This window comes from Gopherus flavomarginatus, chromosome 16 (assembly GCF_025201925.1).
Source record: "Gopherus flavomarginatus isolate rGopFla2 chromosome 16, rGopFla2.mat.asm, whole genome shotgun sequence".
Taxonomy (NCBI): Eukaryota; Metazoa; Chordata; order Testudines; family Testudinidae; genus Gopherus; species Gopherus flavomarginatus.
Genome location: NC_066632.1, coordinates 18,311 through 139,942, shown reverse-complemented (window position 1 = coordinate 139,942; position 121,632 = coordinate 18,311). Strand labels below are relative to the sequence as shown.

General features: G+C 46.3%; 5 protein-coding genes and 1 long non-coding RNA gene across 20 annotated transcripts; 4 read left to right on the top strand and 2 right to left on the bottom strand.

The window, feature by feature from the left end:
• Positions 1–17,115: 17,115 nt before the first annotated feature.
• On the bottom strand, positions 17,116–25,935 carry NXNL1 (nucleoredoxin like 1). 6 transcript variants are annotated; one of them, XM_050924788.1, is made up of 6 exons: positions 25,836–25,935; positions 24,884–25,224; positions 23,800–24,089; positions 20,645–21,710; positions 18,753–18,875; positions 17,116–17,914 (listed from the first exon to the last, which is right to left on the bottom strand). In XM_050924788.1, the coding sequence occupies exons 4-6, from the start codon at positions 20,968–20,970 to the stop codon at positions 17,590–17,592; spliced, it is 774 nt and encodes a 257-aa protein (XP_050780745.1). In that variant the 5' UTR covers positions 20,971–21,710; positions 23,800–24,089; positions 24,884–25,224; positions 25,836–25,935; the 3' UTR covers positions 17,116–17,589. The 6 variants fall into 6 exon arrangements, with proteins under 6 accessions (XP_050780745.1, XP_050780741.1, XP_050780744.1 ...); XM_050924784.1 differs by having other exon boundaries at positions 23,800–25,224; XM_050924787.1 differs by lacking the exon at positions 23,800–24,089.
• A 3,807-nt stretch (positions 25,936–29,742) lies between these two features.
• SLC27A1 (solute carrier family 27 member 1) lies at positions 29,743–49,513 on the top strand. 3 transcript variants are annotated; one of them, XM_050924774.1, is made up of 12 exons: positions 29,743–29,932; positions 34,046–34,440; positions 35,818–35,979; positions 38,483–38,552; positions 39,400–39,491; positions 39,650–39,759; positions 41,666–41,875; positions 42,225–42,351; positions 42,622–42,759; positions 43,239–43,403; positions 44,637–44,783; positions 48,838–49,513. In XM_050924774.1, the coding sequence occupies exons 1-12, from the start codon at positions 29,766–29,768 to the stop codon at positions 48,876–48,878; spliced, it is 1,824 nt and encodes a 607-aa protein (XP_050780731.1). In that variant the 5' UTR covers positions 29,743–29,765; the 3' UTR covers positions 48,879–49,513. The 3 variants fall into 3 exon arrangements, with proteins under 3 accessions (XP_050780731.1, XP_050780730.1, XP_050780732.1); XM_050924773.1 differs by having other exon boundaries at positions 47,376–49,513; XM_050924775.1 differs by lacking the exons at positions 44,637–44,783; positions 48,838–49,513 and having other exon boundaries at positions 43,052–43,323.
• A 720-nt stretch (positions 49,514–50,233) lies between these two features.
• On the top strand, positions 50,234–56,361 carry PGLS (6-phosphogluconolactonase). Its single transcript, XM_050924791.1, has 5 exons — positions 50,234–50,627; positions 51,387–51,494; positions 54,863–54,964; positions 55,514–55,654; positions 55,878–56,361. Exons 1-5 carry the CDS (start codon positions 50,352–50,354, stop codon positions 56,013–56,015), a joined length of 765 nt encoding a protein of 254 aa, XP_050780748.1. The 5' UTR covers positions 50,234–50,351; the 3' UTR covers positions 56,016–56,361.
• Positions 56,362–58,763: 2,402 nt separating this feature from the next.
• Positions 58,764–85,791, top strand: NIBAN3 (niban apoptosis regulator 3). Of its 3 annotated transcripts, none has more exons than XM_050924765.1 (15): positions 58,764–59,683; positions 60,896–61,014; positions 70,062–70,192; positions 71,597–71,728; positions 72,173–72,287; positions 73,405–73,572; positions 74,505–74,620; positions 74,714–74,818; positions 75,405–75,567; positions 75,982–76,169; positions 76,882–77,040; positions 77,350–77,466; positions 77,698–77,805; positions 78,781–78,892; positions 80,863–85,791. In XM_050924765.1, the coding sequence occupies exons 2-15, from the start codon at positions 60,960–60,962 to the stop codon at positions 82,434–82,436; spliced, it is 3,243 nt and encodes a 1,080-aa protein (XP_050780722.1). In that variant the 5' UTR covers positions 58,764–59,683; positions 60,896–60,959; the 3' UTR covers positions 82,437–85,791. The 3 variants fall into 3 exon arrangements, with proteins under 3 accessions (XP_050780722.1, XP_050780723.1, XP_050780721.1); XM_050924766.1 differs by lacking the exon at positions 58,764–59,683 and adding an exon at positions 62,373–62,558 and having other exon boundaries at positions 59,994–61,014; XM_050924764.1 differs by lacking the exon at positions 58,764–59,683 and having other exon boundaries at positions 59,994–61,014.
• A 2,561-nt stretch (positions 85,792–88,352) lies between these two features.
• On the top strand, positions 88,353–115,145 carry COLGALT1 (collagen beta(1-O)galactosyltransferase 1). Of its 4 annotated transcripts, none has more exons than XM_050925730.1 (12): positions 88,353–88,573; positions 96,728–96,838; positions 98,112–98,229; positions 98,715–98,849; positions 99,006–99,210; positions 100,701–100,820; positions 102,248–102,324; positions 102,589–102,695; positions 103,356–103,488; positions 104,404–104,531; positions 105,627–105,833; positions 113,180–115,145. In XM_050925730.1, the coding sequence occupies exons 1-12, from the start codon at positions 88,368–88,370 to the stop codon at positions 113,445–113,447; spliced, it is 1,815 nt and encodes a 604-aa protein (XP_050781687.1). In that variant the 5' UTR covers positions 88,353–88,367; the 3' UTR covers positions 113,448–115,145. The 4 variants fall into 4 exon arrangements, with proteins under 4 accessions (XP_050781687.1, XP_050781690.1, XP_050781688.1 ...); XM_050925733.1 differs by having other exon boundaries at positions 105,745–105,833; positions 113,180–113,422; XM_050925731.1 differs by having other exon boundaries at positions 88,475–88,573; positions 96,728–96,930.
• Positions 88,912–91,630, bottom strand: LOC127035642 (uncharacterized). Of its 3 annotated transcripts, none has more exons than XR_007769891.1 (4): positions 91,526–91,630; positions 90,483–90,544; positions 90,252–90,302; positions 89,066–89,188 (listed from the first exon to the last, which is right to left on the bottom strand). It is a non-coding gene; the product is annotated as an uncharacterized LOC127035642 (long non-coding RNA). The 3 variants fall into 3 exon arrangements; XR_007769890.1 differs by lacking the exon at positions 90,252–90,302 and adding an exon at positions 90,087–90,137; XR_007769892.1 differs by lacking the exons at positions 90,483–90,544; positions 91,526–91,630 and adding an exon at positions 88,912–88,946 and having other exon boundaries at positions 89,127–89,188; positions 90,252–90,345.
• Positions 115,146–121,632: the final 6,487 nt, after the last annotated feature.

Sequence of the window (121,632 nt, the reverse complement as noted above, 5' to 3'; positions counted from 1 at the left end):
TATTTAGAAACCTTCAGCATCTGGGGTATTTGAACTGGGGCTCAGGTCCACCTCTAATTTAAGTAGCTATTTGCGGGGGTGGTTATTTCATTAAACAAAGGAGTCACACTGAAATCTCCCTCTGCTGAAAAACTTAACCAGAACAGGCTCTCACGGGCATTTTCTATCACTAATGCCAGCACTCCCTTTGGTTCCACCCCATCTCCTTGTATCAGTCAAACATGAAACATCTCCAGATATGTGAAAGACAGGGTGGAAAGCTTTCCCTGTTTCCCTACATGTACCCTCATGCCCAGATGCCTCAATGAGCCTCACACTCATGCAATGCTCCTATGAAAGAAGGGCCTAAACTGCAAAGTTTGTGTTAAGATCAAGGTCTACAAAGCTTGGAGGTGCTCAGAGCTGCAGTGGAGATAAAGACCCATCTCTATCCTCTATACCCACCGTTATGTGCCCCACAGATCTTTGCCCACATACACAAGATGAAGTACCAGCACATGTAGGTCAAAGAGTTCTCTAGTTCAGTGGTTCTCAACCAGGGGTATGTGTATCCATGGGGGTACTCAGAGGTTTCTACATGGTACTCAAATCATCTAGATCAGTGTTTCTCAGCCTAGGAGTTGCAGCTCCCAGGGGAGTCACAGGATGGGTTATGGGAGATTGCAAGTGCAGGGCTGGCATCAGGGGCTAGCAAACAGGGCTTCAATCATAGGCAGCAGGGTTTAGGCTTCAAACCAGGCTCAAATAATCACAGATATATAAGTACAATAAATATATTCTAATAGAATTATTTTATTTTTAAATTTATTTTATTGTGTAATTATATGGTAAGAATGAGAAAGTAAGCAGTTTTTCAGTAATAGCATGCTGTGACACTTTTGTATTTTTAGATCTGATTTTGTAAGCAAGTAATGTTTAAGTTAGGTGAATCTTGGGGTTTGCAAGACAAATCAGACTCCCGACAGGGATACAGTGGTCTGGAAAGGTTGAGAACCACTACTCTAGTTCCTCAGGGGAAACAAAGAAAGCCTTATGCCCTTGGATTCCTATACTGGTGGCTAGCAATTCTCCCTCCTCCTTCTGGTGCCCTCACCAATATTCAGCTCTCAGTCACATCTTCCCCAGGCAGGCTGTGGGGAGTTTGTTCTTCTTTTCCCTTTTCTCCCTAATGTGGAATTACCTTTGTTTCCTGAACATTTTCCCCTTTTGCTACCTGAAAACAAAAGCTCAGCTTCAGGATAGCAGCAGCAGTGCAACTTCTCTGCCTGTTTGTGGTGGCAACAGGTTCTGTGCTTATTCAGAACAAATTCCAGAACTAGAGAGTTTTAGACCCATTGTCCAACTTTTCTGATAAACAACAAAGGAACAGAGAAAATAAACCAGTATCCAGATATTCTGTTTCTTTTCTAAGGTCTAGTTTGCTGTTTGGTGGAAGTCTCTTAACTTCAGATTCATGCCCCTACATCTGTGACTAGAACACAGGATTGAATTACATTTCCAATAAATGTACCACTGACTCACTGGGTAACTATTTAACCTCTCTATGCCTCAGTTTAACTTTGTTAACTGGGGATAATTATGCCTACCCAACTTTGTAAAGCATTTTGATATTTATAGATAAAAAGTGCTATTGAAGTGTTTTATGTTGTGCAAAGACATTTATAGGAAACAGGGCTACAATGTGATGCCAACAGATAAATGCTAACAAATCTTAGGCACTGCAGAGACTTTAATTCTTAGGAAGTTCCTGGCACTATAAAAGTTCTTAATACAACAACCAGGTTGCTTTTGAAACCAATTAAATTCATTCATGGTGTCTCCATCATACAGTATAAAACAGTGCCCAATAGAAGTTTATATCAAATTTTTAATCTGGATTAAGTGTCATATCCTTCTCATGTTTTAAATGTGATCTCCCACACTCAGGTCTCTGAGCTATTCTCTGCAATTATCTGAATATCAGTGCCTCCAATCTCAAATTATTTGGATTAGTAGAACTTTCCATAATCAGGACATATTGTACCCAATTCAGTTTCAGTCCTCATTAAACTCTTAGTGGAAACATCACACCAGAGATCCTAAAATCCCTGATCTCCTCTCCCATCTCAGCCAGTCAGAGGGGAGAGGCATGTACTTTGACTCACTCTGCTGCCAACTCATTTCTGCCTTCCACACCTAGCAGTTTCTGCTCACCTCTCTGTTTCAACACCAAACCCAGGCTCACTAGCAAGACTTTTCTAAATAAATCACTTCGAAATGTACTGCAGAGCCTGAGGAAACTGAACATTTTCAGAAAGGAAAAACTCACTCCACAGATTTATTGGAACCAAGATCATTGCAAGGAGCTGTGGGATACATAAACTATTGAAAGTTTGGGTAAAGTAGTAAATATTTACATTTGCATATTTCTGAATTCACATACCTAGAGCCAGCAGCTGTATCGGAGCCTGCTACTATAGCATTGGAAAAACACAACACATCTGGCTGTTAGACATAGATTCAAACCAGAACCCTGCATCCAAGCTAAGGTGACCAGATAGCAAGTGTAAAAAATTGGGACACGGGGTGGGGAGTAATAGGTGCCTGTATAAGAGAAAGCCCCCAAAATCAGGACTGTCCCTATAAAATCAGGACATCTGATCACTCTAATCCAAACACAATGAACTTTGGGAAAGTTTGAAAATTAAATTTGCAATTCAGGCCTATTCCAAATTTCTTCACAACTCCAAAAGGAGCTGAACTAGGAGCATCAATTCTGAACTAGCAGCTTCTTCAGCTAACTTCCTTTAATTATTAATTACTGCATGACCTTTACCAAACAGAAGTAGTGAGGGACAGATGATTAAACAATGAGAACATTATTTCCCCATTACAATCCCATTGTTTTCAGTTATTTTTCTAGAGGAGGAAAAGCAGTGTTCCAGGGGAGAGGAGGAGGAAGGATAGCACTAGGGAAGGATTGTTTGACTGCTCAGATTTCATTCTTAGCAAATCTGCAACTCCTAACTATGTAGACAGAATACAAGCAACATTCCCGGGAAGAATCTAATCCCCATGTGAGGAACTCTGCAAACAGTGGTTCAAGTACACCAACAATAGGGAAGCGAGGTAGGTGCCCCTTATTTCAACCCAGTGTAGAACCCAGGAGTCGGGACTCCCAGCCTCATGACTTTAACCACTCCGCTTTTCTTACTGTATTGGTTTTGTTAAAGCACAGAAAGCAGAATCCTGAGCTTTCTTTGGGCAGATGCCCACAAAAAGGAAGTACAAGGATTCTTCAGAAATGGATCAGCTTCTACAGTCACAACAACATACAGGAAGTAATAGACACTCATGCCCCATAGACATTTAATCTCATAAATAGTCCCTGTCTCTCCATTTGTAGCTGAAGCAAGATTATAGTTTATCCCTAGAGCAGAAAGCCTTTTCATTTGCACCCAGCATAAGATCTCCTACAAGACAATTGCTGCATCTTCTTATTGCTTTTCTAATTAACAGCTGTACATCCAGTGACTGCATTAGAAAAAGTTAAGTGCTAAATTGCAGAGCAGCCCCTTCTATGTTTCCTATTAACTTTTCCCATAGGGAAAAGCACTGGGCTTTTTATAAGAACTTTTTTCCCAGCATGCCACCCCCAGGGGTAGGGGGCAGATCTTTTAAATGTGGCAGAGCAGCACAGCTGCTGCTCTAAAGTAGTTAGCTGTTGCATCTTCCTTCCAGAGGGGGTGAATATTCTTAGGTTCCAGGGGAGACAGCATGGTATGTTCCTGAATTGCATTTACTGTTTTAAACTAGGAAAATACTGGGTTCTTTATCTTCAAACAGATTTTTTTATCCTAGCACTCTGCTAGCAAAAGTATTTGCCTGAAATACAATGCTGCTCTTAAGTAGGATCTAACTCTTCCCCTGTGGTGTGGAAGGCTGTGGTTTGGGTTCTGTTAACAATTAACTTAGGTTTAAACAGAGACTGGGAATGGTTGGGTCATTACACTAATTGAATCTATTTCCCTATGTTAAGTTCTCCTCACACCTTCTATGGGTCATCTCAATTATCACTTCAAAGTTTTTTTTTCTCCTGCTGAAAACAGCTCATCTCAATTGATTAGACTCTTCCAGTTGGTATGGGTACTTCCACCTTTTCATGTTCTCTGTATGTATAAATATCTCCTGTCTGTGTGTTCCATTCTATGCATCTGAAGAAGTGAGCTGTAGCCCATGAAAACTTATGCTGAAATAAATTTGTTAGTCTCTAAGGTGCCACAAATACTCCTGTTCTTTTTGTTCCTGTGTGGTGTAGAAATTACCAGGTGATGATAATAGCCAAAGCTGCCATCATCCAATCTGAACTGAATCAAGCAGGCCACCAGGATGCAGAATAGTCAGAGCTGGTATGGGCTAGCCTGAGAAGAGGCCCTAATGAGGTCTGCTAGTCACAGCTTGCAGTAGGACCCTGAGAGGCTCCCCAACCCTCTGAAAATAAAGTTTTCTAAACTTCTGCTCTCAAAATTCCCAGTCTCCCCTTCAGTACTCTTGCTGAACTAGCCTCAGAATGAAAGAGCTGTAGTTAGTGGCTCAGGCATGGGACTAAGTACTAACACTAGCATGTGATAATCCTGGTTCTGACAATTACTATGCTGTAATGTGGGGATAGTTAGTTACCTCCTCACAGAGAGGTGGTGAGAATTAGCTGTTTAGGAAGTTCTAAGAACAATGTTTTTTGTGGAATTGACACTGACAGTGAGGGATTTGCAGGCAGCTGCATCTCACACATTTTCTTTTTGCAAGGAAGAAGCAGAAGAAAATGCAGTTTTTAAAAGGAGAAGAATGGCCATAATGACTGAGCAAGTGTTCCTTACCCCTACCACAGGAAGGGTGTGACAGGAGAAAACTTACACTCTGGTGCCTGGGGTCCACTAAGCTTTGCTATTCCCTTCTAAGTGAGAGGGAGATTGTATTTCTCAAATTGAGTAACTCACTGCTTGCTTCAAGTGACCCAAAGGAGAAATTGAAACCTGAGCCCCCTGGAAGGTAACTACTACACACAACAGGAGGATAAAAAAATATTAAGGATTTGTTTCCAATCTCCCAATACTAGCAAATCCATAACGAAGATGGACACTTCCTCCTCCATTTACCTCAGTGCTAAGTTGTTGCAGGACTACATCAGTGCCTGAGGGTACGTCTACACTACAGGATAAATTCGAATTAGCTTAAACCGATTTTATAAAACAGATATTATAAAGTCGATTGTGCACGTCCACACTAGGCACATTAATTTGGTGGTGTGCGTCCATGGTCCGAGGCTAGCGTTGATTTCTGGAGTGGTGCACTGTGGGTAGCTACTGTAAAATAATGAGGCCAATAACGTCGATTTGCGTCCACACTAACCCTAAATCGATATAGTAATACCGATTTTAGCGTTACTCCTTTCGTTTTGTAGGAGTACAGAAATCAATTTAAAGAGCCCTTTAAATCGATATAAAGAGCAGTGTAGTGTGGACGGGTGCAGGGTTAAATCGATTTAACACTGTTAAAATCGGTTTAACAGTGTAATGTGGACCAGGCCTGAGAGTAATAATGCCATCTACCTCTTTTAATTTCCCATGCACTTTATAAAGATTATTTAATAAAACACTGATGGGGGAACAGAAACAGATGTAAAATGACTTGTCTAAAGTTGCATAGCAAGTTAGTGCTGGGAACAGAACGCAGGAGTCCTGACTCCCAGCCAGTCCCTCGAGCAACTAGATGTGAGCCAGAAGTAGAATCTAGGCATCCTGATTACTGTTCCCTGGGTTAACCATTAGACCCTTTAATAGTGAAAATTACAGTGATGTCAGCAACATGTTAGTGTAACAGCAAAGTTAAATAAGGAGCAGATGCCTTGAACAGAGAAACAAATAAGACATCATCTACCACCACAGTACAAAAATAAACAGCAGAAACCAGTGGATGCCCTAGCCGCCTGCAGATATAGGAGGATAAAGGAAGAAGATGCCTCAGCTCTGAACTTTCCTGCCTTTATAAGTTTTAGCAGCAGCTTCTCCCCCAGAATGGAACTTTTAATTGGAATAAATACTGACAATTCCTTACCTTCTGCTTCATGACATCTGTAATAACATGCATTCTACGCATGCACAGATACCTGTCTCCATATGTGCAGCACCAGTACAACGAGACCCTGATCCTGACCAGGGCTTTTGAGCATTACCCCAGTACAAACAATAAATAGCACACTCTTTCAGGTTGGGGATTTACCATTCATGCTGGTGATGATGGCTGATGTGGCAAGCTGGATAACTTCACAATTCAAAGCAGGATACTTCCTCAGGAGAGAAGAGATGGCCTGCAGCAAATCTGCCAATTTAGCTTCAACAGCTTCTGAAACAACAGCTCCTGAAATAAGAATAGTAATAAACAATTATAAGTAATGAAGGCTATTTGTCTAAAAAAAAAGAAAAGAAAATATCCCCATGATTTAATACTGAGGGATAATTAAAAAAAAAGGTGAAAGGGGAAAAATTGATGACCAGTGTTTCACTGCATAATTTCCCCCCTCCCTCTCCACAGTAAGTATCTCTCTGCCCCACAGACATAGCTAAATCCCCTCTGTGGGGGCACTGACACCTTATTGTTCCTACACACAAGTGAAGCATGCAAAAGAGAAAATAATTAACATCCAAGAGAAAAGCATTTCCTCCATATGTGAAAACTTCAATGTAGTAGATGGAATGGAGTCAGGAAGCAGATCCTTGGAACCTGACCCAAATCCAAGGTTTGCCCACACCTTGAATAGTGGGTGTAGTTCTGCTCACTCCATCTTAAAAAGATATATCAGAACTGGGAAAAGTATAGAGAAAAGCAACAAAAATAATAGGGGGTATGGAACAGCTTCCGTACAAGGAGAGATTAAAAGGCTGGGACTGTTCATCTTAGAAAAGAGATGACTAAGGCAGGATATGCTAGAGGTCTATAAAATCATGGCTAGTGAGGAGAAAATGTATTAAAGTGTTATTTACCCATTCACATAGCACATGAATAAGAGGTCACCCAATGAATTTAACAGGCAGCAGGTTTAAAACAAAAAATACTTCACAAAACACAGGTTCACTGTGTGGAACTTGTTGCCCTGGGATGCTGTGAAGGTCAAAAGTATAATGGGTTAAAAAAAGAACTAGTTAAGTTCACGGAGGGTTGGTCTATCAATGGCTATTAGCCAAGATGGTCAGGGATGCAGCCCCATGCTCTGGGTATCCCTAAACCTCTGACAGGTAGAAGGTAGGTCTGAACAACAGAGGATGAATCACTCCATTGTTACCCCATTCATTGCCTCTGAAGCATTGGGCACCAGCCACTGTCTGAAGACAGGATACTGGGCTAGCTGAACCATTGGTCTGAACCAGTGTGTCCATTTTTATGTTATATTCTTACGCTGAACAGCACAGGTCCTAGCACAGATCCTTAGGGAACCGATTTAACCTCTTTCCATTGTGAAAACTGACTGTTTATTCCTACACTTTATTTCTTATCTTTTAACCAGTTACTGATTCATAAGAGGACCTTCCCTCTTAAGAGTCTTTGGTATATGACTTTTTCAAAGGCTCTCTGAAAATTCAAGTTGCTTTATCACCTGGATCATGCTTGTCCACAAGCTTCTTGACACCCTCAAAGAATTCTACTAGACTGGTGAGGCACGATTCTTGCAAAAGCCATTTTGACTCTTTCCCAACATAACGGGTTCCTCTATGGGTCTGATAATTCTGTTCTTCGCTATTGTTTCAACCAATTTGCCTAGTACTGAGGTTAGGCTTACCAGCCTATAACTGCCAGGCTCATCTCTAGAGCCCTTTTAAAAATCTCAGTAACTGTCCTCCAGTCATCTGGAACAGGGGCTGATTTAACATACCACTGTTAATAGTTCTGCATTCAGATCTGAGTTTCTTCATTATTCTTGGGTGATACCGTCTTGTCACGGTGACTTATTACTGTTTAATTTACCAAATATGCTCCAAAACCTCCTCTAATGACACCTCAATCTGGGACACCTCAGATCTGTTACCTAAAAAGAATGGCTCAGATGTGGGAATTTCCCTCACATCCTCTGGAGTGAAGACTGATGCAAAGAATTAATTTAAGCTTCTCCGCAATGTCCTTTTCTTCCTTGAGGGCTGCTTTAGCACTTCTATCATCCTGTGGCCCCACTGATTGTTTGGCAGGCTTCCTGCTTCTGATGTACTTAAAATTTGTTTTGCTGTTAGTTTTTGTGTCTTTTGCTAGTTGTTCTTCAAATTCTTTTTTGGCCTCCCTAATTATACTTGATTTGGCAGTGTTTATGCTCCTTTCCATTTTTCTCCATAGGATTTTACTTCCAATTTTTAAAGGACATCCTTGTCTCCAACCACCTCTTTGCTCTGATTAGTCATGGTCCTCTTACTGTTTTTTTCTTTTTTTAATTTGGAGTATATGTTTAGTTTGAGACTTTATTATGGTGTTTTGAAATAGTTTACATGCAGCTTTCAGGCATTTCACTCTTGTGACTGTTCCTTTTAATTTCCATTTAACTAGGGTCTTTGTTTTTGTGTAGTTTCCCTTTTTTAAATAAAATGTGGCTATACTGGGTTTCCTTGATATTTTCCCCCATACAAAGATGTTAAATTTAATTGCATTATGGTTGCTATAACCAAGAGTTTCAGATATATTTCCCTCTTGGACCAGATCCTGTGCTCCACTGAGGACTAAAGAGTTCCCTCTTCCCTTGTGGGATCCAGCAGTAGCTGCTCCAAGAAGCTGTCATTAATGGAATCTAGAAATTTTATCTCTGCATCTTATCCTGAGGTGATATGTACCCAGTCAATATGGGGACAGGTGAAATTCCTGATTATTTTTGGGTTTTCTCTTTTTGTAGCCTCTCTAGTCTTCCTGAGCATTTCACAGTCATTGTCACCATCCTGAGCAGGTGGTCAGTAGTAAAATCCTACTGCTATACTTTTATTATTCAAGCATGGAATTTCTGTCCACAGAGTTAAAGTTTGATTCATTTAAGATTCTTTTTTACTATATTTGACTCTATGCTTTCTTTCCCATATAGTGCCACTCCTGCACCAAAGTGACATACTCTGTCACTCCTATATATTTTGTACCTGATATTACCATGTCCCATTGATTATCATCGTTCCACCAAGTTTCTGTGATGCTTCTTATATAAATATTCTTGTTCAATACCAGGCACTCAAGTTCACCCATCTTAGTATTTAGACTTCTTGCATTTATATATAAGCATTTATAAAAATTGTCAATATATAGTTCTCTGCCTTCATGTGATGTAATTGAAGGAAACTCCTTTTCATTTGACTGTTTCTCTTCAGTTCCTACCTCTATTTTATTAACTTCCATCCTCTCTTCTTCACTAGGATATAGAGTATCGCCTTTAGTAAATCCTCCTCTAAGGGATGTCTTGTACTACACTGTTTGCTCCTGCACACCTGTCGGCTTTCCCCCATGCTGATGTGATATGCCATTAAACAAAGTCACTTTGCCATTTAGCATAAATGTAGATAGGACCCTCCCTGGATACCATTCATCCCTATGCAGGATATAGTTAGACAATGCTGCTGTTAGCAATGCGAGCTAGATTTTCAGCATCTGCTTCCTTTTAGTGGGTGTTATTCATTGCAGTCACTAACACTACTGTTTAGAACGGCTGTAAATCAGATTTTTCATCCACCAATAATTGCAGGTGCCATCTATAGCACTTCAGTGCCTTTGCTTTTCATTTGATGAAGCAACTGGGTTCTTATTTGCAGAAGTGCTATAAAATGTGCTTGCAGTTATTTATAGATGCAATAAATATGGGTGCAATTAATACAAATAAGAGTACACATTATTAAGTGCCTGCTAAAAAGGGAAGTAGGCATTGAAAGTCTGGTCTGAAAGGTCTGAGGGTCATCTGACTTCATTGTTTTTTATATGTAGTGTACCAAAGAATGCTGGGTGCTTTATAGAACAAAGACCCTGGGTCCTGTCCAGACCTTTTCAAGTCCAGCCCAGACTTGGTATGAGGTTAACTTTTATGTTAGCCTTTCTTGTGAATGAACAAACATACATAAATTTTAGACATTTACCTTCTCTTTGGAAAAGCTCCCGGAGGCTCTGGAATTTGCCATCGATGTTCCTCAGATGTCCAGTTATGCGCAGCAGCTTGTTGGTACACAGGTCCATTTGACCAATGCAGTTACCAGAGGTAGGTTTCTGGACTGAAGCCCAAACAGCGGTCAGGAACCCAGAGTCATGCTCAGAAGTGAAGTGCCCATTGTCTGGTGATTTGCCTCCAATCTGAATGTAACTGGCATTGTCCTGTACTCCTGTCCGACTCATGGTAATGTTAGTAAGCACAGAGCAGAACCTCTTAGTCACAAATCATGTTTTCTGGTACACATTTCTGGAGTCCTACAAACTTCTGCACAGCTTTCTGTCCCTAAAATAAGTAGAAGAAACATTCTCTACAAAGCCTCAAAATTCAATACATAATGCCTGGAATAATTGAGGATTTGAGATTAATTCTCAAGAATCATTTCTGTGATCATTTATTTAAATACCATTTTCTAATTCTGTTGCTGCTGCCTTTTGACAGTCTAGCAAACGAGACTGTAGTCACTTCAAATGTGTTGTAAATACCATTATGAAAACTCCTCCTGCATATTTCAGCAAATGGAGATGCAAGTTCAAGAAAGACCCAGGCTTTCCTCAGAGAGACTGATATCAAAGTGAAACTCAAACATCCACATGCAGCAGCACTGTGTTTTCATGTGGGCTCTTTTAGTTAAAGTCAGATTCTTTAAAAGTAAAAGTATTTGTGTTCAGGTGCACTGCTAGAATGTTGTGAGTCACCTTCATTCTCCTTCTCTTTTTAAGTCAGGGGTGGAGAGGAAACAAAAATGACAACCTGTTTGAAAAACCAGTTTGCCGAATGTCCCACGTGTAAAGGCACCTCGCTCTTGGCTGATAAAAATGGAAAATCAAGTAGTTGTCCTGACTCAGTCCCTTGTGGTCCCTTGTGCAGCAACAGCTCTTGATGTTTGCAGCCTCTGAACTCTCCTGATACGCCTCTCAGGCTGAATCCTTTCAGAGGGCACCAGTCCTGGAAGTCTCACTACTGTGTTCTCTGTGTGGGATGAGTCTCTCAAACTCCAGACGAGTGTCAGGCTATGTGGATTTTCCACATTCCTGCTGGGAGTTATGAAATCACTCATTTCCCAGAGTATCTATACCATTTATAGGAGAAAACTGATCCTGCTACCGCTCTTTTGTTAACCTCTTTACTACCTGAAGATCTGCAAACTGCCTTCATAGTAAAAATTATTAACAAATTGAATTACACAAGAATAACAAGATATTTTATAGGAAGATTAATGTATAGTTCAAAAAGGAAAATGAGTTATGCAGACAAGCCAGCAGGTGGAAAGTTTGGAAAATGAATTTCTCAGAAATGTATTATTACTTGTATTATGGTAGCACCTAGATGCCCCAATAAGTGATTGGGAAGGCCAGTGTGCACTATACACACATAATACAAAGTTTAGTTTATATACATATTCACTCAGATAATATTCAGTATTTTACATAGTGCTTTTAAACTTAAAAAAGGTTTACCGACATTAGGAAATCAATCCTGGCAACACTCGTGATCTGGGTCAGTCAGATACTATTGTTATCCTCATTTCATTGATGGAGAATTGGAGGTGCCGAGAAGTTAAGTGACTTGCCCATGGCCACAGATGTAGCGAATATTAGAGCCAGCATTAGAATGCAGAAGCTCCCTGCTTCTAATCCTGTGCTCTAGCCACTAATAAGCACTGCCTCTAATAGAGTACTTATATGCTATGTGTGCTGACAATACTAAGCTTCTGTAATAATATATTTAAAGTATTCAGTGAGCACTATATAGGGGTACAAAGCTTACTCATGTTTATGCCTCTTTAGTTTTCTCCCTCTCTACTTACTGCTTTTCTCATCATACTTCTAGACTACTGTACTGTCTTTTAAAAAATGTGGATATCGAGACCTATTTGTACACAGTGCTAATCCAGTGTTGAAGGACATACCCAAATGTGGTTTGAGCATTGGCCTGCTAAACCCAGGATTGTGAGTTCAATCCTTGAGGGGGCCATTTAGGGATCTGGGGAAAAAATCTGTCTGGATGTTGGTCCTGCTTTGAGCAGGGGGTTGGACTAGATGACCTCCTGAGGTCCCTTCCAACCCTGATATTCTATGATCTATTGTAAGCAGAGTCAGGATAAGCTCTACCCTGACATCTGGTGGAAAGAATGTCAGAGAGTGTATTTGCATAGGCACGCCTACCCTATCCCATACTGCTGAGCGGTGGGACTGCTTGGTGACAAATGACTCACCCTCAGTTGGGTGGTACTTGCTAGACAAGGGACATGGGTTCCAAAACCCAGTGAACTGAGAGAGGCTAGGGACAGGTATCTGTGCCTGGTGGTGCAGTCGCCTTGTGGAGCCAGAAGCACCAGTTGCACCCCCTCCTCTCTCCACTGTGGAATGTCAGAGTTGAATTTTTTATTCCCTCAAGAATCTAAATACAGGTTACTGAGCTGAACGCACTTTGGGCTAATGGTGCACTAGCACTGGGGCTCCCCCACGAAGACCTGAGATCACTAAGAGTTGAAATCACTAAAGAGCTAAAATTACTGAGTTGAGAGCACTGAGTACTGTGCTAACTAGTGGGGGAGCCTGAGCTGGCGGAGTGGAGCAGTTGCGGGGACAGCTGGAGTGGCTCACGGGACAGCTGGTGGCAGCAGAGCGGCTGGCAGAGCGGAGTAGCTGTGGGACGGGTGGAGCGGCCCACAGAGTGAGCGGAGCCGAGCAGTTTGCAGAAAGAACTGGAGCAGCTCATGGAGCAGAGCAGCTGGTGGAGCGGAGCAGTTTCTGAGGATGGCTGGAGGAGCAGAGTGGAGCAGCTGGTGGAGCGGAGCAGTTTCGTGGAGAAGGCGGAAGCAGAACCCACGGAGAGGCAGGGCAGTTGGCCCCGAACCACGTAAGGTGCCCCTTTCTACCCAGGCTGGGGGGAGGGACCTCTACAGATAAACTCTCGAACTCTGGGGTGACATTGACCAGAGACTTTTGGGTTGTTGGACTTTGGGGTGATTGGACTTAAAACCCTAAGGGGAAAAAGGACAGTGCCAAATGTACTTGGAGGTGGGTTTTTGTTTATGGTTTGTGTTATAACCCTGTTTGTGGTGTTTCTCCAATGGGATGCCGCATTGATTCCTTCCTTTATTAAAAAAGATTTTGCTACACTCAGACTCCGTGCTTGCGAGAGGGGAAGTATTGCCTCCTAGAGGCGCCCAGGGGGGTGTGGTATTTGAGTGTCCCAGGTCACTGGGTGGGGGCTCGAGCCGGTTATGCATTGTGTTACTGAAACGGAACCCCTGGATACTGAACCCGGCCCTTGTTGCTGCCAACTCAGAGGGGCAGAAGGGTTACACTATGATAACACTCCATCTTAGTTATACAATTATTTCATACAGCATTCTTCATCATTTATATTACCAATAATATAAAAAAGCCTGTCAAATGGGTGCACTTTAATTTTGAGTATGTGCCCAGATCCTTGTTGCACCCTCAGTAATTGGTGCTGTTGGGACTTAAGCTTCTTTTTGGCCCACTGTGGAAACACAGAACTAGGCAGCTCTGGATCTGACATCTGTATACAGCTGGTGACTTCCTTCACAGAGTTTTTGTACCCTTGTTGTCTTTCTGGATCCTGGATAGCTTGACTGAGGTGTTGAGTAGTTGGATCTTGGCATCACTTGCAGTCACACTCTTTCCCTGGAAAGCCCCCATTAGCCAAACTTAGCATGAAAGTGTCTTTCCCAGTAACTTGTGTGAGCTGAACTCTAATTATCCTGAGATGACCTAGCACAACATGACACATGCTCATGCCCATGTGGCTCAACTACCGTAATCCCGTTTTAGCAGGATTTGCAGCCAGGATTCTCTGCTGTTTCGAAGTGGGTACTGGGTGCAATAGCATGTTTGCTCAGTAGGTGGAGTATCCACAGACAATTCTGTACCTTGGCTGCTGTCTAGAAAGTGGCAGGTTAATTTAAAGTTGTCCCTGTGCCTCGGGTTTCCAACAGTCCCTTATTACAAGGGATATCCCTTATTTTTCATCTCTGTACGACAAGATCGGGAGTAGCCGAAGGCTGCAAAAAGCAGCAGGAAATACTCCTAGTGAACGTAGGTGAGTTCTTCTTCTTCTTCATAATAACAATATCAGGAGGAGGGGTGGGGTGCTGAGAAACAGTGCCTTATTTCTGAAACATGGTGTTGGCAGTGCTCCAGGCTGTGCCAGAAAAACTCATTAGCTAAAGTGGCACTGTTCACTTACATCACACTTCTCTCTGAAAACTGTGCCCCTGCTATTGTCACAAGTAACTCCTCAGAGCCTGTAACAGAAAAAGGTTAGAGCAAACAAATGACTTGTCTCTATTTTTCAGCATGCCAGCACTTTGTCTTTTGGCAGGTTCACTTTTCTTTTGTATAGTTGTTCCATTTCCCCTGTTGTACTCGTGGGTCTTTCAAAAAGTAAGGTAAGAAAGATTTTTTACAAATAGGAAAATATGATTGTGAAAGCACAAAAATTAGCAGACGGAGTCATGAGTGGGTACAGCATTTGAAAATGGTTATTACTATGTTTTTAAGCTGACATGAATTCAACTGGAGAGTGTCCTTTCAATAGCATCACAACGTTTGGTGTATGGGAAGCACTATCAATGCTAATTAGTAGCCATAATACGAATACTAGCAGTCCTTATATAGGTAGGTGTGTGTATAAAACCATTATCCTTTTCCTCCTCCCATACGGTAATATTTTTGTTGATTTTTAATTTAGAGGCTTTTAAAATTATATTGGTATAATCATCTGTTGTATTGTTGTACAGTGCCCTAAGTAACTTGGTACATTGCTTTATTTGAGACTTGGAGTGGATTGGGAAGTCCAGTATCTCTCATCCAAAAGCTACTTTATCCCAAATTATTGTCTTCTGTTTTTATTTTTATCTATTTATTAAGCATCAAAGTTCTGTACAGAACACAGAAAATGTCCCAAAGAGAGTGAACTGGCTGCTGAACATATTGTTCTCTCAAGTAACCTTTAACCTTTGAAATGGTGAAATGCTCTGGCCCTACTGATGACCAGACAGTTGAAAAATAATAAGATGCAACAGGTCATTTACACAGATTATCAAAACCCACATGATATTCTGTTTCATTATTTTTCTCTTTGTATCCTAGAGTATTAGAAATATAGCAAGTCTACAGATACACTCCTTTTAAAGACCAGGCAGGACTGCCATAGTGTTAGAGATGAGGGTGGCACTGGGTCCCTTGCAGCCATTCAGTTTACATTTTTCCTCCTCTTTTCCTCTTCTACCTGCCAGTCTTGCTATGTAAATAGAGGGAGGATTAAAAGAGAAAACTAGTTGAACAGGCTGGTCCTGCCTTATGCCTCTTTCTGGCTTCACTAGAAACACACCTTCTTTCAGTTCTTCCATTTATTCATTCAAGCTATTTAAATTGGCCCGCTGGGCAATTTAAGAATATAAAATCAGGCTGAAATGCAAGATTACTGGGTTTTATTCCTTGCTCTTCCATGAGTTTATTGTGGTTAGGTCACTTAGGCCAAAATTTTCAAACCCTCGTGCCTAAATTTAGGCACCTAAGTTTTTATTTACACAGCTACCTAAGTGGCTGGATTTCCAGAGGTGCCGAGCAGTTGGAGTTATGGTTGCAACAGGACAGCAGGATTGGAGTTGTGCCCATTCTCTCTGCTGATTCAGCTGCTGAAGTCTTGAGTTATCCAATGTATTAAATAATAGGGACGGGGTTATTTATCAGCCTAGCTGTCTAAAGCAATTGCCTTGATACAAAACTATTTTAATGCAACCTGGATAGTTAATGAGTGAGGCCCCAGGCAGTAATTTGGAAGGGGGCAGTCAAAGACCCCTCATTGCGGGCTTCCTTGAGACTGTCCCTTGTTAAATCATGGGCTAAAGAAGATAGGATTCAGTCCTAGTTGCTTCTGAGGCAAACAAGGAAAAGCAGTTTCTAATCCCTTATTTGACTGCTTCAGTTGTGAATGAGGTTGTAGTTAGCACAAAAGAGTAAAAGGAGTTATCTAAAAGATGCTAAAATGACTGTAAATTGTCAATCATGCCCTCATTTGTGACTGACAAGTGTTCAGCAATTGCTACTTACTACCAGCACATGGCAACACAGATTAGAGACTAAAACTGAAGTTTATTTATTATTTAACATAGCCCCACTGGGGTGCATCAGCATCACTGAACATAAAAATCAAACAGTGATGGTGGGAAAAAATCCATTCAGATCTTTAAACTGTGTAACAGTTACTAGTGATATGTAAGGTGAATCAGAAACTGTCACTCACACCAGTATCACCGGGTCCAAAACAAGTCAAGTGTGTTGGCCGGTTCACCTATTCCACAGGATTTGGTTCATAGTCCTTTTAGTGGTCTGTACATAAAACATGAATAGCAATCCATATATACACTATTGTTTTTAAAAATGAAAATGTCTTCCTCACTTTTTTTGGTGAATTACCAATTGCTTTATTGTGCAGAGCAGTATTTCTGAAAGCCACTGGCTGTTCTGTAGTAGTTCATTTTCTGGTTAATTTCTAAGTAAATGAATGGCTGAGATCTCAATGTGAGACTTTCACTAAGGCAGGTTTAGATTCTTGAGCTCAAGAAATCAAAATGTGAGAACTGATACAGTCAGACTGTCATTAACGTGCTGCTAACATAGGGGTGGGCTAACTTTTTGGGCCGAGGGCCACATCTGGGTGGGGAAATTGTATGCAGGGCCAGGGGTTGGGGTGTGTGAGGGAGTGCGGGGTGTGGGAGGGGGTGTGGTGTGCAGGAAGGGGCTCACTGAAGGGAATTGGGGTGCAGGAGGGATGCAGGATGTACGAGGGGGCTCACGGCAGGGAGTTGGGGTGCAGGAGGGGTGCAGGATGCAAGAGGGGGCTCAGGGCAGGGAGTTGGGGTGCAGGAGGGGTGCTGGGTGCAGGCAGGGACCGCAGGGAAGTGGTGCCAGCCACTTCTGCGGAGTGGCGTGGGCCTGTGGCACCACAGTGGGCAATCTTGCGGCCGGATACAAAACCCTGAGAGGCAGGTAGTTTGCCCACCCCTGTGCTAACAGAAACTCTCTAGGCAATAAAGGGGAAAAAGACAGTGTGAGAACAGGAAGAAATGTTCTCTGGGACATTTCTGTCCAATAATGTCCCCATTATAATATAAACAGACCTATTATATGAATAGATGTCAGTGAGGAAAAGGAAATGCCTCTCCTCAGGCTGCATCTTTAATCGTGGCATGGCTGTCTCATCTCCCCAGCCACATGTTGTTCCCTGTTTAGAATCCTCCAGTTGCCACTGAGATCCTGAGACTGTGTGAAGATACAAATGTCTGTTCTAACTTGTGCTGCAGTAAAGCTACCCTCTTGTGTCTGGAAACAGTTGAGTCCTGTTTCAGGACAACCACAAGCCTACCAAATGTATGTACCGCTGGAACTTCCCAATTCCATATCAGGACAGAGCACTTCCTTTCTCTCCTTCTTCCTTGTCTTCTTCTCCAGCTTGTACTTGAGGCGGCGGATTGGGTCGGTGATGCTCCTCTTGGCCAAGTCATCAAAGTACTCTGCCAAGAGAAAGCTCCTGTCAACCAGCTCAGCGGCCTCTTGCCAGTTCCTGAAACAAGCAGTGCCCAAGCACCTGATCTCCTCCACAGCGTTCCCAGCAATCACCTCCCCGCTTGGCTTCAGCACCACCACTACAGGTGTGTCGGACACAGCAAACCTCAACTCCAGCTCCCTAGAAATCAACAAGGGAAGAAACCTTAAATCACAAAGCCCAGCGGTCCATGGGCAAGGCACTGAAGACACACCCCCTCTGCTGGGAAGAGTGATGGGGTTACCCTTGCTGCTGCCACCCCTCCTGCTGCTGCATTGTGGGATGAATTTCCAAACCCCCTTTTTAGGTGATTAATTGCATAATGTGTACAGTATCTTCTCTGGGAAGGAAAACACTCCTGACCCCTAAGGGCAGCATGGGAGTGGCCTATGAACTGGAAGTGAGCTAGAAATCCTGCTTTCTTGTCAGGGCACCTGTCATAAACAGATAGCAAAGGGTTAATGTCTCTTACACCTGGAAAGGAGTAACCTGAAACACCTGACCAGAGGACCAATCAGGAAACAAGACTTTTTCAAATCTGGGTGGAGGGAAGTTTGTGTTTGAGTTCTTTGTTCTAGTGTTCTGCCTGTACACTCTCTCGGCTATGAGAGGATTTCTGTCTCCTGCTTTTCTATTCTTCTGTTTCCAAGTTGTAAGTACAAAGATAGGTTTGTTTTTTTGTATTTACATGTGTGTAGTTGCTGGAGTGCTTTGAATTGTATTCTTTTTGAATAAGGCTGTTTATTCAATATTTCTTTTAAGCAATTGACCCTGTATTTGTCACCTTAATACAGAGAGACCATTTTTATGTATTTTTCTTTCTTTTTACATAAAGCTTTCTTTTTAAGACCTGTTGGAGTTTTTCTTTAGTGGGGAACTCCAGGGAATTGAGTCTGTAGCTCACCAGGGAATTGGTGGGAGGAAGGAGTCAGGGGGGGAAATCTCTGTGTGTTAGATTTACTAGCCTGACTTTGCATACCCTCTGGGTGAAGAGGGAAGTACTTGTGTTTCCAGGACTGGAAATAGGGAGGGTGGCGTCCCTCTGTTTAGATTCACGGAGCTTGCTTCTGTGTATCTCTCCAGGAACCCAGGGAGGGAACACCTGGAAGGGAGAAGGGGGGGGAAATGGTTTATTCCCCTTTGTTATAAGACTCAAGGAATTTGGGTCTTGGGGTCCCCAGGGAAGGTTGTTGGGGGGACCAGAGTGCCCCAAAACACTAATTTTTTGGGTGGTGGCAGCTTTACCAGGTCCAAGCTGGTAGCTGAGCTTGGAGGTTTTCATACTAACACCCATATTTTGGACGCTAAGGTCCAAATCTGGGAATAGGTTATGACAGCACCAGCGCTCCAAGCATGGGCCTGGGGCGGCAAGCCACGGGGAATGGCCTGCCGGTTACCATGAGGGTGGCAGTCAGGCTGCCTTCGGCAGCATGCCTGCAGGAGGTCTGCTGGTCCCACGGTTTCGGCGGCAATTTGACAATGGGTACGCTGAAGGCACGGGACCATGGGACCTCCCACAGGCACTCTGCCAAAAACTGCCTGACTGCCGTGCTTGGGGCAGCAAACTACATAGAGCTGCCCCTGTTTCTTGTCCTACTTCTCATAATGACTCTGTGTAAAGATTTGGGCAGGTCACTTCCCCTCTCTATGTCAGCAAATGGAGCTAATATCATTGACCCACCTCACAGAGGGATGTAAGAACTAACTAGTTACAATTTGTAAGAAGCGTTGAAGCGGTAACATGCTCAGGTTTATTGTCAGGTGGGCAGGGAGCATTCGAAGTCACGACTATTTACATTGCTGTTTATTCTACCACTAATGTGGGTACAGTATTTTGGTGCATGTTTCCCTTTCGCTTTATGTGTTTTCTAGTGTCTCACAAGCAGCCTGGTGGGACAATCTCTCTGTTGGATCCTTTAGGAGCAAGAAATAAACAGACACTATAAAAGAACACAAAACACTCAGTATCCAGATTGCCAGAAAACACCAACTGTAACAAAGCTTTGAGGGTCTGGAAATCAACAGCACTAGAAGAGCCTTTATGGCTTGGACTCCTTAGGAATATATCAAAAAACTGCTTAAAAACAACAATAAAAAACACTTTGTACTTATCAAGCGCCCTGTACATACCTAGCTCAGTTCACTCAGGTAACAATGAGCATTGCAAAATGATAAAGCATTATCTCCATTTTGCAACGCAACAAACTGGCAGGAGGAGAGAAAAACTTGCCGAAGACCACATAACGAGTCTGGGGCAGAGATCAAGAATAGAGTCAAGGTACTCTGCTGCCAAGTCCTCTGGACAACACTGCCTCTCACAGAGAAGAGTTTGTTGTAGACAAACTGCACTGATGCTGATCCAGCTTTATTTATTCCTGCTGTCTATATTTCTCCAAAGCCTCCCTCCTCATTACACCCACTTTGTATTATTTTCCCTCCCATACAACTGGAATCTCTCCTCACTCTTCTGCATCAGATGGTCTTCTTCCTTTGTTCAAACTATCCTTAAAACTCACTCCCTTTCACAAAGGCTGCCAATAATAACCCACCAAACACTTTTAAAATACATGTGCTACCATGAGTCTGAAACCTCAACCTATGGACAGCTGGGTCTAGTAGAGTGATCTTAGGACTGGGAGTCAGAGCTCTTGATTTCTAATTCTGGCTATGTCCCTCTGATTCACTGTGTGGCCTTGGACAACTCACTTCCCCTTGCTGAGCTTCAGTTTCTCCATTTATAATAATGGGGACCCAACTCCTTCTGCAGATAAAGAGTGCTAGATAAGTGCAAAGTGCTGTTATCACCTGTGAACTGTTATCTATGTCTGATTAGATTAAATTATCTGTCTTGTTGGTTTATTAAGATCTTACCTTTTGAACTCATCCTGGAAGGGTAAGAACAGCCACCTTTCTGGCATGGTCTTCAGGAACTTTTCTTGCCTCTCCTCTGTCTCATCCTGAGACACGTACACTAGGACCAGCTGGGAAGCCCTTTCCACATAAAATTCATCAGTGAGTCTCACAAAGAAATCTTTGAGGACAGGTGAAAACTGCTGGCATCGAGTGCATTCACCAGATCCAAAATACAGCAGCATCACTTTGTTATCCAGTCTCTGGCTAAGTTCACGCTCAGTGTCCACTTCATCACAGTCCTTGTTGTTTGTAATCAAGGTCTTCCCAGTAAAAAGGGAAACCATGGCTAGCTAAGCCTAGGAGATCAGGCTGATAAAAGGTTAGTTAACAAGTAATTACAACTGATCAATTTGAGGCTCTTTTGCAATGAAGGCAGGATTCCATCCCTGTGTCTGGAAGTTCAGTGTGAGGAAAGATTGCACAGCCTCTTCAGGGAACCGCCACCCTCTTGTGTCTCCTCATGAAGTTTGTTTGCCTCCAGGAGTTTGTCAGTAAGATCATTCCTTCTACATACTGTTCCCTTCCCAATGCTGTCAGAAAATGCACCAGTCCTGCTGCTGCTCAGGCTCTGCTCGGGTTTACTGTACATCCAATAGTCTTCCTGTTGTGCTTCATCTCCCTATTAATAGTATCTGACACATCAAACTCTGCAAAGACTCCTTTAATCTTCTTAAACAGTTGACCTGGCTCCTGTGGGGCCATTCAGAGCAGATGTTAAACGATCACAGAAATGCACCAGGATCTGTCATTGGTACAAGCTGTAACAATTCCCTGCTAGGAAAGCAGGGTAGGGGGATGGTTGTTGCTAAATGAAGCAGGAGAGAAGAGGAGGATCTTTACAATCTCTGGTATGCCACTGAGGATATTCTTAAATAGAGATATTCAATGACAACCCTGTGCATTGCTTTAACACAAAACATATTTTCATGGTGTGAGATGCATCTTATAAGGATGATGATGTGAATCTGATTTCCATCAATTGTATTTTCATATGAACTCTCCTTAAGAGGACAGAAAAATTGCTCTTTAAAAAGAGAAAAAAAAAGTTTCGGTCCATTATGCTCATGATCTTTGAAGAGGAATAAGTGTTGACATGAAAAACCATTGTAAGATCTCAAATCAATAACATACTAGCCTGATAAGTTTATACAGTGTTGTATACAATAGGTAAGCTCCAGCTGTGTTCAGTGCTATATGATAAGCTTATGTCAAAGATATATGGAGTTTAATACCTCGTAAAATAAAATATTAGAAAATCTGTGTTTTGTATTCACTTGCAAAATCTTGAGCTCAGAGTTGTTTCTCTTGCTACTGAGATCACAAACACCTAAAGTAGAGGTGCCAATGCAGAGAAATGTTTGTTTTAGGTGTTTATGATATCAGTTGCTCTGGCAGGAAAACAAAGAACCCTAGACTTAGGACTTGACAATAAAAATAACTGATTTTCAAATACTGTTTAATACATATAGTTAGGGCTGTCAAGCGATTAAAAAAAAATTGCAATTAATCGTGCTGTTAAACAATAATAGAATATCATGTATTTAAATTTTTTGATGTTTTCCACATTTTTAAATATACTTCAATTTCAACACAGAATACAAAGTGTACAGTGCTCACTTTATTATATTTGCACTGTAAAAATAAGAAATAGTATTTTTTCAATTCACTTAATACAAGTACTGTAGTTCAGTCTCTATCATGAAAAGTTGAACTCACAAATGTAGAATTATGCACAAAAAATAACTGCATTCAAAATAAAACAATGTCAAACTTTAGAGCCTACAAGTCCACTCAGTCCTACTTCTTGTTCAGCTAATTGCTCAGACAATTAAGTGTGTTTACATGTGCAGAAGACAATTATGCCCGCTTCTTGTTTACAGTGTCACCTGAAAGTGAGAACAGGCGTTCACATGGCACTGTTGCAGCTGGCATTGCAAGATATTTACATACCAGATGTGCTAAAAATTCATATGTCCCTTCATGCTTCAACCACCATTCCAGAGGACATACGTCCATGCTGATGATGGATTCTGCTCAATAACAATCCAAATATGTGCAGAACAATGCATGTTCATTTTCATCATCTGAATCAGATGCCAGCAGCAGAAGGCTGATTTTCTTTTTTGGTGGTTCGAGTTCTGTAGTTTCTGCATTGGAGTGTTGCTCTTTTAAGACGTCTGAAAGCATGCTCCACATCTGGTCCCTCTCAGATTTTGGAAGGCACTCCAGATTCTTAAATCTTGGGTCGAGTGCTGTAGCTATCTCTAGAAATCTCACATTGGTACCGTCTTTGCATTTTGTCAAATCTGCAAAGTGACTTAAAACAAACAACATGCTGGGACATCATCAAAGATTGCTATAATATGAAATATATGGCAAATGCAGGTAAAACACAGAACAAGAGACATACAATTCTCCCCCAAGTTGTTCAGTCACAAATTTAATTAACACATTATTTTTTTAACAAGCGTCATCAGCATGGAAGCATGCCCTTCAGAATGACGGCCAAAGCATGAAGGGCATACAAATGTTTAGCATATCTGGCATGTACATACCTTGCAAAGCTGGCTACAAAAGGGCCATGCAAACACCTTTTTTCACTTTTGGGTGACATTGTAAATAAGAAGCTGGCAGCAGTATCTCCCATAAATGTAAACAAACTTGTCTTAGCGATTGGCTGAACAAGAAGTAGGACTGAGTGGACTTCTACGCGCTAAAGTTTCACATTGTTTGTGAGTGCATTTATGTAACAACAACAAAAAATCTACATTTGTAAATTGCACTTTCATGATAAAGAGATTGAACTACAGTACTTGTTTGAGTGAATTGAAAAACACTTATTTTCACAGTGCAAATATTTGTAATAAAAATATAAAGTGAGCACTGTACACTGTATTCTGTGTTGGAATTGAAATCAATATATTTGAAAATATAGAAAAACATCCAAAATATTTAATAAAATTTCAATTGGTATTCTATTTTTTAAGTGCAATTAAAACTGTGATTAATTGCAATTAATTTTTTATTGTGATTAGTTTTTTTGGGTTAACTGCAATTAATAGTCAATTAATCAATATAATTCATATTTACTAGATATTAAAAGCACTACATACCACATACTGACAACAGCGCCAGGATCAGGGACAGCTCTCCAATATCATAGCTTTTATGATGTCGCATAGGATGTAATGACAGTGAGTTACATCTTAATGATATCACACTGCTTCTCGTGGTAACTTGTTTTCTGTGTTTTAGACACTAGTGCCTCAGTGGCTTCATCCTACAACCATGGTGGATTTGTCCCTCAGCCTGTTTCAATTTCCAGTCTGTTGCATATAACGCTGTTAATATATTTGGGTTATAATATATGTGTGTGTATATCTATATGAATTTCTTTTGAGTTCTGTAATAAAACAATTCACCAGAGTAAGCTATATTATATCAATGTTCATACAATCACCATAAATAAAATACCAACTCCATCTGGGCCCAAGAAACTGCAAGCAAATTGTTTAACCTAACATTTAAACATACCTCACACAGTAACTATGGGTGCAAAAATACGCTCAGATGCAACTGATAAATAATCTACAATTACTCCCAGAGTCCTGTTACTTTAATATGTGATACTCACTGCCCCTGCAACATTGTATGAACATTAAACCCCATTTTTAAACAAACAAAAAGGAAATCTCCCACAGACCAGATTCTGAATGCAATTATATCTGTGTAACTAAGAAGTAAAGTCACTAATTTAAATGGAATTACTCTTGATTTATGCCATTTTGATAACAGAATCTGGTCCTATGAGCTCTGCATAGTCATATATTTTGTGTCTGAGAATGAGAGGGAATCAGGGTAGCTCTGGGGGAATCTGACAAGGGGAACACCTAAACTCACCACAAAGACACAGCCCACAAAGTGTTTTAAGCTTTTTTGTTTCCCTAGCTGTAACTCTGTTCTGGATTATTTCAGTTACTTTTGGAAAGGGTCCCATTGTTTGCCATGTGTGTCACCATTGCAGGGCGCCCACTAGAACTGCATGATGCACCTCTGCTTCGCACTAGCTTGGGGCCCTGCCAGGCTCATACATCAGCCTGTAGAGCTGGGCCGAGGGGAAGGGTCACTGCTGTCTGTGCCTTGTGCAAGCGCTGTGTCCAGCAGAGAGGCCTGACCCAAGAAAACCAAAAATGCTACCGCAGCTCGGTCCTCCCGCCAGCCCCGCCCCCAGGTTCTCTGTGCTCCTCCTTCCGGCCCCTCTCTCCCCTCCCCTGGTTCTCTATGCTCCTCCCTATATCCCCTCCCCTGGTTCTCTATGCTCCTCCTTCCAGTCCCTCAATCCCAAAAACGGCCACCGCAGGCCCACGGGGTCTCCTTCTGCATGCTGCTCCTGCCTGCAAGCACCATACCCACAGCTCCCAATGCCCCTCCAGCTCCCCTAGCTCTCTATGCTCCTCCGCCCAGCCCCTCTATCCCCTTCCCAGCTCTCTATGCTCCTCCGCCCAGCCCCTCTATCCCCTTCCCAGCTCTCTATGCTCCTCCGCCCAGCCCCTCTATCTTCCCCAGCTCTCTATGCTCCTCCCTCCACCCCTTCTATCCCCTATGCCTCTCCTTCCAGCCCCTCTATCTCCCCCAGCTCTCTATGCTCCTCCCCCCAGCCCTTCTATCCCCTATGCCCCGCCTTCCAGCCCCTCTATCCCCTTCCCAGCTCTCTATGCTCCTCCGCCCAGCCCCTCTATCTTCCCCAGCTCTCTATACCCCTCCTTCCAGCCCTTCTATCTCCCCCAGCGCTCTATGCTCCTCCTCCCAGCCCTTCTATCCCCTTCCTAGCTCTCTATGCTCCTCCTTCCAGCCCCTCTATCTCCCCCAGCCCTTCTATCCCCTTCCCAGCTCTCTATGCTCCTCCGTCCAGCCCTTCTATCCCCTATGCCCCTCCTTCCAGCCCCTCTATCTCCCCCAGCGCTCTATGCTCTTCCCCCCAGCCCTTCTATTCCCTATGCCCCTCCTTCCAACCCATCTCCCCCGGGCTCTATGCTCCTCCCCCCAGCCCTTCTATCCTCTTCCCAGCTCTCTATGCCCCTTCTTCCAGCCCCTCTATCTCCCCCAGCTCTCTATGCTCCTCCCTCCAGCCCCTCTATCCCCTATGCACCTCCTTCCAGCCCCTCTATCTCCCCCAGCGCTCTATGCTCCTCCCCCAGCCCTTCTATCCCCTTCCCAGCTCTCTATGCCCCTCCTTCCAGCCCCTCTATCTCCCCCAGCCCTTCTATCCCCTATGCCCCGCCTTCCAGCCCCTCTATCTCCCCCAGCCCTTCTATCCCCTATGCCCCGCCTTCCAGCCCCTCTATCTCCCCCAGCGCTCTATGCTCCTCCCCCCAGCCCTTCTATCCCCTTCCCAGCTCTCTATGCTCCTCCGTCCGGCCCCTCTATCTCCTTCCCCCAGGCGCTTGGTGCTCGTTCTCTCCGGTCGCGGAGCTCCCTGCGTATTCCTCTCTATGATCGTCTAGAGCCTGTGCGCCGCTCGGACCGTTTCCGGGGAGGGGCCCAGGCTGACGCGGGGGTAGAAGCCGCTGGAGCATGACAAGGTACCGGGGAGAGGGAGTCGGAGCTCAGGAAAGGTTCGGGTGAGCGCGGTGTCCCCCGGGTTGGGGGCAGCGGGTAGATGTTGGGGGGGGGCAGGCACAGGGCTGGGGATAGAGGTTGTAGGGCCGATCCCAGGAGCACCGGGTAGATGTTGGGGGGGCAGGCACAGGGCTGGGGATAGAGGTTGTAGGGCTGACCGAGGGGCAGCGGGTAGATGTTAGGGGGGCAGGCACAGGGCTGGGGATAGAGGTTGTAGGGCCGATCCCAGGAGCACCGGGTAGATGTTGGGGGGGCAGGCACAGGGCTGGGGATAGAGGTTGTAGGGCCGACCCCAGGGCAGTGGGTAGATGTCAGGGGGCAGGCACAGGGCTGGGGATAGAGGTTGTAGGGCTGACCGAGGGGCAGCGGGTAGATGTTAGGGGGGCAGGCACAGGGCTGGGGATAGCGCTTGTAGGGCTGACCCCAGGGCAGTGGGTAGATGTCAGGGGGCAGGCACAGGGCTGGGGATAGATTTTGTAGGGCTGACCCCAGGGCAGCGCATAGATGTCAGGGGGCAGGCACAGATCTGGGGATAGAGGTTGTAGGGCTGACTGGGGGGCAGTGGGTAGATGTCAGGGGGCAGGCACAGGGCTGGGGATAGATTTTGTAGGGCTGACCAGGGGGCAGCGGGTAGATGTTGGGGGGCAGGCACAGGGCTGGGGATAGAGGTGGTAGGGCTGACCAGGGGGCAGCGGGTAGATGTTGGGGGGCAGGCACAGGGCTGGGGATAGAGGTGGTAGGGCTGACCAGGGGGCAGCGGGTAGATGTTAGGGGGTAGGCACAGGTCTGAGGGTAGAGGTTGTAGGGCCGACCCCAGGGCACCGGGTAGATGTCAGGGGGCAGGCACAGGTCTGAGGGTAGAGGTTGTAGGGCCGACCCCAGGGCAGCGGGTAGATGTTGGGGGGCAGGTACAGGGCTGGGGATAGAGGTCGTAGGGCTGACCGAGGGGCAGTGGGTAGATGTTAGGGGGGCAGGCACAGGGCTGGGGATAGCGGTTGTAGGGCTGACCCCAGGGCAGTGCGTAGATGTCAGGGGGCAGGCACAGGGCTGGGGATAGATTTTGTAGGGCTGACCCCAGGGCAGCGCGTAGATGTCAGGGGGCAGGCACAGGTCTGGGGATAGAGGTTGTAGGGCTGACCCCAGGGCAGCGCGTAGATGTCAGGGGGCAGGCACAGGGCCGGGGATAGAGGTTGTAGGGCTGACCGGGGGGCAGCAGGTAGATGTCAGGGGGCAGGCACAGGTCTGGGGATAGAGGTTGTAGGGCCGACCCCAGGGCAGCGCGTAGATGTCAGGGGGCAGGCACAGGGCTGGGGGTAGAGGTTGTAGGGCTGACTGAGGGGCAGTGGGTAGATGTTGGGGGGCAGGCACAGGGCTGGGGGTAGAGGTTGTAGGGCCGACCCTAGGGCAGCGCGTAGATGTCAGGGGGCAGGCACAGGGCTGGGGATAGAGGTTGTAGGGCCGACCCCAGGGCAGCGTGTAGATGTCAGGGGGCAGGCACAGGGCTGGGGATAGAGGTTGTAGGGCCGATCCCAGGAGCACCGGGTAGATATCAGGGGGCAGGCACAGGGCTGGTGATAGAGATTGTAGGGCCGATCCCAGGAGCACCGGGTAGATGTCAGGGGGCAGGCACAGGGCTGGGGATAGAGGTTGTAGGGCCGATCCCAGGAGCAGCGGGTAGATGTTGGGGGGGCAGGCACAGGGCTGGGGATAGAGGTTGTAGGGCCGATCCCAGCAGCAGCGGGTAGATGTCAGGGGGCAGGATACAGGCCTGGGAATAGAAGTTGTAGAGCAGACCCCAGGGCAGTGGGTAGATGTTGGGGGGGGGGGGCAGGCACAGGGCTGGGGGTAGAGGTTGTAGGGCTGACCGGGGGGCAGCGTGTAGATGTTGGGGGGCAGGCACAGGGCTGGGGGTAGAGGTTGTAGGGCCGACCCCAGGGCAGCGCGTAGATTTCAGGGGGCAGGCACAGGTCTGAGGGTAGAGGTTGTAGGGCTGACCCCAGGGCAGCGCGTAGATGGGGGGGCAGGCACAGGGCTGGGGATAGAGGTTGTAGGGCTGACCCCAGGGCAGCGCGTAGATGTTGGGGAGGCAGGCACAGGTCTGGGGATAGAGGTTGTAGGGCTGACCCCAGGTGCAGCGGGTAGATGTCAGGGGGCAGGATACAGGCCTGGGAATAGAAGTTGTAGAGCAGACCCCAGGGCAGTGGGTAGATGTTGGGGGGGGGGGCAGGCACAGGGCTGGGGATAGCGGTTGTAGGGCTGACCGGGGGACAGCAGGTAGATGTCAGGGGGCAGGCACAGGGCTGGGGATAGAGGTTGTAGGGCTGACCGGGGGGCAGTGGATAGATGTTGGGGGGCAGACACAGGGCTGGGGATAGAAGTTGTAGGGCTGACTGGGGGGCAGTGGGTAGATGTTGGGGGGAGGCACCTGCTCATGGTATAGGCTGTAGGGCTGATGCAGAGCAGCAGGTACAGGTCTGGGGGTAGAGGTTGTAGGGCTGACCTAGGGACAGTGGGTAAACGTCAGTGGGCTGGGTACTGTAGTTGATACAGTACTGTGGGTAGAGGTCAGGGAGTAGGTAGAGGTCAAGGAGTAGGGGCAGTTCCTGTAGGGCTGGCTCTGTGGGGCTGCACATGGTGCCCCTGGGTGGCCTCTGTGGGGCTGAAGGGGTTTGAGTTTGAGGGTTGGGGTTTGGCATGGTCCCTAGGGAATGGAGTGTGGGGGTAGGTTCAGTAATCCAACTGTCATGCTCCTAGGGAGGGGAGGAGAGGTGTGGGAGGGTCCTGACATAGTGTAGAGGGAGGTGCATGGTTGGGGCTTGAGATTGTGAAGCAGTAGGGCTGGCATGATGTCTAGAGGTGTGTGAAGTCTGAGGGGTGCTGACACACCCCCTGGGGAGGGGGGTATAACCTGAAGGGGGTGACACAGTGGTGAAGGTAGGGAGAGTTGAGAGGCATAGTTTCTGGATGTGAAGTCTGAGAGATCCCATGTGGTGTCTAGGGGAGGGTGGTAAGATGCCTGAACGGTCTTTGTTTTGTTTGGTGAATGATTTTTGTCTTTTGGTAATTGAAGTAAATATAATTAAATCCAGATTCTGTATCAAAATGTTCTCATTTAGTTTGTAAAACTGCTATTCAAAGCTGTTTTGGGTTGTAATAATTTTGGCCTGTGGCTAAATGTCAGTTGGGTTTTGGCATGTCAGCGATCCGGAAAGAACTTGTGAATCTAAACACTTGCATAGTCCAGAAATTTGTGAGAAATAATGGAAGACTCATGTTCCCAGTTATCTTGCCACTTTCACTGTCAGTCACTAAGCTCATTTATAAATGAGTCCCGTGAACAATGTGATGGCTGTGTGCATCTGGTTTCTAGGATGTATCCCTGGATTTTTGTTCGTGGTCAGTTAGGAGGTCTGAGTCGAGTCTGGCAATGATCGTATTTAAATTTCTCTCTCTTTCTAGAATGCACATGATTGGGGTTTGCACTGCTTCCCTGGGCTCACTTGGGCTTATGCGTTTTTTTGATGTGCCCTGGTCATGGAGTCTGGCAGCCACACTGGGCATTTACATTGGCAGTGGAGGATGGAGGTTTCTCCGTATCATCTTAAAGACGGCTCTGAGGGATCTCTTGTAAGTGTTGCTTTGTGGGCCTTCATCTTATTCTGTAATGTGTTGGTTTTGTGTTTCCATAAAATAACCTTTCACTACTAACAATAAATCTGTATATATTTCAACTCTAACAACTTGCATTAGCAGCATAGCAGGGGAATTATGACCTAGAATGTTGGAAATATACCTATGGAGACTATAATGTTCCTGGACCCTAGCTGAAACCTTTCCACCTTATAATTCCTGAAATGCTTGGAAAGGTGCTTGGAGTAAGAACTTATAATAAATTGGTGTTGTGTCTTTAAGCTTGAACATTTCAAGGTTTAATTTGCCGTTAGAGTTTTTTCTGTTTGTTTGTTCTTTATGTGAAGGGAAGTGAATTATGGCTTGAAAAGCTTAGTTTATTTAGGAACACAGATAAGTTGAATGGCTCAGAATGAGGACTTGCATTAAGGAAATGTTCTGACTGTGAAATGTAACAAGAGGTTTGTAAAACATTTACATTGTTAAAGTGTGTGGAAAGTGTTCCAGAAGCAAAGTATCTTGTTCCTGCTAAAGTTTAAGGGACAGTCAGTCAAGATTAAGTGTATAGATTTTAAAAAATAATTTGTGATTCAGACATCAGTCTCTAGTCTCTCCCCTACGTCCTGGGGCAGCCAGAGACTCTGTAATTAGTGTCTCACTTAGTTCTGTTCCTCTTGGGCTTCTGTGAGGGAGCTCCTTTGTTCGAAAGGATTTAGGGCTCTTGTGATCACCAGAGACTGCCTAGCTTTACTGTGGCTGTCACTGGACTTTGAAGGACTGTTTCCTCCTGATTGCATGGCAAGTGAGGAATAATGGCAAAAAATAAATAGAGAGAATAAAGCCCCTTCAGAATGTGAAAAGGGTAGCTAACAAGTGAAAAGGCTCGTCTGTTCTGTCTCTGGCACAGCTCAGTATAGGGTCACCATGAAAGGCCAGCTCAGTCTCACAAAATGTCTGCAACTTGTTTTTAAAACAACCCCCTCCCCCATCCTTTGGCTTTGCTGACCAGGGTTCCTGCTGTTGACAGTTATGGGGATGTAAGGCTTTTACAGTGCTGATAATTAATAACCTTTCAACTTTTTGGGGCTTCTTGCGAACTCCTGCTGCACAACTATTTCCTATTCGATGATAGAGAAAATACAGCCACCACCTTCCTCCCCTTTAGGAAAGTAGGGTCCAGATGGGTATTCTTATTTGGGTGTAGATGCTATGGTAGTATGTTTTAGCATATTTATTTCTCTGCGTGTTGAGAAATTACAAATTGAGACAGACCGTGAGTGTCTTCAACAGAAACAGAACAATATAAGTGTGAAGAATCTAGAGTTAAATTTTAGGAAATGAATTTCTGCCCCATAACCGATGTAATAGAAACTAGAGAAATCAGAAAAGACCACTCCTTTCCTTGTGAGACTATTCCAGGGTCTAGTAGATTTCACAGTCTGTGGATTTTCAGTTACTCAGCCTCAATTTTCCCTCTGTTCATTTTATCCATTAACTTCTAGTTATGCTGCCTCATAAATCCTAAACAATCTCTTCCCTTCCCCCCTTTAGTGTTTGCTTCCTCCAGTTATTTGTAGACTATTGTTTTATCCTCTCCCTCTCCCAGGGCCTGCTCTACTGTTTTTGTCGCCCCAAGCAGCGCCTAATTGCCGCTGCAAAAGGCCGGGGCAGTCCATGTGCCCTTAGGGCGGCTCGCGTGTTTCCGCGACAGCTGAAGACAGAAGCTGCCGCCGAATTGCCGCCGCCGCCGCGGAAATGTGCATGCCCCCTAACAGCACATGGACTGCCCCCGCCGTCAGCGGCAGCAATTCGGCGCTCTGCTTGGGGGCAAAAACACAGGGACTGCCTCCTCTTGCAGTTTGCCGCCCCAAGCACCTGCTTGAGATGCTCGTGCCTGGAGCCTGCGCTGCCCTCCCCCACAGTCTTCATTTGGCAGCATCAAGAGACCATCTCTCATCACCATTCCTGGAACAGTTTAGGGGTTTGAATGGTAAGAAGATGCATATGAAGAGCAATACACTGGAGGTTTTTCTTTGACTAGAAACAACGTCCCCAATCACAGTTGTATGGCTTTTCTACATGGGAAGTCTGCCTCTGTTCTGTTAAAGCTCAGAGTTAGTGATACATGGCCAAGCTGTGGTTTTATTTTTAAACTTTCTTTATGGAATTATGGAAATAGTTTTGTGTGTTCCAACAAGATCTGCAAATTACTGAGCTTATAACATAATACTAAGACATTGCAAAGCATGGTCTGGCAGGCAAGCGTTGTTCTAAACAAAATGTATTTGCAATTATTTCCTTGTTGAGAAAGCAAGCAAGCTCCCCGTTTTCCAGTCCCCCTAAATGAAATCCTTAAAATAAGGATCTGTAATATAGTCTCATCCATGTCTTCTGTCAACATGTCTTTTTTTTTTTTTTAATTTGGTTAAGGTATTCAAATTAAATTTTCTGTAGATTATGTGTGTGTGGGGTCTGTGTGTATCTAAGTGTCTAAGGAGGCTGACTGTGATGCTCCCTGTCTCTCCAACATAACAGAAATATAGCCAGCAATCATTGTTCTGTGTGGGACAGCAGTGGTCCAGACTTCCAATTAGAAAACACTGCTTTAGCTGGCTCAGGCCAATAGCCTATGAGTCACACTCCTCTGTGGAATGTGTGTTTTTCTTTCTTTATGGAAGACTGGCCTTAGGATCTGGAGGCATCTCTGAGAGTAACTTTAGAGTCCCATTATGAACTCAGGCTTTGTCTACACTAGCACTTTTGTCAGCAAAACTTTTGTTGGTGAGGGGTGTGAAAAAACACACCCCTGACTGACATAAGTTACGCTGACTAAAGTGCTTGTGTGGACAGTGCTATGTCGGAGCAGGCCGCTCATTGGGGTTGGTTTAATTATACTGGCAGGAGAGCTCTCCCCCCGCTGTCAAAAAGTGTGTGGGAGACCTTACAGTGGTGCAGCTGTAGTGGTGCGGCTGTAAGGTCTGTAGTGTAGACACAGCCTCAGTGTTTATCCTGACAAAATTCTTCCACTTTATTGGCGTTCAGCATAACAAAGAGAAATAGACAAATCAGACCTAAGAAGTCTTGAGGCTTGAGGCCAAATAAAACTGGTGCATAAGTATATAATATGTTCCCATCAGCTGTAACCAATAGAGATTTTTATTTCGTGTTGTTACGCATCCTCCTAATTTTGTAGGGATATTTCATGGCTCACTAGATTTTTGCCGTCGCTAGATGAGGACTGAGAGGTCAGATACAGAGTGATCGCTTTGTGAAAAGTGTTCACCTATAGATGATATGGTGTTTGTCTTTTATAATTTTTCATTCCAGAGTGTAATGATTGTCTCATTTCATCCTCAAAGGAAACCTGCACAACACCTGCAGAAGAGGAGCCTGGGAACTGAAATTTTTACTCTGCTAGACACCAAAAATCCTGGGCTCAATAGACACACAGGATTTATGATTTATTACAACAATCTATAATCCACTAACTCCCTCCCACACACACACTTCCCCCCACCCCTTCCCCTCTGTTACTGGAAAGGTGTTAGCTGGCCACTTCACCTTTAAAGGTCCCTTGAAGTGTGTTAACTTCGTATGCTAAACAAACTGTTCCACCTTGTGTTTAGCTGTGACACTCTGAGTATGTTTCCCAGACCTGAGGAAGAGCTGTGTAAGCTTGAAAGCTTGTCTCTCTCACCAAAGAAGTTGGTCCAAGAAAAGATATTACTTCTCCCACCTTGTCTCTCTGTCTATTCACTTTCACTTTGAAGTTGCAGGGGGCAGCAGAGGCCCAGAAACTGTAGGAACATGGCAGTGCACTGGGTCACATTTGTAAGTGCTGAACTATTAGGACTAGAAAAAAACTTGCTTTATTTAACAATAAACCTTAGATTCTGCAGAAATTAATAGATTGGGGCTCCCAACTCTTCAGGGACAGATTCCCTCTCTACCGTCCCCCTCCTCCCCCCCCCCCCCCGGTGAGCGAGTGAAATTTTCAAGCTGCATACAACAGTGTAGAAGCATGAGTCAAAATATATCAGACTGTATGTTAAACCGTGTGGGGGTGTTGTACTTTCTGTTGGAATTATGACTTTCCTCTCCTTGCTGCAGTGGCCTCTCAGTGCTGCTACGAGTCAAGTATGAGTTGCGAAAGCATCAGCGAACCAAAAACACTATTCCAAAGATCTTCCAGGATGTCGTCCGCAGGCACCCTGACAAAGTGGCTCTGATCTATGAGGCCAATGATGAGAAATGGACATTCCGGCAGCTGGATGAGTATTCCAATGCCGTAGCTAACTTCTTCTACCAGCAGGGGTTCCGTCTGGGTGATGTCATTGCCATCTTCATGGAGAGCCGTCCCGAGTTCGTGGGCCTCTGGCTTGGGATGGCAAAAGTTGGTATTGAGGCAGCTCTCATTAACTTCAATTTGCGTCTGGATTCTTTGGTTTACTGTGTGACAACCTCAGGAGCAAAGGCTGTGATCTTTGGAGGAGAGCTGGCTGCAGGTGAGACACCTGAGAGTTGGCACACATTAAGGACTAACTCCTGAAGTTCTTTCTTAGCCCTGATTGAGGCAAGCTCTCGCTGAAGTTGGTAGTTGTTCTGAATAAGGACTTAGGGCATGTTTCCTAGAAAGGTTCCTCTCCTCCCTCATTTGGGTTTCACTGGGAACAGAATGGGAGAACTGAGTCACTGCTGACCAGTTACTAAAGGGGAAGAAGTCTGTAACATGATGGATAAGAGTAGTATTGTGGATAGGGTGACCAGATGTCCCATATTTAAAGGGACTGTCTGGGTTTTTTTGGACTTTTTCTTATATAGGCGCCTGTTATCCCCCACCTTCTGTCTCGTTTTTTCACAATTGCTATCTGGTCACCCTAATTGTGGGTAGCTACAAATATTACTTCTGCTCTTATGTCAGTGTCTTCCTGGTATTGAATTGCCCAGAACTGAGTTCATTAGTTAGGTGCGGTCCCCTTGGAGTTGTAAAGAGGATTAGAAACTCTGCACTCCAGGAGTTCTGCATCTGTGCACAGAGAGAAAAGAAAGGCTATCTATAATGTTAGGTGTATTCATTTCCTATTTTGATGTGTTTTATAATCTCTGATTAACTTCACATTGTGTGTCCTACGCCAGTGATTCTCAAATGCAGCACCAAGGACTTCCTATGCGGCCTCCATGACTTTTGGGGGGCATGCAGCAAGAAACTTTTTAAAAAAATACTTTGACATACTTCATAATAACTGTGTAACTTTTGTGGTATTAATAGTACGTAGTCTTTACATTAAAAAGATTTATTATTTTATTTATGTGACACTTCCAAATAACCACATGATTAGAGTATCACTAGTATAATTTTAACTGTCAAAAACTGCAGCCATTGTGAATTTGCAGTGGCTGCACATGCAGTCACAGCAAAAATTCATTTGAGAACCAGTGCTCTACGCAATGAGTTTAAGTGTATGGACTGGACACTGTTCTTTATATTGGACATGGTGCATTATATTTTGCTGTTGAACTAAACTTTCTTCCACAGTTTATTAACGTAACTAATTTGGGAATTCTGAATGTGTCTTTGAACCACTGGCTTTGAAATCCTTCTAGATTGCTGAGCTGCAGCTCATGCGACAAAAATGGACAAAAAAATAAATTTGCCTAAATTTGCTGTAAGGTCTAATGTTGGATCTAGGATACCAAGATCATGATAATTTGAGCGTTACTGAAATATTGAGATACCTATCCAAGTAAATCTCTGGCTTTTCTGGTCTTGGCATTGCAGATGTCTTATTAGATGCAAAGAAAGAATAGGTCAGTATTGGCAATGTTGTTGTTGTGGCCCAGAGTATTGTGCTTGTTGTAACCAAGGTAGTTGTGTTTTGCAGCAATATCTGAAGTGAATGGGATGCTGGGCAAGAACATGGTGAAGTTCTGCTCTGGAGATTTTAACCCAGACTCTATCCCTGTGGAGACTAAATACCTTGATCCTCTTCTGAGTACTGCATCAAAATCTCCTCCAGATCAGATTACAGCCAAAGGTTTAGATGGTAAGTTTCTCAGTGAGCTTATTTTCCTGTGATAAATGTATAAGTGTAAGACGTGGAACTTGAGGAGTCCTTCTTTTGGGACATGGTAATGACTGAATGGGCAACTAAGCAAGCAGTGAAGGAGAGAGTAATCCTAACCCAACTTTGAACCACCTTGTATAAAAGAGAAAAGTGAGGCTAAAAGTTGGCAAAAGGTAGCATTCTAACTGCTATATATTCTGGGTGAATATCTGTCACTGGAGTTCATTGGTTTCCTAGGTTTAGAGCAGGGGTCAGCAACCTTTCAGAAGTGCTGTGCCGAGTCTTCATTTATTTGCTCTAATTTAAGGTTTCGCGTGCCGGTCATACATTTTAATGTTTTTAGAAGGTCTCTTTCTATAAGTCTATAATATATAACCAAACTATTGTTGTATGTAAAATTAAAGATTTTAAAATATTTAAGAAGCTTCATTTAAAATTAAATTAAAATGCAGAGCACCCCCGGCCCGGTGGCCAGGACCTGGGCAGTGTGAGTGCCACTGAAAATCAGCTCGCGTGCCACAGGTTGCTTATCCCTGGTTTAGAGAATGGGTATGTCTTACTAACTGAGGGAAGGAGAGTGCCGTTGCCCATGATCCTCAGCTCCAATCACTATTACTGGTCCTAGATCCAGATGAAAGAGGAAGGACTGTGTGTGTGCGTGTGTGTGTGTGGGTCTGAAAACCCAGGAGAAACCAGATGAGTAGCCTGCTCGTATTTAGGAAAGGTGAAGAAGGGTTTTCCTGTTTTATAGCGATTCCCTCAATTTTCTCCTAATATGTAGGCTGTGTGGTTTGGTTTCATTACTAATGACCTCATTCTTCTCTATTTTTTTTATTTTACTTGTGGAGAAGAGGAGAAAAGAAAGGAAGGGAACTGGCTAGATAGTAGAGTTTCATGTTTAATAGAATCAGAAATAGGCTATATATTACACCTGTGAGATGCGTAACACTGTTGGTGAGTGTATCCTCCCATTTTAGTAACTGTTACTGTAGGACAGTGGTTCCCAAACTGGGGTTCGTGAAATGTTACAGGAGTTTCTCTGGAAAAAATTCCCTAATGGCGGACAGAGCTGTCCCTGGGCAGCATGGGGCCAGCAGCCTGGACTTCCAAGAGCTAAGCAGATCAAAGCAAGCATATCTCTTGCACTGAGGAGATTTAAACTTCAAGACTCCTTATAAGAAATGGAAAGGGAGGTGGGTATTTTTTGCTGTTTTTAGAATGAAATACTCAGCTAGTATTGTTTTTTAAATTGTTATGAAGAACAAGTTTAAGCTTTGTTGTAACATGCGTTGTTTGCTTGGGCTGCTCAAGGCCTGAATACTTGTGAAGGAGGAACTCTTTGAGTTGGCTTCTTAAATACCTTCATGCTGTTTCACATCTGATACTCCTTGATGAAACAGAGGAGCCTTGTCTTATAACAGGCTTATTCAAAGTGATACAAGCTATGAAAGTGAGATCTTGGAAGGCTATTGCCATTTTAATAATGTTATAAAAATACTGTAATGATTAATAAGTGATAATAAATAAGTATGTAATAAGCATGTCATAAAAACAAATTTTATATTTCCAAGATCACTGCTTTTATAATTTATACTCAGGTAAAGGAGAGAATCCCTGGAAATATTCATTTTTAGGAATGGGTTCGTGAAACTTAACATTTTAGTGAAAGAGGTTCACAGGTTGTTAAAGTTTGGGAACCACTGCTTTAGGATCAATAACTCCTGCTGCATGGAGAAACTTGATGCTTTGTAATGCAAGCTTGCTGGATTCTTTACAAAATCTCAAAAATCTTGCTCTGTGCTCTTCTCTTCCTCTTCACAGTGTAGCTTGTCTTAGACACCCTCACACCTGTTTGAAGTGACCTTTCCTCTAGATTCATCTCCCCAGTAAAAAGAACAGGAGTACTTGTGGCACCTTAGAGACTAACAAATTTATTTGAGCATAAGCTTTTGTGGGCTAAAACCCACTGCATCGGATACATACAGAAACTGCATGCATCCGATGAAGTGAGTTTTAGCCCATAAAAGCTTATGCTCAAATAAATTTGTTAGTCTCTAAGGTGCCACAAGTACTCCTGTTATTTTTGCAGATACAGACTAACACGGCTGCTACTCTGAAATCTCCCCAGTAGCATCTGAGTCAGGCAGCTGGCCTAATTCCAAGGCTATTTGGAGAAGGGAGGAGAAAAGTGCATGCCCTTAGGGCCCTGCATTCTTGATTAAAAGATTAGAATTGGGGCTGCCTTTCACCCTCTGTTTTTATGGGTGAAGTTTACTGGTTTCTCTTTGCGAGGGCTGTAATGTGGCTTCTATGCTAACCATATCAGTTTACCCTCTCCTGTGCCAGCACTAGATCAAAGCAGTCACTTGTGATCAGCAGATCACTGACAGGAGCAAAGCTAAAACCTCATCCTGCACAGAAAAGGGGATTAAACAGCTGAAGAGAATCTGTCATATGCCTGGCTTGTGTTTTTGTTCTCCAGATCGGCTCTTCTATATCTACACATCTGGCACAACAGGAATGCCAAAGGCTGCCATTGTGGTGCACAGCAGGTGAGGAGCTGAAGAGAAGCTGCTCTTCATTCAATGATACTCAGGCTATGGCTACACTTGCAGATGTAGCACTGGGAGTTAAACCAGCCCTGGGAGAAAGCAGCAGGGAAAGCACTGCCGTGTGTTCACACTGTCAGCTGCAAGCACAGTGGCGTGTCCACATTAACAGCTCTTGCAGCGGCACAGAGAGCAGTGCATTGTGGTAGCTATCCCAGTGTGCAAGTGGCTGCAGCATGCTTTTCAAATGGGGGGGATGGGGTGCAGTGTGTATTGCGGGGGAGAGAGTGTGTGTTTTGAGGGGCACAGAGTGTGTCAGCATGCTGTCTTGTAAGTTCAAACAGCGGCAGGGGGAAATCCCGACATCAGCCGCCATCCTCTGTCTCTCACACACACACACACACCCACCCCTACCTCTGCAGTAGGAGCATTCCACAATAATGGTTTGCTTTGTGTCTCGGAGCAGATAAGCATGCTGGCTGTCAGAAACAGAGCTTTGAAAGGGGATATACGCATGCCTGCAGCTGAGTTCAAAACAATGACCAGAGTGGCCATTTGACTTCAAGGTATTATGGGACGTTTCTGGAGGCCAGTCACAGTGCAGTAATGCAATACGTCGTCCACACTGACACTCTGGCATTTCAGCCAGGGCGCAGCAAGCTCTATGCCTCTTGTGGAGGTGCATTACCAGGGGTGTTCCAGCCACGGAGTCCAGGCGCTCTACGTGCCTCGCCAGTGTGGACACTTCAGGAGTTAGGGCGCCCACGGCTGATTTAATGCGCCCTAACTTGCAAATGTAGCCAAGTGCTGTGTTCATTTCCATTCCTTAACATCCGTTATGTTCTTGCAGGTACTACCGCATAGCTGCCTTTGGGTACTATGCCTACAGAATGTGCCCTGAGGATATCCTCTACAACTGCCTGCCACTCTATCACTCGGCAGGTATACTTCCTCCTCAGGAAGCAAAGGTTCACAGTATTGCTGCCTATCCCAGTGCTTCTGGTGCTGTTGAGGACCTTCAAGTACTGTTGTAAATGAATTTATCCAAAGTGATTGAAGCCAGAGCCAGCACTGATATCCTGCCCTGCTTTGTCTTCCAGGTAACATCATGGGAGTCGGCCAGTGTCTAATCCATGGCCTCACTGTGGTGATCAGGAAGAAGTTCTCAGCCAGTCGCTTTTGGGATGATTGTACAAAATACAAATGCACAGTAAGCAGTGTCCTGAATTCTGCCATGTCTCTGCAGCCTGCAGTCTATGGGAGCAAATTAATTTGGCAGTGGGATTATTTCTAGCTTCAGCAGGGAATCTTCAGATATCAGCTCTGACTTTTCCCTGCCATCCACCTCAAGCATTCAACTGCAAGCCCTCTTACTTCTTCAGCTAGCATCACACCTCAGCTCCATCTCCCCCCAGCCCGAGACTTTAGACTGTAAGCCCTTCATTGCCAAATCTGTGTTGCTTCCAGGTCCTGATGACTACAGGTGACAGACAAGAAGTGGAATCTGGGTTTCCCACCTGATGATATAGAGCATGCTTACTAACCCGCTGGACTAACATCAATCAGTCTAACATCTTTAGCCAGTCCATTCCTAAATGAGCAAAAGAGGAATATCAGGAAATATAGTGCATAGAGATGAAGTGGTAAATTCTGCCCCTGAACTTCACGATTCCAATTATCTTAACTTGCCACTGGAGTTTTATCTATAATCCTGTTAAAATACAACATAGAAAAATGAATTGTCAGATTCATAACCTCCATATAGCTATAAAACATGAGCACGCCAGTAGTCCCTTCCCAGCCCTAACACCTCTGACTTTTGCAATAATGCAATTAATAATGCACATGTGTAGTAACTTCAAACATTATTTGGAGCTAGACAGAGAATGGGTTGCTGGCACATGAAGAAGAGGAGTCATCTGAATTCTCTCAGCTCTTGGAGGGTTTCTTACTTGACAGAAAGCCTGTTCCAAATGTCTATTTTGGGTTCTGTGTGGAAGCTTAAGAGAGAAGATAAATCCTGGCTTTAAACACGACTGTCTCTTTTCTAATAGCAGGAAGATCTGCTACAGGAGGATCTTCTGCTTGATACATAGCATGACAGGCACAATACGGGGAGGACTGGACTGATCACAAGTCTTCTTTCTCCTTCCCCCATTGGCATTGCTGTTATGTATCTCAGAGGCTGGTATTGAAAGTTCTGTGTATATTGCCCATGGATCCAGATGCTTGTTCTGAACCACTTTTAACTGCATTCTGACCCCAAAAAGCAGCATTCCCATGAGCCCCTGCTCTTAAAAAGACCTTATGATTAGGAGCAGCCCATTTTTGGATAGGCATGAGCTTTGCTGGGGTTCAGGGTAACAACTGTAGGAGAGAAGCAGAACAAGTTCCTCCAGGGGTGAGGAGAAAGGGGCTTATCTGAGATCCTCTGATGCAAACTATGGTTAGAGGAAGCAGAACAGGACTTTCTGTGGTGAGGCCAGCCAGGACTGCTCAGCAGCAGCTGCAAGAAGGGGAGGTATGTGCAGGGTCTTTGGACACCAGTATTGTCAGCACACTGCACTTTATTTGAACTCTGGGTATTATTTCCACTCTGCTGATTGGTGGTTGGTCCAACCTCCATTCCCCACCCTTCTTGGCAGTCCCTTTACTGCCAGCCTTGCCACTTCCCCACCCTCTGTGCTCTTCTCCATCCTTACCTCCCTACCACACATTATCCCCCTTCCTTCCATTTCTGTATGGCCTTAGTCATATTAACTCCTTTCCTTGCTCCACACCATGACCCATAATAAATATTCAGGAAATGGCACTAGCACTGTGCCCCCATCACCTTAGTCACTTTGCTTGCATGCAGTACCCCTTTTCTCACTCCTTGGCTTCTTCTGTCTTTAGAGTGGAAGCACTTTGGGGCACGGACTGTTATTTTATATTTGTGTAGTACCCAGCAGAAGGATACCCAATTATGATTAAGGCTTCTGGGCATTACCATAATACATTTAATAATGGAGGTGCTGAGATAGTGGCATTATTTATGGGATTACCTATGTTTCAACTGTTCCCAGGGCATCATAAAGGTCTCCTGGAGACTGATCTATATTTGTTTGCTTCCTCAGATTATTCAGTATATTGGGGAGATCTGTAGGTATCTTCTGAACCAGCCAGTACGGGAGGCAGAAGCACAACATCACGTGCGACTTGCAGTGGGAAATGGGTTGAGACCCACAATATGGGAAGACTTTACAAGGCGCTTCCGAATTAAACAGATTGGGGAGTTCTATGGAGCCACAGAATGTAATTGCAGCATTGCTAACTTGGATGGAAAGGTACGCAGTGGCTACAGTGCAAGGGGAGAAATGTATAGTAAGAGGGATGCAGTACAGAGGGAGATGTACCTTCAGCCTGTTTTCTTGGCTGCTCTGCGCAGTGTCTTTTGGGACCCTATCACTGGGCTGCAGGGAGCTACATCTGCGCCACTTTTACAGGACAAATTCTCTTTTGGTGGTGGTGGGGGATGATTTCCTTTTTTAATAGAGAATGATAAGAAAATTCCCACCCACACCTCTTTTAGGAGAAGGTAGACAGCCAGATATAACAAGGAACAGGCAACTCAGAGGCTAAATGATTCTTTTTAGCCCTTCACTTCCTCATGTGTCTTGGGCCATCTCTTGAAAGGTTGGAGCCTGTGGTTTTAACAGCCGGATTTTGCCCAATGTTTATCCCATTCGCTTGGTGAAGGTAAATGAAGACACCATGGAGCTGATCCGCGACTCCAGCGGGCTCTGCATCCCCTGCTGCCCAGGTAAGTGTTACTGTGTACACCATGTTCTCAAAGCTTTAACTGTTCTACAAGAATACCAAATAGGCATTAGCTGGTTCAAGGAAGGAGTGATGCGATATGGAGCCTTTCACTTCCAGGTCTCTGCTTCAAAAGTAGCCCAGCTCAACAAAATATATCGTACAGCAATATAGTAACCTGCATTAAGTAAGTCTGTGTTGCAAAAACTGCCTGCACAATGGCCAATCTTGTTAGCAGTTGTGATCTCATCGGGTCTTGTCCTGTTTTTTCTAGGGGAGCCAGGCCTTCTTGTGGGTAGAATAAACCAGCAGGACCCCTTGCGCAGGTTTGATGGCTATGTCAATGAGAGTGCCACCAATAAGAAGATTGCATGCAATGTGTTCCAAAAAGGAGACCAGGCATACCTTTCAGGTACTGTCAGAACAAGTGCTGGCTTCATCAGCGTTCAACACAGATATGTTTCAGTCACTGGACAGGGGAAATGACTCTTAGAGCTTCTGGGGTTTAATCAGCTGTTTGTAGAGGCTGACAAGAAATCTTATCTTATCTTAGGGTTTTGTTCTGCTGCCATCTGCGTAGTATTCTAGATTCAATATAGAATGTATGAACTACAAACAGAAAACCCATAGAGATGGATTCTCTCTACTCCACCCCTTATTGCTTTAGGTTTTCTCTCTCGTTTCTTTCCCTCATCCTGTTACAGCTGCAGATCCTGTAGGCACTGGGGAAATGGCCACGGATTTAGCTCCACACCCTTGGGAGGTAGGTAGGAATAGTCTTCTCTTTAACTGCATGTGCTGGACCTAGATGGCATATTCAAGGGCTGAAAAGTAGGGCCTAGCGCCGCTTAATCAAGTACTGATATTGATTGTGGCTTCTCTCCTCTGCAGGAGACGTGTTAGTGATGGATGAACTTGGTTACATGTACTTCAAAGACCGTAGTGGGGACACATTTCGGTGGCGAGGGGAAAATGTCGCCACCACAGAAGTAGAGGGAATCCTGAGTCACATCCTCAGTCAAACGGATGTTGCAGTGTATGGAGTAGAGGTACCAGGTAACTAGAGACCTAGAACTCCCAAGATTCAGTGGGGAGGCAAGTCAAGCAGATATACAAATTTGTATCTTATTCCCTGGGACAATTTGAAATTGACTATCTTTGCTGGAATAGGGTGCCCCAAAATGGGGGAAGGTAGGCGGGGCAACAGAGTGGTCTGATTTGACCAGTACTCATCGTGAGCAGTGAAATGAAGGCCCCAGGGATAATTCACTAATCAGTACTTGTAACTTATGCTGCTGTTGGTGAGATCCGTACACATGGGGAAAGGTGTGATCATTAGTGGTTGAATCCAACTAAGAAGCAATCTGTCTGGGTGCCCGGAGAGCTCTGATCTCCAGATAATCCAGCTCAGTGTTGGAGTATTTAGTGCATGCTTTCCACCTTGGTTTATAATGACTTATTCTTAAAAAGAAAGGTCTTGTTTAAGGATGAGAAATAGGAAGGAGGAGACTCATGTGTTTCATGTCTCCGCCTATTTATAGTTTGTGCTCAGCAGAAATTCTTGGTGAAAGTAATCTTCAGGATTCCATGGAGACTCCTGTTTGATTCCATACAGGAACAGGCATCTTGGTATGATCTCCAGGGGAGTGGGGATGGGGTTGGAGGGATGCTTGTCACTGGGCTCACTTTGGGAGCTGCCACTCCAATGCTGAGAGACTTGTCCGCTATATCTCCAAATAGCTGTCAGTCATGAAGCCTGGGTCTCTCCTGTGAGGAACTGATACAGAACAGAATGATCCTTTATGAAACATAAATAAATGCCTCTTAAATTCTCTGGGCACAAATAAAGGGTCTGGAGAAAGCTACACTGAGCAAGAGGAAAAGTCCCTTTATGAAAAGGGAAACTATTTCAAGCAAGTGTCTGGTTGGAAAGTTCCCATTAAATGGCTGTTCAGTCTCCTTGGTTTTATCGCAAACTCAGTCTGGGTGGAAGAGGAAGCTTAACAAGATGGAGTTGGATTAGCTTTCTGAGATATGGACATTGTGACCCTTTGACTGAGGAGGGCTGGAAGTGGTTTCCTTCCAAGTCCATCAGAATTGCAAGGAATTCCCTACCATAATGGTTAAAGCATGGTACCTCTTCCATGCTGCCCTCACTTGCAACTGAGGGAGAGAAGGGTAAGGTTCAGGTGGGTATCTGTATTTACACCTGTACCAAGTGTCTAAAGTCCAATCCAGCACCATTCTCTCTGTCCTGTACACTCTGTGAGTTCTGCTGTTTTATTTCAGGGATTGAAGGGAAAGCTGGAATGGCAGCAATAGCAGATCCAAAAGTGAAATTCAGTCCTAATGCTTTGTATCAGGAGCTACAGAAGGTGCTGCCTCCCTATGCACGGCCAGTCTTTCTTCGGCTCCTGCCTCAAGTTGACACCACAGGTACTGATGGGTCACTTCCAAGTTCTTTTCTTGTTAGCAATGCATGTGTCAGTAACCTTCAGACCCCAGAGCTCAGCTCAAACTTGGAAAGTGTCAAAGTTGCTGCTTGCTTAATTGTGCTATGTAGCAATAAGAAACCTGCACTTAGTCAGATGGTTTTATTTTGAGTTAATTGGCAGCTGGTATATGTCTGCCTGTCTTTTTCTTTCATAGATTACTTGTGATTCTGCTGGATTTTGCACGAGTGAAATAATGTCTGTAGTTGAATTTTATAGAGCAGAATAGCTGGACCAAGGCCATTAACTGAAGAGACCATTGCAGAGGAAAAGATTTTTGTGCTTTCTAACACTTGTTCTGAGTTCAGTGCTGTGGTATAGGCCAGTTCTATATATGGGTCAGTGGGAGCCTTTGCCAGCAGTAGAGTGCTTGGGAATATAAATGTAGCTATCTATCAAACAATCTAAAGGGTCCTTGTTATCTGCTGAAGGAATTTCAACACACACTGGGGCTCTCGCAACCCCCTCGCTCAGTGATACTCAGACTGCAGCTCGTGAGCTGCAAGTGGCTTTTTAAGCTCTTTGCAGCACATTAAAACACACTGTGATTTTACTTATTAGCCAGTCAGGATGCTTTTACTATGTTATTAACCAACTAAGTTATCAACTTAAGTTATTAACTTATTTTCTGTGAGAATAACATATATACACACATATATACCCGGGGTGGCCAAACTTACTGACACTCCGAGCCGCATGCGATAATCTTCAGAAGTTTGAGAACTGGGCTTCAGCCCCATAGGGTGCACCTGCCAAGGTTTGGGGCTTCAGCCCTGCACCTGCGGAAACCCTAAGCCCTGGCAGGTGCCTCCTGTGGGGAAGAAGCCCTGAGACTCCCTCCCCCTCCCCCAACCTAGTCTGGTAAGTGGAGAATGGAGTGAGGGTGTGGAGAGCTCTGTGAGCCACACTTTAACTGTAAAAGAATTGCATGAGGCTCCCAAGCCATGGTTTGGCCACCTCGCTATATACACTAAATATTTCCACTGTCATACTGTTTAAATATGACTAGTACTATAGTAAATGGAAAAAATGAATTCACATGACTGTGGCTCTTTTGGGTAATATTGATCGCTAATTTGGCTCCTGAACCACTGAGGTCTAGTTTCCCTAGCCACTCCATCTTGCACAGTATATTTAATACCTAATCATTTGCCCTCATTTATGCTGGAGATTTTGCAAACATTCACGCTCTCTCATATTTTGAATAACTGCCTGGTCAGCTGATTAAACAGCTTTAGAGGTGGCTGTTGTCTCTTTTCCAGGAGGATTCTTTTTTAGTCTTCTGAAGAAGTGGAAACAAGAAATTACATAGCTCACACATAGTAAATATCAACTAACTGTAGATGGCAGAAATGACAGACCAATATGACACAAGATCTATAACTGAGATCGTGAAATAGTTACAAACCTGAATAAGAGCCTTTATTAATTATTAGACAGAAGCTACATGAACTTTCAAACTGAAAATTAAATGGCAGAAATTTAATCACTGTGCAGCAACTACCAGATGCATCAAAAGGCTGATCTTCCTGATGCATCTCAGCCTTATTCTAAGGGATGTGCTGTCAGTCGTTGCAGCCAGGAAGATGTCGGTTAGATTTTCAACATGACGGCTAAAGACTGACCTTGTAATTAAAGCATCAGGATTCCCACCTCCACTCTTTCCACATACCATAATCTCTAAAGCAGCAAATAGGTTTAACTGAGCCACTGAACTCCTCAAAACTTTGCCAATTGGATTCAGTGCTATAGACAGCACTTACAGGAATCCAAATATTACATTTTTACAACACCTGCAATATATTGCACGTTGCATCATGAAATCTTTTTTACAAACATGAACAATGCCTCACAGGGTCCCTGTAATGAAGATTTGGGCTATAGCAGTGGTCCCCAAACTTTTTTGTCTGTGTGCCCCTCCCCTTACCAAGTCGTGTCCCCTCTTCCCCCCCCAGGTTGGGAGCTAGGCCTCAGCCAGGAGTAGGGCCAGTGCTGCTGCCAGGGGCCCACAGCTGGGAGCCAGGGCCAGATCTGCCGCTGGGGCCAGAGTGGAGCTGGGGGCAGAGCGGAGTTGGGTGGCGCTCCCTTCCCACCCACTGTGGGGGCTGGCCCAGGCTCCACCATGCCACCCCCCCCAAACATTCCTCAGTGTCCCCCTCAGGGGTGCATGCCCCACAGTTTGGTGACCACTGGCTTAAGTAAAGAACACATTGCACAGTTGAAATTGCACAGATCCTGTACTGTGAGAGGTTGGTGGAGAAAGGAGAAACAAAACCTATGGTGTTTGTAGCACATACACCATGAATGGATTGTGATTTCTTTTGTACTGATCCCAAGGGATCTAGGGCCTAATTCATCCTGTCTCATACCAGCCAGTGGAGTTATTTTTGATGTATGGTGGTGAGAAGTATCTGGCTTCTAGGTGTAACACCAATAACAAGTAGTGTGTTGGTTCACATTTATCTTCCTAACCCTGTTTCCACAGGTTTCCAGCTCTGAAAATTTTCACTTTAGTGTTTTCTTTCTCTTTTCCAAGGCACATTCAAAATCCAGAAAACCCGTTTACAGAGAGAAGGATTTGACCCTCATCAAACATCAGACCGGTTATATTTTCTCGATCTAAAGTTGGGAAAATATGTTCCATTGGATGAATGCCTCTTTGAGAGGATCCGTGCCAGAAAGGTTGCTCTGTGATCTGGTCTGGGGATGTGTGTCTTGCAGGAAACGCTGCTGACTAGCTTAAGAAGGGACCCTGCCTGTGAGAGTGAGGGATTCCTGCTAGATAAATAGTGCAAGGTCCTCGTGCAATGCATCGACAACCGTGACAAATTCACTGGGGTGTAGGACGTTGTCCTCACGTGTGTTAAGCACATTAATTTGTTCCCTATTCCTGTCCTGGGCATAGACATGCCATTTCTCTACTGTTCTGTGTCTAGAGATTTTTTTTTCTCTTTGTAACCACTACAAACTGAGGGACTCTGTGCAACATGGGAGGTGTTTATGGTCTGAATTATTTATTGTAATTGAACAGAAATGCTATGCCCTGAGCAGGTTTCCTTCTGCTTTCTCTTTCAACTTTGTTGCTATCTATAGACCTTAGTTAGTAGCATGTTTGCTTCAGGTAGAGCATTTGATTTTCCCACCTCACATTTCTTTTTCTTAACTTCACATCTAAGATTCGCTGTAGTGGGAAGTCTTGCTCTGAAGTGTCTATCATTCATTTACCTAAGGTATTCTGTTTGTGCAGTGGGGCCTAGCACAGTGGGGGCCTGGTCCATGACTGGGGCTCTAGGCATTATAATAATAAATAATAATAGGACTGGGAATTAATCAGATTGTTGACCAGTGGAGTGCAGTCTCTGTGAATCTTCACAAACTGTGGTCTGCAGAATAAACAGGTTGTTAATTCACTGAAGGAAGTCAATTGGGTGTAAATGGCTAAAAAGCATAATTAGGGGCACAGAGCCACTGCCTAGGGACATTGTTCACTGACATAATGTATTTAAACTTGTTACTGGCCTACGTGACAATGAGACAAATAGCTGCACTTGACAGAGGAGTCACATGGGAATGTTATACCTTTTCATGCTAATGTGAGGTTTTAGGAAATGTTAATTTTAATGCTGCTGTGTATTTTCTTTAATTTTATTTTTATATTTACTGGTGGTTTTCATCTTTAAATTGTGCTGCCGTCTGCTGGAAATTAGTGGCAATTGTTGAACACCAAGGAAGGCCACCTATGACAAGACAAATCGGAACATAATAATTTTAATGTCTACTCCAACCTCCATTAGAATTTTATCTTCTGTTTTAATGTGGGCAAATCCATTAACAGACACTTCCGGATGTACTTGTTTTCCTGGTGCTTTTGCCGCAATTAGAACTAAATGTAACTCTTAAAATTGGAGAATTAAAGGGTTTGACCTTCACAGATGTGTGTGCATGCTGTGCTTCCACCTGTCCTAACAATGGATTATTTTCTCATTTTAATTGTGTAGTCTTGAGCAGCTGGTCATTCCCTTGTTTTGGAGGCATTTGAATTTACCATATCTGGTAATGGCAGCTACTGCTGGTGTATCCAGCCATGTGATTGATGCCTTAAGGAACTTTCAGTGGACTAGTACTTTTTATGCAGTTTATACTGGAAGGACCATATTCTGTTGCATCCTGTGCAGCAGTTCCAATTACAGCACTTCGATGACACTACATGGAGCATAAGAAAAAAATTCATTCTGCTCTTTCTCTGGTGGAGTTAATGCTTCGTCTAAAATATTTTTATAAAGTTTTGCGGATGCTTTTGAAACACGTTTTAATATTTAATGCACTGAAGAAACTGGACCTTATCAATGGTTTAAATACTGATTTTTTTTTTCAATCTGGAATGTGCCTTTTATTAGGACAGACATTGAAGAAAGTCATTCATGGTAAGAATGAACCTAGTTAACTGGAACTGTAATATACTCAAAAACAAAATGAGGGAGTCTGCAGCTTGGGAACTGAACTCACCAGCCACTGGCTATCACTTTAAATATACTAAAGTTTCTTGTAGTTTAAAGGATGTCATGTATTGACTAATTAAACTTTTAAAACAAAATTGGTTTCAAACTGATCACTATATTGTCTATTATTTGTTTTTACCAAACTCAGAAATAAAAACAAACACACTGATTCTAAGTTTGTTTTAATGTAACTTTCATTTATTTCCATTTGGTATGATGGGCTCTTCTGTACTAGAAAATCCAATCCATTACATTAACTACTTTATTACTGTTTATAATTGAAGAGGTGAGAGTGAAGTTGAGAGGGGTTCAAAGTGATAGCCCTGAAAGATGATTTTTGATTATAGTATTTTGGATGGATTGGGGGGGTTGAGAAGAGAGGGCGAGAGCAGAGAGCAGTGGGGTAGGGGACTTTACTGTGTCTGCACGTGGAAGCTGCAGTCCTTCTCGAGGAACGTTCACTGCCTCAGATGGACCCTGTGAGTGGCACTGGCCCTTTCTGAGGCCCAAACGCCACCTTGGGACAGGGAGTCTGCTGATATCTGGTGTTTTAGGTAAAGCCCCAGCTCCTGGCAGCCTAAGACATGAGAGTTCTCTCCAGCCTGTGTGAGGGCAGAGCAAAGCCTGCAAGCTGAGCGCTCAGAGACTCCCACATCTACGGCTGCCGCGCCTGCCCGGGGGGACGGAGAACCACCCCCCGGGTACGGGCCAAGCTGCCCCCGGGCCCTGGAGACTCGCACAGGGTAAGGGCGGGGCTCCTGTTCCTGCCCGAGGAGCCCCTCTCCTAGGGTCGAGGTTGCCAGGCAACTTGGCAGCGTTTTCACACATCACTTCCGGTGTTGTGCGGTCCTGCTTCCGGGTGTGTCTCATGGATGTTCGTCCCTCTCCGCACTGTGCTCTTGGTTGCTTTTCGCCAGCTTCCGGCTGTCTCTCGGTAACTGCCCAAACTTCCGCTCCGCCCAGCACCCTCCGCACCGCTGTCGCCTCGCCCCGTGCCCTGCTCCAGCCCCGCCATGCCTGGCTTCGTGCCCCGCCACATCTCGGTGTTCCCCTCCCCGCAGGAGCTGGGCTCCTCCCTGGCGCAGCTGGTGGCCCAGCGGGCGGCCGAGTCCGGCGGTCGCTTCTCGTTGGGGCTGTCGGGCGGGAGCCTGGTGCGGATCCTGTCCCAGGAGCTGCCCGAGGCCGCCGCTCTCTCTGGCCCCGCAGCCCCCGCCCGCTGGGTCCTGGCCTTCTGCGACGAGCGGCTAGTGCCCGTGGAGGACCCGGAGAGCACGTACGGCGCCTACAAGGTCAGGGGACTGCGGGGACCCCCCCCGCAGGGGATGAGGGGACCCGCTCCTCGGGGGGGAGGGAGCTGCAGTGACCCGGTCCGCACGCGGGAGAACCCCCTGGGGGGGCCATCTGGGCGGGAATATAGAGAAGACATTTGTTGCAACAATTCTAGATTTTCCTGCGAAGACCAAGGTAACACATTTTTCCATGGACAAAGCTGTTTCTACACTGAGTTTTAAGTCGGTATAGCTATAGTACTCAGGTGTGTCCTTTTTTTTCACACCCTGACCAACCTGGCTATGTCAGCCTAACATTTAAGTGTATATGAGGCCTTAGGACATGGGTAGGCAACCTATGGCACGCGTGGCACTCACACTGCCCGGGTCCTGGCCACCGGTCCGAGGGGCTCTGCATTTTAATTTAATTTTAAATGAAGTTGCTTAAACTTTTTAAAAACCTTATTTACTTTACATAGAACAGTAATTTAGTTATATATTATAGACTTACAGAAAGAGACCTTCTAAAAATGTTAAAATTTATTACCAGCATGTGAAACCTTAAATTACACTGAATAAATGAAGACTCGGCACAGCACTTCCGAAAGGTTGCCGACCCCTGCCATTCCCATTCACCAGCAGATGCTGTTATCTTCAAAAGTTATGAAAGTAAATGTATTCCGATTTTGTTAATTGGTAGTAGGGAAAAATCCCATTATGTAAAACAATATAGCTCAACTTCTTGGTTAGAATTTTGAGGGTCTTAATTATTTCGTTCAGACTCACCTCCTCTCCAAGATCTCCATCCCAGAAAAGCAAGTGGTTATCATTAATCCCTCACTACCCGTGGAAGAGGCTGCTTCAGATTATGCTGAGAAGTTAAAAGAGGTACAGTGGAAAGTTTTGTATATCAAACTTCTTCAAGTAAGCGTGAAAGTCACTAATTTACTAAATAGGTTCCACTGGCTGTGTTACCAACAACTGTTCTGGTAATCAAACAGAGAATTTTAAACACTTAATTTACTTTTTATTGCTAATGTTACTTGCTTTCTTACTACACTTCAGTTAGCTAGGGGAATTAATTCAGACTAGTTTCCGTGTATTAACATGAAGTTTTTGTTTCTGAATTGACAGTGCTGTAGGGGAATATTAATGTTCCCCACACACCTGGGAATGTGCTACTTAAAATGCAAAAAAAGTCATTAAAATGTTTGTTAATCATAGATTCTGTAAAACTTTTATGTTTTGCAAGTTCTGGCAGGAGGGGGTTCTCTGTGGTATCCCAGCTCATTAAGTGATAGTCTCAAGGAAAAACAAATGGAAATTGATGTACAATTTGCCCGGGAAAAGGCTGCCCGGAAAAAGAAAAGGCTGCGTACCAGCCTGGACTTAAGAGACAAAGCAATTAAGACCCAGAAGCATAAACAGGCTGTAATGAAGTGGAAGAAGTGCACAGAGACATGTATCCTGAAGCTGGAAGTTGGGGTCCTGGTAACTACTGCAGTGGGAACAAACCCCAAGAAATCTAGCTGGAAGCAAACCCAACCTAACTAAAAGTGGGGAGCGGGATTTTGCTGGTCAGTGTCTTAGCTGATACTGTGAGCCTACAGCTAGATCAGAGTCTCTTTCCCTTTTGGGGGACACATGAGTGTCTGCCCCATAGGGGAGCCCAAAACCGAATTTTAGGAATACTGCCTCCGCCATGGTCAGTGTCCAAGTCTCTGGCAGTAAGCTCAGGGGAAGAGTGTGACGTTGCACGCTATATGATTTTATAAAAATTTGATGAGTAAATATGTAACTGGAATATGCTTCATGCAAAAGATCTCTTGTAAAGTATCATTACAAAGCTTATTGTCTACTGAGGCCTTGTCTACACTACAAAGTTGCAGCGCTGGTGAAGGGGTTACAGCGCTGCAACTTAGGATGTGTACACACCTGCAGGGCATTACCAGCGCTGCAACTCCCTGTTTACAGCGCTGGCCGTACACCCGGTCGTGCCTCGGGTGTAGAGGATCCAGCGCTGGATCACCAGCGCTGGTCATCAGGTGTAGACACTCACCAGCGTTTTTGTTGACCTCCGTGGAATAAGCAGGTATCCCAGAATACCTGAGGAAGCCTCTCTGGTAATCAAGCAAACTCCACTGCCCTCCAAGCAGGTCTCCTTCCCCGCGGTGTGCTCTGGCGTTCCCCGACCCCCCCTCCAAGCAGGTATCCAGCCCCGCGGTGTGCTCTGGCATTCCCCGACCCCCCCTCCAAGCAGGTCTCCTTCCCCGCGGTGTGCTCTGGCGTTCCCCGACCCCCACTCCAAGCAGGTCTCCTTCCCCGCGGTGTGCTCTGGCGTTCCCCGACCCCCACTCCAAGCAGGTCTCCTTCCCCGCGGTGTGCTCTGGCGTTCCCCGACCCCCCCTCCAAGCAGGTCTCCTTCCCCGCGGTGTGCTCTGGCGTTCCCCGACCCCCCCTCCAAGCAGGTCTCCTTCCCCGCGGTGTGCAACAGCACTGCAGCGTGACCACATCTAACACCACTTGCAGCGCTGGTTGCTGTAAGTGTGGCCACTCTGCAGCGCTGGCCCTATGCAGCTGTACTAATACAGCTGTAACAACCAGCGCTGCAAAATTGTAGATGTAGACATACCCTCAGTGTGGTCATCCTATTTGTATAAAGGTATCACTCCTGTATCTGAAACTAGAAATATAACTCTGAGGGCCTATTGTAATTATGCAAAGTGTGGGCCATTAATGGTGGTTTGGAATCTTAATGGCTCCCATCAACCAGGACAATTGACTGGATGGCTCTGTTTGCAGGCAAGTCTTCCTGTAAGTCAGGCTGGGAGGAATGAAGGCTTGGGGTCTTACAGTGACATGTGATCATGTCACATGAACTAAAATCCATCTTTAACCTGGTGCTTTTCCAGTGAGGGAGAGTGAAAACCCAGAGGGACAAAGGATTCCCGCCTTATGCAAAATATATATAAATGGGTGGAACAGAACAGAGTAAGGAGCCATCATGAAGAATCCCCTAGCTACCACTTGAGCTGGAACAAAAGCTGTACCAGGGGAAAGAATTGTGGCCAGGCCTGGAAGGTGGCCAGTCTAAGGAAAAAACTTACTGAAGCACTTCTGAAGGTGAAATTATCTGTAATCAGTTTGATTAGACATAGATTTGTGCATTTTATTTTATTTTGCTTGGTGACTTACTTTGTTCTGTCTGTTACTACTTGGAACCACTTAAATCCTACTTTCTGTATTTAATAAAATTACTCTTTACTTATTAATTAACTCAGAGTATGTATTAATGCCTAGGGGAGCAAACAACTGTACCTATCTCTCTATCGGTGTTATAGAGAGTTTACCCTGTATAAGCTTTATATAGGGTAAAACGGATTTATTTGGGTTTAGACCCCATTGGGAGTTGGGCATCTAAGTGTTAAAGACAGGAACACTTCTGTTAGCTGCTTTCAGGTAAATCTGCAGCTTTGGGGCAAATAATTCAGACCCTGGGTCTGTGTTGAAGCAGACGGGAGTGTCTGGCTCAGCAAGATAGGGTGCTGAAGTCCTAAGCTGGCAGGAAAAGCAGGGGTAGAAGTAGTCTTGGCACATCAGGTGGCAGCTCCCAACAGGGTTTCTGTAATCCAACCTGTCACAGTGCTTTTGGAACAAACTAATTTAACAAGACCACTCTTGAGTTGACCAAGACATTGAATTCCCAAAATAAACTGGGGAGGCCGTCTTGGGAACCCAGGAATTGGTGTCCACTTGCATAGACTGGAATGCTGATAAGATTACAGAAATTTAAGTTCACTTTCATGTCCTATATGATTTTTTTAAAATATCTCTGTGGATGAGATGTGTTTACTGTGGTGTATATGTGATGCGCGTACTCAGGGAGGGAACTCTTTAGCTGGTGAAGGTGGTGTGTGTTAGTGGGGAGTCTTTCTGTTGGAATGTGTATGCTGTTTTTAAACTAATGATGTATAATGTGTTTGGTTTCTAAACCAAAGGTATACAGCCTACTGCTGAACTTCTGCCATTGTAGCCCAGCTGCATTCTGTGACAGTGTGTTCAATTGTGAGATGCCAGAAAGCTGTATATGTGAACAGAAATTCATTGCAGTGTGTGAGTGCCCTGTGTTCAGCAGTTGTATAGCCTTATTCCTGATGTGATTTATACTTTTGCATTGATACCTCCTTTTTCTGTTCAGTGTGCTCATTTGTGCTTTCCTCTGTCTAATCTCTCTGGGTTTTTGTTCCTTCTTGCAGGCCTTTCAAGGTGAGAACATGCCTGTCTTTGATCTGCTGATTTTGGGAATAGGGCCAGATGGTCACACCTGCTCCCTATTTCCAGATCATCCACTTCTCCAGGTGATTTTACAGACCCAGGGAGGGGATACTGTAAACTGGGATAAGAATGTGCATTTGTTCACAACTGTGACTGGCCTTTTTTTCATTTTGTCTCTAGTTGGTAAGTTCGAGTGCATGCGCGTGTGGTTGTTTTAGGAGTTTGATGAACAGCTCTGAGTTACGGCATTAGAACTTGGCAGTTGCCAGTATTTGGAATGTGATTTTTAAAAAAGGAAAGTGGGAACAAGAGGAAAAGCAGATGGAATTTGGCTCTTTCCTCTTCGCTTAGCCCTGATCCTGCAATCCGATTCATATGGGTGTAACCCTGTGCCCATATGGAGCCCTGTTGACTTCAGTGGAGCTGTACATGGATGCATGAGTCTGCCTAGAAAACGTTAAAGTTGATTAATGTTGACCAGGATCTGAGGCCTGATAATGATCTTTGGTCTCCTTTCACTGGCTGCTTAGTCATAGTTAAATAGCACAAGCTTGAGTTTGGTGAGGCTGTCCTTCGCTTTGACTCCTATCTCTGCACTGTTCTGATCAATTTTGGCTTTGTTTTCATGGCAGGAAAAAGAGAAGATAGTTGCCTCTATTAGTGATTCTCCAAAGCCACCACCTGAGCGGATAACTCTAACATTGCCTGTTCTGAATGCAGCACGGACTGTTGTGTTTGTTGCTACAGGGGAAAGTAAAGCTGCCATCTTAAAGGTAAGGTTTAAAAATGAAGAAAATTGATGAAAATTTAACAAAAACAATCCATCCATCTTGTTAAAGCCATTTCCCATTGAAAAAAACATTTTGATGGAAATTTTTTTGGACAATTCTGGAGAGTTTGTTTGGCATAGTGAACACTTCCATGACTGTCTCATTGCACTATGATCCCCCTAGATTAGTGAGACAGGCAGTGTTAATGCTCTGTTTCTTTGGACAGCGTATTTTAGAAGGCGATGAGGAGAATCCCCTCCCTGCTGCTCTTGTCCAGCCTCATACTGGGAAGCTGCACTGGTTTCTGGATGAGTCTGCAGCCAAGGAGCTGACTGTTCCCTTCGAGAAGCACTCTATCTTGTAGAACCAAACACTTGGCTGGGTTTCAGGGTGGCGATTCAGGAGCACTGGCTGCAGTTCCTGCATAGAGCCAGCTCTACAACATTCCAGATTGAGGACTCTGGTGTAGTACTTGAATGTGGCACTAAATTAACACTGTCTTTTGTTTCTCTTTTTTTAAGCAAGTGGTACTTTGTGGAGCACTGTAATAATCTGTAGTCGGGGAGGGGAGCTATAAGACTCTCAAAGCTGGTTTCTAGCTGCAAATGGAAATATTGGAGATTGCAGAGGAGGACAGTATGATGCAGTCTGTCTTGTGAACGGTTAATGTGGTGTAAAGTGAATGCACATTATTAAAGATGTACATTTCAGTTTTTTGGCTCTTGTTTTATCTTCAGGTAGTACTTCTTGCTTAAATATCAACTAAAGGCATGATCTTTCAGCCCTTTTTCTTGTGAGGCGAGGCTGCAGGAACAGCCTTGGGATTTGGGAAACCCTTGACTCTATGGTATTTATACTCCTTTAAGGGGAAGCGATGCAGATGCCATGGTGAGGAGGTGAAGTCTGAGGTCTGCTCACAAATGATTTCTTGGAAATGCTCCAAACAACTTTGGAGTCAGGATAACTTTTTGTTTCACTTGACAGTTTTGTGGATCCTTTTCAGGCTCTTGTTCTCTCTCTACTGTTATCTTTTCATTGTCCAGCAGACCTGGTCCATCACAGAACACGGACGTCAGTAGTACTTGCATGTTTTTGGACCCTGGTTACACTGTGAATGGACTCTCTCTCTGGAGAGGTTCTCTCCTCAGGTTTGCACTGACTGCTGGTCAGAGTTACTCTGTTTGATTGGTTCCATTATGTTGTGCATAAATCTGGTTGCTACAGGATCGTATACATCAAAGATCCTCATAGGTACACTTTGGGTTAGTGAGATATGAGAGAACCATACTTTTAAGCATCTTGTCATCTTGCATTTCAGACAGTCATGGCCTTATGTCCTTCTTTTCATCTGTGACTGTTTCTGCTGATGTCAGCATTAAGTTCTCAGGAACATACTCCTAGGACTGCAGTCAGTCTAGGAGGAATAATAATCTGTCAAAGAGCTGATTAATATTATATTGGCCTCAGAACTACCAGTCCTGCTTTTGGTTCTCTGGAACCAAGGCTGGAAGCTGGTAGTAATATTACTACTACTATACACATATATAGCCTCGAAGTGTCTCCAAGTGATTTATAAAGAGGAATAAATAAATATTTAGTCCCAATTTACAGTTGGAGAAACTGAGGCAATGAAGGTAAGTGACTTGCCCTAGGTCTGCAGCAAAACTGGCAGAACTGGGAATAGAATATAGGAGTTTAGGACTTCTAAACCATAGAGCATACATATTATGTAAATATGATATACAGAAGCTGGACAGAACTTTGATGGGCATTTGTCTGCAAGCAGAGCTATTGAAGCCAGTACTATGATCCAGAACATCAGTCTCTTCTTCCATGGATGTTTTCCTTTCCTTTCCTCCAGATAGATCTGAGAGAGTGAGCCCTGCCAGGGCATTAGGATGAGAAGTGTTTATACCTCCATTAATAGATCAAACCCACAGTTCGATGTCCCTTCTCATCAACCAGTACTGTATAAATATGCCACCTTCCTCCCCAAAAAACCTCCATGCGTCTCCTGCATGGTTCTACAGCTTCTTGATTTGTGGTGCACAATCTTCTCTTTTAGGGCATGAATTCCAGTAGGCTGGGCAGAGTGTAGGGCTTGTTAGTGAGCTGTATGCTCTACCCTTCCCTTAGGTTGTTAAAGTTAGTTTACAGAGATCCAGATAGCTTCTAACAATATTCACAATAAATAAAAAATATTCACATTTGGAGTTCTTACCACTTCTTGGCTCAGACTCTTCTCTCTAAAGGCAGCTGCAGTGCACACACTGGAACAGGAAACAGATTTACTAACAATACTGTGAGGAGGAAATGCACCTGTACTTTTCTGCCTCATCTGACTGAGTGAAAGCTGGGTTGGGGGACTTGGAAGCTTTTTTGTTTTGTATTTTTCCCCCCAGCTGTTAATATCAATCTTCTTGCTTTATTGCTGCTTTCATCTTTCTCCCACTCAGGGTGTAGGTTCACCTCATGCTTCTCCCTGTGTCTGGAGCAGTCCCCCTCTGTATCTACCAAATTTTATGTTCTCTTAGTCTGTGATGTGCTGAATTCCTATTGACTTTTGTTGGACTGGAAGGCACAGAGCACCTTCCAATATTAGGCACGTAGGATAGAAGCTCTTAGGGGCAGAGGATGAGACTTGCTGTGTTTGTAAAGCACCTGGTACTTTTATGCAGTTGTGTAAGTCATTTTACAGAGTTCCTTAATACTATTTTAAATAACAGCCCCCACCCCTTTTAATAGGATTCTCATTGTACATCCTTCGCAGAAAAGATGCAGCTACCTATTTCGCCGTGGATTTATTTAAACAGCATGAGAAAGTGGGATCTCCTTGGAACTTGGGATTGGTTCCGTGAATAAAAAAGAACTGAAGTCATATTTTATTCATATTAAACTTGGAAACTAACATAGAACACGTGCAGAATGGGACTTTCAAACACCAAGAATCCTGGTTATTGCTAACGCACATCTCTTCAGACATATGAAACGCACTTGTCCTCACTCAGGACTCTTACAAGCTGGAAGTTTTAATAAGCAGTTTTTGAGCTACCTGAGTTCTAAGAAAGTGTTTGGAAATGCTTCTTCATTCCATTAGAGGAATTAAGTTTGTTTCGTCTTACCCTCCAATGTTGTGTGAGATGTTTTTATAGACATTGTAAGCATGTCTCTTCTGCACTTGCTGTGTGGTCCTGGATCACCTTTCGGGTGATTCTTAGGCCCCTTTTATATTTGTTTATTTAATCGTCCCTACTGCTCTGTCATGCATAAAGGGTTATCTTGCTTTTTATCTAGCACAGGAGCTAATGTCAGTGCTGAATGCTTCAGCTTAAAGAGAGAGTGGAAGATTTCCTGTTTCTACATATCCTGGAGGGCGTCACTGAAACTGGCTGTCATATAATGTTAAAAGTGGAAGGTTACTGAATTAATCTTAATCAGGAGAAACTAAGTACAGAAGGGAACTGAGAGTTGAGAGCAGGTGCTGAGCACTGACCTGTGACATTTCCATGCGAAATCAGTCTTTAAATAAATGCTGCTTTCGGGTTCAGAAATACTTCAGAAAAGTCCCACAGTGGCACTGCTAGATTCAGTCATTGGTGCCTGGTTTGCAGGTGAACTATCTCTGGCTTTTGGTGCAGTTGGAGGAAGCCCCTGAATCACTGTGAAATGCTCTGTATGGATGGTGTACAGAAGGATATAGAGCGGGAGGATGCCCTAAGTGAGCATAGGACAGAAGTGGGCAAACTACAGCCCGCAGGCCACATCTGGCCCCTGGGACTGTCCTGCCTGGCCCCTGAGCTCCTGGCCCAGGAAGCTAGCCCTGGCCCCTCCCCTGCTGTCTCCCCACTCCTCTGCAGCCTCAGCTCGCCGGCGCAATGCTCTGAGTGGCAGGGCTGTGAGCTCCTGGGGCAGCGCAACTGCAGAGCCAGGCCTGACCCAGTGTCTGCGCTGCGCGGTGGCGGTGGCGTGGGCCGGCTTCAGCCGGGCGGTGCAGCTGTAGCACTGCCAGCCACTAGTGCTCCAGGCAGCATGGTAAGGGGGCAGGGAGCAGGGGGGGTTGGATAGAGGGCAGGGGAGTTCGGGGTGCTGGTCAGGGTGGATAGGGGTCGGGGGAATAGGGGATTGAATGAGGGCAGGGGTCCTGGAAGGGCAGTCAGGAAGGGGGGTGGGGGTTGGATGGGGCAGTCGGCAGGGGTTCTGGGGGCAGTCAGGGGACAGGAAGTGGGGGTGTGTGGATGGGGCAGGGGTCCTGAGGGGGCCGTCGGAATGGGGGGGTTGGATGGGGCAGGAGTCCCGGGGGGGGAGGCAGATAGGAGGTGGGGGCCGGCCCACAATCCTCTCCCTTAAGCAGCCCGCCATACAATTTACGAAACCCAATGCAGCTAGGGTGACCAGACAGCAAATGTGAAAAATCAGGACGGGGGTGAGGGGATAATAGGAGCCTATGTAAGAAAAAAGACCCAAAAATCAGGATTGTCCCTATAAAGTTGGGACATCTGGTCACCCTAGATGCAGCCCTCTGTTCAAAAAGTTTGCCCACCCCTGGCATAGGACATCCGTGGATAAATTAGTTCATTACAGCCTGTTAGTTTATAGCTCTCGACTCTTCAGCACCTGAAATCCAAATTCTGGTGCAATTGGGCTTTGACAGAGAAATCCTTTTTTGTTTCAGTAAGTGGAGACAAGATGGGTAAGGTTGTTTTTTTTTTTATTGGACCAATGTCTGATGGTGAAAGAGACAAGCTTTCAAGCTTATGCAGAGCTCTTGTTCAGGTCTGTAAGCAGAGGATTTGCTAGGACAGAAATTGCAGTTTGCACTTTGCTGTTTGTTGAATCAATCTGGGATTTTCATTCTTCAGTATAATCAAAGTTCCATCATTTCCATGTTTTGTGAGCTCGTTCCACTCTGTTACAAGAGGGAGGAAGTCTGTATGAGCTTGGGTTATATCAAGCACAGACACAAGACACCACACGGTTTACAAAAATAGAACCTCCAAATAGCTGGAACTCTTTTAACGTTAAAGGTTTAGGGATATTTTGAGGCCTGTTTCTGTGTCGGGGTGTGTTTCATAGGCCGCAGTGCTGCTGCCCCTTTAAGGCCTGTTTGTGTGTAGGGGTGTGGGTGCAGGGACTGCTCTGAGACGGAAACATTATTTGAATATTTATGAGCTGATGCTCTGAAGGCAAGTGTGACAGAAAAAGTCAATCCCTGCTGCTCTTGGAGCCTAAAAATCACTTTACCAGGCAGCTTCTCTCTGCCAAGGACTGACTGGAAGCATTGGAAACAGGCAAGATACTGAAGTGGAAGATGGGAGGAAGGTATTCAAGTCCACTGGATGGAAGACAGCGCAGGTACCTGAGAGGTAAGGAAAAGCTTTGATGATTACCTTTTCCAGAGTGATGTTCCTTTTAAAAATAAAACTGTACAGTTAGTTCAACGTGTAAACATGTAATCTGAGGTGGCTGTGTCTGCTGGTTATTGGGATAGGGTAGATTACCATAAATCCATCTCTGGGGCAGGAATGCTAAACAAAGAGGGCGGGAGAAGGGGGTTCAAGATGCATCTAGTGGACAACAGCAAGTTGAAACATAAATGTCCCAAACAAGTTATGTTGCAGATCGTTCAGATATAGTGGTTACTACTTACGGTGACTTCTGTGCAGGGAAGCTGATGGCAAAGAGATTTGTTACAATAAGGAAAGAAGACTTTTTCCACCTGTTTTCAGAAGTGCAACCACATTTAAAAAAAAACAAAAACCAGGAATGAAAATGCACAAGTCCTACAACCACGTTGGGAGGGATAGTTAAAAGATCCTCCCACCATGTTTGAACTGTTGCTTATTTGATAACGACATTAAGGCTGGAAAGAAATATGGATCAACAATGTTCTACACAGTGGTTAAATCTAACTTGACATGACATGACAGTCAGGTGAACCTCTGTAATGTAACTTGTGAGTCTTAGTGTCGTATGGGAATTCAAAAGTTGGAGCCTGGCCATCAGTTAGATATCAGTACTCACATTTTTGCCAAGCTATAATATATGGTGCTGAGAATCCATGCTTGTCAGCAGAGTTGAGGAGCCTTTTATGAGCACAGAGGCACCAATAAAGTTATCACATCTGTCTACATTGCTTCAGCTGTACATCACAACCTGGCACCATATGTGAGTATCTGATACTGAATCACTAGGGTTCCCATCCTGGTATCAGTCCAGTTTGCCTCTGCTCACAAGGGCAGCTGGAGAATTTGTCTGAAAATAGCTGAATTGTAATCAGAGCAACAACTCATCTTTGTTTTTAGGGCCTGTCTATGCTACAAAACTACTATGTCAGAGAATCTGGTTACAATACAACTAAGACAGAAAAGTCTTTCATCTTGTAGCGTAGACAGGAACTGGAACCACATTTTTAATCATGCAAGAATTGTGCTGCAGCCCTATTCTGCCCATGGCCATTTCTCTGCTGTAGTGTTGGAGACTCTTTCAGGTGTGTTCCAAGCTCCAAAGTGTTTTACAAACTATATATAGAAGAATCCCTTCACCACTGGGCCAGGACAAGCACCTGTGGGTGAAACAAAGCGAGAGTGTAATGATACTTGCCTTTAAAAGTACAGTGCTTTTTAAATATTCATTCAGTTCCCTGCAAGGTAGGGTTGTATAACTCCCTTAAAAGGTTGGTATTATTAGTACTAAGTTAGTAATTACTTTTATTATTTTACAGATGGGGAAACTGAGAATCAGAGTTTAATGGCACACAGCACAACTAGACACAATAACTTAGGACAGAAAGAGAAGACCTGGCAGGGACCTTTGGGTTATTTGGTTCCCTGTGGAGCATTGAAAAGGAACATCTATTAGGACCAGATGGGAGTATCCCATATAATTGCCTGTGATTGTAGGGGTGCAGGTATTGGAGGATCTGTTCTTCTCATTTTATATTTCTGTGTTCCTGCCTGAGCGAGTTTGAGCAGACAGGGTGTAATGGTCTGAGCTGCAGTTTGGCCAGGACACTATTGTTAATACCTGGGCTCATACAAACAGCACACAGGACCTTTAGTGACCATGGCTGGACAGAACTTTGGTTTTATGTGTCTAATCCAAACTACTGTTAGTTCTCAGGTTAATTTTAAAAACCTCCGTTGGCTTGTGGAGGGTGAGTGAAGGATACAGCAAGAGAGAGAAAGAAGTCATCTGAAGTGACTAGGATGGTATTCACCATAATGATTATTTACCTCATGTAAAAACACAGATGTCAGGATGTTCCTCAAACATCAAGGGGTGAAATATACCCCTAATGCAATTTGATTAACTCCTTCCTAGATACACCAGGGACAGCTATGGCCAAGTTGTGTGTCTTGTGGGGTGTTCTTCCTTCTCTGACATGACTGTAGCCTCCTCTTTCTAAAAGGATTCTGTCATTCAAACATCATTCCTCCATCACCTCTCTTATGAAGATCACTGTCATAGAATCATAGACTTAAAGGTCAGAAGGGACCATTATGATCATCTTGTCTGACCTCCTGCACAACGCAGGCCACAGAATCTCACCCACCCACTCCTGTGACAAATCTGTATCTGAGCCATTGAAGTCCTCAAATCATGGTTTAAAAACTTCAAGGTGCAGAGAATCTTCCAGCAAGTGACCCGTGCCCCACGCTGCAGTGGAAGCGAACCCCCCCCAGGGCTTCTGCCAATCTACCCTGGAGGAAAATTCCTTCCCGACCCCAAATATGGCAATCAGCTAAACCCTGAGCATGTGGGCAAGACTCACCAGCCAGACACCCAGGAAGGAATTCTCTGTAGTAACTCGGATCCCACCTCATCTAACATCCCATCACAAGCCATTGGGCCTATTTACCACTAGTAGTCAAAGACAAATTATTGCCAAAATTAGGCTATCCCTTTATACCATCCCCTCCATAAACTTATCAAGCTTAATCTTGAAGCCAGATACGTCTTTTGCCCCCACTACTCCCCTTGGAAGGCTGTTCCAGAACTTCATTCCTCTGATGGGTAGAAACCGTTGTCTAATTTCAAGTCTAAACTTCCTGATAGCCAGTTTATATCCATTTGTTCTTGTGTCCACATTGGTATTAAGTTTAAATAATTCCTCTCCCTCCCTGGTATTTATTCCTCTGATATATTTGTAGAGAGCAGTCATATCTCCCCTCAGCCTTCTTTTGGTTAGGCCTTGGCTACACTCATACTTTACAGCGCTGCAACTGGGGTGTGAAAAAACACCCCCCTGGGCGCTGCAAGATACAGCGCTGTAAAGCGTCAGTGTAATCAGGGCAGCAGCGCTGGCAGCGCGGCTCCCAGCGCTGCACGCTACACCCGTAAGGGATGTGGTTTACATGCAGCGCTGGGAGAGCTCTCTCCCAGCGCTGCTGCTCTGACTACACTCACACTTCAAAGCGCTGCCGCAGCAGCGCTCCCGCAGCGCTGCCGGGGCAGCGCTTTGAAATTCCAGATGTAGCCATACCCGTAGACTAAACAAGCCAAGCTCTTTGAGGCTCCTTTCATATGACAGGTTTTCCATTCCTCGGATCATCCTAGTAGCCCTTCTCTGAACCTGTTCCAGTTTGAATTCATCCTTCTTAAACATGGGAGACCAGAGCTGCACACAGTATTCCAGATGAGGTCTCACCAGTGCCTTGTATAATGGTACTAACACCTCCTTATGTCTACTGGAAATACCTCGCCTGATGCACCCCAAGACTGCATTAGCTTTTTTCACGGCCATATCACATTGGCAGCTAATAGTCATTCTGTGATCAACCAATACTCTGAGGTCCTCCTCCTCCTCCTCCTCAGTGGATCCCTTTCCCATCTAGGCAATAGCCACCTCTAAGTGTGACAGCAGAGTTGCAATGTGGATTAACCAGCTGAAGTTGCTGGCTTAAATTCACTTGTCATGGAGCCCTGTTCTCTTTCTGTTGGGCCAGCAACCCTGGCTAGCATAGACTGTAGGCTGGATACCTTGCTTGCCCTCTCACTGTCTGACTTTCAGTTGCACTGCAGAAGCTACAGTCTCTGTTTAAAATCCCTTGGATGTACTCAGTGGCTTTTGTTTTGCTGGGCATTTTGCTGGGAGGTGCTGAGCAACTGCCACTCCCAGTAACTTCAGTGCAGGTTCAGTGCTCAGCATCCCCCAGTACCCTTTTAGTTTCTTCTGAAATTAGCCAGTTGTGGTTTACTTCAAAATATTATCCATAGCCACCATCATCCTGGTAATAACTGTATGGAACCACAGGGCAAACAAAAGGTAGGTTACTGCATGGCGTTCAGCCATTATTCAGGGACCTTACAAGGTTAAACAAGTAAAATGGGAAAAACACCCAGCACAGGCAGGGAATAGGAACAGGAGATGCCTTTTGCTCCACAATAGGTTGAATATCCTCCTGGGTCCCAACTTTAATTAACTTGTGTATTTGTTACATAGGGTGTGTTTGCACATCAGCAGGCATTGCTGAACTCTGGGCCAGGGAGACGAGACTAGTTCATAATCTCTATCTAGATTGCTAGGCACTGCTGCCAATGCATGTAGAGGATATCTAGGTCAGGTGAGAGAGGCTTATAAGAGAGACATGACTATCCTTAGGTAGTTATTATGGTTTCACTAAACACTAGCACATTCATAGATGTATAGATTCTAAGGCCATTGTGATAATCATCTGTCCCCCTATAAAACAGGCCATAGAACTTCCCCAAAATAATTCTTAGAGCAGATCTTGATTTACAAATTGTCAGTGTGGAGAATCTACCACAACCCTTGGTAAAGTGTTCCAGTGGTTAATTCCTCTCGCTGTTAAAGTTTTATGCTTTATTACCAGCTGGAATTTGTCTAGCTTCAACTTACAGCCATTGGATCATGTTAGACTTTTCTCTGGTAGACTGAAGAGCTCATTATTAAATATTTGTTCCCCGTATTGATACTTATAGACTGTAATCAAGTCACCCCTTAATCTCGTCATTAAGCTAAATAGATTTGTTTTCTTTGAGTACGTCAAAGGGGATGGTCTAGACAGTATTTGGTCCTGCCATGAGGGCAGGGGACTGGACTCGATGACCTCTCGAGGTCCCTTCCAGTCCTAGAGTCTATGAGTCTATGAGTCACTATAAATGCATGTTTTTCTAATCCTTTAATCATTATTGTGATGGGTTAGATCACAGAAACCCCCTTGGGAACTGCCAGCTGATGCGCCAAGACTACTTCTGCCCTTGCTTTCCCTGCCAGCCTGGGACCCCAGCACCCTGTCTTGCTGAGCCAGATGCGCCAGTCTGTCCCAACACATACCCAGGGTCTGAACCACGTGCCCCAAAGCTGCAGACTTAACTGAAAGTAACTTGAGAAGTGTTTCTGTCTTTAACACTCAGATGCCCAACTCCAGTGGGGTCCAAACCCCAAATAAATCCGTTTTATCCTGTATAAAACGTATACAGGGTAAACTCATCAATTGTTCACCCTCTATAACACCGATAGAGATATGCACAGCTGTTTGCCTCCCCCTTCCCCCCCCCCGCTGGTATTAATGCATACTCTGGGTTAATTAATAAGTAAAAAGTAATTTTATTAAGTACCAAAAGTAGGAGTTAAGTGGTTCCAAGTAGTAGCAGACAGAACAAAGTGAATTACCAAGCAAAATAAAATAAAATATGCGAGCCTCTGCCTAATACAGTAATAAAACTGAATACAGATAAAATCTCACCCACAGAGAAGTTCCAGCAAGCTTCCTTTTACAGAGTAGTCTCCTTCTAGTCTGGGTCCAGCTATCACTCACACTCCCTGTGGTTACTGTCCTTTGTTCCAGTTTCTTTCAGGTAGCCTCTCCACCCCAAGGATCTCTCAAGCCAACTGAAGACCAAAATGAAGGGATCTCCCAGGGATTTAAATAGACTTTCTCTTTCTCTCCTCTGTCCTATGCAAAGTCCAGCTCTAAGATGGAGATTTGGAGTCACATGGTCAAGTCATATGTCCATGCATGACTCATTTTTTTCAGGCAGCAGCCATTGTTTACATGCTAGCCTGAACGTCCTCAAGTAGACTTCTGATGTGGATTGGAGCCTTCCAAGATTCATTGTCCTTTAAGTGTTTCTGGACTGGGCACTTAATTTGCACATTCCTTTCTCAAGAAGCTGACCAAATGCTTTACTAAGGCTACTTAGAAATCAAGCAGGTACACAGCCAATATTTATAACTTCGAATACAACGACACATGCATACAAATAAGATGAATATATTCAGTAGATCATAACCTTTACATAGATGTGTTACATGGCATATGTAGCATAAAACATATTCCAGTTGTATCATATATACATTCATAAGCATATTCCCATGAAGCCTTATGGGGCATATGTCACAATTATCTTGGCTCTTCTCTGAACCGTCTCCAATTTATCAATGAGTCCCTTTGTTAGTGAGCTCTCACAGATAAATGCTTCTAACCTCTGGTGAGATTTCTGCTGTTGCATCATCATCTCCCTGGGTGGGATGAATGGGCCCACAGGAAATTTTAAAAAATGAGGAGCTCTCCCATAAAGCGTTGGAGTGAGTGAGGACTCAATCTCAGCTTCTATTTTTCTGTGCAATTTGCTGTAATGATTTGGTCTGATAAGAAATAAGACAGTCCCCCAAGGTTTTGACTAATCAGTCTCCTACGTCCTTAGAAAGGGTTGCACTATTTGCACTATTCAGAGCACCTTCCTGAGGCCCATTTTGCTGGCCTCAGTATAGTGGTCTTAAGCTCTTTCCCTCTGATTTCAGGTGCTCACTTTTCATATTTTTGCATTTGAGGTTGAGGGTGGAGGTCTGTTTAACTGACCTGAATCTGTTGGACCTGATTGTCCCCTGCCTGGTACCTTGTGTTGTCATTTACACCTGTGCAAAGTAGTTGTAAAATGTTGCTATTCTGATTTGGTAGCAGTCTGCATTCATTTTGCAGAGGTGCAGATGACAACGCATATGGTGCATGGTGATGGAAAAGGAGGTTCATTCATCAGCTGTGCTAGGTCACAGATGTGGTTACTCCAGCTAAAGCTGTTTGTGTTGCTTTGGTGGAGTAGCTGTGGAGATTTCAAGTTCCTTTTTGCCATTGCAATCATTGGCTTTACTGCAAATTCCACCCTCAGGTCCATTTAAGCAGCTTTAGTGATACCATCAAATTCAATCCAGGACTCCATAAAGAGGATAGTGCAGTAGCATACATTGTCTTCCTCCCAGAAGCTGGCAGACTTTTCCAGCGGTCAGTATGACCACATCCCACAACTTGTTCTGAATTTTTGGAAAACTACTAATGCTGGCTGAGTGCTCACTGAGGTCACATTTGGGCTGTGAAACACCAAATCTAATTTAGGGTTTGATTACTTTTCTTTTCCATAGTAAATCAGACAACAGTTCAAAGGCATTAAAATATGCAGGCAAACACACACAATTAGTTTGACAGTGAGAATGGCTGGTGGTGTGTGTGTGTGTGTGTGTGTGTGTGTGTGTGTGTGTGTGTGTGTGTGTGTGTGTGTGTGTGTGTGTGTGTGTGTGTGTGTGTGTGTGTGTGTGTGTGTGTGTGTGAGAGTGAGTTGGGAAATGTCTTGTTTTTATACTTTTTGTTATTCCTTTTTTCCCCACTCACTGTTTGAGCCACATTTTTCTCTCTGCCTCTTTTTGAGTTTCCAGGCTAAAGGGGGTGGGCTGGGGAATGTATCACAGGAAATCTTCAGAAATTCATACTGTGGCAGCATCGTCAGCTTTTCCTGAGGTCACAATAGAATGCAGGCATGACCTTTCAACAGCTTCTCAGTTATTAGTGAATTTGCTCTCGTTTTATTCTCCTCTTCTAGACTATGGAGAGAATCTGTTTGGAGAAGCAGTGGCACAAAGGAATCTTTTATCTTTTAATTGCATCAGACCCTCTGACATTCAGAGCCATCTTCCTAATGCTTCACTGTTTGCCATTTTCACAGGCTGCTTTGGTTGGCTTCTGCTTCCCGCAGTGTAGAAGTACAGCAGTTCAGGAGTGTGATCTAGTGGTTAGAATAGGGAACTGGCAGTGGGGGTACCTGGGTTCTCCAGGCTGTGGTTGACCAGGGAAGGTTTCTTCATATTTCTCTGCTTCATTTTCCCCACTGCAAAATCACACTAAGCTACCTCGTAGGGCAGCGTGAAGCTAAAATGTCTGGCAATTGTATTACAATCCATGCATCTGACGAAGTGGATATTCACCCACGAAAGCTCTTGCTCCAATACGTCTGTTAGTCTATAAGGTGCCACAGGACTCTTTGCTGATATTACAGTCCGTGACTGTAGGTGGAAAGAACCTTTGGGTTCTTCCCATGCTAGATACTGGTGGGGCAGTGGCAAAACTCTTCCAAAAGAAATTTACTGTCAGGCCAGGGCAGGGAGCATCTCCTTTCTACATTTGTACAACAGCTACCACCATGGGGTCCCAATCTTGACTGGAGTTCTTGGGTGCTACCATAATATACATGAAAGCAGCAAAGAATCTTGTGGCACCTTATAGACTAACAGACATTTTGGAGCATGAGCTTTTGTGGGTGAATACCCACTTCGTCAGATGCATGTCGACATGCATCTAACGAAGTGGGTATTCACCCACAAAAGCTCATGCTCCAAAACATCTGTTAGTCTATAAGGTGCCACAAGATTCTTTGCTGCTTTTACAGATCCAGACTAACACGGATACCCCTCTGATACATAATATACGTGTAATAACACCAGAGATGCTATAGTAAATCTTATATCTCAAGTCTGGCTCCTCTGTTGTGGTGCTTCCCCCATTCCTCAATGAAAGTAGAAGATTCCTGCCCCGCATCTGCACACCCTGCATCATGTCAATGTTCCTTGGTCAAAGAAGGTTAGGTTCCGACAAGAGATTCCATCTATCAGTGTTGCTGCTCCTTACTCAGCTGCAGAGGTCACTGCGGGGTGACAAATTTCCTTCCCCCATGCCAGCTGAACATGCTCCTCCTTATGTTTGGTAGGCACACTGTACTCATCAGCAAAGAGAGGGACATAAAGGCCCATGGCGTGCACCTCCTAGGCACTTTTAGAGTCAAAGGGTTCCCCAGCATTGTCTGTCTGCATGTTGTTTATTCTGATTCTTCCTCTGATGAGCATTAGTTGCTGTTAGAATCTGGTGGTAGCCTTACAGTGATCCTGAGAATCTGGAATATGTGTAGAGAGCCCAGATTAGAACTTCCACATGGGGGTGCTCATGAACTTTGGAAAGGTTTGGATCTGGATCTGAACTTGTTGGCCTCATCCTTGGGGGCCCACACTGGCAATTCACAAGCTATTGGGTGAGTGAACAGTGCTAGTTAGACACAGAAGCCTGCATCACCTCCCTCGGGAGAGCACTGAAACACCATAGTCATCTCTCTTCTCACTTCCCAGGTCGCACTGATGCCACAGTGAAGAATTTCATGCCCTATTATAAGAGGCAACTTGCAACCACCTTTCTGAGACGGGTCTCAAAGGAGCTGGACTCGCAAGGCAAACCTGCTCTACAGCTGCTGCAGAGCAAAGTAAGTATCACACCTCCTGTACATGACACACTGCCGTTACTACAGACTCCTGATCCCAAGGGCACTGGTGTCCTTTTCATGGCTCCGTTCCCCCAGAAACAACATTCTCTTAGCAGTTCTGTAATGTGGAAACTACAGCTGCTTCTTCCTAGACTCTAGCAGTCTCATGTAATTATTTGCTAGAGTGTGGATCGCTGACCTAACAATAGGGGCTTCTTTGGCTTCTCATGCCCTGGAAATAGGTCTTTAGGGATATATTTTAAAATGCAGATAGCAATAGTGTGTGTGTGTTTTTAGGAGCAGTTTTTGCATGTCAGAGGCCAGTGGTGGCATGGCTCAGTTCACTTTTGAGGGACTGACTAAAGTTTCAGATAATTCAAAAGGTCTTCTCTTCCTGTACACCACCCCCTCTTTCTCCCTCCCTCACTGATCCCTACTGACTCCTGTAGGAGCTGTGAGCTTGGAGAGAGGGCAATGTATGGCTGTTGTTAGTGTTCTCAGAGATTTCTTTTTCCCACACACCCCTGAGCTGTTGCCTTCTCCCTGATCTGAAGACAACTTTGCCTTCCTCCCTCATTCTCTCTAGCATCTTGAGGTTCTTTAGGGCTCCAGTGCTATTAATCTCTGACACATAATTGTGTGTGTTGCTGAATGAATCAAGCGTGAGGATACATACCCTGGTGGCCCAAGCCCGGGAATAGGAGGTGGCAACTCCCAAGTTCTAATTGTCACTGCTGCCCTGCTGCCACTAGAAAGGTTTAAAAATTGCCACTCACTGTTACTTGCTCATGCTATCTTTCATTCCGTGCTAAAGAAACAAGGTGGGTTAGCGAATGAATATATTTTACTAGACCTACTTCTTCTGGTGAAACAGAAGCTTTCAAGCTTATAGAGAGCTCTTCTTCAGGTCTGGGAAAGGTACTCCGAGCATCACAGATTGTTAAGCATAAGGAGTTAACACATGTTGCAAGAGAACATTCATGGTGAAGTGGGCTGTTAACACCTCTGCATGTGTCTCTAATAATCCCGGGATGAACACAGCTAAAACACTGCAATTCCATACTACATATAGTTGCATAATTTTATATACGTAGATGTAGCTGATTAACCAGAGGAGAGGTCACAGTTTGACTGAAAGACCTTGTAAGACCTCTTCAGAGCTACTGTGACTGTAATTACGGTGTGTGGTGTTGTAGATGTTTTATTTACTTTTGGTGTCCGCTAGATGTCCTCATTCAGTTGTCTCGTTATTTATATTGTGGTAGCAGCCAAAGGCCCAGTCAGGGTCCGCTTGTGCTAAGCACTGCATAGACACAGATGACACGGTCTCTGTCCCAAAGAGTTTACAATTGCATCTGCACTTTCACTGGGACTTCTTTCCTGTCCTCTCTTATCCATTCCCAGCTCCAGAAGCCACCTGACGCTCTTCTGCATGAGGGATTCCTGACGCAGTATAATGGGGACACCTGCAAGTGGAAAAAAAGTTATTTCATTTTGCTGGGAAACGGTACCCTGGAGTGGTTTGATAGTAAAGAGGTAAATGTGCTGCTTCAGCTGCTTTTGTCCCCACTTTATGGGCTGTAAAATGTATATGGATCTTACATACTGTTACCCCATTCAGATATGTTTCTTGCAGACACATGTACACCCAGACATCTGAACATGGGTTCTCCTTCTCAAGGGACAGTTTGTCCCACTGTTCTGGAAAGTTTATGTTCTGACCCCCCCTAAAATTCCTCCTTCTGGCTTATAGGGTTACATTCTCCTCCTTCATTTCCTCTCCAAAATGAATGTGTGGTGTTTATTAAACAGCTACTGAATTCCACCTCCAGAGGTGGCTGTATGCTGTCAATAGGTGAAGTTTAGAGAGAGAGATTTGCTGTCAGTCACTCAGACCCTAAATACTAATAGCAAGGTGTGTGAGAGGAGTTTTGCCCTTGAGCCCTCATTAAGATAATTCTGTTTGGATTTCTTTTCCAGGCCCAGGGAAAAGCATATAAGCCCAGAGGATCCACCTCTCTGTCTGGATACTTGCTGGTGACCTCACTGAGCGAATACAACAGGCTGATTGATAGTCTCTGCCAGGGATTAGTAGGTAAGTCTGTGATGTGCCCTGTTTGAGAACTGTGCCACGACCCAGAAGGGAACAGAGTCTTACTGGTCCCTCACAGCATTATACAGAACAGCAACTTCAAGAACTCTTCAGCAACACCAGCTCTAAATAAAAAGGGCTCCATTTCTGAATTCTGGATTTTTTGTTGTTGTTGCAAGGATGGTAGAGTCCAACATATAGAAAGAAGAATATTGATTATACATATGCAGAAGCCCCATTGCTCATGGGGCTGCTGTACTGTTCAAAGCTAGAGACCACAAAATAAACTGAACGTACTGATGTGTCTCAAACACAAGGTTTTCAGGACCTTGTGCTGTTTAAACCTGCTTTCCTTTTGCCATGCTGTTCTGTCCCTCCTTTTTCTCTCTTTGAAGGAGTACATTTGGTACTGTTGGTGGGTTGCAGGGCTTTATTCAGCCAGATGACGAACCCAGGTTCCATAGTGAAGTGACATGAAATTAGAAGCAGATGCGGAGAGATGTTGCCAATCCCTGGACTCGTCTGAGACAGCTGCTCTGTTCCATTTCTCAGTGCTACTTGCCAGTTCTGAAAAGAAAATGGCAACATACCCTGAAAGTTCCATCTGTTTGTAACAATATGTAGAATGCTGATCTTTTTATTTCACACAATACACATTAAAAATGTCTAATGAAGCAGGAATCTTTCCTGTCTGCTCAAGAAAGGAAGTGTGACTTCAATAATCCCTTTCAGAACAGAACAGATTTTGTTAATGGCAGAACAGAAAAAATCCTTAGTGTATCATTTTGGCACAATATTTTCTAGTAAATACTAACTAGAAAAACGAACATGCCTTAAAGTGACTGTGCAAGTCTCATGCCTGAGTCAGTGCATTCAGATTTCTCAAATTATGGGCTGAATCTTAGCAGGTACTGATCACATGTAGTTCCCTCTGATGTCTTAGAAGTTGTTGGTGCTCAGGTATCTGTCAGCAGACAGGATTTCCTTCTCGCAGTAAACTGGCAGCTGTGAGGGAGAGCCATTAGGATCTTTAAGAGCTGTGGAGACATTACACAGTATTTCTAGAAACAATCAATTCTAACTCATTGTTGGAAGCATGTTCTGTATTTTTCTTTTCAAGTTGACTACACCCACCAAGACCAAGACCCCTTAAATGGGCCTCCAGAAGAGTTTCTGCTGTTCCTTTATCATCTGTTCCGAAAGTCCTTCTGTTTCTGCACAAACTCTGCAAAATCCCAGCACGCCTGGAAATCTGTCCTTCGAGATGGGATCCGATATTGCAGCACAGGTAACACCTGGAAGTGCCTGCATTACTAGATCTGAGGCAACATCTGCAAATGGGGCTGACAGCAGGAGTTCACTACTGACATGAGGATCCTTTCCTAAAATTGTGTGGAGTCCATTTAGTGAGACATCACCTGTGAATTGAGGGCCCAGTGAAATCCTGAGGACCACTGTAGATTCTTGGGTTTCTGAATCAGATACGCATGTGATACTGATGAAAGTCCAAAGAGTGTGAAAATTTCCTACATTTTTCATTCTTTGTTGGATTGAATTTATTATTTTAAATTTGAGCAAGTTCAGGTAGTTAGGCTTTCATTTCTTTAAAGGGAGAGGTTGGTGCACTCAGATCCACAGAAATTTCCAGAGGTTCTTCCCCCTTCTTTGTTGTTAGTGTAATGTTAGTCTCTATCATAGGTTTTATATAGTACTTATTGCCATAGCATTTAAGCACTGCTTGTAACCAGCAATCTTAGTTACATGTAGCCAGATTTGAGTTTGGAAAAAAGAAGACTGAGAGGGGACATGATAGCAGTTTTCAGGTATCTAAAAGGGTGTCATAAGGAGGTGGGAGAAAACTTGTTCATCTTAGCCTCTAAGGATAGAATAAGAAGCAATGGGCTTAAACTGCAGTAAGGGAGGTTTAGGTTGGCCATTAGGAAAAAGTTCCTAACTGTCAGGGTGGTTAAACACTGGAATAAATTGCCTAGGGAGGCTGTGGAATCTTCATCCCTGGAGATATTTAAGAGTAGGTTAGATAAATGTCTATCAGAGATGGTCTAGATGGTATTTGGTCCTGCCATGAGGGCAGGGGACTGGACTCGATGACCTCGAGGTCCCTTCCAGTCCTAGAGTCTATGAGTGTGCTAAGAGTGGATTGGACTTTTCTGATTAACCTCAGCTAAATGTTGCTGGGACTGACTGGTATTTCGGATTCAGTTTTACAGAGACAGGACTCCTTTGAAGTAGAGGCTTTCCTGGAAGCTGTGCGATTTTACAGGCAAGAGAAAGGTTGTTATGGAGCAGGGGATCTCCTCCTGGGAACAGAGCCTGAGGTTTGTAAAGTGCTGAGCATTCCAAAGCTGGAGTATTTAATGCATGCTCTCTGCTGGTAACTTGGTGAAGATGGTCTTTTTCTTTGGATTTAGATTCTCAGTAATGTGCTGATGGAGGATTTGCTTCCAGTGCTGCAGTCTCAGGTCCCCCCAAATCTCAAAGGATCAGAAAGCAGGAAGAAACAGACCTGGTGCCAGGTAAGTCCACAGAGCAATGCTTACATTTGAAACCCAAACAGTGATGTTTCAGGAACTAACAAGTGACACACAACTAACTTTTTAGACTCTGGTTGCGGAGACCACATTAGGAGTTTGTACTTTGTGTTTATTTGTCTGCCGCAGAGCAAAGAGCAACTCCATTTGCTACTGCTCTCAAATCCAACCCACAGCCTCTGCCTTTCATGTCTCCTGTGAAACTGCTGCCTTTGTTGTAGTGTGTTGTGCAAAATTTAAACGGAGTATTTGTGGGGAGTGAATAGCATCCTGCTATCTATAGCTACATGTAGCTACCAAGTAAATGATGCCCCAGGAGTGATTGGACTGGCCTTTGAGTTGGGTCAGATGGCTCTGCATGAGTCAATTAGAGCCCCATGCTTACAGATGTAATATAAGTAGAAGACAGTGCGCTAATCAGCTGCAGGCAGAGTTACCTGACAAGGACTGTGCACCCAACAGCACCACCAGAAACTTCTCCTGATCTCTGCACGTGGTTTGTATGATGCCTCTTACTTTTCCCGTTTTCTCCTCTCCTTTTGCTGATCTGGTCCCTGCTGTGGGTGGTCAGTTCCTAGAGGAGGTTTATACATTGGTCCTCAGCCAGGTCTCCAGCGAATTTCTGAATTTTCAGAGGGAGAATGAGAAACTCCACATTCAGTTGGAAAAGAAGATTCGCCCTGATCTGGATCAGATGCTGATTTTAAAGGATCAGATATCTATAAAACTCCAAGGTGAGAGGAAAGGGGGTGAAGGGATGGGGTGTTTGATTCTCTTCTGTTAATCCACCGGATTTACTTTGTTTTAGAATTCTAACTCTCTCAATTGTATTTGAAATTCTTAGTAGAGTGTGCAGCATTATCTGCCACTAGAAAGGTTGGATTGGGAATGAATTCATTATGTCTTACTGTTTTAGACAATGCTATGTGAATCTTGATTACTGTATTTATGATTAGATGCTATTGTGGTGGATACCTAGATTCATAGAAACTGCAGGGATGGGCACATCAGAAATAAAGGATAGGTGGATGAATAAGTATTTCACATTCCAATACCTTGCAGTCTTCTTCTTGAACCTAATTAATCCAGGGCAACCTGAGTTCCGCTGTGATTCTGTCAGGCTAATTGAGAGGTTTCCATCTTGGCAGCAGTGATCCAGAACCCAGTGGAATCCTGCTGTCACCTTGGAGTAGAGCCTGACCTGGACTGTGTGATGGAGGAGCTCATACGCCCCATCAGCTTAGGATTTGATGTGGTGCGTTCACTCTTCACAGACAGAATTGATGAGATGATCAGACACGTGCAGAGTTTGCCTACCACAGTCTTCCAGGAAGAGGTAAGATATAGATGATATGAGAGAGGGACCATTTTGTCTTATTCCTCTGGAGGCCACGTTACACGTCCACTTTCAACATTGTGGATGGCAACTTAATTCCATCTATCCCATAGACCCCAGAACACCAGTGATCCACCTGCTCCAGTATCCTGCCTCCAACAGTAACCGATGTAGAATACTTGTAATCTCCTCATCACAATGATGTATCTAAATTGTGCAGAACTGTACAATGGGAGGAAAAGTTTCCCTGACCACCAGCTAGAGAGGAAATTATACCCTGAACTGTGCAGATCCTGAGCTCTTGTAACTTTCACCTAACTGCTGTTGTAACTGCGCAGTGTAGCTCATTCAAGTCAGTGCCACATGCTGTTTTGAATCTGACTACACCACAGAGGCAGCTTGATAAAGGGAGGCAACGTGGTTAGACAAGAATATGGCACCTGAACTTGTCTGAGTCTGCTCGGGTATTCCACTGCCTGTTCATGGATTACCCATAAACAGGTTTTGTGGGACAAACATGGCTCCAGAGACAAGTAGTCAACGTCTTTCTGCAAAGAGATGCCTTTTTTTCAGTTTTACATTGCTTGGGCATGGATAATGGCTTTAACTCAGATCCTTTTCCATATAATATTAATTCTTAGCATTTAGGTAGGCTTTCACTGCCTCTAGGCACTGTACAGACCTTAACTAGCTGACTACTGGTCTGATGCAGGTTCTCACACTTGGGGAAATGCCCTGGAAACCTGGATTCATGGAGCCATGTTACGAGGAGGCTAATCTCTACAAAGACAGTCTGCAAGGACTGAAGGAGAAATTTGGCTTTCACGGTGTGACAAGTTTAGTTCTCAGAGCCCAAAACCTCATGCAGCAGGTAAGTGGTGATACCGTGAGAGAACAAACTGGAGTGAGTCAGCCTCTTAGTGGAGGTGAAGGGAAGGGGCAGTGCATTCATTCCCTGCGTGTTCAGCTCTGAGCTGATCTATTTTTACCTTTATTTTGTGTGGGGTCTACTTTTTCCCTTGGGCATCAGCAGGATATGAAGGGATTATTTAACCAATCTTAGAGAGAAAGCAGGTTGCATTATCCAGAGGGTGGCTGCTGAAGATGAGGAACTGAGTCCTGACTATGGTCTCTGAATGTGCTGGCTCTCCTACTCATCTGATGATTTTTTCTTTTGTAGCTAATGCAGAATTCGGTCCATACGTTCCACCAGCTTTCAGAGCAACATCTGAGCTTGGCAATTAACCACAGCCAAATCACCCAGACTCTGGAAAAGATCAAAACTCGTGTGCTGAAGGTAAGGTGTGTGATGTTCTTACCTTCTGTTTGTATAAAGTCCTATTTCGTTGGATCATATTCTCTCTGCACTTGTTGGCCTTTCTGCTCTGTATGCTGCCTTGGACACTGTGTTCCTCACATGTCCCAGTCCCTGAGCTGCTCTGGGTGAATAGATGCAGAAGTTGTTGTGGGGAAGTTTCCTGACTATTGCGCTGATTCTTTTTTCAATTTGGTTGTGGTTGGTTTTCAGAAATTTGACCATGACAGCAGTTCCACCAGGAAGCAGTTTGCACAAGAGTGGCTAGTTCAGATCTTTCTTCCCTTTCTGCTGAAGAATCTGGAGCCCAGATGTAAACTGGTGAGGCCTGATTTTGAATGAAGGTGAAGGAACCCAAACCCCATATATGAACTGATGGCGCTCATACAAGCTGAGTTTATCTTATCAAACTATTCCATTTTATTCTTCAGAAAAGCTTTGCTAGCCCAGTGAACTTCAGTGGGCTGATAGGAGAATTCCCTTCCCCTCAGTGTCTTTCATAGAATTTAAGACCAGAAGGAATCATTAGATCATTTAGTCTGACCTTTCATTATAGCTGTCCAGAGTGGCAGGGCTGGACTGTGACTCCAAAGAGAGGAGAGGACTTAAGCAGTATTATAGGTTCTTCAGTGTCACCAAATTGCAGGCCACTCTCACCAGGCAGCCAATAAACTCCCTCCAGAGGGCCATGAACCTATTTCTATTTCACATCATGACTCTTACTGCCATGTAAATGTACCCCCAAATTTTCCCTTCCGTTTTATCATTTTTCTGCACTGCTACCACCCTAACTCAGTACCTCGTACCAGGACAATGGTTAAGTTTGACTCCCTTTGAAGGTAGTCCTGGTGCATGTCAGTGGGCTATTGGTGGTAGAGGGCACTGTGTCCTGAAGAGATTTAAACTTTGTCTCTAGTTATCAGGAGTCTGGGAAGCTTGATCCTAAACTTGGTTAACTTTCCCCCAGACTTCTGGAGAGTTTGAACTAATTCCAGTGAACACTTTCCATTCTGGCTGTTTAACCGTGAGGCTCCACTTTCCTTCTGAACCTGTAAGTACACACAAAACATTGTGCAGGACCAGCATTAAAGGTTGGGCAGGCAGTTCAGATGCCAGAAACTACAGGGTGCCATTGGAATTTCAGGTGACTATGTATTCCAAGGTGAGGGCAGAACACCGTATTTTGGCTCACTTCAGGTGCTGTGTAATCCAAGGCTGGCCCTGCCTATGTGTGTGTGTGAGGTGCATCTGTAACTGACGTTGGCTGATTTTCCTCTCTTCTACCTCTTTTGGTAGGAGCTGCCCAAGTATGAAAATTACGTGTTTGCTGACTTCAGTGGCATCATCAATGTTGAAAATATTTATGAAGAAATGGTTCTGGCTGTTTTGCAGCAGGCAGTCACCAAAGGTGAGTAGAATGGGTTCCATCCTAAAACAGGCCAAAGTCAGCACTGTTAGGTCCTTATCCTCTGCTGAAGACCGGACAGATTATCCTGACCAAAAATGTTTACAGTTGCCAGGCCTGTAACTTCCCCTCTGTTGACTACTGTTGGGGTTTTTTTTTTAAAGCATTTTGTGATGTTTTGGGGTTCAGTCTAGACCAATAATGGGTTGTCATCGCCTGCCTTGGAACTTTGGGTGTCTTAAATGCTGGGTTGCTGTGAGTCACTGCCCTGACACTAACAGCCAGTCTTACAAGCATGTAGGCCACACCCTGCTTGCACCAGTCAGTTAGTGTTTGCAGAGTGACCCCAACACCCTGCCCCCCATTCTGAATTTCCCCTAAACTGTGTTCCTGCCATGTCCAGCCCTCTCATGGAACACTCAAGACTCTTTTAAAGAGACAGAAACAACAGGTGGTTATCTTGACTTAACAATCACTTCAGTTCAGCCAAAGCACTGGGTTGGGTTTGATAAAGAGTAAAATAAGTTTATTCAATCAAAAAGAGAGAGGTTTTAAGAGTGTTCAGGTATCAGGAATAAAGAGAGAAAAGAGTTGCAAACAAACACAAGTAAAACTACACTTTCTAATGGCTAAGACCTATCTTAACAAGCTATGGTCTTTGTTCAAGGTAGTTTCCTCACCAGTCTTCCTTTTCCTGCAACAGCTGACTAGCTCTTAGTCACGATCCCCACAGAGTCCAAGGTGCTGATTTTCCTTGTCTTCTCAGGTGAAGAATAACTTTGGGGCTCTTTTCACCTCTCTGTATCGTCCAGTAAACCTTAGAAAAGTCTCTCTCAAAGTTCATTGACCGTGCTTCATGAGGCAGAAAGTCCCTCTCCTCCCCCCCTTTCTGATGGTTTTGTTTGCCTGGCATGCAAATGTGATTTTCATTGATCACACTGCTCAGTTTACATGGGAGATACATTCAAACAAGTGGAACCGCATTCCTCTGTCTGGGGGGGGGAAAAGTGTTTTTCATCTCCCCCTGACATGCCTGATTTAAACACATTTTAGTTGTAATTCCAGCACAGCTGAATAATCTTTTTGGGTTGACCTTACAAACACCATGTAAGAATATTAGTGATCAGTGTGTTATTGGGTTTTCCAATGATGTATAACATAACACCTTTTAGATACAGATCATAACAACAGAGAGTTGGAGTAAACCTGAGCTGGTGAGGCCAGCTGAAACTCACTGCTGGATACCAGGGAGCCAGTTGCCTTCTGGTATAGGAATGCTCATATGGTCTCACACATCTATAGGCATCTTTATGCTTTCCTGTTGAAACGACTTTCCATATGTTGTTTGTGGTAAATTCCAGTATTCCTATGTTGAAATATCTTTCTTCTGCCAGACTCCGCCTTATCTTTCTCTTTCCACTCTGATTGTAGCCAAAACATTTCCCACTGGCTAGTGTGGTAGAAAAAAAATCTCATTTTACAGACACAATGTCATTGCAGGGCTGCATGTTAGTAGTTGCTTTTCAAGTGTTAAAAACAAAAGAGCTTTTATGCTCAGGATAAATGGTTAATGTGGTCATTTTAAAGCCAGGCATCCTGCTCATCTGCTTGCATTGACTCCTCTGATCAAACCAGGCCCAGAGGCTATTTTTAACAGTTTGATATGTTTTTGGTTGGGGATAAGCCAGATGGAGCATGTGACAGATCTTTCAAAGCCTCCAGGGCAGTCACAGACCTTTGCTCCTGGCTACCATATTAGAGCTGGGGATAACCTGGCTTCCCCTGTGGAAAGAAAAATGTCAAGAAGGGCTCATAAGAACTATGACACAGGACAGATGGAATATTAATGTTTGGGTGTGTGCTGCACGGGGAGCATGACTATATAGACACATGCAGTAGGGAGGGAGTAGGGATAGAGAGAAAAGCAAGATTTGGTATTTCTTTCTCTCACTTTCTGTTGTTTTTTGTTTCAGCCTTGAAAGAGGCTTCAAGTCAAAACAGACATAATCTTTACAGTGACAGCTTCTCCTGTGTTCTGGATAGCGTGGACAACTTGCTGCAGCAGGACAGAGCCCAGGAACACTGTGAAATAAGGACAGGAGCCTTGGGTGGTAATGCCACATCAGACACCATGAACCTCATGTCCTGTCAAGTCAGTGAGACCACTTCAGATAAGAAAGCATGGAAATATGAAGGAAGCTCAGCTGGGGCTGCAAATCCTCCCAAAGATAAAGGGCAGTTCTGCCCAGTAACTTCCCATTGCCATAAAGAAGCAGAAAAATCATTGAAGGTGTTGTCTGATGGTAGGAATTGGAGACACAAGAAGGCCTTGGAACCAGACATGGGAAGCAGCTGCATTACTGAACCTGCAGGACATGTTGCAGAGAAGACTGCAGTTGTGTCTGAGGCTGAAAACAATATGTGCACAGGGGACCCAAATAAAAACAAATGTAATTACAAGTCATGGAACCCTTTTGCAAGGAGCAAAGATCTACAAGAGCCACAGAACATCATAAATGAACATTCTGTAGACAAAGCTGCTGTAGAGAAGATACAAGAGGAATGGGGGAGGGCGGTGTTTGAGCAAGGAGGTCAAGGGCAAGACGGAGAATTAGAGTTAAATCCAGCTTGGATTAAAGGAGCAGGACAGAGTGGTAAGAATAACCAAAAATACAGAGAGTTATTGCAGGATCAAGAAGGTCCCTGTGAGGAATCTTGTAACTATACTTCTTTTGCAAGTACAAGTATGTCCAAGAACCAGAGTCCAAGTCCAGGCAGTACAAATTCTGACAACTCTCAAGCTAAGTGTTGGCGTAATACCAATTCATTGCAGGTTATGGGTTTGGACAGAGATACATATAGGGACAATGGAGGTTTAACGGGGGGGAAATTACAGATATCAGCAACAAATCATGTGGCATCAATTGAGTGGGATGGAGACAAGTTAGGAGAAAATCAGAGCAGTTGGGAAATGCAAACAATATCAGTGGGTGAAGGCAAATGCAGGGTCAGGGAAGCTTGCAATGGGCAAATGATCTCTCCCGGTCAATTTTCTGTGAAAGAAACGAGGGATGCCGCTTGGACACACCGACTTCAGGAACGTGGTGATGAAATGATCACAGAATTACATGTCCAAAAGTTGGTTCCTGTGGAGGGTCTGGAAAGAAAGATCTGTCAGCTGGAGCTAGGACACAACGTTCAGGAGGAATTCAAGGGGCATAGGCATGCAGGTAGACTGGATGAAGGTAAGTCTGCTCCCTTTTTACTCACTGGAAGCCTGAGATACGAAGATGAGCATGAGGGTCCTGTCCCTGGGCACCAAGAAGAATCTAGTAAAGTAACCTGCCAGACCTTGCAGTCCCAACAGGAAATGAACAAGGAGGAGATGACAGAGGCAGACTTCAATGAGCTAGACAAGACTGCTTTTCTAGAGTGTCTATCCATAGCTATCGAAATGGAAATCTTCCAAACAGATCTGCTGGAAATGGATCTCGAAGGCACCAGAGATCAGGGAAGTGGTTGTCGACAAACTGAACCTCTGAAATAGAAGTACAAGGAGCAAGACCCAACTGACATTGACCATCATGGAGCAGAGACACGACAAAGCTTAATACACACATTCAACTTTCCTGATACAATGATGGATGCTTCATATCCCTATATTAGCAAATAATGGAGAGTGCCAAGGCAACTGAGGCTATGAATGGGTTGCCATTTGCAGGTTATCACAGGTGGTTCAGTAGCACTGACCAAGACTTAGTGGGAGATGCAGAGATTTTCAGTCTCAAGGCCTTACAAATGTGAACTGAAAGAACTGGAATTGGTCTGGCTTATCAGAGCAGAAAACTAAGCAAAAGTTGAGGGATTGGAAAGGAACGAACTGCTCCTTTGTGAACATTTATGTAAGACATAATATTTATGCATCTCATATAGTGTATCTTAATACTCTCATGCTCTTAATTCTCACCTTTCTGCCCTTTGTCCCGGTGTGGCTTTTCATTCTATTAGTAAGTGATAATACTGAAGGTGTTCGTAAGGGGCCTTCAAGTCAGGGTGTGTACACAATACAGTATTCTGTGGTTATCTCACGGTTTTAATGTCCTGGAACAGTGTTTCAGAGAGACACAACAGAAATTCTGCAGCTACAAAAACATCAATAAAGCTTCCCCAGTTTCTTTAAACAACAGCATACACTGATACAGTTTCTGTCCTGTTCCCAGGGCCAGCTGTAGGCACCAGCGTTCCAAGCATGTCTTGGGGCGGCACTTCTCAAGGGGCGGCACTCCGTTTTTGTTTGTTTTTGTTTTTGTTTTTTGCTTGGGACAGCAAAAAACCTAGAGCCGGCCCTGCCTGTTCCACTCCCTTTGTGACTCAAGAGAGTGAAGCCTAGCCCCATTCTGCTAACTTGGGGCTTCCTGCGAGTAAAGAGCTGACACAGTCAGATCCTCTCACCCTCCTTGGAGCTCCCAGTGCAGTAGGGGGGATGGAGGTTACTAGGAATGGAAGAGGAAGTAGCTGGAGTGTGCTTCGCTACAGCCATGCTCAGGTGAAAAATTGGGGCTCCACGTTATAAACTGCCAAGCATAAATTCAAAACAAAAAATCTGCTCCACTGTATCTAGCTGCTTCGTATTTGTTTCTTCCAAGGCAGTTATAGCAGGGGAAGACAGTGAAGTGGGGTCATCACTGATACTTTGGGCCCAACCCTGCTGCTGTTGAAATTAACAACTCATGGAGTTCAATGAGCAGGATTGGGCCCATTGTGTAATAAGGCTCAAGGAGACTGTCTTACAGTGACCACAAGGATATCTATTTAATCCGTTTATTACATGTTTGCTAAGCTGGACTGACCCACAGAACCTGAAGTTCATTGGAATGGTTGCCATAACAGAGGTAATATCTGTTTTATATGTAAAACTTCACCCCAAAATAGAAGCTACTAATTTAAAACTTCAGATATGTAAAAACCCCTTAGTGAATTTTTAATAATGTTCATGCCTCATGCTGACCTGTAATTTGCTAAGAGAAGGGAACTCTGACTAGTATAATCTTTTTCTAATCCCCACCATGCTGTTAAACTTTTAAGTTTTTAAACTTTTATTACAATATATGGCTTATTATTTAATCCATAAAAGCCTATGTATCTTATACCAACAGGTATTTACAGTTAAGTACTAATATCGTTAGTGGTGTAAAAATATGTAATCTGGTGTAGTTATTTGAATAAACCTATTAACATTCAAAGTGTGGTGTTTACAAAACTCTCACTTTATAATTTTGTGCTTTTCAAAAAGGGAACAAATGCATTCATGTTTCTGTATTTCATAAACACAATTTCTTGTGCATCCACCCCACTGAGATGACTCTTAACTGATAATCAAATGATACTAACCATTTTCCGTGTACTGAAGTTGCACTGATTGATAAGAATCAAATCACCGGCTTTTAGGTTGCAATTACTTTACTAACTGCATTCAGTTCACATCTTGCACTTTGAAATTTGGTCTTATTGAAACCATGGTCTTTTAAGACCCCAGTGCTAACCTAGTTATTCATTCTCTTCAGTACAGGTTTTGTACAATTCCACATGGTCCATTTGTAGGAAACTGAAATTTATGCCTTACTTCTTGTTCAAAACACCTGTTTTCCAGTTCAAATTGGTTGCACTAGTGAGTTGGTGGTGGTTGGTTTTGGATGATATTGCATTTTAGCTGTATATTTTTAAAGAGAAAATGTAACATTAGCCACTGTTGTCTGCTGATACTGACCTTGACCACATGAGTTTACTTCTTGCAACCCTCCCTCCTGCCACAAGATGGGGGCTAGGAAATAAAGACCACTCTTTAACCAGTAGGCCTGTTTCTGTCACATTTCCTGTCTGGCATTAAATATGAGGCAAGATAGTATAGAGTTATTCATTGTATTGATTAAGCTTCATAGTATGAGCACATTTGGTAGTGGATTAAGTGATGTGATTAACATCTGTCACATAGTGGTTCTCTCTTCCTCTCTCCCTGGGGGAAAAGTGTGCAGTGGAATTTTGTTCTGGAATTTTTTTTATAATATATATACACTGTTGAAATAATTGAGCATAAAAATTTAGCCAAAGTGTAAACTCAACTGTCAAAAGTATATAAAAGTTCATAACGTTACAATAAACTATAAGAAGTGGTGATGAGAAAAGTACATAAGGCAGACAGACTCCAAATTAGTGCAAACATACTAGGCCAACTCAATATGATTCAAGGACTGTGTTGAAGTGAACACTTGTTAAAAACAGGAAATGTAGAGCTGGAAGTTAAGGAGCCAATTGGTATATTGGATATTAGGCCTGTTGGAGGGTATAGACCATCCCTTCGTTATTTTGTTCACCATCACTCTCTTTTTGGGTCCTTAAAAGAAAGAAATTGTGTGGCGAAAGTGTTAAAGGACAGACAGAGGCTTCTGGAATGAGCTTCACCATTGTGGCTGCTATCCCCACTGTTTCCTGGGACCCTGGGCCTTTGTCACTCTGATCCTGAGACGGGGGGACCCAGATCATCACCCCTACAAGCTCCACATGAATCCCAAAACCACCTCGGATAACAGTTATCATCATCTTTGGTACCAGCAATGAGACTGTCAAACGAGGGCTTTTCCTTCTAAGATTGGACTTTAACAGCAGCAGCAAAGACATCTCCAGCCAATCTCAACTACTTCTCTTTTCCTCAGAAAGACAGTTACCACCATCTTTGGTAACATCCAAGATACTGTCAAGCAACAGGGGCTTTTTCCTTCTGAACACTAGATACAGCTAAAGAAAAAAGGAATATTGTTAAACTAAAGCCTCCCTTAACGCTACATTTCAAATGCTTTTAACTGTTTTTTCTTCTTTTCTCTAGCTTTAATAAAAGGTTAACATGATTTCTAATGGTGGTTTTGCCATAGTATAAGTAGGTGATGTCTGTATTCCAAGCTTTGGACCTATTTAAGCATGTTTAATGTTGTACACTTTCTGGGTTATGTTAACACCTCTGATGCATTTATTCCATCTAAATTAAACAAAGCACCAGCTGGGTGGTTGTATTATCTCAGAGAAGGCAAGGTCAAAGAAATGGTCCTTGCCATTGGAGAAGGTTGGGAGGTTTGTGATAGACCTTGTTTGTGGGGAAGTTACTTCCACACTCTTGGCTGGGACCTCCAGAAAACTGTCTTCTACACAGATAAGCTTTATTCTCACTGTATACCCTGGGGGAATTCTGTAACAAAAAAATTAAATTCTGCATGCTATTTTAAAATTCCATTTTTTATAACAATATAATCATGCCAGTTTCAATTCTTTAGGTAATTTCAGAATACCTGTCCACAAGTATGTCTGTAACAATATTAGAACAAAAAGGGATTCAGGAAATGTTTTTTGGCATATAGATTCCTTATTAGGCATAAGAACAGCCATACTGCGTCAGACCAAAAGTCCATCTAGTTCAGTAGCTTGTCTTCTGACAGCCACTGTCAAATGCTTCAGAGGGAAGGAACAAAACATGTAATCATCCAGTGAGCCATTCCCAGTTTCTGGTAAACAGAGGTAGGGACACCATCCCTGCCATCCAGGCTAATGGCCATTGATGGACCTATCCTCTGTGAATTTATCTAGTTCCTTTTTGAACCCTGTTATAGTCTTGGCCTTTACAACATCCTCTGGCAAAGAGTTCCACAGGTCGTGCGTTGTTTGAAGAAATACTTCCTTTTGTGTGTTTTAAACCTGCCTATTAATTTCATTTTTGACCCCTTAGCTCTTTGTTATGAGGAGTAAGTAACACTTACTTATTGACTCTCCACACCAATCATGAGTTTATAGACCTATCATATCCCCCCTTACCTTTCCAATCTGAACAGTCCTTATTAACTACTCCTCCTATGGAAGCTGTTCCATACCCCTAATCATTTTTGTTGCCTGTTTCTGAACCTTTTCCAATTCCAATATATCCTTTTTGATGGGCGTGACCACATCTGCACGCAATATTCAAGATGTAGGTGTACTGTGTATTTAAACAGGCAATATATTTTGTCTTAGCTATTCCTTTCTTAATGATTCCTAACATTGTTAGCTTTTTTGACTGCATATTTATATGTAACTTAGTTAATTTAAACTACAATACAGACACTATTTCCCACACCCCTCAGAAGCCGTGCAAAGGCTTGGGAGAGTCAGGGTTAAAGGAAGAGCTGAGGGAAAGAGAAGTAATTGCTGGGAAGGAGCCTGGGAGTGAACTTGGACAGCTGTTGTGCATGGGTGGGAGAAGTATGGAATAGATTTTTTTGGGGGGAGGGGGAGAAATTGTTACAGCATCCCACCTGTGGACCCTGGCTGACCCATTCAGTCAGGCATATAAGCCCATGTCCCTACACCCCCACCCAGCCACCCCTTCTCCCCTCATCCCCATGTCCCTATACCCCACTCAGCTACCCCCGTATCCCCATGTAGCCTTGCACCCCCCCCCCGCTCCAGCTGAATACTGTCATCTCAGTAGCTCTTATGCCCCAGTCTGTCTTCCCCACATTAACCCTTCTGACCCCTAGTCTGTGGAACACCACTCCCCCCCACACACCCTGTAGTCCCCACGCTGTCCATCCTTCCTCACATGGTCCCAGGAGCAGGGCACTGTGGGGAACTAGCCTCTCCCCAGCAGGCTGCTCCACCTCCCTTGTTCTGGCAACAAAGCAGCCTCTGGTGGGCGAAGGTGTAACTGCAGCACCTCCCCAGCAGAACGTGTTTTCTGTAAGCGGGGGACAGGGGCTTCTGCGGGTGCACAGTGACCCACAGCCCCCCCCCCCCCGGAAATGAGAGTTCAGCGGTAACCAAACTTCATTAAAACAACACGGAGTCCGGTGGCACCTTGAAGACGAACAGATTTATTTGGGCATAAGCTTTGGTGGGTAAAAACCCACTTCAGCCTGGTGCTACCAGACTCCGCCTCGTTTCTGCGGACACAGATTAAGCCGGCTACCCCGAGACGCAAACTTCACTGCATTGCAACCCTCCTGTGGGGGCAGAGCCCGGGCCCCAGCACGGCCCATGCTGGCTCTCGTGACCCCGCTACGGGTCCTGACCCGCTGCTCGGTAACGGGGCCCGGGCGGGAGCGTTACAGCCCCCAAGCGGCCCCAGGCCCTGCTCGTCCAGAGACTCGTCCGGGCCCCGGGCCCCATCGCGGGCCGAGGACAGGTTCGTGCTCCGCCCCCTGCGCGGCAGGGAACGTGGCTCACGCCGGGCGTGGGGGGCAGGCTGGCCCCATCCCTTTAAGCCGTTACGTGTAGGCTCTAGCCAGCCCCGCGAGAGGCGAGGGGTGTCTCCGGACTTTTTCTGTCGGCGTGTAAGAATGCCTGTTAAAGGGGAGGTGCCCCCCTGAGGAAGACTGCGGCCAATACCGGGCTTGTCTTCCCTTTGCCTTTAAGTTCCATTTCTTGCCGGAGGGCAGCTGCGCGGATCGCCCGACGCACCATGGCCCCGGCCGCCGGGCTCTGGCTCCTGCTGCTGCTGGCCCCGGGCGGCGCCTACTTCCCCGAGGAGCGGTGGAGCCCGGAGTCGCCGCTGCAGGCGCCTCGGGTGCTGATCGCGCTGCTTGCTCGGAACGCGGCGCACTCGCTGCCGGCGGTGCTGGGGGCCCTGGAGCGGCTGCGGCACCCGAAGGAGCGAACGGCGCTGTGGTGAGAGCCGCCCCCGGGCACCCCCGCGGCATCCGGGACCCGCCCAGCCCGCGGCCCCCGGGCATCATCCCTGCCCAGTCCCCCGGGCACCCCTCCCCCCCGGCATCCATCCCCGGGGACCGGCCCAGCCCCCGACATCCCCCCCCACGTAATCCGCCCCTGGACATCATCCCTGCCGAGTCCCCCTTGTACCCCGCATCCTGCATCCTTCCCCGGGGACCCGCCCAGCCCCCGGCATCCCCCCCCCCACGTAATCCGCCCCCGGGCATCATCCCTGCCTAGTCCCCCGGGCACCCCCCATCCCACATCCATCCCTGGGGACCCGCCCAGCCCCCGGCATCCGGCCCCCGGGCATCATCCCTGCCTAGTCCCCCTTGTACCCCGCATCCTGCATCCATCTCTGGGGACCCGCCCAGCCCCCCAGCATCCGGCCCCCGGGCATCATCCCTGCCCAGTCCCCCGGGCACCCCCCATCCCGCATCCATCCCCGGGGACCGGCCCAGCACCCGGCATCCGGCCCCCGGGCATCATCCCTGCCCAGTCCCCCTTGTACCCCGCATCCCGCATCCATCCCTGGGGAGCCGCCCATGCCCCCCCCGCATCCTTCCCTGGGACCTGCCCAGCCCCCGGCATCCCCCCCCCCCACGTAATCCGCCCCCGGGCATCATCCCTGCCTAGTCCCCCTTGTACCCCGCATCCTGCATCCATCCCTGGGGACCCGCCAATGCCCCCCACCCGCATCCATCCCCGGGTACCCGCCCAGCCCGCGGCATCCGGCCCCCGGGCATCATCCCTGCCTAGTCCCCCGGGCACCCCCCATCCTGCATCCATCCCCGGCATCCCCCCCCCACGTAATCCGCCCCTGGGCATCATCCCTACCTAGTCCCCCGGGCACCCCCCATCCTGCATCCATCCCCGGCATCCCCCCCCCCACGTAATCCGCCCCCAGGCATCATCCCTGCCTAGTCCCCCGGGCACCCCCCATCCTGCATCCTTCCCCGGGGACCCGCCCAGCCCGTGGCATCCGGCCCCCGGGCATCATCCCTGCCTAGTCCCCCGGGCACCCCCCATCCTGCATCCATCCCCCGGGACCTGCCCAGCCCCCGGCATCCCCCCCCCCACGTAATCCGCCCCTGGACATCATCCCTGCCTAGTCCCCCTTGTACCCTGCATCCATCCCCGGGGACCCGCCCAGCCCGCGGCATCCGGCCCCCGGGCATCATCCCTGCCTAGTCACCCGGGCACCCCCCATCCCGCATCCATCCCCCGGGGACCGGCCCATGCCCCCCCCCCCCGCATCCATCTCCCGGGGACCTGCCCAGCGCCCGGCATCCCCCCCCCCCCACGTAATCCGCCCCTGGACATCATCCCTGCCGAGTCCCCGGGGTACCCCCCATCCCGCATCCATCCCCGGGGACCTGCCCAGCCCCCGGCATCCCCCTCCCCACGTAGTCCGCCCCTGGACATCATCCCTGCCGAGTCCCCTTTGTACCCCGCATCCCTCCCTGGGGACCCGCCCAGCCCCCGGCATCCGGCCCCCGGGCATCATCCCTGCCTAGTCCCCCTTGTATCCCGCATCCATCCCTGGGGACCCGCCCAGCCCCCGGCATCCGGCCCCCGGGCATCATCCCTGCCTAGTCCCCCGGGCACCCCCCATCCCACATCCATCCCTGGGGACCCGCCCAGCCCCCGGCATCCGGCCCCCGGGCATCATCCCTGCCTAGTCCCCCTTGTACCCCGCATCCTGCATCCATCTCTGGGGACCCGCCCAGCCCCCCATCATCCGGCCCCCGGGCATCATCCCTGCCCAGTCCCCCGGGCACCCCCCATCCCGCATCCATCCCCGGGGACCGGCCCAGCACCCGGCATCCGGCCCCCGGGCATCATCCCTGCCCAGTCCCCCTTGTACCCCGCATCCCGCATCCATCCCTGGGGAGCCGCCCATGCCCCCCCCGCATCCTTCCCTGGGACCTGCCCAGCCCCCGGCATCCCCCCCCCCCACGTAATCCGCCCCCGGGCATCATCCCTGCCTAGTCCCCCTTGTACCCCGCATCCTGCATCCATCCCTGGGGACCCGCCAATGCCCCCCACCCGCATCCATCCCCGGGTACCCGCCCAGCCCGCGGCATCCGGCCCCCGGGCATCATCCCTGCCTAGTCCCCCGGGCACCCCCCATCCTGCATCCATCCCCGGCATCCCCCCCCCACGTAATCCGCCCCTGGGCATCATCCCTACCTAGTCCCCCGGGCACCCCCCATCCTGCATCCATCCCCGGCATCCCCCCCCCACGTAATCCGCCCCCAGGCATCATCCCTGCCTAGTCCCCCGGGCACCCCCCATCCTGCATCCTTCCCCGGGGACCCGCCCAGCCCGTGGCATCCGGCCCCCGGGCATCATCCCTGCCTAGTCCCCCGGGCACCCCCCATCCTGCATCCATCCCCCGGGACCTGCCCAGCCCCCGGCATCCCCCCCCCCACGTAATCCGCCCCTGGACATCATCCCTGCCTAGTCCCCCTTGTACCCTGCATCCATCCCCGGGGACCCGCCCAGCCCGCGGCATCCGGCCCCCGGGCATCATCCCTGCCTAGTCACCCGGGCACCCCCCATCCCGCATCCATCCCCCGGGGACCGGCCCATGCCCCCCCCCCCGCATCCATCTCCCGGGGACCTGCCCAGCGCCCGGCATCCCCCCCCCCCACGTAATCCGCCCCTGGACATCATCCCTGCCGAGTCCCCGGGGTACCCCCCATCCCGCATCCATCCCCGGGGACCTGCCCAGCCCCCGGCATCCCCCTCCCCACGTAATCCGCCCCTGGACATCATCCCTGCCGAGTCCCCTTTGTACCCCGCATCCCTCCCTGGGGACCCGCCCAGCCCCCGGCATCTGGCCCCCGGGCATCATCCCTGCCTAGTCCCCCTTGTATCCCGCATCCCGCATCCATCCCTGGGGACCCGCCCAGCCCCCGGCATCCGGCCCCCGGGCATCATCCCTGCCTAGTCCCCCGGGCACCCCCCATCCTGCATCCATCCCTGGGGACCCGCCCAGCCCCCGGCATCCGGCCCCCGGGCATCATCCCTGCCTAATCCCCCTTGTACCCCGCATCCTGCATCCATCCTTGGGGAGCCGCCCAGCCCCCGGCATCCGGCCCCCCACGTAATCCGCCCCTGGACATCATCCCTGCCGAGTCCCCCTTGTACCCCGCATCCTGCATCCATCCCTGGGGACCCGCCCAGCCCCCGGCATCCGGCCCCCGGGCATCATCCCTGCCCAGTCCCCCTTGTACCCCGCATCCTGCATCCATCTCTGGGGACCCGCCCAGCCCCCGGCATCCGGCCCCCGGGCATCATCCCTGCCCAGTCCCCCTTGTACCCCGCATCCTGCATCCATCCCTGGGGAGCCGCCCATGACCCGCCCAGCATCCTTCCCTGGGACATGCCCAACCCCCCGGCATCCCCCCCCCACACGTAATCCTCCCCCGGGCATCATCCCTGCCTAGTCCCCCTTGTACCCTGCATCCTGCATCCATCCCTGGGGACCGGCCCATACCCCCCCCCCCGCATCCATCCCTGGGACCTACCCAGCCCCCCGGCATCCCCCCCCCACATAATCTGCCCCCGGGCATCATCCCTGCCTAGTCCCCCTTGTACCTCGCATCCTGCATCCATCCTTGGGGACTCGCCAATGCCCCCCCCCGCATCCATCCCTGGGACCTGCCCAGCCCCCAGCATCCCCCCCCACGTAATCCGCCCCCGGGCATCATCCCTGCCTAGTCCCCCTTGTACCCCACATCCTGCATCCATCCTTGGGGACCCGCCCATGCCCCCCCCCCCGCATCCATCCCCGGGGACCTGCCCAGCCCCCCGGCATCCCCCCATGTAATCCGCCCCTGGACATCATCCCTGCCGAGTCCCCCTTGCAGTCCCCGCGGCATCCGGCCCCCGGGCATCATCCCTGCCTAGTCTCCCTTGTACCCCGTATCCTGCATCCATCCTTGAGGACCCGCCCATGCCCCCCCGCATCCATTTCTGGGACCTGCCCAGCCCCCGGCCCCCCCCCCCCCCCAATCCGCCCCTGGACATCATTCCTGCCAAGTCCCCCGGGCACCCCCCATCCTGCATCCATCCCCGGGGACCGGCCCATGCCCTCCACCCCGCATCCACCCCCGGGGACCTGGCCAGCCCCCCGGCATCCCTCCCACGTAATCCGCCCCTGGACATAATCCCTGCCGAGTCCCCCTTGTACCCCCCGCGGCATCCGGCCCCCGGGCATCATCCCTGCCCAGTCCTCCAGGCACACACCCCTCCCGGCATCCATCCCCGGGGACCTGCCCAGCCCCCCAGCATCCGCCCCACGTATTCCGCCCCTGGGCATCACCCCCGGCCTAGACCCACGGGTACCCCCCGCTCCTGCATCCATCCCTGGGGATCCGCCTATACCCCCCCCCCCCCCGCATCCATCCCTGGGACCTGACCAGCCCCCCGGCATCCCTCCCACCCCACGTAATCCACCCCTGGACATCATCCCTGCCCAGTCCCCTGGGTACCCCCCCTCCTGCATCCATCCCTGAGACCTGCCCAACCCCCCGGCATCCCCCCCCCACGTAATCCGCCTCTGGACATCATCCCTGCCCAGTTCCCCGGGTACCCCCCCTTCCTACATCCATCCCTGGGACCTGCCCAGCCCCCTGGCATCCCCCCCGCCCCACGTAATCCGCCCCTGGACATCATCCCTGCCTAGTCCCCCTTGTACCTCCCATCCTGCATCCATCCCTGGGGACCCTCCCAGCCCCCCGGCATCCCTGCCGCCCCATGTAATCCGCCCCTGGACATCATCCCTTCTTAGTCCCCCGGGTATCCTGCATCCATCCCTGGGGACCCGCCCATGCCCCCCCCCCCGCATCCGTCCCCCGGTACCTGCCCAGCCCCCTGACATTGCGCCCCCCAACATAATCCGCCCCTGGACATCATCCCTGCTTAGTCCCCTGGGTACCCTCCATCCTGCATCCATCCCCGGGGACCCGCCCATGCCTCCCCCCCACATCCATCCCTGGGACTTGCCCAGCCCCCGGCATCCCCCTGCCACGTAATCCGCCCCTGGACATCATCCCTGCCTAGTCCTCCGGGTACCCCCCCCCACATCCATCCCCGGGGACCTGCCCAGCCCCCGGCATCCTCCCCCCACTTAATCCGCCCCTGGACATCATCCCTGCCTAGTCCCCTGGGCACCCCCCCCCCGGCATCCATCCCCGGGGACCTGCCCATGCCCCCCCTCCATCCAACCCCCGGGACCTTCCCAGCCCCCTGGCATCCCCCCCGCCCCACGTAATCTGCTCCTGGACATCATCCCTGCCCAGTCCCCCGGGTACCCCCCCCCCTCCTGCATCCATGCCTAGGGACCCGCCCAGCCCCCGGGCATCTCCTCCCCCACGTAATCCGCCCTGGACATCATCCCTGCTTAGTCCCCCGGGTACCCCCCATCCTGCATCCATCCCCGAGGACCTGCCCATGCCTCCCCCCCGCATCCATCCCTGGGACCTGCCCAGCCCCCGGCATCCCCTCCCCCCGCACGTAATCCACCCCTGGACATCATCCCTGCCTAGTCCCCCGGGTACCCTCCCCGTATCCATCCCTGGGACCTGCCCAGCCCCCGGCATCCCCCCACCACCATAATCCGCCCCTGGACATCATCCCTGCCTAGTCCCCTAGGCCCTCCCCCCCTCCGGCATCCATCCCTGGGACCTGCCCATGCTCGCTGGCATTCCCCCCCCACCTCATGGCATCCCCCCCCCCCCCCGGGCGTCATCCCTGCCTAGTCCCCCCGGCGTCCCTGCCCACTCTGGGTATGCATTCCCAAGACGTGCCCAGCTCAGCCCCCCCCCCCCCCCCCGCATCCATCCCTGGGGCCTGCCCATGCTTCCGGCATCCCCCCCACCCCACGTAATCCACCCCTGGGCATCATCCCTGCCTAGTCCCCTGGGCACCCCCCCTCCGGCATCCATCCCTAGGACCTGCCCATGCTCCCTGGCATTCCCCCTCCACCTCATGGCATCCACCCCCCCACCCCGGGCGTCATCCCTGCCTAGTCCCCCAGGCATCCCGCCCCCGCAGCATCCATCCCTGGGACCCGTCCGTGCCCCTGGCATCCCGGCACAAACCCCCAACCCCCCTCGGTCTCCGGGCATCGTCCCTACCTAGTCCCCCCCAGGCATCCTCCCCCCCTGGGCATCCATCCCCCAGAACCCGCCCGTGCCCCCCACCCCGGCATCCATCGCCCGGGACCTGCCCAGCCCTCCCCCCCCCCCTTCAGGATTCCCCTCCCACGTAATCCACCCCTGGACGTCATCCCTGCTTATCTGCCCCCCTTCCCCCCCCCCCCCGGGCATCACCGCCCAGCCCCCCAGACCTCCATCTCTGGGAATATCACGCACACGCTAGCAAGACACACCCAGCGGCCGCAGGACTTTCTCCCTCACCCTGGCCACCCAGGTCCCTAGGATCTCCTTGGCTTCTCTCCACACGTACTTGTTTCTTTCCCTGGCCCTAGCAGGAGCTGATGGTGCTTGGGACCCGCCTGGGATTTCCTCCCCCTGCCTTTCTGGGGGCTGGTGAGATTCAGGCAACTCCCTTTCCCTGCTCCCCGCAGCCCCACGCTGGGAGCCTGAAGCCTTTCTTGAGCACAGACAGGAGTCTAGTGAGACCCTGGGCCAATGTGGGTATCGTTGGATGGGAGGGTCCTGTTACCTTTTCTAGGTTGCAGATTAGCATTTTAAAACCACCTTGGCCCCAGTGAAACGCTTGCCAACCTGTCCCAAGTGTCTGGACATTAACAGCTTCATGTGCATGTAGCCAGCACTCGGTGCACGTGACTGTTACATGGACAAGCTGGGCAGGTAGTGTTTTCAACAGGGAAGGTATCTTCCCCAAGGGATTTAGTACCTGCTCTGAAATTCCCACTGGAGCTTGTGTTACAGCAGGAGGAAAGAAAGGCACTACTGCAAACTCTCTACCACTTTGAGGTAAGTATAGACTGAAGAAGAGAACTTTTCCTGCCGCTTCATGGTGGCTGAAGGAGCGATCCCAGGGCTCCGTGAGCCCTTTTTCCGTGGTGGATGAATTGTACGCTTGGAAAGAGGAGAGTGAAGGTACACCCACCTCCCACCCCCATTAGCTAACAGGGTTAAAGACAGCTGTGCATCTTGTGTTAGGAATCCATTCTCAACAAGACTGGGTTGGAGTAGGGTCTGGGATGCTGATTGCCTGGTTTTATTACATTAGGGCAATACCTTGCACTAGAGAGGGTGAGAGGCAAGAGGCTCCTGGTTCAATGGATATGAGGAGGAGCAGGGTTAGAATGGAGAGCCCAGAATTCTGGGAACATGGGTGTCTCCTGTGGGCTGAGTGGAACCTAGAGGGGAAATGGGCAGCTTTGCAGATGAGAAAGTATTTGAGATGGTGGGATTTACCTCAAACTCTCCTGCAGGGTGTGAGGGGAGGCAGCATGGACTAAGAGTAGGGCTCCATGTCTGTCATGGAGGTCGCGGAAGTCACAGATTCAGTGACTTCTGTAGTGACCAGTGTGGCTGATCTCAGGGCCGCCCTGGCTCAGCCACACTGGCTGCTGCTAGAGTGGTTCTGCAGCCAGGCGCTTGGGCGGTCTTGCAGCCAGTGGCACTGGCCGCTGCTCTGGTGGCCCTGGGCAGCTGGCCCCATGGACCACCTGAGCAACTGCCAGTGCGGCTGGTCCTGGGGCTCCCTCATCCCTGGCAGTGACTGGAGCCGCAGTGGGCCTCCCAGGACTCCCCACTCTGCCCCTGCCCCCCATCCCCCCAGGCAGCAGTCAGAGCGATGCCCCACGAGGCTTCCCCCCTCTGGCAGTGCCAGGTCCCCAGCTTTGCCCCCGCAGTGCCCCCTGCCCCAAGATTCAATCATGAGTATCTTTAGTAAAAGTTATGGACAGGTCCTGGGGCTGTGAATTTTTTTGTTGTTGTTGTTTTTTGCCCTTGACCTGTCCGTTACTTTTACTAAAGATACTCACGATTAAATCGTAACCTTAACCAAGAGCATTGCTCCAGCTTCCCCTGCAGGGCGTGGGGGAAAGTGCCAGGAGGGTTCATGTTCCTACTTAGCAGTGTGTCACTGTTGAGTGTTTTTCAGGGTGGCAACAGACCACAACACTGACAACACAACGGCTGTGCTACGAGAATGGCTGATAAATGTGCAGACTTTGTATCACTCTGTGGAGTGGAGGCCGATGGAGGAGCCCAGGTGAGATCCTGCCTCAGAGACTGTTACCAGCACCTGCCTAAACTTGGGAAGAGAGACAGCTGCACAGGTTTATTGATTTCCTCAGTAAAAGGGTAAATTAAAGGTTGAATACTTGGTTAAAGATGGAGTTAGCCTCTGTGGGATGGGTAGGCGTTGGAAAGAACCCAGCTGAGCCCTGTGAAAGACTGCCCCAGGGCCAGGGAGCAGATAGGGTTTGTTGATAAGCCTTGTTTCTCTGGGGCATGTGATTTTGTTAAGTTTCATCTTAGCCCCACTGAACTCTCAAAGTGAGGATGGGTGAATGTCTGAACCCCCTTTCCCCCCAGCAAGTGCCCTGGCTCCCTTCGAACCATTGGCTTCCTTCCCACAAATGACCTCCCTTGACCTCACAGACATGCACTCAGATAGTGAGATGGGGTGCTAGGGATGGGAGGATGGTTGATGCAGTCTTTGCTCCAGATAGGAAAGTCAAGCTGCCCCGCCTTGCAACTGTCAGAAGCCCACCCTGGTCATACAGCCTTGCAGACCTACCTGCAAATTACTGAACAGAGCCGGTCTCCAAGTGCTATTGAGAATCCCATGTAAATACTTCAATAATCTCATTTTTTTGAATATAGAAGTAAAAAATCTGTTTTTCCTTTTCAAAATCTGCAGACACCAAGGAGACAGCATTAAATTCTGCCGTATCTGGTCTTGCTTGTTTTAGAGGATTCAGGATGCTTGTCACGTGGGAGTAGTGTGCTGGAGAGCAGGTCAGGGCCCTGATAGAAGTCACTGTTTGTGGCAGGATTGGATTGGCTGCAGTTCTAGACAAGATTGTTCAGAGACGCTCATAAACTGGTGGGTCAGAGCAATTGACTCTGCTGCATCAATGATCTCCACTGCATATAGAGGATATTCTGTTAGCCCAAGGATTTAATTGGATCCATGGAGACCAACAAGACATGTCTGTCTGTCAAATGCCTTCCCTTTTCTGTAGAGTCTCAGGGGCCCCCGTGACATTACTGAGCCGAAATCTTGCTGTTGTCTATGGAGAAGACTCCAAAACCAAGCAGGAGGTCTGTTAGTTCCTTGGCAGAGAAGGCCACTTGGATTGTGTGGCTAAAGGGGGGCGGGGCGTCTTTTACAACTAGCTTGCCTTTCACCTCTCAGATTTGGCACTTGTGCTGAGTTCATTCCAGCTATATATTCACATCATGTAACTTTTGGGAAGGGAAAGCAGTGAGGAGAGATGAACCCAGCTGGGTCTCTAACTGAGGCTAATCCCTGGCAGGTCCTATCCGGATGAGGAAGGCCCGAAGCACTGGTCAAATTCTCGCTATGAGCATGTGATGAAGCTCAGACAAGCAGCCTTGAAATCTGCTAGGGACATGTGGGCTGACTACATCTTGGTAAGAAAATCTCCCTGCCTTTGGTACTGTGGTGACAGATGCTATGTTTATGTCCAGTCATTTTCAGTTTGCAAACCAAATCCAAGTCCAGTTGTGCAGGTTTCTGTTTGCCTCTCACCTGGGCTAATGCTGCTGATTAAACTAGCCTGGCCCTGCACAGCAGAGCTGCGTGAGCACAGGAATAGCCAGACAGCATCCAGGCAGGCCATGGCCCATTATCCATGTACTTTGGTGTCCTGCTTTTGGCAGCAACCTGATGGATCCTGCCTTTCAGGTCTGAGAATGCCTGAAAAAAACAGAAATGCCTGTTTTTATCAAAATGAAAGCAGTAATATCTAGTTATTGAGGAGCACCTAGGGTCAATGGACATCCTGAGAATATCTTTAGGAGTAGTTGGAAAGCATTCACAAGGTTTACACAGTAAAGGGACCAGACTGGCTGCATTAGAATTGACTGTGCTTGTTGTCTCTCTTTGCTGTTTGCAGTTTGTGGATGCAGATAATCTCCTGACAAACCCAGACACCCTGGGCCTGCTGATGGCAGAGAACAAGACCGTAGTGGCGCCCATGTTGGACTCTCGTGCTGCCTATTCTAACTTCTGGTGTGGAATGACTTCGCAGGTAGGAGGAGGCCTGGGTTCTGACATATGTTCCTCTTCCAGTCCCTGTGTACACCAGCACTTTGCACACAGGATCCGTTGCGTGCATGAGTAGCTCCCAGCTACCCCTCTCCCCCCATAAGAGCTCCTGCAAGACTCTCCTTTTCCCCTTTTTTAGGGTTATTACAAACGCACTCCTGCCTACATTCCCATTCGAAAACGAGATCGCCGTGGCTGCTTTGCTGTCCCCATGGTACACTCCACTTTCCTGATTGACCTGCGGAAAGAGGCCTCCCGGGACCTTGCCTTCTACCCACCACACCCAGATTACACCTGGTCTTTTGATGACATCATTGTCTTTGCATTTGCCTGCAAGCAGGCAGGTGAGTTAATGGATATTGCTGCTCATGCACTTCTTGCTAGCATAGGCTGGGTGTGTAGCTTTGCTCTGGACTGAGAGATGAGGAGCCTGCAGCCATCCTTTTCTGAAGGCAGAGTAGGTTGTCTGCTGTGTTGGTAATGGGTTGTCTTGGGCCCAACAAGGGATAAGATATTAACAAAACCCTTATTTACTGTTGCAGCGCTCAGTAGTTCAGTTAGGAGACCCCCAAACCAAGCCTATCAAGTAATTGCTATGGCCCCTATTTTTGTAACACTCACCGTTATAAAATCTTTTAAAGTCACAGAAAAAGAAGGAAAAAACAATGAAAGGATTTGAAATGTATTGCATGAACTCAGACTTTCATTTTAATAGCTTTCCCTATTCCTTTTAGTTGTTGTATAGAGTATTTTATGGGGGGAACACTTGCTTTACAGTCTTTTAGATGGTATTAGCTGTCCTCTTGTGGGAAGATGAGGGAGAAGAGAGAAAGTTAGTTTAGATGGTCTGGAGCTGCTGCTGCTATTGAAAGTCCTGTTTCCTTTCATACCAAACAAGATAAATGGAAACAGAGAAGAATAGAAAAGATAGAAAATGCAACATCTGTCTCTGCTAGGTTTTGTGAGGGTTTGGATTTTGGCTTGCAACTTTGCTGCTGGGAAACAGGACCAGTGTACGATCTTATCAGCTACTCTGAGACATGGCAAACGTTTACCAGTGTTGGTCTGTTTAAAGAATTGCTTTTTGTTGCTTCTCCTGTCATACCAGTGTGCAAATGTGAAGCTGTCTTGGCCAGTTAAAGCCTGACTCTTGTTAGGCCAAAGGCAAAAAGAGACATTAGAAACAGGAGAAATAAGACAAGGAAGGAAAATGACATGAGGGAGGAACAATAGCTAGAACCTAACTCTCAGGTATTCAAGGTTTAGACAAAGCTGATGGAGGGGATGTCATTTAGTTCCCTTTCTCTGGCCTGGCCAGGTCACAACATCTTTCAGGATCAAGGTGACAAAGGCCCAATGGTGTCATGGCGCATCCCAGGGTTCCAGGAAAATGTGGTGGAGCCGCAGCCATAATGGTGAAGCTTGCTCCTCCCTGTCCCTCTGACCCTTTTAGTGCCATAGTGAATAAGCAATGTTCAAAAACGAATGGAGACATTATTCCATGAAACAAGAAACAGGAAAACCCATTTAAGTGATTTCAACTACAAACATTTCCTTTCCCAACTCAAGCCATCCAGGGAGTGTCAGTCTGTCTTATACTTGTATAAACAATTGTATATAATGGCCTGCTTTGTTGTACATTGGCATTTTTGTACAGGTCACTGCACAATACACCCCTCTAATGCAGTTGTCTCATACAGGCCACGTGAGGTCTTATTGGGCTGACTTATGAACCCAAGGACATGGGTGCCTTATGCAGTCCCATGATGTGGGCTGAGTTTGCCACTGAGTGGGTTTTGAGCAGCATCTAGCTCACTCTGTGTGTTCACTTCAGAGGTCCAGATGTTTGTATGCAACAAAGAGGTTTATGGCTTCCTGCCGGTGCCACTGAGAGCCCACAGCACCATGCGGGATGAGGTGGAAAGCTTCATGCACGTGCAGCTGGAGATAATGGGTAAGTGCTGGATGCCACTAGAAACAGAACGTTCATAGGCTTGGACTGGGAATTGCGTAGACGGTTTTCCTTCTTCCCTCTTACTTCTGACATTCTGAATTTGGGACCTGTCTGTCCTGGAGATTCAGCAGTAGCTGCCTCAAAGCTGCTGGTTGGATGGAAGGAGGAAAATATATTGAGGAATTGTAAAAGCAGGATGGCTAGAATGGTAGTTTCTATGGAAGCTCTACCTCAAATGATTCCACAGTTCCCTTGGCTATGTTGGAGCTGCTTGTAGTGAGGGCGTGGCATGGTGTCTTGCCTGTTGACATCTGGGTAAATTGTTCAGCTCCTGTGGTTGCTGTTTGTACCACTTAAAAACAGAGAGCGTTTCTTCCTGACTTGACTGTGTTGCTTTTTCCGCTAACCTTTAGGGCCCCTCATCTCCTGTGACTGCAGTTTGCCACACAGTCCTCTTTCAGTTTTTCCCCCTCTCTTGGCCTCTGGTGTCTGCAGGGCCTGTGTGGCAGTGCCCATCCACCCTGTTATGTGTGGAGTAATCTGAATTCTGGTGTGTACAGTATAGGGAGTGTGTTGGACTCCATGTTTTCTTCCCCTGGGTACATTCCTAGGTACGGTTCACAGTATCTCTTTTATATTTGGTCCTGGCTGCACAGAGATTGTTTTACTGAAGTTGAGTATCTGACCTCTCCCTATCAACACTTAAAGGGACGGGGACTGATTCCTAGCCATTTAAATACACGTCTCTGTAAATCTGAGTAATGCAAGAGGGAGAGCCCAGGTCACAGGATAACTATTTTAAAATAATTATATGTGTCTCTGAGAATTTGATGCCAGAGGTTTATTCCTCTGATTTTTCCCCTCCCCTCCCCCCCGCCCAACCCTTGGCTGCACACAGAGCATGGCTTCAGCTGCACAAGCTTGCATTCTCCTTGTCTTCAGAGACAGAATATTTCTGTAAATGCAGCTCTAGACAGTGGTTTCCTGTTCAAATCTGCCTGCAAATGTTCTCTAATTGGCTGAATACTCTTTGCTCACTCCTTGAGACTGGAGCATCTCCTTCCAACAAGAGGGAAAACCTGAAGTAAATAATAAATGAGAGAGCAGTATGTCAGTCAACAGGACTAATAAGCATAAATATCCCTGTCAGGCACTCGGGGGGCACTGGCCAAAGGCTAGCAACGAGAAGGGGTGTAGGAGATGGGTCGTGAAATAGAAAATTAGAGGTTCCTTTTCCTTCTCAGGCCCCAGTGGGTTGTTCGTGCCTGGTTCCTCTGTGGTGGTTTGTTTGGACGGCTATTCCTAGTACGGTGGTAGCTGTGCCCCATTTGGAGTTGTGGCGGCTAAGAGAGGTCCCTTGGCCTTATGTCTGGAAGATAATGTCTTACAGAAACCCATTCACAATCCATTTCTTGGTTGTCCCTTAGTGAAGAACCCTCCAGTGGAACCTTCAGAATACCTGTCCGTCCTGCCCAAGGTCCCTGACAAGATGGGCTTTGATGAGGTGAGTCAGGACTGCTCCATACAGGCACATTACTGAGATGAAGAACAGTGTTTAGTTTGCACAAGCTGAGCCTATGGGCTTCCTCCTGTAGTCACCTCAGGCTCTCTAATGCCTGAGCTGCATTTCTAGGTCTTAATAAAGCACAGGGTATCTCTTCCTTTGTGTTCAGTGCAGGATGCATCAAGGTTGCAGTTGAGTTCTTGCCTCCCTGGGTGTAGTAGGGACCTCCCTGCACATTCATGGCCATGGATTTTATTTCCTCAGGTTTTCATGATTAACTTAAAGCACAGGGCAGATCGACGAGAGCGAATGCTGCGGACGCTGTATGAGCAGCAGATCGACTGCAAAATCATTGAGGCTGTGGATGGAAAGTGAGTGCATCCAAAGAACAAGCATTTGCCCAGTCCAACACCTGATAATAAGGAACCGGGATATTGCAATGAGGATTCCTGAAGGGTGTATTTATGGGGAAGAGCTGATGCTGTTTCTTGGAGATGCAGGGAAGCAGAGCAACTCCCTTGCTTGGTGGAGGGGAGAAGGAGGAGCCAAACGCTCTGGGTGTCAGTGCTTTCCAGTCACTTCATAAAGTTCTCTGCTGTAGGAAGGCCCCTTATGAATTGTAAGGCATTGTCTCCTTTCATCCCACCCTGTCAATGGACAAAGAGGCTGCTGAGTGAATAGCCTGTATAGTTCCTCTAATAATGTCTTCCCTGCATGTGCACACAAGGCCCTTCAGGGTGAGGTAACAAGATAATGGCTATGTAGTGCCTTGAGGTGTGAGCTGTTGCCAGAACAGCTGTTGTAATGACCTAAATTGCCTGCATTCTTTATAAACTGGCTGTGAGAATGAGTAATCCTAGGATCTTCTGTTCTGTTTTCCATCATCTCTTCTGCAAAGAGAGAGGCTTAAAATAAAGTGGCCTTGAGATTTCTTGGGGAGAGAAGCTGCATTCATGAGCATTAGCAGAGACTCCAAAGGCAGCTGCTGCTCTGTGCTGATGGAGACATTAACCACTTTGTGCTTGTTGCAGAGCCATGAACAGTAGTGAGGTGGAAGCTATGGGGATTCAGATGCTGCCAGGATATAAGGATCCATACCACGGCCGTCCACTCACCAAAGGGGAGCTGGGTTGCTTCCTCAGTCACTATAAGATCTGGAAGGAGGTAAGTGAGTCTGCATACTCAGGAGAGCTCCAGGGATCTTGGTGCTTCTGACCCCTTCAGGACACTTGTTCTGTTTGGGTGTGATAGCCAAGCCAGGACCTTTTCAATTTGTGCTCCTGTCATGGTTCTACTCTTCCAGCATTCCCACTGCCCTTGGCAGGGTTTGCAGTCGCACAAAGAATAAGCAGGGACATATGGTCTGGTGGGGGTGGGGGGTTTTGCTCAGGAACATCCAGAGACTTGAATCATCCCTGCACTGAGCAGAAATTCACATGCTCATACTGTTGTTTTAGCTGGGTGAGAGGAGTGTGTAGGTAGCAGGGTGGTGCCCTCCTCTGTTTTTTTTTGGGTTACTATGTGAGCCACAATGGGTATATTTATACACAGCAGGTTGGGAGCAGTCTTGCATATCTCATGATTAAGGATAAGATTGTCATGGAGGCCGCAGGTTCCGTGGCTTTCAGAGATCTCCATGACATTTTCCTCTACAACCACTGTGAGTGGCAGGGGGCCCCGCAGTGGGGTCCAGACTCTCATTACTTCTTCCCCCACCCCTGTGCTCAGGCTTCAGTCATCCTCTTGTCTGGCCTCCCCTCATTATTTTTAGTAAAAGTCACACACAGGCCACGGGCTTCCATGAATTTTTGTTTGTTGTCCGTGACTTTTTCTAAAAATAACTGTGACGAAAATCTGAACCTTACTCATGATGCCTAGATGTTCCCTAGAAGTGGTAAAAGGGAATATACATGGAAGAGGTTGGGAGGCAAGAGAGAGCTAATTCCTCAGCACTAAAAGTCAATAGATACCAGTGCTGTGAAAGAAGGGGATATAAATTACATGTCATGGGGGGTGGGGCGAAGGAGGTGCAGGCATTTCAGGTTCTCTGACTTAGCTTCTGTTCTGCTAAATTGCTAGATTGTGGAGAGAGGGCTGGAGAAATCAGTCGTGTTCGAGGATGACCTGCGGTTTGAAATATTCTTTAAACGACGTCTGATGAATCTGATGTATGACCTGGAAGAAGAGGGTCTGGATTGGGACTTGATGTAAGTGCAGAAGATCAGAACGTTATGTGGATGTTCTACTCAGCTTCCCTGGGCACTTGTCTTTAATTATCTGTTTACCTCTGGCAGTACACTCAGTGTTGTAAAATACATAAATCCTGCCCCAAAGAGCTTGCAGTCTAAAAGAGAGAAGAGTAAGGGAACAATCGGTGATAACCTACCCTTTGATTATTATAAACTTGCTTTTTGTAGGCATTAGTAGGAAGTGGCATTCTGAAAGGGATTTGAATAAGGGGAGGGTGATACTTTGATGGCTTGGCACACTGGAAACAAAGAGGTCATTGATTTCCCTGTTACCAACAGCTCCAATGGAGCAACTCTGATAGAGCCTGGGTGTTGGTGAGAATGCTGAGCTGCACTCTGTTCAGAGCATAGGCTCACCCACTGATGATGGCAAAAGATTTCTGTACGGCAAACACATCATCAGAGAGGACCACGTACCCTGTTAACCAGAAAGCAGATTTATTTTTATGCCAGAAGTTGTTGGCCTATGCTACAAGGGTACCTGCCACCTCTGTTCTCCACCTATGCTGACTGATTCCAGGCATGGGGACTTCATAATTTTTTTTTTTTTTTTTTTTTTTTTTTTTTGAGGCCAGCAGGGACTATTACGATCATCTAATGTGACCTCCTGCATAAAGCTGGCCAGAGAATTCCACCCAGTCTTTCCTTCATGAGGCCCTAGCTGCTGCTTGCAGCAGTTCTCAAACTGTGGGTTGGGACCCCATTTTAATGGGGTCACCAGGGCTGTCTTGGACTTGCTGGGGACAGGGCCCAAGCCCAAGGGCTTCAGCCCTGGGTGATGGGGCTAAGGTTACAGGCCTCCTGCCTGGGGCTGAAGCCCTTGGACTTTGGCCTCAGCCTGGGGCTGTGGGGCTTTGGCTTTGTCCCCTTGCCGTCCCCATCTCTCAAGTGGTGCGGCTTGAACAAGCTCAGGCTTTAAGACCCCAGGAGGGGGACTGTAGTAATTTTTTTTGTCAGAAGGGGCTCGTAGTGCAATGAAGTTTGAGAACCCCAGAGCTAGAATGTAAGTCTCTTTCTAAAAGATAATCTTGTGCTGCTGTCTGTCTCCCCCAGTTACATTGGGAGGAAGCGAATGCAGGTGGATCACCCAGAGAAGTCTGTGCCTCACGTGCGGAACCTGGTGGAGGCAGATTATTCCTACTGGACTCTAGCCTATGTGATTTCACTGCAGGGTGCCCAGAAGCTGCTGGCAGCTGAGCCGCTCTCCAAGATGTTACCTGTGGATGAATTTCTTCCTGTCATGTTTGACAAACACCCTGTGTGAGTCTGGACTGCATCCTCTGGGGCCTAGTGCTGGGGAAAGAAGGGTGTATCAGCCTATAGGAATGGTGGGTGCATGGGTGAAGGGAGCATTGTGTTCTGAAGTGAGAAGCCTGTTGCAGGCAGAGCTTTGAACAAACACTCTTTGCTGCTGCTTCAGCAGTAGTCAGAGATGGAGTCTGTAGTCAGCTGCCGTAGCTGAACAGGGATTAACCCCTGTGTTCTGAACTTGGCAGTGAAGCCTTACATATCCCAGTAGTAGCATATGGAGTTGGTGTGAGGATTACTGAAGAGTTTTCCTGCTTGTTCCTGAAAACAGAGGTTCTAACTAGAGCTAGTTGGGAAATGTTTATTGTTCCTGTGATGGGTTGGACTCTTTGGGAAGCCACCTGATGTGCCTGGATACCACCGAGTCTACCTGTTCTGCCAGCATGGGCCCCCTTTAGCCTGTCTTGCTGAGCCACGGTCTTAAAACCTCCTCTAACACACACAGGCAGGGACACGCCCAGCTGCAGATCAGCTCTGGGAAGAATCAGCTTAAGGGACTTGCTCCAGCACTCAAATGTCCACCTCCCTTGGAGCACAGACCCAAAGATATACTATGAAATTCGCCCCCTCCCTCAGTATGGAGAGAGATGTGCACATTTCTCCCCCTCTCCCTCCCCCCCCATTAGAAATTACAGAAACTGGGTTTAATAATCAACAAATTTTATTAACTGTAAAAGGCAGATTTTAAGTGGTAAAAGGGGTAACAAACAGAACAAAGCAGATTAAGCAAATGAAATCAAACACGCAAACTAAGCTAGTTTCACTAAAGAAACTGGTTACAAATAGTATTTCTCACCCTAGATATTGTTGCGGGCAGTTTGCAAAGCTTCTGTGGTTCAGAGTTCCAGTTATAGTCCTTTTCAGACTAGACCCCTGTCTGTCTGGCAGGGCCAGCCCACAACATTTTGGCACCTGAGGCAAGGAGCTCAAATGATGCTTCCATGTCCCCTTGCTTGGGCCAAAACTTTGAAAGGTCTCAATTCTGCCTTCTTCCTGTTCTTCTCCTCTCATGGTACTGCTCTGCTGCCTACCCCAATAAAGGAGAACTAACAACTTAAAACGCCTTGTTCAAAAATTTTAAGTAACACTTACATTTGCTGTTCAGACTTTTTTTTTGTCTGCATAGTAAACACTGGCATTTTAATCTGTTTTGAATAATCAAAGTGGTGCTTTTGGTGCCGCCTTGGTTCCAAAGATTTGAACTGCTTCCTGAAGGTCCACAGTCTGGGCCAGCTCATGCTCTATTGAGATGGTTGCAAGGCCGACCAGCCTCTCCTGTGTCACTGTGGAGCGTAGATGTGTTTTTATTATCTACAGCTTGGAGAAGCTGTGTTCTCCACTGGCAACTGTTACAGAACGTCTTAGAAGTATGTGCAGAGCAACAAAAGCATTTGGAAAGAGAGTGGTCATCTTATTTGTGCACGTATATTCCAGAACAGCCTTTGGAGTTGATCCTGCTGAGATGCATCTTGAAAGGGCTTTCAGTTAATCACATAAATCACTCGCATCAATATCACACGTCATCATGTGTCAACACCATCTCTAGTGCCCTGCATTGCTGATGTAGGTCTTCTTCAGGTATAGTGAGGGGTTCTGGAATATCATATACAACATCCCATATACACTGCTGTGTTCCTTGAGCTGCATGAAACATTCAACTGACTGTATTGCACAGTCTAGCATCTGGCTAAAGAATTCAACTTTGAATGGTTGTTTGGGGTCTCTTATGCGATTATCCCGTGCCTCGTAATCAAGATGTCGTCTTCTTCGGTGACTCTGTTATTCTTGAAAGGGTGGGAAAATAGCTTCAGTGTGAAGTTCCTCTGCCAACTTCTGTGCACTCTTCAGAATGTTTTGAAATCCCTCATCTGACCGGTAAGACTGTAGGTATGACTTTGCTTTGTCCAGTTGTTCCATTGCTCCAGATATATCAAGTTCACCTTGGAGTCTCTTGGAGTCTCTTGCTTACAGCATTGGAGTCTCTTGCTTACAACATTTATTTCAAACAGTATGTCATGCCACAACACTAAGCCACACAGAAAATTGAAGTTATGTATGTTTCTGGTGATTCTATTTCCCTCTGCCACTGTTCTCCCACGAACAGTTCCTGTCATAGCATTATCCTCCATACTGGCAACTATAGCATCATCTATCTTCCCAATTTAGTGTTTGATAGGCTTTATCGCCTCCACTGGAGTTTCCCATCATGCGGCACTCAATGGTTTCAGTGTTAGAGAGGATGTTCCCAGATGTTGCTTCAAAATTTTCCATTGATGAGTTGATGCAGAGAAAAATACATAAATGCTTTGAATTACATTAATATAATTCGTGACTGGGCAACAAAATGGCAAATGAAATTTAATGTGGATAAATGTAAAGTAATGCACATTGGAAAAAATAACCCCAACTATACATACAATATGATGGGGGCTAATTTAGCTACAACGAGTCAGGAAAAAGATCTTGGCGTCATCGTGGATAGTTCTCTGAAGATGTCCACGCAGTGTGCAGAGGCGGTCAAAAAAGCAAACGATGTTAGAATCATTAAAAAGGGGATAGAGAATAAGACTGAGAATATATTATTGCCCTTACATAAATCCATGGTACGCCCACATCTCGAATACTGTGTACAGATGTGGTCTCTTCACCTCAAAAAAGATATTGTAGCACTAGAAAAGGTTCAGAAAAGGGCAACTAAAATGATTAGAGGTTTGGAGAGGGTCCCATAAGAGGAAAGATTAAAGAGGCTAGGCCTCTTCAGCTTGGAAAAGAGGAGATATGATAGAGGTATATAAAATCATGAGTGATGTTGAGAAAGTGGATAAGGAAAAGTTATTTACTTATTCTCATAATACAAGAACTAGAGGTCACCAAATTAAATTAATAGGTAGCAGGTTTAAAACAAATAAAAGGAAGTTCTTCTTCACACAGCGCACAGTCAACTTGTGGAACTCCTTACCTGAGGAGGTTGTGAAGGCTGGTGCTATAACAATGTTTAAAAGGGAACTGGATAGATTCATGATGGCTAAGTCCATAAATGGCTATTAGCCAGGAATGGTAAAAAATGGTGTCCCTAGCCTCTGTTCATCAGAGGGTGGAGATGGATGGCAGGAGAGAGATCACTTGATCATTGCCTGTTATCTTCACTCCCTCTGGGGCACCTGGCATTGGCCACTGTCGGTAGACAGATACTGGACTAGATGGACCTTTGGTCTGACCCGGTACGGCCGTTCTTATATTCTTATATTCAGCAGCCTCACTAGAAGCTGATGTTGTATCACTGACCACCAAGTTCAATGAATGAGAACTGCATGGGACAAAAAAAGCTCAAGGGTTTAACTCTTGGATCTGTGTCTGCACTCCTCTGTTCTTTTTTTACTCTCGTGTTGGCACCATATTGTAGCCCTGACCTCTCATGTCAGCTATTGCAATTCCCAAATATTAAAATAATAATAATTGAAGCTATACCTATCTCCTAGAACTGGAAGGGACCTTGAAAGGTCATTGAGTCCAGCCCCCTGCCTTCACTAGCAGGACCAGGTACTGTATTTTGCCCCCGATCCCTAAGTGGCCTCCTCAAGGATTGAATTCACAACCCTGGGTTTAGTAGGCCAATGCTCAAACCACTGAGCTATCTCCCCCCCCCCCCCCAATCTTCCAGCTTTTTAAGAAGCACTTTTGTCATACCAGCTCCTGTAATATGATCAGTGTCAATAAATTATAGAAAATGCTCTCTGACAATCACCATTGCAGAGACATTTTCACTAGGTTCTGTTGTCGTTACAAAACGCACCATTCAAGTAATTTGTTCTGTATGGCTGATGTCAGGTGTGCAGTCCCGAATAACAGAGTAATATCTTGCTGACTTCAGATCTGCCACAATCTTCTCTTTGACTTTTGCCAGTAACTGTATGATCTCCTTTTGAATTGTTTTTCCAAGGTAGTGGTGTGTGTATATTTCTTGGGTCGTGACTCTTCTTTGATGCTGTACTCCAGGAGCATCTAACTCAGCCATCAGATCCACAGTTTTAAGGAAGTTTCTATTGTTTGGCACGTACAGCTGATCTGAATTGCCACACAGTGCTAGGTTTTGGGTAGCAAGCATTCTCACAACAGCAATGAGCCTTTTCAGAACATTTTTCCAGTAAAGAGACTCTGATGCAATCTTCTCTTGACGCTAATCTATGGTGACCTTTAATCTTAGTCTCATCTCAAGCTCTTTCCACCTATGGAATGCTCTCTGGTGATTTACTGCCTTCTCATGGCATGCCAGATTTCTAGCCAGATTTTTCCAGTCCTTGGAACCCAGTGTGGCTAGAACATTAGAACTGGAAGAGTTTGCAACCAAAACAGTATGCAGCATTCTGGATTTTTGAGTACATAAGCCATGGCCTCTCCACTTTGTCACCATTGGGGATTTCATACCGATTATGTGTTGGATAGAAACTTCTGTTTTCATTGTTTTTGGGGAACATGAAGTTTTTCACTTGCTGTGGCCCATGGAGTACAAAGAAGTCCCTCAGGCTACTGCTCAAGTGAGTCCACAGTCCTGGATCATCTAGTCTTAAGGAACTAGACTCAGCAGCAGCTGTTTCTTGCGCCCCCACCACACTCTTCTCTGACATACACTTTTCTTCAGGAATGTGCATGGTGACATCCATTTGAGATGGAGATATGGATGCTGCAGTAGCTGCCGGGTCACCTACACTCTGCCTGATCTTCCAGTCATCTCCTCACCACTTACATTCTCACTGGGGCTGGAAGGCTCACCGTGAACATTTGTGTCTATGTATCTCAGGAGAGCTCCTTCCTGCTTAGATAGAAAAGCTTCCTTTGCTTGCTTTCTTTTTCTGAATGCTGCTCCAGAGGGGCATTTTCTTCTTTCACTCATGACTGCTGTTCTGTGCCAGCTACAGTGGCTCTCACTCAATTGAAGGGGACAAATAAGCAGGCTGATAGCAGGCCTGAGTGAGGGAAGATATCAGCGTCTTAAGGGCCTAACTGGCTCCTACTACTTCAGTTCTCCTGAAGTGGGTTCAGGGAAGCAGCAGGAAACAGGAAGCTCCCTGAGAAGCTGGTGTGAATCAGGCCAGGCTCCTGGGGGTGCTAGAGAGGTGCATAAGAGAGCAGCTGCTCCTCTGTCTCCCTGCAGCTCCTGCCGCTTTCTGTTATTCCCTCTCACCTCTTCTCCTGCCTTCCTGTTATGTCTCTTGTGCCCTCCTTCCTCCAGCACAGCACTCCACCATCTCAGTGCCTCTAGAGCAGAGAGAATACATATGCACCAGCAGCAGACACAATTTTCTACACTCTGGGTCCTAGTGGTGCCCGCCCCACTCCCCCTCCCACCCATTTTGGCACCTGAGGCAGCCATCTCAGTTCGCCTTATGGTAAGGCCAGCCATGCAGTCTGGACTCCCACCTTGCCCTCTCTTTTTCAGTCTTTCTTCTTGGGCAGACAGGCCATGAAGGGGGAGGAGTCTTGTTTGCCTTCCTCCCCACCCTTAAATAGGATTCACATAAGCTGGGAATCCTTTGTTTCCCAAGCTTGATCCCCCTTCCCTTACAGTGGAAAATTACAAGTCCCAGGTAATGTTTAGTATCAGGTGACAAGACCACCTGATTCTGTAGGATCACAACGTCCATGAGTCAGTGGCAGTATGGGGCGTCCACAGGAAAGCCAAGCTTTTCACAGATCATTGTCCTCGCTGATGAGACATCCACCCTATCTGGCTTTTCCATTGTTGTATCTGAAGTGTTAGCAGTGGGCGTTACCCAAAGTAGCATAGTTGAAATACAAATACATAGTCAATGTTTCTAACTTCCCATACAGAAATGATACAGGCATACAAATAGGATAATCACATTCAGTAAATCTTACCTTTCCAATGATATCTCACATGAGCCCTCTGGCATAAAGTATATCTCAGTTATGTCATTCATATGATAAGCATAATTTCATAAAAAATATGGAATGACATCACAGTTCGTATGTAAAATTTGAATGAAAACTAACATTTTTCCAGGGCTGTTGCACAATTAAAAAAATTAATAAATTTCAATTGGTAATCTATTGTTATAAGTGCGATTAATCATGATTGATTTTTTTTTTTTAGTTAATTGCATGAGTTAACGCTGATTAAATGACAGCCCTACATTTTTCTTAATTTTTCTTAAAGCTTTTTGATTTTTTTTTTATTGAACAACCAGAAATGTTTTTGTCTTCAGCACCCATGGAGTTTTTTGATGAATACCTGAGCAACTTGGGTAAAATCAGACACTTCCTGCAGAATTTTCTGTTTTGACAAAAATGCCATTTGGAGTTCCTGTGCAGCAAAGGCGTGAGATTGCTCTAGCCCCATCACTGTTCACTGGCTTGATCACCGTACTTGCAGTCCAGGCTGCTCCTTGTTATAGCTTCTAAAACCTGCCACTTTACTGAGAATCAAGTGGGCCACCCAGCCCTGTTAGTGAGAGCTGACATCACACCTTCAGACCATCTTGCTCAACACTGCCTGGTTCGAGCAGGTTTCAGAGTAGCAGCCATGTTAGTCTGTATCCGCAAAAAGAACAGGAGTACTTGTGGCACCTTAGAGACTAACACATTTATTTTAGCATAAGCTTTCGTGAGCTACAGCTCACTTCTTCGGATGCACAGAATGGAACACGCAGACAGGAGATATTTATACATACAGAGAAGATGAAAAGGTGGAAGTATGCATACCAACTGAAAGAGTCTAATCAATTGAGATGAGCTGTCATCAGCAGGATAAAAATAACTTTTGAAGTGATAATTGAGATGACCCATAGAAGGTGTGAGAACTTAACATAGGGAAATAGATTCAATTAGTGTAATGACCCAACCATTCCCAGGCAGTGTTTTTCCTGACTGTCCTAAACTCATTCCCACATTGCAGTAGTAACAAGCTGGCTTCTGGCTTTACTCGTCTATTTGTGCCCCATGCCCCAGGAGGCTGAGATTTAGTTGGAGCTACTTGGGTGGGGGTTGGAGAGGGCTCTAAAACACTCATTTCTTAGGAGTTGTTGGAGCTGCGATGTTTTTCCACAGCTGCTGTTCTTTTAGGGAAAGGGAGCGGACTGGAAGGGTTGTGAATTAGAAGATTAAGTAACTTGATGTGTGGTTTGAATGCCACAGTGGGAGGATGAAGGGTGTCTGGAGTGAAGTAGGGTAAATGGAGGGATTAATGCGCTGGTGCGGGAAGCTGAAGATGGACTGTAGGGTAAATGCAGAAGATGTAACACACACCCCTTTTCTTTTCTTTTTCCCCTTTTTCTGAACAGCTCTGAATACATGGAACATTTTGAAAACCGGAATTTGCTGGCCTTTTCCGTGGAACCACTGCTGGTTTACCCAACACATTACACCGGTGATGATGGTTACATCAGCGACACTGAGACCTCTGTGGTTTGGAATAATGAGAGAGTAAAAACTGACTGGGACCGTGCCAAATCTCAGAAAATGAAAGAACAGCAGGAGCTCAGCAAGGAGGCCAAGAACTCAGATGTGCTCCAATCACCTCTTGACAGTACAGCCCGGGATGAGCTATGACCAGAGCAGGCCCCTTCTAGGAAATGGATGAAGGGACTGACCGTGATAAGGAAGGGTGTGTGTTGGAGCCGGGATAGAAAGCAGGGAAACAGTTATAGCAGCATCCATCCATGGGGATTATTGGAGCTTCGGTGTGTCCAAGAATATAATGATAAAGTCACTTAGATGACAAAGCCAATGAGGGTCATGGCTGAAGCCCTTCTGACCTCTGCTATTGCAGGACTCTCAGAGAGAATGCTGGAGAAAGTCAGGTTTGCTTTGTCCATCAATTCAGCCACTGCGCTGTGGTTCAGCACAGATCTTTACGCAGTTGCTCGTTGTAGTGGAGAAGTTTTATTCTTTGGTTTAGGATATTGGTGCTTGATAGGACATTGGTCTTCCTGCCTCTGTTGCCATATGTATATCTCATGACCAGGGATCCTAGTTTTCTCTGATTTTTTTAAAAAACAAAACAAAATTCTCCAATTAAAGAACCATAATTGTGGGGGGGGGAAAACATGGATTTTTAAAATGAAACACTGAACGTTAGTTTCCTCAGCCACAATATATATAGATATCAGTTGAACACAATGGTTGATTGATATATTTACAGTTGTAAAATGCTGGAATGATCCAGTCACAGTGCACCATTTCTTTACTGATGTCGAGGGCCCTGCTCTTTCAGCCTCTTTCATTTCTTTTCAGTCAGTTTAGCTCTTTCCATGTGTTCTGCGATTGTCTGCCTTCAAATGTCATCTACAGCCTTGCTGCATACAGTACAGAACAGCAGTTTACCATCAACATTAAATTTGTCCTTACCAAACTCAGTGACACAGTCTTTGAGGTGACTTTTAAAGTTTTCAGCATCTTTTTATAACTTTAATTACTCATGTGTGGAGGCTGAAGTGAAATTTGAGATGCATTAAAACGCGAGCCGCTATATGGCATTGAGTAACTGCTGTATGCCGCAAGCAGTTTATTGGCATATGTTTAGCTATGGCCTGGTCTACACTACGCTGTTAAACCGATTTTAACAGCGTTAAATCGATTTAACGCTGCACCCGTCCACACTACACTGCTCTTTATATCGATTTCTGTACTCCTACAAAACGAGAGGAGTAACGCTAAAATCGATATTACTATATCGGATTAGGGTTAATGTGGACGCAAATCGACGTTATTGGCCTCATTATTTTACAGTAGCTACCCACAGTGCACCGCTCCAGAAATCGACGCTAGCCTCGGACCATGGACGCACACCACCGAATTAATGTGCCTAGTGTGGATGCGCACCTTCGACTTTATAATATCTGTTTTATAAAATTGGTTTAAGCTAATTCGAATTTATCCTGTAGTGTAGACGTAGCCTATATTAATTTAAAGCACATTCAAAAATCAACCACAGGAGGGGGAGGTTGTGCACATTGAAAAAGTGACACTGGTACTTGCAGTAAAATTGCGGGTTTTGGTTTTTTCTCAGTGTAAAAACTAAAGATTCTCTGTAAAAACACCATTATACATTTTTTCCCTGGCACATGGATTTCTGGGATCCGTATTCATGACCCTTGAATGTTCTCTTGGGGGGTGTCTGGGGAGGAGGAGTGAAATGCTGCCAGATCCTGCAGGTTCCTGCTAATGATGTGCCCTAATGTAAGCTGAAGTCTTCTCTTTCTGTAAGACCAAAACACTCTTGGTTTTTATAAAATCCTTTGGCTATGACTTGAACTGTCTCTTGCTTCTTCATAAACAGCCCAGAGTGCTGGGGCAGGAGCTAGGCAAGAGCTGACTTCTTCAAGCACCAACTTGTATTTTAATCTAGTGCTGGCTTCACAGCCCTGGAGAGTGAAGTCTTCTATTGATCAACTTGGCAGCAGTGGTACAAACTTCCTTGCACTGCATAACCCATGTACCTCAACCCTGACCTGGAGGAGCCCTAGAAATGAGTGGGGCCTGATTTTCCCCATGGCCCTTTCACTCCATGGTTTCTGCTGAAGGTGGTGCGATACTGGCAATTGCATTGTGGGTCCCTGTCCCAGGAGCTGGAGTGAGAACACTGATTTTTCCCATAGGCTACTAAATATGTGGTGATTGTTGGGGTGCATTTGTATCAGTGACCAGAAGAGAGAGGTTATGAATCCTGGAAATGTCAAGCAGGATGGAACTGATTGGTTCAGTACTTGAAGTGTAATTAGATCTACCTCTACAACACCTAAAAAGTGCCTCCATGTTCCAGGGCTTCTTCCTCTGTGCTGACTTGAGGAATCCTCCAGGAAAGGAGCTGTGCTGTCCTCTTACAGGGAGAGAGTGGCTGCCTGCTTTCATGTGTATCCACTTTTCTTCTTTGTGAGGGACTTGAGTGATATTGCAATCATTCAGTGAACCCACTGGTTGTTTAGCAGCTTCCTGCTTCTGATGTACTTAGGAAAAAAATTTTGCTATTACTTTTTGAGTCTTTGGCTAGCTGTTCTTCAAATTCTTTTTTAGCCTTCCTAATTATATTTTACACTTTATTTGCTGGCGTTTATGCTCCTTTCTGTTTTCCTCACTAGGATTTAACTTCCACTTTTTGCCTTTCACTGATTCTTTTACTTCGTTGTTTAGCCACAGTGGCACTTCTTTGGTTCTCTTACTATTTTTTAATTTGGGGTTTATATTTAAATTGAGCCTCTATTATGGTGTCTTTAAAAAGTTTTTCCATGCAGCTTGCAGGGATTTCACTTTTGGCGCTGTATCTTTTAATTTCTGTTTAACTAGCCTCTTCCTTTTTGTGTCGTTCCCCTTTCTGAAATTAAATGCTACAATGTTAGGCTGCTGTGGTGTTTTTCCTGCCACAGGGATGTTAAATTTAATTATTCTATGGTCACTATTACCAAGTAGTCTCGCTATATTCACCTCTTGGACCAGATCCTGTGCTCCGCTTAGGACTAAATCAAGAATCGTCTCTCCTCTTGTGGGTTCCAGGACTAGCTGCTCCAAGAAGCAGTCATTTAAGGTGTCAAGAAACTTATCTCTGCATCCCGTCCTGAGGTGACATGTACCCAGTCAATGTGGGGATAGTTGAAATCCCCTATAATTATTAACTGTTTTTGTTTTAATAGCCTCTCTAGTCTCCCTGAGCATTTCACAGTCACTGTCACCATCCTGGTCAAGTGGTCGGTAATATATCCCTACTGCTATATTCTTATTATAAGAGCATGGAATTATTATCAATAGAGATTCTATAGTACAGTTTGGTTCATTTAAGATTTTAACTTCATTTGATTCTATGCTTTCTTTCACATATAGTGCCACTCCCCAGCCAGCATGACTTGTTCTGTCCTTCCAATATATTTTGTACCATGATATTACTGTGTCCCATTGATCATCCTCATTCTTGGGGGTTAGGGTTATGATATACAGAGATATGCACGCTTGTATAGCATGCACCACACACACACACACACTCTCTCTCTCTCTCTCTCAGGAATATAGCCAGTGTGGGATATGATGGCTATGGACAGCGAGATTGTTGGCTCAGACCGCATAGACGACTGTGGTGGCAGGTTTTGAAGATAAATGTTTGTCTACATGCCATAGGGACCCAGTGCACAACAGGCCATGTGTTTATACTGTTAAGATGGCAGGCTGTTGCATTCAGAACCAACTAGAGCTTTTTTCATAGTTAATTTCTACAGCGCAAAACCTGGTTTGTTGTATTCATTAAGCATGGAGGTTATGCTGCAAATCAGTGTTGTGAAAGGAATAGAGTACCTCCCAAGGCTGTGGGTTAGCTGTTGTGCAGGAGGATTTCTGAAGACTCATGGCTTCTTGTTTTACAAATAGCAGAAGAGTGTGTGCAAAGTCCAGTTACCACTGAAGTTCGTTTATGCTGAACAGCGTAGATCCTAATGAAGTGTATCCTTTGATTTACTGACAAAATCTTAATTAATGCAGAGTTACAGTTGCCTGGAGGTAGCTCGTCCCTTTCCAGAATGTCAAGTCCAACAAAACTCAAACCTCTGAAAATCAGGAAATAGAGTTAATGCGTGTGCCAAGGCAATCTTAACTCTTCCTCCCCTGAGCTGGCAATAGTCACTGGGAATTATCTGCATGCACTCTAGCTGCATTCACAGTGTTAGGTCTAGCTGTACTGAATGGTGCAGGCATTAGATAAAGCAGCTTAGTAGAGATTTGACTGTGATATGAGGACATATGGGGATTAGTTTGAATGTGAGATCTGGGTCTGAGGTGCCCACCTTCACCAACACACATTTGATGAAAGGAAAGAAGTTTACATGTATGTTGAAGGACCCAGTATGCATCATTTCAGCAGTGAGTTGTGTAAGTTGAGTCAGTAGCAGGGCACATGGGTGTTCTTACCCTGAGGGTTGTCAGTAATGAGGTGGGGTATGACAGCATTATGTGTGTCTAATGAGGAGTAGGTGAAAGTATCATTTTAGATGGAATCCTGCGAGTAAGGGTGAAAGGGGTGTAAAATTTAACAAGCGTGGGGTTGTTTTTGGGGAGTAGGCTCAGTGTTGGAGTTTAGAACATGAATAGATAGCTCCTGTTCAGTACAGCTCACCTACAACTAAGTCATGCTTCAGCAAAGAGAAGGTATTTGACTGTGGGCTACAGGTGGCGTGTGGTCTATTCTGAGTGATATCCACTATTTGCAGAGGCAGAGTGTGAGTATTAGGTCATCACTCAAAGAGGGCAAAGTTAAGGTTGCATTGCTGAGTTTCGTGGTGTTCTGAGGTGTGAGTTTTGCTGAACTGCATCTTGGAAGGGCATAAGATACCATCAGGCAACCTTAATTCTGCATTAAGAATTTTGTCAGTAATAGTGTATATTTACAATGAAGTAGCAACTAAAGATTTTATAAGATGTAACCTTAATGCAGTTTTCAAATAAAGTTATTACTCTTGTAAGAAAGGTGATTGTACTGTGAGTGAAGGGCAGGTAATGGTGACGAACAAACAGAACAAGACAAGACATTTATCCTAGGGTAGGGTGTGACATTCCCCTCGAGAGTTATCTGGACCATCCAGTCCTTGACTTTGGGAGCCAGCCTTACCCTGCTCTGCTGTGAAAACCCCCATTCCTGGCTCTGGCATGTAAACTGCTCCTTGGATTGTGTAGCTGAATGAAACTAGCCAATATCTCCAGTCCTGAGACACAACCCTAGGAACCTCCATCTTGCAGTGTCCAGTTCTGCCCACTGGACACTGCAAGCTTATGAGAGTTCATCAATTTAACAAAGAAATTGATAAGTACCAGGCTTATTATCACGAGGGCAGTCTCTGACCTGCTTCAAACCAAATACACTGCTTCAGGTTGTCACGGAGTTACCGGGCGATGCTCTGGAACTGCTCCCCACAAAGCCAGGCAGGACTTTGGGGAGCCTCCTCTCTCTTGGAGCAGACTTGTTCAGGGCAAGAAGCTCACATGGCTTCACCTCCTGGGTCTCTCCTTGGCGCATTCTGCATCCTCTGCCCCTCTGTGTGCTTCCCCCAGCAAGTTGCCCAGGCGGGGTCCTGGGGAAGCCACAGCGTCCTGCACCCGCACTGTGCAGTCAGACATGACTCTCAGCCAGCCAGTAACACAGAGGTTTATTAGATGACAGGAACAGGGTCTAAAACAGAGCTTGTAGATACAGTGAACCGGATCTCTCGGCCGGGTCCATTCTGGGGGGCAGTGAGCCAGACCCCCGCGTCTGCACTTCACTCCTCCTCCCCAGCCAGCTCCAGACTAACAACCCCCTCCAGCCCCTCCTCTCTGCTCTGCCCCTTTACAGGGCCGGGAGGTCACCTGACCTCTTTGTCTCCAACACCTTCAGCTGGCACCTGTGCAGAGGAGGGGCCCAGGCCATCAGTTGCTAGGAGACAGAGCGTCACGCATTTAGGTGCACTGGCCCTTTGCTCTGCCAGATACTTAAGAACTGCCATGGGGACACTGAGGCACCAACACAGTATTCAGAGAAAACATTAAGAACATTCTCAGTTCGTCACATCTCTCCCCCCTTCAAGACCGAACTGAGCAAGGTCACTCCAGCCAGTGACCTGGGGAAGTTCGAACCCACCAATGTTCCCATGGATGCCCCAGCATCTCTCCCATTCCTCGCTGTGAGTTACACCAGGCTCTTCCAGTCTCACGCCCTCCCTTAGGTCGAGTGTGCTTGATGGCACTCGCAGGCCACATGTGGGAAGGTTTATGCGGCTTGAACCCTTTTGCTACCCCAATACCCCTGGGGTTCAAACTGGGACCGGGTCTTCTGCCAGCACTCTGGGCTGCGATTCGGGCTCTCTTGGTTAAGAGCCCCCATCTTGGCCTTGGCCAGCTCTGGGCTTGGGCAGCCACTCCTCACCTTGTGGCCCAGATACAACACCTCTGCCATTCACACCTTAGGCCACGTCTACACTACAGCATAAAATCGAAATTATTAAAACTGGTTTTATAAAATCAATTTTACGTGTCCACACTAGGGCACATTAATTGGGTGGTGTGCGTCCATGGTCCTAGGCTACCATCGATTGCCGGAGCGATGCACTCTGGGTAGCTCAGTAAAAGAATGAGACCAATAACTTCGATTTCCGTCCACACTAACCCTAAATCGATATAGTAATATCGATTTTAGGGTTACTCCTCTCGTTGGGGAGGAGTACAGAAATCGATATTAAGAGCCCTTAAAATCGATTTAAAGTGCCTTGTAGTGTGGACGGGTACAGCGTTAAATCGATTAAACACTGTTTAAATCGATTTAACGCTGTAGTGTGGACCAGGCCTTACACTTTCCAGCTTTTACCATCAGTCCCACCTCCTTGAGGCAGCCCAGCCCCCTCTTCACCTGGGACACCTGTTCCTCCCAGGTCTGGCTAAAGATGCACATGTTATCAGTGTCTGCCAGGGCCAAGTTCTCCATTGCCCTCTGCTTGTCTAGAATCTCCCCTGGCCTAGGCATGGGGTCGGCATCGGACCCCGTGATGGCTTTAAGCTTCCAATGGTCCCCACTAAAGCAGATCATCCTGTCTCCCACGGGTGAGGCCCATGCGCTGTTGAACAGCTGGATCACATCTAAAGTCAGCATGTCCTTGACCTCTCTCTCCAGGTTCTGGGCTGCTTTCCCAGTGACTCTGAACGGGGAACACCTGATGGGAAGATGGATCTCTTCCCTGAGGTGAGAGCCAACCAGGGGGTCTTCCCCCTTCTCCTCCCAATCCTCCCTTTCCGGGTCCAGGGGTCCCCTCACTCTCCTCCCATACAGTAGCTCAAAAGGGAAGAACCCTGTGGATTCCTGGGGCACCACCAGCTGCCTCCTGATTCCCCCCAGTTCTACTTCCCCTTGGGGAGCCCATTCCCGGTACAGGAATCCCTTCCCCCGCAGGGCTTTGTCCCTGCAGCCTTCCCCAAGGGGTTTGCAGTGCTGTGGCCAGCAAGTTCCCTCAGCTTCTCCAAGGAGGGATCCTTCCACAACTCCGTCTGGGATTCAGCTGCTGGGGCAGGGAGTGGGACCTGCTCCCTCTCGCTGGCTGGGCCTGGGGTCACAGCCCTATCATAACATTTCTTCCCAGATCTGGACCTTAGCGTCCAAAATATGGGTGTTAGCATGAAAACCTCCAAGCTTCGTTACCAGCTTGGACCTGGTAATTGCTGCCACCAGCCAGGAATTATACAGTGCCTAGCTCACTGTGGTCTCCCCAAAACCTTCCCAGGGGATCCCAAGACCCAGATTCCTTGAGTCTCACCACAAAGGGAAATAACCCACTTCCCTTCTCCCTCTTCCCCTCCAGGTGTTCCCTCCCTGGGGTCCTGGAGAGAGATACAGATTCAAGCTCCATGAATCTAAACAAAGGGATTCCACCCTCCCTGCTTCAAGTCCTTGAAACACAAGTACCGAGAGATCTAACCTCTCTCTCCCCTCACCCAGAGGGTATGCAAAGTCAGGCTTAGTAAATCTAACACAAAGAGATTTTCCCCCTGACTTCTTACTCCCACCAATTCCCTGGTGAGCTGCAGACTCAATTCCCTGGAGTCCCCACTAAAGAAAAACTCCAACAGGTCTTAAAAAGAAAGCTTTATATAAGAAGAAAGAAAAAGGACATAAAATGATCTCTGTATTAAGGTGACAATATACAGGGTCAATTGCTTAAAGGAAAAAAAATGAATAAACAGCCTTATCCAAAAGGAATACCATTTAACACATTCCAGCAACTACACACATGTAAAT

Excerpts from the sequence above, each read along its gene's own strand:
- NIBAN3 (XM_050924765.1), top strand. The coding sequence starts at position 60,960 with ATGGGAGGAAGGTATTCAAGTCCACTGGATGGAAGACAGCGCAGGTAC. Across the intron at positions 61,015-70,061 it reads ACAGCGCAGGTACCTGAGAG|GTCGCACTGATGCCACAGTG; the intron begins GTAAGGAAAAGC and ends CTCACTTCCCAG. Across the intron at positions 73,573-74,504 it reads GATCCGATATTGCAGCACAG|TTTTACAGAGACAGGACTCC; the intron begins GTAACACCTGGA and ends TTTCGGATTCAG.
- PGLS (XM_050924791.1), top strand. The coding sequence starts at position 50,352 with ATGCCTGGCTTCGTGCCCCGCCACATCTCGGTGTTCCCCTCCCCGCAG. Across the intron at positions 51,495-54,862 it reads ATGCTGAGAAGTTAAAAGAG|GCCTTTCAAGGTGAGAACAT; the intron begins GTACAGTGGAAA and ends TCCTTCTTGCAG. Across the intron at positions 55,655-55,877 it reads GTAAAGCTGCCATCTTAAAG|CGTATTTTAGAAGGCGATGA; the intron begins GTAAGGTTTAAA and ends TTCTTTGGACAG.
- SLC27A1 (XM_050924773.1), top strand. The coding sequence starts at position 29,766 with ATGCACATGATTGGGGTTTGCACTGCTTCCCTGGGCTCACTTGGGCTT. Across the intron at positions 39,492-39,649 it reads GCCACTCTATCACTCGGCAG|GTAACATCATGGGAGTCGGC; the intron begins GTATACTTCCTC and ends TTTGTCTTCCAG. Across the intron at positions 42,352-42,621 it reads CTGCATCCCCTGCTGCCCAG|GGGAGCCAGGCCTTCTTGTG; the intron begins GTAAGTGTTACT and ends TGTTTTTTCTAG.
- NXNL1 (XM_050924784.1), bottom strand. The coding sequence starts at position 20,970 with ATGGTTTCCCTTTTTACTGGGAAGACCTTGATTACAAACAACAAGGAC. Across the intron at positions 18,876-20,644 it reads TTCCAGGATGAGTTCAAAAG|GTGTTCCCTCCCTGGGTTCC; the intron begins GTAAGATCTTAA and ends TCTCCCTTCCAG. Across the intron at positions 17,915-18,752 it reads CTTCCCTCTTCACCCAGAGG|GGAGCTGGAGTTGAGGTTTG; the intron begins GTATGCAAAGTC and ends GTTGATTTCTAG.
- COLGALT1 (XM_050925730.1), top strand. The coding sequence starts at position 88,368 with ATGGCCCCGGCCGCCGGGCTCTGGCTCCTGCTGCTGCTGGCCCCGGGC. Across the intron at positions 96,839-98,111 it reads AGGCCGATGGAGGAGCCCAG|GTCCTATCCGGATGAGGAAG; the intron begins GTGAGATCCTGC and ends AATCCCTGGCAG. Across the intron at positions 98,230-98,714 it reads TGTGGGCTGACTACATCTTG|TTTGTGGATGCAGATAATCT; the intron begins GTAAGAAAATCT and ends TGCTGTTTGCAG.